The 129,047-nt window shown below is 35.3% G+C and overlaps 2 protein-coding genes across 4 annotated transcripts; one reads left to right on the top strand and one right to left on the bottom strand.

Moving 5' to 3' along the window:
* The first annotated feature begins 16,379 nt into the window (after positions 1–16,379).
* Positions 16,380–43,138, top strand: LOC144446324 (dual oxidase 1-like). The gene is made up of 31 exons (XM_078136071.1): positions 16,380–16,392; positions 19,116–19,205; positions 19,689–19,850; positions 20,307–20,497; positions 21,126–21,330; positions 21,633–21,799; positions 22,278–22,338; positions 22,700–22,796; positions 23,701–23,794; positions 24,705–24,801; positions 25,046–25,218; positions 25,934–26,112; positions 26,781–26,899; positions 27,826–27,963; positions 28,265–28,402; positions 28,921–29,120; positions 29,892–30,077; positions 33,412–33,625; positions 34,732–34,825; positions 35,315–35,491; positions 35,663–35,755; positions 36,402–36,625; positions 37,477–37,707; positions 38,118–38,211; positions 39,014–39,063; positions 39,772–40,053; positions 40,531–40,760; positions 41,300–41,452; positions 41,869–42,024; positions 42,377–42,505; positions 42,971–43,138. The coding sequence occupies exons 1-31, from the start codon at positions 16,380–16,382 to the stop codon at positions 43,100–43,102; spliced, it is 4,569 nt and encodes a 1,522-aa protein (XP_077992197.1). The 3' UTR covers positions 43,103–43,138.
* A 3,232-nt stretch (positions 43,139–46,370) lies between these two features.
* LOC144446152 (uncharacterized) lies at positions 46,371–119,802 on the bottom strand. Of its 3 annotated transcripts, XM_078135878.1 has the most exons (7): positions 119,721–119,802; positions 116,681–116,879; positions 110,651–110,880; positions 66,022–66,332; positions 61,572–62,204; positions 55,527–55,703; positions 46,371–50,956 (listed from the first exon to the last, which is right to left on the bottom strand). In XM_078135878.1, exons 4-7 carry the CDS (start codon positions 66,277–66,279, stop codon positions 49,169–49,171), a joined length of 2,856 nt encoding a protein of 951 aa, XP_077992004.1. In that variant the 5' UTR covers positions 66,280–66,332; positions 110,651–110,880; positions 116,681–116,879; positions 119,721–119,802; the 3' UTR covers positions 46,371–49,168. The 3 variants fall into 3 exon arrangements, with proteins under 3 accessions (XP_077992004.1, XP_077992003.1, XP_077992005.1); XM_078135877.1 differs by lacking the exon at positions 119,721–119,802 and having other exon boundaries at positions 116,681–117,068; XM_078135879.1 differs by lacking the exons at positions 116,681–116,879; positions 119,721–119,802 and adding an exon at positions 116,532–116,589.
* Between the last annotated feature and the right edge of the window lie 9,245 nt (positions 119,803–129,047).

Here is a 129,047-nt window from a genome sequence, read left to right as displayed (position 1 = left end):
TATTACCAGGATGTAATAAACTATACTTTTTGAATTGTCAACTTGCTATTTATGAGGCTAAAATGTATATGGAGCTGGCAAACAGCAAATCTCAGCACATAAGAAAAAATAAATAAAATACACATTATAAAATATAAAAATAATAAACTTTCTTTCTCAAAATTCTCTTCGTCGGATGTACTCTCTGCATTTGTACGTGGATGTATTGGACTCCCATATTCCGAGAGTCGCATTCGTTCAGCCTGTCGTAACAATAAGAATACATAACATTGCCATCGTGGAAACATGGATGATGGCAAAATATTTATTCATTACGGATGCATTGTCGTTTTAGTCTAGAATAATCTGAGGACACGTACAAAAACTATTTTATCACATACTTCAAAGTTGGTGAAGAGTGTGGTACCGTCCGGGGGTACCGTCATCCGTTCTACTCAAGTGAAAATCAACGACTCTTTTCTATTTTAACTGAGACATCGATATCTATCTACATTTAGTTGCAGCCCTTTACAACGTTTCGTCACACCAACACTCTTCTTTCAATAGTCTAGAAAGGGGTCAGGTGTCAGAAGAAATCAAAATATACGTTAATCTTATTTTAATTGTACAAGGAAATACTAAACATTACAATGAATACCCAAACACAGTATACACAATAGTAAATGGGGTTTGGTACAAAACATCACAAGAGTGAATTAGTCTAGTCTTGCTGCTAGACCCGAGCCCTCGGGCTGTTCCGCTCACTGTGAAGGCGACGGGAGGTCGATAGTGATGGCGATAGCTAGTCCAAATCGCCCTCGATCTCGATCGCACCTTTCAGAAGAAAGCCCGAGGTCTAGCAGCTAAACTACACAAGAGTGTTGTTATTCATCAATGTCTTAAAGTCGCAGCGGCCGACAACTGAGCGTGACGTTTGCTCTATAGACACAGACAGACTTAATGTATGTCTACAGAAACAACGCATCCACAGTCGAGTCAGTACAGGTACCATTGCCCTACTTCACACTGCGCTATACTACATGTACCTACACCCAGTACACTATGCAACTGCACAGCACCGATTTAAATCTGAATAATTCCTAGGATGCTTCATGCCTTGACTGATCAATGATCAAATTGAGATTAAAGTGATTTTACTGATATAAATTTGATGGATTTGCAAGCTTCCACTTTTGCACATTTAAAAGTCTGAGTGGAACCTATTATAACTTGTGAACAATGTGCCATAAAATAAAACAGAAAGCTATGCCGTAATATTCGACAATAAAAGAAAGTTATGCGGAAATGACCTATTTAGGAAAATTCCACAGGTACAAAAACCCCTTAACCATCAGAGAGCAAAGCGATTACATTAAACTACGTTGGTCTGAGGTATCGCTCATAACTTGCGACTTTCCTTTAATATAGAGAAATAAATGTTACTATTTACGTACTTACGTCAGACATGTTTTACGTTTATTCAATTTTATCAAAAACAAAAAGGTAATGTTTGTCCTTCTCAGCAATTTATAAAGACATAAATAATTGTTTGTCCCGAAGACTGTAAGTCGTTTCCTGATTATGTGACGTCATCCAGTGTGACAATCAGCCATGGCAGTACGAGTCATGAATCACAAATAGTTAGAATAAAAAAGCACAATGAAATGTTCCTACTGTGATATTCCAGGCACCCTCGTTATATTTTTCGATATTTTTGGAGGTGATTTGGGACATTTTTTTAAATAGATAAACTGGGATAAAGGTTCGTCACCAAAGATAAAGGGAGACACTAAAATTCAGCATAAAAGTCGTTATTGATTGAACAATTAACAAGTTTAGATATTGTCATACTCCATTCGGCGCCAAAGTGGAATTCAGGGGACAGCAAAACCTATGACATGAAACATTTCATCCCAAATGTCTGAACTTTATAGCCTATTTTCTTTGCTGTTTTCTCGGCTTTTAGGCTTTAATGTTTTGTATGGTCCGTTTAATGATTTCCTAATGCTCCTAGTAGGAATAGAGACATTTCGAGATGAAACTATACACAAGTGTTTTTTGAATCAAGGAAACACAAAAAAGGCCAAATCGCTTTGTGTTTGATTCAGACCCGGATACTAACTGACAGACCTTGACTGGTCGACACGACAATCTGACTAAACAGTTCGTTATTATCGTCGTAAACCATAACACCCTTTTATGGCAAAGCTCGTTTTCGTTCCCCTTTTTCGCTGTGTCAAAGGAAAAGTAGCAATCAAACAAACAAACAAACACACGCACGCACGCACGCACACATACACGTTACAAACATTTTCAGTCAAACACCAACGCAGTTATTTTATTGTGATGACGTGTGATTGCGACTGTAATATAATCGAAATGAATGTTTTCAAGGTCAAACATGTTCTCACAACTTTTCCTTGAGTAATAAAAACGCATTTTCTGGAACGTTTTGGCACCTTTACACTAATTTTACTAACAATTTGAAAACATTCATGTAAGAATGCAGAGAGAAACGTGTAAATGAGTGCGAAGCATGATTGAGATACGTAAGTTTCAAGGACAGAGGATCGTGGGGAAGACTGTTCCAAACTGAAGGAGCAAGGAACGCTCACCGAGCTTCTTAGCGACATATGATGTCTTTATGATGCGGCTGTCGTATAATTATGTATGACTTGGAACATTCAAATAAACTCGGTCGTCCCCCTACCACCACCACCCTCTAAAATAACAATCATATCACCATAGTTGCTAATTTTCAAGAGTATCACGTCATACGCAGTCGAAGGCTTTGTTGATCAATGTCAAGATATATATATTTTTTAATTGATGACCATGTACAATATATGCATCAGATGAGATGAAGTCAGTGATAAAATAAGAAGGACGTTTCTATTTAAAGTAAAAACCTACATACCCATAAATCTCATTCATTTAATCTCACTGACAAATTAAACAAGGAAATGCGGTATACGTTCCTGCACGTTCTATATGTAAAACAAACACCATTGTTTACTTTTATTGCACCTAATAAGTTCATTTCCTGTATGTTGACGGAATAGAAAATACATTTCTTGTTACACTCTACTAAATCACATGGACCTGATTTGACAATTTTCTGTTATTTTTGTTACATATGAAGAATTACCAATTGCTGTTGAAACATGGTTAATATAGAATGTACCTCGGAAATAAACTTTTGCAGGTTTTTTTCAACAAAGAATTCTGCGGCCATATTGGATTCTAAAATGACCAAATTCTGATCTCTATTTAAAAATTTGTACAATACCCAGATTTTTTCAAATACATTGGGTGTGTTAGAATAATGACATTTTCTTTTAAAATACAAAGAAATGACGATTTCCTTGGAAACAAGACAGCGAATCCAAAATTGCTTTCATTATCTGAAAAGGACCAGGAACAAACTTTCATATAGCCAAGTTTGGTGTGAATTGAAGAACTCTGATATTCAGGGAATGTTGTCATCAAAAGCACATTCTACCTTGATCATCACTAGAAGACGTAATCGAGAGATCTTTGCAGACGACAAAGCAAATATATACCGCCTAGACCCTTATTTCAGATATATCCTCTTAAAAACACTTAGACCATGCAAATGGTGGGGACTATGATACATGGACATTTTGAAGTCAATTCAGTTCACAAATCGACACAATACGATACGGGGTGAAATTTATGAAAGTGCTTATATATAGTGTTGCAAGTTTGCCCACATCACAAGTTTGTCCATATCGCAATGAGTTTGCCCATGTATTGCAAGTCATGGCCACGTCTCCTCGACCTAATTTTGCAATTACTATAGCAACTGTTCTATAGTATATCAATTGCTCACGCATCGATGTTGACCAAATTCAATGTTTAACAAAGTTATCTTTAGGTCAGGGTTTGTCACACCGTTTCATGATTTGTCATGTTGTCAAAGTCCTTACATTGACAACACTAATGGTGTATACTTTATATCGATATGAAATGGATACACAATTGTTCGCATTCTTGGACTTGAAAGGTGTCATTCGACATAAAGGCCGGCAAGGATAGTATGGCCTTTGTCTTGTAGACTTAGACAAATTTTATGCCTATGCAAACAAACATAGCTGTCTAAATGGTTATTGTTATAGAAATCACCCTATTGACTTAATTATGTTAATGATACAGCAATATACCAGGCAATATAGCTTCCATCCTTTAGATGATAAATGAGCAGTAACAGTTCATGTAAGAGTTCATGGTTTAAATTAATTGTTTCAATCAATACTTCTATGGAGATAACTAAATTGGCTTAATAGCTGTATCATGAACGAAGTGTCTCTGAATGATACAGGCCTATAGTAAATACAGAGTTTATATACTTTGAGACTGGGTTTAAAGTGACCATATGGATGAGAACTGGGTATTTATTGTCTACTATAGGTTATATTTTTATCTTGTCGCTACATCACGGTCACTCTAAGTGATGCATGGGTTTGTCACTTCCCTATATATTACACCCAGGATTGAAACATCTCCATGTATAAATGTTTTGATAAAAACTTGTGATTAAATTGATTACTTATATTAACACAGTGTGTTTGCAAATCACTTCTTGTACGTACAATATCAAACTTTCACATATCTGTTTCTGAATATGTTTGTACAATTAATATGAGTTACAAAACTTAATGACGATTTGGTATATGTCGCTTTCATGTTGTTTTTGTCAAGTAGAAAACAAAGTAAAATTAGAAAGTTTATTTATTTATCATTATTACCCATTTCTCATCCATATGGCCTCTTTGATTTGATTGCAGTGTGTAAGACTGCATTGTACAAACTGCAGCTGTTGAACAGTAAATTCCAAAGAACGGAGGAAAGTCAGTGAAAGTCATGAAAATAAAACGTCAATAAATCACCATATTACTTTCCAACCCGGAATCGTGGTTTGTTTAACACACAGATCCTGTATACCTTCGGGGTATTTTATATTAGAAAAACACCTGTGTAACTTCAGCGTCACGGACCAATTTCTGCAGTCATGAAAACAGGAAGCAGCATTATCATCAAAATCTACTCCAAATTTAGAAACTAAAACAAAACTGGTTTCTTCGGTAAATCATATGCATTTTTCAAAAGACGTCACCAAATTGACGACCATCTGGTACCAAAATGTCGGTAAACTTATTCTCGTTCTCACTTTTTAAGACACTAGGCAGTTTACACATTGTTTCCAACATGCCAACGATAACGTATTCAAACCAATTTCTGATTTCTGTTCTCTGTTTTTCCTTTTTTCATTACACAATTAATTGTTCACATCTTTTTTGAAGTTTGTACGGGCTCTGTTAATGTATTTATCATCCCATTTTATGTAGTCAGAATCATGGACTAGATTAGTCCCTAGCGGACTATATCCATGATCCTCACCAGAAACATACTATCATTTATTAGTCAAGATCATAGACTAGATTAGTCCCTAGTGGACTATATCCATGGTCCTCACCTGAAACACACTATCATTTATTAGTTAGGATCATGGACTAGATTAGTCCCTAGTGGACTATATCCATGGTCCTCACCAGAAACATACTATCATTTATTAGTCAAGATCATGGACTAGATTGGTCCTGAGTGGACTATATCCATGATCCTCACCAGAAACATACTATCATTTATTAGTCAAGATCATAGACTAGATTGGTCCTGAGTGGACTATATCCATGGTCCTCACCAGAAACATACTATCATTTATTAGTCAGAATCATGGACTAGATTGGTCCTGAGTGGACTATATCCATGGTTCTCACTAGAAACATACTATCATTTATTAGTCAGGATCATGGACTAGATTAGTCCCTAGTGGACTATATCCATGGTCCTCACCAGAAACATACTATCATTTATTAGTCAAGATCATAGACTAGATTGGTCCTGAGTGGACTATATCCATGGTCCTCACCAGAAACATACTATCATTTATTAGTCAGGATCATGGACTAGATTGGTCCCTAGTGGACTATATCCATGGTCCTCACCAGAAACATACTATCATTTATTAGTCAGGATCATAGACTAGATTGGTCCTGAGTGGACTATATCCATGGTCCTCACCAGAAACATACTATCATTTATTAGTCAGGATCATGGACTAGATTAGTCCCTAGTGGACTACATATATCCATGGTCCTCACTAGAAACATACTATCATTTATTAGTCAGAATCATGGACTAGATTAGTCCCTAGTGGACTATATCCATGGTCCTCACCAGAAACATACTATCACAGGCTCATAGACTAGATGAGTCCCTAATGGACTATATATCCAAGATCCTTACCACAAATGTAAACATACTATCATTTATTAGTCAGGATCATGGACTAGATTGGTCCCTAGTGGACTATATCCATGGTCCTCACCAGAAACATACTATCATTTATTAGTCAGGATCATAGACTAGATTGGTCCTGAGTGGACTATATCCATGGTCCTCACTAGAAACATACTATCATTTATTAGTCAGAATCATGGACTAGATTAGTCCCTAGTGGACTATATCCATGGTCCTCACCAGAAACATACTATCACAGGCTCATAGACTAGATGAGTCCCTAATGGACTATATATCCAAGATCCTTACCACAAATGTAAACATACTATCATTTATTAGTCAGGATCATGGACTAGATTGGTCCCTAGTGGACTATATCCATGGTCCTCACCAGAAACATACTATCATTTATTAGTCAGGATCATAGACTAGATTGGTCCTGAGTGGACTATATCCATGGTCCTCACCAGAAACATACTATCATTTATTAGTCAGGATCATAGACTAGATTGGTCCTGAGTGGACTATATCCATGGTCCTCACCAGAAACATACTATCATTTATTAGTCAGGATCATGGACTAGATTAGTCCCTAGTGGACTACATATATCCATGGTCCTCACCAGAAACATACTATCATTTATTAGTCAGGATCATGGACTAGATTAGTCCCTAGTGGACTATATCCATGGTCCTCACCAGAAACATACTATCATTTATTAGTCAGGATCATGGACTAGATTAGTCCCTAGTGGACTACATATATCCATGGTCCTCACTAGAAACATACTATCATTTATTAGTCAGAATCATGGACTAGATTAGTCCCTAGTGGACTATATCCATGGTCCTCACCAGAAACATACTATCACAGGCTCATAGACTAGATGAGTCCCTAATGGACTATATATCCAAGATCCTTACCACAAATGTAAACATACTATCATTTATTGTAAATATTTATTGTGGGTACTGTATTATTAACTATTGTATATACTAGTATTCAATTGCTTCATGTTATGTTCTCATTCTCTGGTGAAATAAAGTTCTGTTCAGTTCAATTCAATTCAATTCAACTATCGATGGTTAGCTCTTAAAGGCTCACTGTCTGTAACTTTATGTTTCTTGTTGGTCAGTTTTATACATCTAATATTCAAATCGCTAATTTTAAACAAGACTTCTTTTCTGGCATATGGTACAACTTCAATGACAAGATGTGACATAACAGTCAATTAGATAACTTGTATGACATACATTTTAGGAGCTCAAAAACACATCGAAAAATGCCATAGTTTCGATTGGCAAACCCTTATGGCTGTACTATCTGCAACGTTTTGTTAGATACAATATCTTACTTGTAATATCGTACATCATGAACATCATCACGTCACCTGCGGATAAACGTATTTCTGTAGCTGTATACACGATAAATTTGGGTCCACACCCAAAATTCAGTACCCTCGACGGTAACTATTTCATTAACCTGTTTATGAATCGTCATCCCCATTAAATTTCAACCAAATCTACTCAGTAGTTTTGGAATTAACTAGAACGTTCCCACCTAATTTCATACCAATCTTCCAAGTACTTTAGGAGTTTATTGGTCAAAAATAACATTTTTGACCCAAAACGCAAATCGCAGATACGATCATTTGCTTTTGAACAATTTTCCATCTACACGTCCTAAGTAATATTCCCACCAAATACCAAGGCAATCGTGTTGGTGGTTTTTGACTTAAGCGAGCTAGCAGGCAGGCAGGCGGGCAGACAGACATTTCACCATGCCTATAAAACTACTGAACCACGATTCATCAGCGTTGCTATAAAATCCATTCCATCAATACATATAAGTTTATTTATACTTACTCTACAGGTGTATCTGTATTTTCAATCAAAACTCGAAAATGTCCGTGCTTTTGTCACAAAAAAGTGCAAACAACCGTGAATTTATGACCGACTCTATCTGGTGATATTTCATAGAGTTAATGAAGACTGTCCATGCATAAGTGGACTGGTAGCCCGCTAATGGGTGGTATTACGTTAAAGTCTTTACAGTACACTGCACTGGTCAGTCAATTACCTATAGTTACTAACACACCTGACCTAGGTGTTAGCTAGTTGTCCCTTTATTCAATTATCATTTTATTTTTTCCGGGTTTAGTGACAAGTATTCAAATCGAACAATGTCGGATATCGTTGTTGTGTTTGCTATGTCCCAGGTACTTATAATTTGATTAAAGATTTTCAAACCATCGACAGAAATGTTAAGCCAATACCGATTTATTTCTTTGCAACTGTTTAGTTAGCAATGGAAACTCTGGGGTTTTATCACCCAGTGTTATAGATCTTGATAACACAGAAATATCCAAACGAAGACAGAAAAAATACGGTGTGGTACAACACAGACATAGTTTGGCCGGGTTGCCCTCTATCGCTACATTTATTTTTGGAATGTGGCTCAACAATTCAACATGTCTCAACTCTCACAAGATACTGACCTGACCATGGGTTGAAGAAGTTGCCAAGACGTTGAGGTAAAAATATCAAAACTGAAGGTATGCATGTCTGTTGGTGACATTGTTAAGACACCCCCCTCCCCTGTGAAATTTGGATATTATACTAAGTCTTATGTGCTGTATGTCATGTGTATGGATTCTGTCTGTCTGTCTGTCTGTCTGTCTGTCTGTCTGTCTGTCTGTCTGTCTGTCTGTCTGTCTGTCTGCCTGCCTGCCTGCCTGCCTGCCTGCCTGCCTGCCTGCCTGCCTGCCTGTCTGTCTGTCTGTCTGTCTGTGTTGTATCATTGACTTCATAAATGTCTATGGCATGCACCTCACAAACATTTCAATTTTAGGTAAAATTAAATTGTGAAGTTAAAGAAGCATTAAGTTCCGTGATTCAGCAAATTCCTATAAACCCAACCAAAACCCAATACTATAAATTAGGGTAAACAAAGGTTAGTCCTGTTTTATAGGTCCAATCACTGTGTTCAAAGTTTTAAAGTAAGTGTGGAGGAAATTGATAAATCCATCTGCTAAGTGAGATAACATTTCCCACATCGCAATCAGAAATAGCCAATTACATGTACAAAGTTTTTATTTCATTTTGAAAAAATAGCCTTTCAAAACGATAAAGATTTACGTACAACTAATCAACTAGTATGTAGATAAAAATAGGAGAGTGTAGTGGAAGAACAGTACGGGTGGGTGTGTATAAGCAAATCAAAGCGATCTGAAAAGTTTGACTTTCTGTACATAAGTCAGCTTGCCAATACTATAACAATAGCCTGGAATCCAGTGTAGTGGTGCACGGAGTTTGCTCTCGCTTTCCCCTAGACAAATCAGCACACCACTGGATTATATCAAGAACTCTTCTTTTAATAGTCCGTATGAAACCGAGCAATCGCTACCTTGGCTTTATTTCACCGCGAAGCCAAACTCTTCGAAAATGCTGTCACTGAGGCAGTTTTAGAAATATATTCCCCCGGGATATCCCCCACACTCATTAGATCCGTTTTTTTATTTTGCGAACTTAGTGTTTTGAATTTAACTGGTCGATGTATGAAAGTGTATTTGATATAAGTTTGTGTGACTGAGTCCGGTCTTTTGGCAAAAACTGTTGCTCAGCAACAATAACAAAGTCGCCACACAACAAAATACAGGGGTCAAATAGTATGGCATGAAGGGGAATTAATGCTATCGAAATGGTGTTTAAATATGTCATGATACTGTAACAGTGTCGATAAGATTTGCGTTGATTTATATATATTTGGTTATTTAACGTCTACCGGGCTTGTCCTTGCGTTTCCTTATGATTGCACGTCGGTTGACCGTCATTTGGGAGAAGAGTGTGGTCCTAACAAAGGAGAACGTAAAAGACAAACATAATAGACGTGAAATATAGTAAATTAAACAAATCGAGTATTCTATGTGATCAGATTTCATGGTGAGCAAATCTATAGATAGTATTTCAAGGTCAAGTACTAACATTGTGATGGTGATGTTATGCAGGTAATGGCCAATAACCACCATCTACGAACGAACAGAAATACAGGTATATCAACTTATCAGGATGTAGCATTCTGACTGCTTCGTCTTAGAACGCTAATCTAATATACGATACTTAACTTATATATCGCATTCCATAATAATAATATCGTAAGCTTCTCTTATCTGGACCATACGATCATAGTAAATTTCAAACATCAAGAGGACCTGACATTTTTTACGTGGGTGCCTGTACTAGCTTGAAGGCTTGGCATAGTATATATTCCCACCTACGGCACTTTGATAATTGTTTGGTTCCGGTTACACGACCCCACCTAGCTTTTCACTGCAGACCCTAAACAATTTTTTACGTATTCGAGAAAAAATAATAAAATCGCAAAAATTGTGAAGCCTCACGAGAAAGAGTGGATGCGGAAAGACAAAATAAAACTGTTCTTCCAATCTGTAATGGCTGTACATCTGATATGAAGAAATAAACAACACAGAGACCATTTGGAAAACTATGGAAAACCTGAACTAGACACTCACGCAGAAAAAAATATAATAAAATAAAATAAAAATATACCTACCCCGACTATTCTAAAATTGAGCGTAATCGGAGCCACGCAATTTTTTATTATTAGCCGGCCTAAGGAAGACATCCCGAATGAGATTACTTCAGATTTACACTATTGGCCATGCGAATACTCTTTTTATTAAAACTCTTCTTTGGAGGTCTGATATTAAAACAATGAGATACATAATCTGCTCCCCTAAGACTATAAGTCAGATTACCAATCGTCAAACTTATTAAATTATATAAATGCCATTTAAACGTTAAACTGGAAATATTTAGTTTATTTTTGTGGTTTTATGTGTTTCCAAGACAATGAAGTCACAAATTACGATTATCAGAATACTCTACGTTTTCTTTATAGGTATTAGCTAAACACTGGTCAATATATATGCCCCGTTTTCTTGGAGGTATTCAGAATTACAAGGAATCCATTAGTTTGTGCCATTTTCGATTTTAGCTGACGTTTCTCATTTTGCTGGCACATAATTTCGTGCAGATTTGGATGTTGGCGATATGCCACAATACTTTGTCACAACTCAGAACAACGTCGTATAAAACAATGGTTCCATTTACAGCTGTACAGTCGTTGAATTTTCCCGGGTATTCCCCTCGCTTAACCCGATAAGGCCATGAATAAGTGACCAATCCGGACACGGATTTAAAAAGTGAAAGGTCACTTTAACCTCATTTATAACTCCTTTTTCGAATCTTATTGGTCGGAACTCTGCAATTGACAGGTTATTTTTATAAGTAGTGACCAGACGTTTTAGTTTCACGACGTGCATACACTGCAGTTTAGACGGCGACCACTTGTGTGAGTGCTTCAGTGGCAGGTACGTAGGAACTCCCCTTGATCTATGCTCAGACACAGATCTACACTCAGGGACGTAAAATTAATGTCTTTCGCTCACAGGTTCTGCAGCCAAGATATTTTCACTCATGTGTTAGAATCTTTATTCTTGATTCAAAATACAATATTGATTTAATTAGTTATATTTTTTAGCTTTTTAATTTCGGTCAACGTATGCATTCGAATACTAGTACATCCGTACGTATATTGATGTATTTTTTTCCAAAGATAGAGGTAGGAGCTTCCACCTGGTTATTTTTTAATACTGAAATTTTTCTAGTGGTTTGCTATGTTGAACACAAAAAAATGGCGATTTATGGCCCCAATTTGACAAATTTCTTAAATTATAATATGAAGATTTTCTTCAAATGTGCACGACTTTCCTAAATTATATGTTGTGCTTTAGGTAGCAGTGTAACTGATGCGACGATTCCCGCCAGCTTCTCGTGGCACGTGATTATAACATTTCCAACCAACCAATAAGCAAGTTCCATGATACACCAAGTTTTTCCACCGAGAATCTCCAATTGTATTTTTTTATTTTATTTTTTTACAGATACAATCCATCTTTACTATAAAAGTATACCAGTAAGACGACCCGACGAGACTACAAAGTATACGGGGGTTATACGTTACATCTACAACGTACGTCTGCTACCAGTCCAAGCATAACGTAACTCATTCACTTGTGATGTCTTCACACCAACTATAAATGGAGAAGGTTAAAATAATTTGTATAATTTGCTTACTAAGTTCGCAGTTGGGTAAGTGTTACTTTAATCATAAATTCTTGTGGACCCCAACTCCTAATATTCGAACTTTTCGCCATACCCAGTAGATATACCATAGACACGTTGCACTTTGTCAACATGTTGCAGTCCTTACACTCAGGTAGATTTGATGTATGTCAAAATACAATTGTCAGATCTACCGAGTAACAACACCACCATTCAAACCCAGGTTCTCACATTTGCCCTATCAATATCACTGGAATCATAAAAATAAGGATTTAATACATATCACTCGACAGTTCCATTGTTGAAGACCAACTTTTGATAACTCTACCAGACAACACGTATTGTTTTTCAAACCCATATGTTATCCTAATCCGAATTAAGCTTTAATTTCAAGTCAAGCATTTTGATCGGTTATTGTTATGATGGTGACCTGGTAAAAGGAAGAGCAGGACAATTGCATATAGAGGAAGTCTGGGGCATAATTTAGTCCACAGAGTGGAAACCGGGTGGAACTGTAAACACAACGGTTTGTCCTTCAGTTTGAAGGTTACGAATACACGTGTTAAACAGTCTCTGCAAAACAGTTTTTCCTTATCTAACAATAAGCACAGACTGTCGATAGAAAAACACATTCTTTCGACATGTGAAATATACCAGTTAGAAAACGGAAACGTCATTTAATATCAAGATATCTCAATTTACCGGAAGCTTCACTGAGTCGGAGTACTATTCTGAAGTGTTACAGGAGTGTCGGCGAGACATTAATAATATCGGTTACTCAGCTATTGGCAGAGCAATTTAAAACTGGCCTGCTTTCCAGTGTACTAACTTGATTATTGTGATTTTCATGATGTTTTTTTGTGCATGTGAATTTGCTTGTTGGGGTTGAACTGTTGGAGTTTTGAATATCGAACTAAAAAAGTATCTATATGCTGGTAATAAACACGATTTTGTATTTCGCAAAGGTGTGAACAATCGACATTTTCAACTTTGATTTGTAATTACATGTACTCGCCCCTTCACAGTCATAAATATTAAATAAAGTCACTATTTATAGTCACAATAATTTATAGCAGTAAAAAATAATGTTTACTTTCGTCACCTGAGGTCGAAGTCAAGCAGTGTAGTGTGGAATGTATTCATTTTATGAATGAACGAAGTCATTGACTTCAATATCTGACATTTTTTGCATGTGTAATAATCTGAACTGTGATCCCTCGGTAGATGTACTAAGTAAAAAGCAAACCTAGTCAGCTGATTCATCGTTGTAAAACTACGTTCCCCTTTTATAGCAGTCAACAAGAAGCACTGCCGATAGTCATTTCGTCTGCGGAATGTATGCTCTAGTGTGTGAGAATGAGCTAATTTTACAAAAGCTTAGAAATAGAATTATGAGTGGGTATATTGATGGAACTGCAACTGATTAATCAATGAGCAAATTAAGTACATTTTTTTGGCATTACATGTTCAAAGTTTATTTGGCATTGACTTTACATCGTCGGAGGACTACAGACCTTTTACGACACTACCCGAGACGCTCCGCTAAGCATGCTAAGGGGTACGCCATTTGATGGGGGGGGGGGGGCGCTGGAGGATTTTGGAGAGCCCAAAAATGAAAAGAAAATTGCTGGCCAACTAAAGACAGAAAAAAAATGATGGGCTAAAAAATTGTGGTTTGTGGTGTAAGTGTGGATATAACTACAAATGTCAAAGTCCTAGATGCACGTGCCTCTGACGCCGCCTAAATTTTCAAATATCCTTGTCAAAGGTTTATTCTAAATATTGCAAATGCCGAAACAATACAAAACAATACGATCAAATCACATTACTAAGAATCCTGACTTGACTTAATACCTTGAATCCTGTAATTTTACACATAATGTCAAAATCGTTTGGAATGGTATGACATGCAACATAATATACTTCGAAATTGTTATCATATTAGACATTTAGTCAATAATATTAGACATTTAGTCAATATACACCATGTACTATACAATCTCCCATACACATGTATTGTTTCCGGTTACCCGACCCTACCAAGCTTTTCACTACCGACCCTAAACTTTTTTTGTGTATTCGAGAGAAAAATAATAAAATCGCAAAAGTTGTGAAGCCTCACGAGAAATGGTGGATGCGGAAACTGAAATCAACTTAAAAGACAAAATAAAAAAAACTTCTTCCAATCAATGTCTGTACATCTGATAGGAAGAATAAACAACACGCAGACAGCAATGGAAAACCTGAACTAGACACTCACACAGAAAAAATATATAATACAATTAAATAAGAAAATCTACCAACCCCACCTATTCGAAAATAGAGCGTACTCGGAACCACACACTTTTTGCCATTAGGCCAAAGGAGTTTGACTTAGTGCTACATTACATGTACATACGATTCAGCGTCTAACAACGAAGTGACTATTAAAACTACTTATAAGGTTACGTTATACTTTCACCTATAACGGTATTACTTGTAGACGGTACATGCTATTTTATTTATTTATATGTTTATTTATTTATTTGAATCAGTGATCCACGCAATTTCATGCATCGTGACAGCTAGAAGAAATGTTCGTTTCCTTGTCAAAAACTTGGTGTGAGAATATAGGGATGAATGAAATACATAAATAGTTTTGTTGATGGTACAGTCGTACAAATTTAGAATATACAAAGGAATTGACTCGTGTAGCCATGCAACTACTAGTATAATGTTAATTTGAGAAAATGTTATTTCTCTTTCTCCCTCTGCTGCACATTCGATCTCCTCGCGATTTCATGATAATTATGTACATGTTTATCAGACAAAATCATTAAATGTTCTTACTGATTATACCATCACGGTTGTATCACCCCAATATGTAATAATCGACCCAATATGTAATACTAACCCAATACCATATATTACTTTCAAATTTAGCACTAGTGCATAGGTGATCAAATTTGGAACTACATAACTTAGCGCTATGGTTACACATGCATGCATTTCCTGACAGCATTTTGACGTCTATACAAAGTGATCGATAACCCCACCAAAGCTTACACATACTCTAACCCCCCACGCTGTTTACGTATCACTATGGTAACTGGTTCAAAACAAGGAAAAGATTCATTATTGAGCGACCGATAAATATTACCATGCATGGATGTACAAACAAGGAAATAACTTTTATCGAGTTATATATACATATTACCATGGAAACTGGTATAAATAAGGAAATGACTTTCGTTCTGATCTATCAAAACTGCATGGTCAGCCAGTATTGTTGGAAAGCATAAACCGAGACGATGTATATGGTATACCTGGAACATATACTTTATTTATCAAAGCCCTGAGTTCGGCCTCACGGCCTCACCCCAGAGCCAGAGCCAGGAGTTGACAGATGCTCACAGCTCCGCGGTCAAAATCCAAGTCCGGAAACTGCGACGCTATGGTCGTTACAATAATTAAATTACAATAAGTTACGCATATACACGTATAATTATGAGTGTCATGGAGATTAAACAAAGGAAACTAAACTTTTACTTGAATGACATCTCCAGACATACGATATAAGTGTATCTATTGTCTTGACACCCACACTGTGAGCCATATATATTCATTTCTCTAACTATAGGTGTTTGGCGACATGTATAAGCAGTGTCATGTCTGCACTCAAACACAGTAATTACGAATTCATGACAGATCGTTTGCACAACATTAAGCAAATGTAAACCTGGAGTTAAATAAAAGTAAAATTTGAAGAATATACACTTATATTAATTAATTATTACAACTAGCAATTTTATTTTCTGTTGAGTTTTGTAGTTTGAGACACTAATATTTATTAAAACAGAAAGTCAAACCCTTATTAATGAGAATAGTACACATGTCTAGAGCCTTTTTGACGATTATAATTGTTTTAAATTTGATATGTTGGTAGGGCCATGGATGATAGAGGTATGAGGGGGGATACCTCCACGATATATCCGACGTTCTGTGTCCATGAATTCTACACGTATACATTGTATTCACAGTGCGTGTATGTCACTATCCAGGTTACCTGTAGTACAGATAATGAAATGAATTATAGTGATTTGCCAAATTGCATCACTCTTCTCCCGTAGTTTTTATACGATATTATTCTGCACGCTACTCAGGGCCATGGTTGTTACCTGACCATGTCGTACACAGGGTTTACCAGTAAAAACCTTCTCTGTCATTGATGACATTTTGTCTTTGTTCTATAAAATCACTCACAATTAACGAGGTCAACATTTCTTTCTATCATATCACGATAGAATTGTTTTAATGTTACTTCAAGAGAAAACAATCCCAGTCAAGGTAACGAAGCGAAGTCGTCTCATACAATGCATCATGGGACCGACAATCAATCGACTATTGTGGTACAGTGAGTAGGGAAGGAGGCGTGATAGGAAAACTTTTTTACGAATTCAATGCATATGTCGGCGTGATTATGCGTAAAATTGTTGTTATTGTGTTTTATGTCCAAGTTGTCAAGTCATATGTGACTGACGTTGAGGTCGCCCTATCATCAAGCCATAAAGATATACAATGTATTTCAAATGGTCATCAATACACTTTTGTAGGACCAATTAATATCACCTGTCCATATGTTGAGTTACCATAGGGACGCTTTATGATAATTTCAAATTGCGTTCAAGAAGATATTGTCCATTGTTATAGTTGCAGTACTTCATCAGAAATCTCGCAAAAATATTTACAGAGACTTCGACATTGAAAGTGAGTCTGAAAACGAGAACGAGTTTATGTATGAGTGTCAGTGTTATTAAATTCGAACACTTTATTCACCAAGAAAGTAAACAAGTAGTCAGTTGTTGACAAATTTAACAGTATTTTAGACAATCGAAATGTTTTCTGTAACGTATTTGAGTGTGTTTCATTTAAGTTAAATTGGAAAAACCCGATACTTGAGATTCGAAATTTATGACGTTATTTTTATGACATTTAGTGGAAATTGAAACGGACTTTTTGTTTACGGCTATGATGACATATGTATATCCTGGTTGCTTAATCAATTATGCAAATTCGACTATAAAAATCAACTTGACAGAAAGTCGAATTGTTTGACAAAGGTTGGCTTGAAGATGTTTTACCTTAAAAGGTATTAAGGTTGCATGGTTTGATTGTCGTGAAGTGGTTCTAAGAAAACAATTGACGTCTTATACAATACACCTACAGAATAGTTGTAGACAGGTTTTGTATCGCCGCAATTATTTGTTGTTTTTTTGTTTGAACTTAATTAAATCGTATAATATAAATTATGTTCACTGAATGACGTCAACATCTCCTTAGATGAAAAAATGTAGTTTTACAAAAATACCAATGTCGCATAAGTTATGGATGCTTACATCACGGCTAAAGTAAGCTTAGGTTAGGGTGTGGGATGACCGGGGATGAGGTGAGGGTGCACGTGATGATGACGTCAATTACTGATGAAAGTAACATTTTCACTTTGAAAAAAGTTGCTGAGATATAAGGGTATGAGCCCCACCCTATAATATTCACATACCATCGGCCACCGTCCATAAGTTACAACTAAATAAACTACACAATGTGAAGCACTGCACATATTGCGGTATATGGTTTACTATGATTTACTATGATCGCCATTGATGACTCCATGGCTTACATATACATAACCCCTATTTTGGTTTTTATGCTGATCAAGTCTAATTTTAAAGTCACACACAGTCTTGGCTTGTATAACGTATTCACTGACAGGTAAATTATTCCAATGAGATACAGTCCGTTGAGTGAAGAAATACTTCCTGATGTCTAATCTGACCATGGATTTAGCAAGTTTGAATGAATGTCCGCTGGTTTTGCTTGATTGAATACGGGTGAACAGTTTATCTGAAGGAACTTTATCAAATCCTTCCATAATCCGAAAGACTTGAATTAGGTCGCCTCGAAGTCTTCGTTCCTCCAGTGTAGTTAATTATTTAAGTGCCTTCAGTCTGTCTTCATAATACAATTTCTGTAGTTCTGGAATTATCTTAATAGCTCTTCTTTGAACCTTCTCCAGTAGATCAATGTATTTTTCTGTAATATAGCAGTTCACAGACGCTATACGCTGACCTACAAAACTATTATAAGCAATCTGAAAACTGTTTTTTAAAAATGATTTCAGGTTGTAACAATGTCAAGATGGCATGTCAAAGTCGACTTGGTTTTGTTACTCATAAGAATCAATCACGCCAGGAAAAATATAGGGAATAGGCCAATAAGATTAGCCCTTGTTTGAACTTAAAAAGTCAACCTGGTCTAACTCTGCAGGTCTTTTGTTCGTCTATTCTTTTCTAAACTCAAGTCAGGATTCGTGCAAGAAATCCTTTTTATCAAAATAATAGTGTAATCTAATATTTAAGATGAAAAGAGATGTTTGGAAAATAGATTATTTTGAAATACAACTTGACAGAGCTACATCCCGCTGTTACATGTGTTAAGCATGTTAAAGTGTGACACCACATTCGGAAAATAAAATTCACGCCGTGCGGTGGCGCTGTTTTAGGTATACAGTATATGGTCGATCGTCCATCTTTTTGTCTTCTGTTTCAGCTCTGAGTTTTGGCGCGCACATTTGTTTGTATTTCTTCTTTCTCCTTGATTAATTTTGATCAAAATCGTCTCTTTTAAAGGTATTGGTACTGCTGAACAGAAAGGTTTTGAAACTATACCGTATGATGGTTGGTATCATAACTGGGCCCATCCAGACTGGGGAGCCGCAGGTAGGGCAAATTTATCATTCGTTTATCATTTATGGCCAGATAGAAAATGTCAGGAAAGGAGGAAAAGGTTGGACTGGATTGGGATATCTTTGCTTTCCTTAAATTCTAAGAACTATAGTATATTCCATTGTGTGGTATTACGTAAAGTACTAAGATTTGAACGCTAACTTAGAATGACCTTTCAAACGTCATTCTCCTTGTCTGTGGTATGAACTGTTTGATGTTTTCTCAGAATTTATCGTATTTACCTGTATAAATAATATTCTTGAATTTTTTTTATCAAATCAAGTACTATATACAATAGAAGGGTACTGCGAAGCTGTAACTTCTAAAATGGTTTGACAAATTGTGTGAATCGGCTAGAACAGCTAGGTGATAGTACTTGCTAAGTATTCAATGCTGTATTTTCAGTCAGTAAGTTTTTTTTATCCCGGGATAAATGTTGATTCAAGTTTTGTTTGTTTGATTACCTGTTTCCCCTAGATACCACGTTGACAAGGGGTTTACCAGCTGACTATAGTGATGGCGTATATCAACCAGCTGGTGTGGACAGACCCAATCCAAGAGAAATTGCCAATGCAGTTATGGTTGGATGGACTGGCCATGGATCATATCTCAATAGAACTGCATTGCTAGTATTCTTTGGTAAAATATTTACAGTATATCGTAATTGTTACAAAACAATATGACACTACACGACATGACACGACACAACATCATGCCAGATGCCATGCAATTCAACACATTACCAAACATTAATACAATGCAATACTATACTATAATACAATATCAAACAATGCATTGATATGATACAATGTAGCAAAATACATGATGATGCAATGACAGATGGATGAATAGGTATAACAACAGATTTCCTGTATTTTTCTTACAAGTTAAAAGTCAGTAACTATTTCATAGGTTAACTATCAACTTTAATCGTGCTAAAGATAGAAAGTACCATCATTGTCGTTGCCGCCGTCGTTGTCGTCATTATTATCATCATCGTCAACATCATGACATCATCATCATCACCACCACCGCCACCACCACCATCGTCATTGTCATTGCCATCATCTATGTTGTCTGTTTTCATGAATACAGGTCAACAAATTGTGGAAGAGATTCTAGATGCCCAAAGACCCGGATGTCCACCGGAATATTTCAACATTCCCATTCCGAAAGGTGATCCAGACTTTGATCCAGATGGCAAAGGTGATGTGGTTATCCCATTCCTTAGGACACGATATCAACAGGCATCAACTGGATATTCACCCAATGTACCAAGAGAACAGGTAAATACATGTAATGCTTTGATGGAACCCCATGATGCAGGGCTACTAGTGCATAGTGTGGCTTACCATTTACACAAGCGCTTGCAGTGTTCTCTGTACAAGCATGAATGCAAATACCCCTGAGTACCCACACTAGCTTTCACTTGCCAATGGGGATTTTGTTATTATTACCCCGGTACATATATTTATCTGAAACAGCAAATTTCCATAAAATCAAACTATGCAATCAAAAGATTTGTGCACAAGGAATAACCATGCATTCACTTGGATATCATTTGCATGTAAAAACATTTTTGATACTGCACTGCACTGTGCAAATACCACTAGTATGTGTTTGCACAGTGCAAGTAATCTCTGGTACATATTGTAAGTATTCTTCAGTTGAATAAGGAATGCAGTTGAGGTACTATATGTCTTAATGATTACAGAATAAAACAATATTACCATTATGGATAACTTATGACTTATCTAGGGGAAAGTTCTGGAAGAGAGTCATGCTTGGCAGTTATTTCAGTGTGTGAGTATATAGTACATAATACATGTATTAGGACCTAGAATTATGGACCAACTTATGATTTTATATTCTCTTCAAGCATAATATCTGTAATAAATTGTTTTACTTTGTCAGATCAATGAAATCACACCCTGGCTGGACGGAGGTCTTGTATATGGTATAGCCAAGGCTTGGACCGATGCATTGCGGACATTAGAAGGGGGTAAACTTAAGTCTTCAGCAGATGGAAGATTTCCTGCTGTCAATGATATTGGATTACCCATGGCTAACCCACCTCCACCTAGAGACCATCTCCTGAAAAATGCTGAAAGGTTTTACAGTGAGTGTCATTGATAAAAAGTTCCAATGATTTGGACATGGAGCAAAGATCTTGTGGTGTTGACACAGAGCAAAGATTTTAGCATGTGTCTTGTATTTGGTTGTATGATAGACAGTGCATTGTTGATGTTTGTGTACAAGTGTTTATGACATTTACCTACAACTTACAAGTACATATCCAGCCATCTATAGATATAGCTTGAAGTATTGATACATCAGACTATTAAGTATTTTTGGCATGGATCATACAAATGTACATTCAAAGACAATTTATGCATCATGAATCTATTGTTTGTTACTTAGTGCTTGGGAATCCACGTGGAAATGAGAATCCATTCCTGTTAACATTTGGTGTCTTGCTGTTTCGCTGGCATAATGTATTGGCAGATAGATTTCAACAACAACACCCAGACTGGGATGATGAAAGGATATTTCTAACAGCAAGGAAATGGGTTGTAGCAACTCACCAGGTAATCTTTCACATATCTTGACCCTTTATAACCACCAGATAAAATTTGGCCCCATGAACTTTATACTTGCCAGGGAACCTTTGACCCCATGACCTTTGTACACACCAGGTAACCTTTGACCCCATTTGACCCTTTATACTCACAAGGTAACATTTGACACATGAACTTTATTCTCGCCAGAAGTATTATGACCCCCTTACAAGTTACATAACCCTTGCATAGATACTTTCAGAATGTAGAATTTTATTTCCATTTGCAGTGATGATAACACCTACCAGGAGTACTAGTTACTTGTACACTATTTCTACATGATTCATACAGTATGCTCATTAGGTTGACAAAGTCCATGCATATTAAAGTCTATTTCCAAAACCATGGATATGAAGTTCCCCTATTAAAATAAAATTGTTCGGCATTATAATGGCAACAAAGATTGTAATTTGTAATCTAAGATTATCTATCTTTCTCCCTATTGTAGAAAATTGTTGTATATGATTGGTTACCAGCATGGCTGAATGACACTATTCCATTGTACCAAGGTAAGTTACATCTCTTTCATTGACACTGTCACAGTCTTGAATTATCAAATTTAATATGAGATACTTTGATTTTACCTGTATGTTCCTAGCAGGTACTGCTCAAAGGGCTTTGCTATTGAACATGTTGTACATTTGGATGACCTATACATTCCAACACAAAACTTCAAACACATAACTACACATACATAAAATATACTGTATAGTAAAGTACATTCCTGACTAGATTTAATGATTTATCAAAAATATGCTGTATATTAAAACAGTTCTCAACCACATTTTTGTAGATCTAGGAATTCTGTTCAGTTGGAACAATTGCTGTGTCAAAATTTTCATATTATACAAACTTTTTCTGTACTTTCAGGCTATAAAAATTCAATTCACCCAGGTGTAACACATGAATTCCAATCAGCTGCTATGAGATTTGGACACACACTGGTACCACCTGGTGTATATAGAAGGTAGGTATGTTTACAACCAGTCAGTTAACCCAGGTGTAACACATGAATTCCAATCAGCTGCTATGAGATTTGGACACACACTGGTACCACCTGGTGTATATAGAAGGTAGGTATGTTTACGATCAGTCAGTTAACCCAGGTGTAACTCATGAATTCCAATCAGATGGTATGAGATTTGGACACACACTGGTACCACCTGGTGTATATAGAAGGTAGGTATATTTACAACCAGTCAGTTAACCCAGGTGTTACTATATGAATTCCAATCAGCTGCTATTAGATTTGGACACACACTGGTACCACCTGGTGTATATAGAAGGTAGGTATGTTTACAACCAGTCAGTTAACCCAGGTGTAACACATGAATTCCAAACAGCTTCTATGAGATTTGGACACACACTGGTACCACCTGGTGTATATAGAAGGTAGGTATGTTTACAATCAGTCAGTTAACCCAGGTGTAACTCATGAATTCCAATCAGATGGTATGAGATTTGGACACACACTGGTACCACCTGGTGTATATAGAAGGTAGGTATGTTTACAACCAGTCAGTTAACCCAGGTGTAACCCATGAATTCCAATCAGCTGCTATGCGATTTGGACACACACTGTTACCACCTGGTGTATATAGACAGTCGGTATATTTACATACAGTCAATTCACCCAGGTGTAACTTATGAACAGATATCCAAACAATTTGATATTGACTATTAAAATAGGAACACATATAGATGAAATGATTAACAAAAACAGTTGTGTATTAAATGGGTCTGAATTACCACAGACAAAGATATGATGATTTCATTTTTTCCAGTGACTATATTGTCCAAACTATGAAATAAATAAATTAAACTCAAAACTTTTTATTTATGTACAATTTGTATATGTTCTGTTACACAAGGAATGCACAGTGTGAATTTCGGAATACTTCCATGGCAACAGGTTCATCAGGACATCATGGACTAAGAACCTGTAACACATATTGGAACCCACAGGTAAGTACAATCTCTGTGCTATAACTAGAAACACCTGAGTGATGTTACATATTAGACACATAAGAATAACAGCAGTGTTACCTGCTTTAACAGGGGAACGCTACTCAAGGAAATAAAGGTATTTTCTTTTTTTGGTTCTGGAGAGTTATTTCATGTTTTCATGATGTTCATGTCTACTAAAGACCTAGAAGTCAACAGTGTACCAATAAAAGAACAATAGAGGTGAAAATAGATTGTGTTTGGTGTTTCTTGGCAATCAAGTGAAATTTATGTGATGTAAAATCGTGAAATGACTCTCCAGAAACTGAGTTTATGAAAATACCATTTCATGGCGTGGTGTTCTCCTTTATGATAAAACTCTTTTCCTGTCAACTATTTTGAAATATTGTTACCTTTGTGCAATTTTAACTCACAAAGGCCCACTCTGCGAATAAAACTAAGACTCGGATTATAAATGACACTCATATTAATATGATAGATGACTTTGACCGTGTAATGCACTCACAGAGCTCATAGAATGACTAAGAAACTGCCATTTTAGAGAATATTACAGAATTTTATCTCTTAATGTTGGACTATGGTATAATGATGGGAAAGAAATCTATTACTGTATTTCTCTGAAAATAGTTGTGTTTTGGGGACTGTATTCATGAAAATGTTGGTTTGATACATATTGGAAGTGACACTGACCAGGGATCGAAAATTAGCCTTTAAGGCTATTAGGAAATAAATGCATTTCATTTGTATAGTGAAAATTGTTTTGGTAGGCTAGACTTCAAGTGTTTTTAGTTCAATGCAAGCAAGAACTGTTACAGTAGTATTTATATTTGTTATAGACTGGTATCAAGTTTTGTTTTTGTGCCTATATAGGTCAAATTAAATCAGTTTTTTTCCTATCTAATTGTTACAGGAAGCAGTTGAAGAGAGTGATATAGATGAACTTTTGATGGGTATGGCTTCTCAAATAGCAGAGAGAGAAGATAATATTATTACTGAAGATCTCCGGGGTAATTTTTAGTTTAACCAGATCCTATTTTGACACATGTGTACATGTATGTAGCAAAGGATGAAATGTTGCACAGTTTTAAAAAACCATGCGAGTTACCTAATATACCTTGGTGTTTATTCTCCTTTTTACATAGCCATAATTGTCTCCATTAAGCTATTCATAATTTTCATATTCATATGATTTGATTTGAAACAAAACGTAGATGTCAAGAAGATTTATGGATATATCTTTTGTATTTCCAGGCAAGGTTTTCGGCCCACTAGATTTTTCCCGAAGAGATTTAATGGCACTGAATATACAGAGGGGACGTGACCATGGTTTACCCAACTACAACACTGCAAGAATTCATTATGGTTTACCACCCATACAGGATTGGAAGGACATCAATCCATTCTTGCACAGCCTAGATCCACAGGTAATGTCTTGTACAGCCTAGATCCACAGGTAATGTCTTGTACAGCCTAGATCCACAGGTAATGTCTTGTACAGCCTAGATCCACAGGTAATGTCTTGTACAGCCTAGATACACACTAATGTCTTGTACAGCCTAGATCTACAGGTAATGTCTCGTACAGCCTAGATCTACAGGTAATGTCTCGTACAGCCTAGATCTACAGGTAATGTCTTGTACAGCCTAGATCCACAGGTAATGTCTTGTACAGCCTAGATCCACAGGTAATGTCTTGTACAGCCTAGATCCACAGGCAATGTCTTGTACAGCCTAGATCTACAGGTAATGTCTTGTACAGCCTAGATCCACAGGCAATGTCTTGTACAGCCTTGATCCACAGGCAATGTCTTGTACAGCCTAGATCCACAGGTAATGTCTCTTACAGCCTAGATCTACAGATAATGTCTTGTACAGCCTAGATCTACAGGTAATGTCTTGTACAGCCTAGATCCACAGGTAATGTCTCGTACAGCCTAGATCCACAGAAAAAGAAATGCTGTGCCAGTCTTGTTTCAAATTGAATGCATTTCATTAAATTTAAGAGAGTATTTTTCCAACATATTTTCAATAGTATTAATTAGTCATAATTACATAATGCTGATCATAACAATCATATTTTATGCGCTGTTTCTTAGGTTTCAACTCCTCTGTGAACATATCTTTGATTTACTGTTTACAGCTGTTTACCAAATTATCTGATGTCCATGGCAACAATGTCAGCAAGGTTGATATATGGACTGGTGGTTTATTAGAAACAACACCACAAGGGCCTGGACCTTTATTCAATGCCATTATCAAAAGTCAGTTTTTGAGAATCAGAGATGGTGATAGATTTTGGTTTGAGAATGAAATGAATGGGTGAGTATTGATATTTTACGATTTTAAACTCATTTCTGAGGAAGAAGATAAAGAGGAGATGATGATGATGATGATGATGACGGCGACGGCGACGGCGACAACGATGACGATGACGATGATGACGACGACGATGACGACAAAGAAGATCATACTAATAGTAGTTAATTTATCATAGACAAGTAAATCTTGAGTTTTTTGCAAGTGGGATATACTATTTTGTGATGTTTTTTATAAGTTGAATATTCAACCATGTCATTGGTGACTTGGTCTTTATTGTTAACAATTATGTAATGTGTCCACATGGATGACAAAGTGGGATTCAGTTTGGATTTTTTCGTCATAAAACTACTAAGTTTTCCTGCTAGAAAAAAACAATGCGAAACAACATATACGAAGTCCATGTTTGTAACTCAGTAAATTGCAAAAAGCTAGAAAGAGTCTGAAAAGTTTGCTAATATACATACAATAACAAGTATTTTACACATTTTAAAAATATTTTGGCAATTAATTTTAGCAACAAACAATGACTAGGTATATATGTTGTTTCACATTGTTTTTTCAAGTAGAAAAACTTAGTAAAGATGTTCTATGAATAAAAAATCTGAGTGGCCACTTTACGTATCCTTAAAACGTGAGTTTGTAAACTGTATACAATTTCTTTATTCTAGCCTGTTCACAGAAGATGAAAGATTGGAGATATGGAATATTACTTTGTATGACATCATTCTCAACGTCACAAACATTCAACCTGGTGATATACAAGAAGATGTTTTCCATTGGTATAGTGGTAAGTTAAAATTGGGCACAGCCTTTGTGTTTGTGTGTACATCTGCCCAGCTGTCTGTTACTGTGCACCCTCTAACAAATGACTGCATTATTGTAGGTCAAAATGATAGAAATAGGGTTTACTTTTGAGTTATCCCAAAGTTTGATGGGTCATGAGAAGTTGCTGTGTGTCAGTGGTGTGTTACATTAGTGTAGAGGGCATATTGGTTTGTTACCAGTCATATCTCAGTCAACATTCATAATATCAGAGGCTGTCTTGTCGGACTGACCTTGCCATGCCTCATCGAGATTTTATACTATGTAAAGTCCATGTCTAATTTTCATTTACAGTTGACCCACTCAGACTTTTGAATGATCACCTTCATGTGAATATTGTGCAAGTTGAGGAACTCATCAATGTACTCCCATGTAAAACTTCATAGGTTAATAAGAAGTGTTCATATGTTGATACAAATGGTACTTAGTAGACATAAAAATTATCTATGTAATCATGTAACATTGTATGAAAAATGTATACAAAGCATTCTCAAAGCAGTGAAACAATTCTTAATTCAAATCAAAAGATTATTCATTAGAGTATTTTACTTGGTGCAGTAACATGGAAACTATAGTTGTCCACAACAATGGAATGTAGATTTACAACACAATTTTCAGTTTCATGTATCAATAGTAGCTTGCAGTGTCGGCAACCCTTATTTTTATGAACATGTGTATTAATTGATATATAAATAATACATGAAGTTTTACATGGTAGTGATGAGTTCCTTGACATGTGCAATCGTCACATTAAGTTGATCATTCAAAGTCTGGATGGATCCAGTGTAATATATAAGTGTACCATTCTAGTGATGTTTATGTCATGGGTTATACAGTACACATGTAATTAAATGCCAATAAAATTGAAGCTTATTTTATTGTATTTCTCAGGTGACCCATGTCCTCAACCCAAACAATTGAACCAGACAGATATGGAGCCGTGTTCAGATCTGAAAACCTATGATTACTTTGATTTCAGTGAAGTTTGGTTTATTGGGTCCTTCTCAACTCTTGGAGGATTCGTTTTAGGTGAGTGCATGAAATGTGAAAATAAAAAAACATTGCTATATAAGTAACAATTAAGAATGAGGCTTGCTTTTAAAAACATTGCTAAACTTTTCAAATCCATATTACTACAGATCCAATAGATTCCTGATCAGATTCTCATTAGAAATCCTAATTTTCATGATTCTAATAGAATCTAGTGAGATTCTAGTAAGAATCTAGTGAGAATAAATTGTACGGAGTTTTACTTTAAGTTCTACTCATGATCTTCTGTTGGTATATACCCACCAATATTGCAGATGACTAAAGTATGCTTTACTTTCAGTTCTACTCATATTAAACTTCTGTGGGTACATACCCATCATGAAGTATCTTAAAGGAGTAATGATGAAGCAAATGAACAATAGAGTCAGAGCTGTGAATACAGCATCAAGTTCACTGGAAGATGTAAACATGACCAAAGGTAGGAGAAGTGTTCCTAATATTATCTTATATTTGAATTGTGCTTGTGAACATATCTCACAAAGTCAACCTTTTACTTCAAATTGATATTCAGAACTGTTTGTTTATTGCTGATAAATAAACCTGTTGCCAGTTCCAAGATGCATCACTGGTCTTCCCATACAATGCCATGTATTATGTATGCAATGCATGAATTGGGTGGGGTGGGGGTAGGGTTGGGTGAGGGGGGTTGGCACATGCTACTCAGTGGGATAGTTGTCATCTGACCATACCCCCTGTTTAACATAAAATCTTTTTCTGGTGTTTAGTCTTTGTTTTATCAAATCACTCTGAATTATAGAGGGCAATTTGTCTTTCCATCATTTGACAATGAAAGTGTTATTTCAGATGTAATAAAGTCAAAACAAGCCTACATATAATAATGTAAGTAACATCATTGATAACATCAATTGAATAAAAGAGGGAATTCCTGAGTTTTGATTTTTATTCTTTGTTGTATTTTTTTTTTACATTATTCAGCTACTGAATGGAGAGGAAAAGATGCAAATAGAAATGTACAAATCAAGTTTGGAACAAACAGTGTCCTCCATGTCAAGACTGGAAGGGGTTGTACTGTCAGGTCATTGAACTTCAACAACATTATGGTCATGACCATTAAACTATCATCTGACAGGCATGAAAAAATGGTGGCACTGAGTTCTTCCAAAGAGTGTGATTTGGTGAGTGTTTAGTCAAACTTTCTACTATAGTATGTGTGAGAGAGGTTCAGGAATGGTTGCACTGAGTTCTTCCAAAGAGTGTGACTTGGTGATTGTTTAGTCAAACTTTCTACTATAGTATGTATGAGAGAGGTGCAGGAATGGTTGCACTGAGTTCTTCCAAAGAGTGTGACTTGGTGAGTGTTTAGTCAAACTTTCTACTATAGTATGTGTGAGAGAGGTGCAGGAATGGTTGCACTGAGTTCTTCCAAAGAGTGTGACTTGGTGAGTGTTTAGTCAAACTTTCTACTATAGTATGTATGAGAGAGGTGCAGGAATGGTGGCATTGAGTTCTTCCAAAGAGTGTGATTTGGTGAGTGTTTAGTCAAACTTTGTACTATAGTATGTGTGAGAGAGGTGCAGGAATGGTTGCACTGACTTCTTCCAAAGAGTGTGACTTGGTGAGTGTTTAGTCAAACTTCCTACTATAGTATGTATGAGAGAGGTACAGGAATGGTGGCATTGAGTTCTTCCAAAGAGTGTGATTTGGTGAGTGTTTAGTCAAACTTTCTACTATAGTATGTGTGAGAGAGGTGCAGGAATGGTGGCACTGAGTTCTTCCAAAGAGTGTGATTTGGTGAGTGTTATAGTAAAGGTAGGTAGCAGAATACACCCCATCACTCCTAAAAATAACTTCTATATGTCCCACCATTATAATTATGACCATTTTGGGTCCACCTGTCATTTTATATAGCTAAATAGTTGTATTGATTTTGTTTTTTTCTCACCAAGATTCTGCTGTTTGGTGACAAGGAAGAAAGGACAACTTTTTGTGATAAGTTGAAGACTGTGTTACAGACTGCTGGGGTCTCTTATGAAGAGATTAACCAATCTCAAAGAAAACTAAAGAATGAAGCCTATACTTACCGAAAAAGGCAAAAGAAACTGGAGAAGTTCTTTAACATGTTGTTTGCTAAGGTGATTAACTTTAAAATTTATCTTTGTGCCTGTAACTACCAACACTGTTTGTTATAAACTACTGATATCGATCTATATATATATCTATAGATCTATATGTGTGTGTGTGTGTGTGTGTGTGTGTGTGTTTGTGTGTTTGTGTGTGTGTGTGTGTGTGTGTTCAGATCCATTTAATAACTAATATATAAATAAGAGATTGCCATAATAGTTCTAGATGACGTGCTCACTGCTCCCTATGTTCAGATCCATTTAATAACTATTGTATAAAATGAGAGATTGCCATAATAGTTCTAGATGACGTGCTCACTGCTCCCTGTGTTCAGATCCATTTAATAACTATTGTATAAAATGAGAGATTTCCATAATAGTTCTAGATGACGTGCTCACTGCTCCCTGTGTTCAGATCCATTTAATAACTAATGTATAAAATGAGAGATTTCCATAATAGTTCTAGATGACGTGCTCACTGCTCCCTGTGTTCAGATCCATTTAATAACTATTGTATAAAATGAGAGATTGCCATAATAGTTCTAGATGACGTGCTCACTGCTCCCTGTGTTCAGATCCATTTAATAACTAATGTATAAAATGAGAGATTTTCATAATAGTTCTAGATGACGTGCTCACTGGTCCCTGTGTTCAGATCCATTTAATAACTAATTTATAAAATGAGAGATTTCCATAATAGTTCTGGATGACGTGCTCACTGCTCCCTATGTTCAGATCCATTTAATAACTAATTTATAAAATGAGAGATTTCCATAATAGTTCTAGATGACGTGCTCACTGCTCCCTGTGTTCAGATCCATTTAATAACTAATTTATAAAATGAGAGATTTCCATAATAGTTCTAGATGACGTGCCCACTGCTCCCTGTGTTCAGATCCATTTACTAACTATTGTATAAAATGAGAGATTGCCATAATAGTTCTAGATGACGTGCTCACTGCTCCCTATGTTCAGATCCATTTAATAACTAATTTATAAAATGAGAGATTTCCATAATAGTTCTAGATGACGTGCTCACTGCTCCCTGTGTTCAGATCCATTTAACAAGTAATGTATAAAATGAGAGATTTTCATAATAGTTCTAGATGACGTGCCCACTGCTCCCTGTGTTCAGATCCATTCAATAAATAATATACAAAATGAGAGATTTCCATAATAGTTCTAGATGACGTGCCCACTGCTCCCTGTGTTCAGATCCATTTAATAAGGGGCAACATCAAAAGTTCAATATAATATATCTAACTTAATTGCTTAAGTTAGGTCCCAGACCCCCCCACCCCCCCATCTAACTTAACTGACCTAAAATTGAAAATCGTTTCAGACTCATACTGTATACTTCCACTTTCAAACAACGTACCAATATATTAATACTGAATTATAAATAAAATAGAAAACCATTTTAACTCAGAAAAACACTTTTATTGAAAACCAACAGAACACAACAACACTGAATTTACACGTCAAGTCACATTGATTACTAATACTGGTATGTCTGGTTTCACTTTCTTTTTTGAAATGGGAGACATTTCGTGACTGGGTGTAGGCTCATCAGCAACACTTTGATCGGATGATTTTTGTTTAACTGAAAAATACAGGGCCGGTCGGGAAAGTGTAGGAATCGCCTTTGTTAACTAGTTCGACTAAATTGATTGTACAGATAGATTTGATTCATAAAACTTGACAAGATGTTTTGCAAACAGCAGGATACCACTTCCCATTAAAGGCCATTCCAAAGATTAGATCGGATGAAGTAACCATTTTCACTGGAGTAAAGAACTATATGTAGTAACATTGCAATTCAAACTGTAAAACATTTAACTGTCTCTGCAAAACATAGTTTCAACTAGAAATTGTATTTACCAGCTCTCATGCTTTTTAGCCTTCAAGTTGTTTCTGTCGAGTCGTATATATTCGCACGTTTCCGTTGATTTTGACTGTGACATCGCGGCATCGCACCACGACAGTGATGAACACGTTGACGCGGCGGCCACGGCTTTCACATGCATGTTCCAACTATCAATCATCTACAAACATCTATAAATCTGTTTGAAATTGCTAAACTATTGCTGAATAATTATTTCAGGCGATCGAACTTTTGATTTTCACGAAGGATTGAATCAACATCAGTCGAACGATCAACTTGTTGAAAGTGTAGAAATAAACATTCGCAATACCACGCTATATACGACAATTTAGTCCAAGTTGAGAGGTCACATCAAACATGACATCTCATCGGTAATTTCCGGATTTACATTCGGAAATAATAATACGAATATTCGTATTAGTTTCACGTTATAACTTATGGCCTAACTTAGAACCTTCGCGTTGGTGGATTATGGCAACGTCACGCGTCCTATCCACATAGTCTATTGAAATCAATTATCGTGAAGGTCCTTTAAAATTTACCACTACGATTGAACGATCGGCTCTGATCACGTACCCACTGTGATTTTGTTAACTTTCAAACATATTTTTTAACGTATTTCAAAATAGATTGTTTCGACTCGACCTCCTGGGACATGAACTCGGCTAATGACCGTCGGTCATTTTTGTATTTGGCATGCCACAACTTCGTTGCGCTTTCCTGTACACCGGCCCGGGATTTGCCCTGTTGTTTTTTGATATTTAACTCCCAAATCTTGTTCGTTAGTTTCTGAATGTCGTTCGAAGGGCATTTATAAATTGTGTGAGGAGAACATATATGGACCAGAAAGTTGTACGAACCCTTCGTGTCTCGACGACGCCAACTGATGAAATGTGCGTACGCACACTCTGGATACCCACCTCGTTCCCAAATACCTATTTTGCAGCAAATTTGAAAGCTGAACCGCGTACCGCTGATAAATCGGACCGAATGTACGCAGTGTTTTAGGTAAAAGCAGCCTTGAAATCGTACTAAATTTGCCAAGTATGGCGTTAAATCGTTTTTGACGGTTGAGAAATTATTTTGGCCAAAACCCCCCCACCCCCAAACTAAAGCAATTAAGTTTTTTTGTAAACATCGATCTTTTGACGTCGCCCCTAACTATTGTATAAAATGAGAGATTTCCATAATAGTTCTAGATGACGTGCTCACTGCTCCCTGTGTTCAGATCCATTTAACAAGTAATGTATAAAATGAGAGATTTTCATAATAGTTCTGGATGAAATGCTCACTGCTCCTTGTGTTCAGATCCATTTAACAAGTAATGTATAAAATGAGAGATTTTCATAATAGTTCTAAATGAAATGCTCACTGCTCCCTGTGTTCAGATTCATTCAATAAATAATATACAAAATGAGAGATTTCATAATTGTTCTTTTCTTTGTTTACTTTAAATGATAGGTTTCAAAGAATGTTATTAGCCGTGACTTTGACAATGATCCCAAGATGAAGGAAGTATTGGAATGTGAACTTACAGTTCATGAGTTTGCTGAAGCTTTCTCTATGAAACTTGATGATGATTTTGTGCAGCTTATATTTGAATCTGTTGATAAAGACGGCAATGGTTACATATCATTCAAAGAATTCCTGGAACTAGTGATTGTTTTGTACAGAGGTAAAAAAACAAACTGACACATGTACAGTTCTTTTTGTAGAATAAAGCAATAAAACTAAGGTTATTTATTCAGCAAAATAAATTTATAATATAGAATTGTCTTCAGTTAGTGATTTTGATATATATTGTAAAGTTGTGAACTGATTTCAGGAGTTGTGTTATATCAAGTTATAAATGAAACTATGAATTATGTAGATTATTCTTTTACTTATTTTAACAATCATCAATGTATGGCTTTCTCTTAAACTTGTATGTGTCTGTGATTGGGGGATGCAGTTTTATTCAAAAACAGAAAACATTCCTCTTAGTCTCAGCCTCAACCACTCACCCCGCGCCCCCCCCCCCCCAAAAAAAAAAAAAATAAAAAAATAAAAAATTAAAAAATTAAAAAAATTAAAAAAATGATAAAAAAATAAATAAATAAATAAATAAAAAAATAAAATAAAATATAAATAAAAAAAAATAAAAATAAAACAAAAATAAATAAATAAATAAATAAATAAATACAGTTGTCCAATGTGAGTTGACAAATATCAAAAGTTCAAAAGTTCCCAAATTTTTTAAGTTCGCCATTTGTGTTTGGTATATAAAAATTTCAACATTCTTGAAGGTCATCTTGAATATATTTAATGATATAGCTTTGTGAGTGACCCTTGCTTTAATTGTCATCTGTGTAAAACTGTGCAGCTGTACTTTGAAATTATTTCAGTATAATTGGAAGTGTTAATGTTATTAGTATTAACGCGAAACCTCAGAAATAAACACTTTAAACTTTTGCTGTTACTTTGTGCAAGAAAAAATAACTATTAAAATCAAGAAAATAAGTCAGTGGTCAAATGATATCAAAATTTAGTCATTTTAGAATCCAATATGGCCGCCAAATCCAATATGGCCCCCAAATACTGTGTTAATGCTATTGAAATATAAAAAATAGTTGATTCCCTTGTAAATAGCAGTGGAACCCCAAATTTCTTTTATTATTTGAAAAGGACCAGGAGCAAGCTTTCACATGATAAAATTTGGAGAGAATTGAAGAATCTTTGTATATTCAGTGACATCCTTGTATTCTACTTAAATAAGAATTATTGTCCATTTCTATGACACAGGATCAGTTGAAGATAAATGTAGAATGCTGTTTGACTTGTATGATGTGAACAGTGATGGCAGACTGGCAAAACAGGAGTTCACCAATATGATTAAGTAAGTAAAAACAATGCAGAAAATTAAAATACATACATACATCGTACACCACTAACAAATTAGAGAAGATATGACTATTATAATCACATACAGAAACAAACAAAACAAAACAAATCAAAGGGAGATGAGAGAGAGAGAGAGAGAGAGAGAGAGAGAGAGAGAGAGAGAGAGAGAGAGAGAGAGAGAGAGAGAGAGAGAGAGAGAGAGAGAGAGAGAGAGAGAGAGAGAGAGAGAGAGAGAGAGAGAGAGAGAGAGAGAGAGAGAGAGAGAGAGAGAGAGAGAGAGAGAGAGAGAGAGAGAGAGAGAGAGAGAGAGAGAGAGAGAGAGAGAGAGAGAGAGAGAGAGAGGGGGGGGAGGGCGGGACAGGCAGACAGACAGAGACAGAGAGACTTTCACTGTTTATAACAACAATACCTACCAAAAACAATATAAAATCAAACTTTCATGAATGAATGAATGAATGACAAATATGTCTTTTTTTATATCAAGGAACTCTTTGTCACTAATTCAAGCTGATGTTGCTGATGACAATCTTGATAGTATGGTTGACATGATGTACAAGAAAGCAGATTTATCCGATAAAAATGAACTGACATTTGACAATTTTATGACTTTACTTGGAGATTACAAAGACAACTTTGAAAATGCTGTACTTCCAATGAGAGGCAAGTTTTTTAACATGATATTGTAGAATTTTGTAGACTCTGTGTTTTTGGAGGCCAAAGAAATATTGAATACGACCCAAACAAAAAACATGAATGTGTTCAGTGCTTGATTGAAGTGAGCCAAGGAATTATTTGTCTTCTTTATTTATATAATTTTCCAAATATAATGATTTGTAGGAGCTACAACACCAAGACAAATACAGCTTGGATGGAATGGAAATGATGGCACAGCAACTTTCAGACCAGGAACTCCTTTTGGCACAAGGTAGTGAACTATTTTCTGTTCATATACACCATTTATGTTTCACTTTTCATTGTAAATAATCTCATTACGTCTTCTTTGTACGACCAAAAGAAACAAAATTATGTTCAAATCATCATTGTCTTCCTCGGAGACTGTTCTCAGAGAGTCTTGTTCAAATCTGGCAGAGAGAAAGTTTCAGCAACACATTTCTCTATAATCATTTGTGACGTACTACCAGATTTAAGAGAATATAGTGTTTCAATTTGGTGGCACAGGGTTTTTTATGTCTCATACAACATTTTATGGAATGAATTTCACAAACAAAATGCAGACATTGATAGTGTGCATGTATATAAAATTATACTTTATATCTCACTGTGAACACAGATCAACATCACTGTCAAACAACGAATATTCTAACATAAAAGTGTTTATTTGTGTTCACAGTTAAAATGTAACATTTGATATGTGTCCGTGCTATTAGTGTCTATATTTTGTTTTTGCGTAATTTGTAATTCATACAAATACAAAATATTTGGGCAAGTTGTTAAAAACATCATGCACGAAACTCTATTAATTACTATCTTAATTTTGGTAGTACACATCCATATATATTTCTGATAAATATCAAATGTTAAACATGTTGTATTTACATCTGTTAATGTAGGAATTGCTCACCTGATAGTGGTTATGGTGCTCCTAGAGGACAAGTTAGACCACTAACAACCAAAGGTAGATCACCAACAAGGCAATCACAATTACCTACCTCAAACTCTACTGGTAAACGATGGAAGTCATTTGTACGATACATGGAGAACCACCGCCTGGAGATATTCTATCTCATCATTTATTTATGTGTAGTGGCTGGTATATTCATTGAAAGAGCTTATTGTAAGTGTTGTTCTGTCAGCAAGGCTTTGGACAGTTATCAAATGTATGAGTATTACGAATACATTGATTGTACATCTGAAATGAAGTATAGTGTTGTTGCATATTTCATTATTACTAACATCTAGAAGCTGTGAGTTTTACCAGATGCCCTATCTGTTAATTATAGTTCGTAGATTTTTTGGGCCACAGTCAGTCTGACAATTGTTCAAACTCCTTCTCTACACATAGAATAGTTTAAAGTAAAATCTGTTTTTATAAGTCAGTAAACTTTCCATTATTTATGACAATTCTTCAAGAAATAAAGTGTATAGCTGTTGAATGTACATGTAATTGTTACAGTCGTGTAGTTTTTGACACACAATGGCAATCTTACTATTTTCATCCTAAACATCTTGATGTGCAGCTTTACAGCTAAAATGATGTAGGCTTGTTATTTCACTCGTGACAATGGCTTTTAATACACACCCTCAAACAACTTCTAATGAAAAAGAAACAATTACATAAGTGCCATGCACAGTGGGGATGTAGAAGTAGTCAAGTTAAAATGTTGATTATCAGAAAACAAACAACCATAGCCATTAAAATCATCAAGTCCATGTGTAATGTTTTCATGGAAACCTCTGTTCAGTGTCATTGGGCAAAGCATCCTGCTGTGTTTGTTGTGTCTCTGTTATTGTTAGTCTAGAGTTGAAATATGTCTAGCTCTATGTGTCAAAAACATAATGTCCTATACGTGAAACACCAAGCCTACATCATAAGTATGCACATTCCGGGAAAATGTGAATTTAAAAACAGCTAACAAGACCTGTATATGACATTTAGTATATACTAAACTTATCATGCCTTGACAGTTTTCTCTGTAGAAAGAGAGCACCGCGGTTTGCGACGGATTGCTGGGTATGGTGTAACCGTTACACGTGGAGCAGCTAGTGTCATCATGTTTACTATGTCAGCATTACTGGTTACCATGTGTAGGAATACTATAACACATCTCAGAAGTACTTTCCTGAGTAGATACATCCCGTTTGACTCAGCTGTTGATTTCCATAAAGTCATCGCTGGAACAATGATACTATTTACATGTAAGATCCAATTACTGTATTTTGATTATAGACAGTGTCAATTATGAAGTGATGAATCTCATACAACCTTGTTTATACAATAAAGAATATGTAAATAGCATGTAAAGTAATCTGATTGGTTGTATAAACACATGATACAGAATATGTAAATAGCATGTAAAGTAATCTGATTGGTTGTATAGACACGTGATACAGAATATGTAAATACTATGTTCAAAGTAATCTGATTGGCTGTTAACCACATATTTGATAGAGGGTATATAAATTACGTACAAAGTAATTTGATTGGTTGTCTAGCCAAATACATGTAAATTATATGTAAAGTAATCTGATTGGTTGTATACCCACATATGTTAATATATAAACAAAGTGTTCAGTTGTATTGATCACTATATTCATTATATTTATAGGTGTACATGTAACTGGTCACAGTATCAACTTTTACCACATCGCAACCCAACCAGCTGATGATCTGACATGTCTGTTCAGAGATTTCTTTCACAGGTCAGTGAAAAATGTTAATTATCATAAAATGAAGTGGTTGGAAGAATGATTTTCACATAAAAATTAAGATGGTGTACTACTCATTCATTACAGTTTGTTAATTTTGTTGAAGGAGAACACTAAATCTGTTAGGGACCACATGAGCATGTTTAAGGATACTAGGACTACTTGTAATGCATAATTGCCTATCTATAAACATCTCAGTACCAACGTGTGTAAGAATCTTCTATTCTTCATGAATACACATTGTTAAAACTACACTAGCTGTAACAAGGGTATTATTATTTTTGCAATCAACCAATGACATACTCTGAAAATTGTGAAAATACCAATAATTGTACATTGTACATGCCAGTTAGAGGTCTATTTTCTCTATAAATTGTAAAGGAATAAGTTGAAATCAGGATTAATTGGGGAGAACTGATTTTTGGGTGTGGACCCAAAAATTAATTTGATTAGATATATTACACCATACAATGTACTATGTATGCTGCGGCACAAACATTACCCACAGATGATTCAATACTGTTCAGGGTGTACGATATTAATGTACAGCTACACAAATACATTTACCCAAAGATGATTCAATACTGTACAGGGTGTACGATATTAATGTACAGCTACACAAATACATTTATCCACAGATGATTCAATACTGTACAGGGTGTACGATATTACGAGTAAGTTTGTCATTATATCTAATGAAACAGTTTTTTAAAAATAGTCCAGTGCAGCTTCAATCCATGATCAGAAAAATCAATTATTTTAAACTGACAATATGTTTAATGTTTTCTTTTGATAGATCTCATCAACTACCTAAGTTTCAGTATTGGTTGTTTTCAACCACAACAGGTAAAGGAGACAACTTTATTCATTCATACTTGGTAGTTATATGGTTGTGTAAGGGATGATCACATGATGTCACACAAGCTTAATAAACAAACTTCATTTGTTTAGGGGGAGGGGATCAGTCTGGCGTCAATACGATTGCTGAACTTCGTTTTTGCACTTTTAACCAAATTATAAAAACTTTCACGCCTTCAATGATAACATGTTCTGTATTTACTACTGAGATGTTGATTAAAATTTACTTCTAATGTGATATACAGTGCTGGGTTTCTGGTTAGTATTTAAATGTGTTTACCATCATGTTTTTTAAATTGCATCGATTGTAGTGGTGTGACCTCTACAGTTGTCATCATAGTTTACATCATCTATAAATTTGTCGATGTCACACTTGTGAATGTTCATTTAGGGGGAGGGGGAGGGGGAAGGGGAGGGTTTTGTCCTAAACAAACAAAGTTTGTTTATTGAGCTTGTGTGACATTGTGTGATTGTTGCTAATTAGTCATGTATTGTTTTTCTGATGATTCATCTTATTTGCGATACAAATATTTCTCAACAATATCCTGTGATACAATATTATTCACTGAGATGGCTTATATTTGGTTTAGGTTTCAATTAATTAAATGAGATCTGCAGTATTGTTTGAATTTGACTTGATACAGATATTTAGAGAGGAAAATATGAAATGATTTGTTTTGATTTGACTTAATACAGGTATTACTGGTGTTATGTTAGTGATAGTATTGGCTATCATGGTAGTGTTTGCTACGCCAATAGCCCGACGTTACGTGTACAATGCATTCTGGGCAACTCACAAACTGTACCTACTACTGTATATACTTACAATCCTCCATGGTAGTGGACGACTTGTGATCGAACCTATCTTCCATTACTTCCTTCTTGGACCTGCTATACTTTTCACTTTGGATAAATTGGTCAGTATTAGCCGTAAGAAAGATTCGATTAAAGTAACAAAGGTGGAACTCCTACCATCAGGTAAGAAAATTATAAAATGTAAATTCTGTCAGTCTCCAGGTACCTTCTGGCGGGGCGCCCTCACACATTGGGAGAGAGGAGGCCAGTGAGTCTCCAGAATAATGTTAGTGTTGATGTTGTACTTTCCCACACTGTGGCACTTTGCATGTATTATCCCTTGCATGGACTTGTATAGGCACAATGGCCCTTAATCTTTCAACTCCCTTGGGAGTGTACAGTCCACTATATAAGTGCATAGAATTCAATCCTTCACATTGCAGCTGCTATCCTACCAGCTTCCCACTTATACAGCTGGTATGACTAAGGTACAATATTGGTTCAAATTTTGCCCAAGGACTTTGGCCATAACCACTCTAACTAATAAACCTTTGTGATTCCGTTCAAAGTTTCTATACACTTTTGTGGATAACTTCATTTCAGAACTATAGATTATGTCTAATAGAGCAATGTAGAGTTAACATGAATGTTTTCCTCTAGATGTTGTATACCTGGAATGGAAAAGACCAACTGACTTTACATACAAGTCAGGACAATGGATCAAGATATCATCTGCAGCACTGGGAGAGAATGAATACCATCCATTTACATTGACATCAGCTCCTCATGAAGATAAATTAAGTGTACACATCAGAGCACTTGGACCCTGGACCATGAATATGCAACAAAAGTATAATCCAGATACAGTAGTCGATGGACAGTACCCAAAGGTATGAAATGGACTTACTCTTACATTATGTAAGAATCAGCAAACTTGCATTGATTTATTTATGTTCAAGGTTAAACACTGTAGCCAAAAAATGTTCAAAATGTACATGCATACGCTTTTGACATTCATTGGCTGATTTCAACCAAACCTGGTACAAATGTCAGATACAGTAGTCCACAGTATCACTTTATTTTGTGGCCCGCATGGGCAAATATTTGTTGTAAAAAAATATGAATTAGTAAGTTGAAGTGTTGGCAAATGTCTTTGATGGCAATTTATCCTTTGTTTTTAAGGTTTCTACACAGGGTTGGATATCTTTTATCATATTTGTACATGAGGATACTTTATACAAAGACTAGATTTGATATAACAAGATTACAATACATAGTTGGTTATTAAAAAGAAAAGCTATACCCCCTTTTGAGTAGTTCCAACAGGCCACATATATGTTTGCATATGTAAGGTATATGCCGGATTTTAATGAATAACTTGCTTCTGATTGCACTCATTAACTAAACATGGTGTTACCTTCCTGAATAGCTGTATGTGGATGGACCATTTGGTGAAGGCCATCAAGACTGGGCCCAGTATGAAATGTGTGTGTTGATTGGTGCTGGTATTGGTGTCACGCCCTTTGCATCAATATTGAAAGATGTGGTTTATCAGCCAAGTGTACGGTTTCGGTGTAAGAAGGTATGTAGAAATTATGTTTTAAATATGTGACATGCAAATTGAAGCAAGAAGTTGAGGTGTTTTCAGTATAAGTTAATAAGCATTACTTGTTTAATGACCATTGCATAGTGAAATAATGCAAATGTAAAATAGCCCACCCCACATTACACACACATGCATACGCAAACACGCACACATATGCACACACACACACACACACACACACACACACACACACACACACACACACACACACACAGTCATACATACATACATACATACATACATACATACATACATACATACATGCATACATACATACATACATACATACATACATACATACATACATACATACATACATACATACACACACATATGTACATCACACATACACACAGTGCAGCATTTTAATCTGTCTGTTTTCTGCATAACAGGTGTACTTTCTATGGGTAACTCGTACTCAGCGTCAATTTGAATGGATGATGGATATATTACGTGATGTCGAACGACATGATGAAAACAATCTTGTGGATGCTCACATTTTCATCACACAGTTCTACCAGAAATTTGACCTCAGGACTACCATGCTGGTATGTATTCTTCATTTGAGGCTGGAAGGCATACATAACACATTTCATTAGAAATTTAACATGAAAACTAACAATGCTGGGAGTCTATGTCACTTTCAAAAGCTGTTGTTACAGCAGTTAGATCAGAACTTTGCTTTCTTTTTCACATCTACCGATAGAGGACTATCCATGATTACGAAAGGGTTACTTGTCCCGTTAAACAAACTAAACTGAACTGATTACAGAGCATGTTTTCAAATAAAATATTTTGTTAATATCATAATTTCAGATATCAGATATATCTTTTATTGAGACAAAGTTTCTGAAATCTGAGTTATTTTTTGTATTACTGTATCACATTGATTTCTTTCAGTACGTCTGTGAGCGTCATTTCCAGAATATGTCAAATCAGTCATTGTTTACTGGTTTACGAGCTGTCACACATTTTGGACGTCCTGATTTCCACTCGATACTGGAGTCCCTGCAAGATCAACATGATGAGGTGAGAATTCATAAACTGAAAAAATAGACATTTTATTGAAATACATAATCTATAATACTGTTATGTTATACAAAGGACTTGTTATGTTTTAAAACTGTTATTTTTTTCAACAGTTTGCCATAAATCATTTACCACATTTGGTTACAGTGTCTCTAGTTTCCCTAAATAGTATCATTTTACAGCATTTTTTTTGCGACATTGGTCATATAGTTTGCCATAACTGGTATGCAGTTTACCACATATTTGTTACATTATTTCTAGTTTGCAGCTTGTCACATTCTTGTAACATTATTTTGCCATAATTGGCATGCACTTTGTCACACTTTTGTTATATTAAATGGGTTTTTAGCTTACCATAAATGGCACAGTTTAGCACTTTTTTGTTACATTGTTTCTAATTTGCCATAAATGGACATGAATCTTGTTACATTGTATTTTGATGTGTTGTTTGTTTGTTGTTTCCAGCAAGTTGAGAAGATAGGAGTGTTTAGTTGTGGTCCTCCATCGCTAACTACAAGTGTCCAACAAGCATGCAGCAACATCAACTCTCAAGACATCAACAAGACACCGTTTGCTCATTATTTTGAAAACTTCTAGTGTATTGATGGGCTAACCACTCGGTTTCTATGGCAACAAACATACCACAACACCAACTCTCAAAACAAAGACACTGCTCATTACTTTGAAAACTTTTAGTTCATTGACCGTCCAATCATGTTACTATGGCAACAAATACGTGGATAAAGAGAAAGCTAAGTTGATACAAGCAGGTACAATTATGAAATATGAATTACATTTATTTATCATTTGTTTTATTTCATGAATATGAATCTTTTGAGATCCTCAGTATTTTGTTGGTGTGTGTTTCTCTTTCATAGTATGCAGATTATTTTTAGAATTATATTATTTATATACCAGTACCCAAATTAAGATTTAATCATTGTGTGTTCAGTTTTTAACATATTTATTGATAATTTCTATCAAACAGATATATTTAACTGTCAGAATAAATTTCAGTCATATATATATATAATGTGTGTACTTTCACAGAATATAGTAACTTTGGACTTTATGGAAATATTACAAAATCAATTATTTGTAAAAGTTGTCGAAATTTTTCTGAATTCAATTTAAAACTGATTTATGCATGCTCTTAGTAAACTAAATAGACATGTTTCTCATTAATTTTGTTATATTCAAAGTGTGTTTGAAAATCTTTTGAAATAATTATTTAGTGTACTGTGTGTATGATTTGTTGTGCAATTTTTGTTTTAACTATGAACAGAAATTTATCAGATGTATGTATTATCCAATTTCTGATAATATGACAAATAAAGGCAATTGATATTTATATTTAAAAAAACAAGTGACTACATTTAGAATTTGGGATTATAATATTCAAATTGAGTTGGGTAGACGGCCTACTCCCGGTGTTTGATCTAGGCCGCGCCATTGTGCAATTTGCACACAAAAATCATGATCGGCGCAGTTTTGATCTCTGTGTGCAAGAAATTTGCTGGTTGATGTACGTGTGCTCAGTCTGAGCTCGGAAAAAAGCTGAGTCTCTGCCGAGCGCCAGGCCGTAGCCGCCAACGGCTTAGTTGTAGTATTTATTACCCATCTATCTATGTCAGTCTATTGGTATAAGAGTAACGCGAGTTGTCACAATGGAATATGGGTAATATATGTATAGCCTTCAACTATGGTAAAACCTTTAGAGCGTGTGTGCAGACAACCACGTTGTTTTGTTGACATGACTAAATTGGAGGTTTATGGAGCGGACGCAATGTATATAACTTGAAACTGACGACATGGCACACCGGCAATGTAAACGCTCTCATTTTTACGACAGTCTATCGATGTTACTGCAACAAATGAGGCAGTTGAAGAACCTGTAATTTAGGAACCGTATCTGAATGTCAAGCGGAGTCGTAATATTACTCAGGTACGAATGTAGTAATCAAGTGTGTTTAACGGCAAAACTGAGCTATGAACACATGAACAATTTTACATTAAACATGTGAAATCAATTTGAACTGACAAGTTCACAATTATTTGAAAATCAAGGGTTTCAGTATTCCAGAATTGGCACTTTTTTTGTGCTGATGTTGTACTATTACAACTTTATAAATGTAATTACTTGTTGCAATAAAGAATTCTGAAATATACCTGTCTTTTGTTTGTTGTCATGCAGCCCATCATCCATTGATATGTAGTCTGGTTGGTAACTTCGGACAACTAATACTGTTACTAGCACACCTTAGATTTCAGTATTCCAGTATTCACACAATTCAGGTACACATAATATCTAGCTTTCCAAATGATGTGTTGTTATCAGCAATTTAATATTATCTTCTCGCTTTCGGACACCTAAATATGGGCTAAAATTTGGTCCATTTTTCATGGCCCCCTTTTGATGTTACATGTATTACAAATCCTAGATCAAACACTGCTACTCCTCAGATTCCTGTAGATGAAAGATTCCTTAAATTTTGTTAATATATGGTAGATGAATTTCATCATTTAATTCTTTGTTCTCATTATACAAAGAAAGGCACCTTTTTCTTTGTCATTTAATAATTCAAATGTTCATTCTAACGTTAAATGATAAAAGTAAATTTTTGCATATTTTGACCTCAGATGATGAACTTCCTCTTGGAAAAATTCTTGTAAACAGTCCTTCAGCAGCTGGTTAAAGGATGGTATTGCATTCACTTTATTTCTGTGTCATTTGTGTATTCTGTATATTATTTGTGTTGTTATGCAATAAAAGATTGATTTATCAAAAGAAATGTCAGTGAGTTTCGGTGAGTTGATGAATTCAACATTAATCAGACTATGAAAACTATTTTGTATGCATTCAGATTCGAAAGAATTTTTTGAAAATATAAAGATTTTGTGGTTATATTTCTATGATTATTTTATATATTTATCCTAAATTATCTAGAATGTACTCAAAAGTTCATGTTTTCTAGTATAAGTCTGCTAAAATATGATTTGCCATGGACATGTTTTATTACTACCAACAAAAGGAAAGTGACATTTTTCAACTATTACGCAATAAGTCATTTTGAGACTGCAAACAGTCGCAATTTCACGTTTTTTGACCTTTGTGAAGAAATTGAGTTTGAGGAGGTATACTGCCATCTACAGTTGACCTTATATATTTATCATCTTTCTTAGACTGGGTATACAGTAACATTCACTTCCGCACCAATATTTTCTCTATTTGAGACAATTTTTGTAACGGTTAGCCAATACTCAGTGGAATCTATTTAAAGTCTAAAATCCATCATACAACCTTATCTAAATCAGTTTTAGATTACAATTGAGTGTTGATATCCATAAATGATCTTTTAGGCACCAGTTGAGTTATAATGTTAACAGTTGTCAACAAAAGTAATTTGTTATGATACTGAAATTGCATTCAGTCAATAATTTCACCATAGTAACAATCAATGATGGAGAAATCTGATGTTAGGTCACAGGATCCGAAAGGGGGGGGGGGGGTGGGGGGTGGGGGTTATGGGGGAGAAAATAAAGTTAACCTGTAAGAAAACACTTTAAAATATAGTTAATTTAAACATCAAACTATGCTTGCATGTATACCATATACACACACACACACATACATACATACATACACGTATACATACACACACACGCGTCCACACATACACGTATACATACACACAAATGCACACACGTATACATACACATGCGTGCACACATCCATACATACATACACACACATGCACACACACACACACATACATACATACACACACACACATTACACAACTGAACATTTAACAATTCAGTTGTGATAAAAATGAAAGTACATGTTGTTATAACGCAAAAACTGAAATACCATTTCTTTATTAATGGTTTCATAACTTGTTAAAGAATTATTTGAACTTCTTCCTAGCTAACTGGAATACATAACATTCATAGTCTTGGCTCACACTCTTTGTACCAATCTATATTAAGATGCCTGGTGGAAGACTTTAGGAGTAAAACACAAAATGTCATCCTAAATATCACCAACTTCTATACTCTCGACATTGAGTAATGTCACCTTCTGCCTCTATTGCAATTTTCACAAAACAAAACAGTACTGCCCTCTATCACACACATTTTCGATTCTTTTGTTTATACTTAAACAACTTTCTCATTGCAATTACTGCCCAAAGTTTTGCCTGGAAAATTGAGTTTGTAAATGTTTAACCGTTTCATTATCTCAACAAAATGGCTTCTGTTTGTGGAGAATTTATATTGAAAATAAAGAATATGTGTGGTTTCATATTACAACCAACCAACCAACCACAAACTGTACGAAAGTTTTAACGTGTGCATAATTATGGAGAATTCAGCACTTGATCAAACCTTGTTTAGGTAAAAGTTTCAGAACAAATTCTTGTGTCATCTTTGGTTCAACAGTCGCAAGAACGTAATAATACAGTTTATAATAATACAGTACAGTTGAGGTGGTATGAGGAATTTTTTACTTTTAATGTGGGGAAAAACACACAGAAGGACTAAATAATTTATTTTTTTAGTATATTGAGACCACCCATCTTCTTTATTTCAGCCTGTATATTACAGTTTAAATTTGCCTTACACTTGTAATGCTAATCCAAATGGAAGGTGACTAAAAGAGTCAGTTCATAATACTGACTGTGGCTACTAACTCACTGTATGAAACTATAAAAATATATGACTCTTGTATTCACATGGCATAGGTAACACTATTAAAGAGAAACAATGAATGAATGAATGAAGTCAAACAGGTTTATAAAGATTGCAATCAATAAATGGAGTGAAACTGGCCTGTAATTAAAGATTGGAGTGAGACTGGCCTGTAAAGTTTGAAAAGAACACTCCAGAAAAAAGTATGAAAGTCAGACTTTGCAGAGAAAATTCTTGCATTTTGTCTGTGATGCCTGAAAGGTTTTAATTTTACCTGTCAAGGCTAAAGTGAAACATCCAATTTTTTTTGGACAGTAATATGGTTTACTTTGGAATGGTAAATTGGAAACAAATGCACTTTCAAACCAGCTACTGCTGACCTTGGTCATGCAGTGATTTAATTAATACCACCATTTTGGAGCGAGACATAAATGCTGAATAATGTGATCGTGATCCACAGTAGAAAGATCAAAACATAGCATCCATTTCAAATGTATCATTCCAAAGTAACTATATCCACTGTTCTACTGATTCTTGGAACCACGAACAATATATTCTCCATCCATTTTTTTCTAAGAAGACTGACGTGATCTAAATCTCAATAAGAAATTTGTCAAAGCAGCATCTCTGCTACATATTAATTTACCACTATGAATTCATGTAACAGCTGTTGAAGCAGTATATATATCAAGTCAAGTTCAAAGGTATACAATTTTAACACAAATTACTTATATAGTAGATTCTATCTGAATCTTATCAAAGTATAAATAAACGAATAACAGAAATATTACTTGTAACAACCCATTTGTATTACAACCAAGACTAAGGGTCAGTTGTATTTTAAGTCTTTCTTTTCTACTCATGCCTTAAAGGTACTTGGGGATTACTTTTTCTGACAAGAAATATCAAAGCAATATTGATAAACATTCCAGTGGTAATTCCAACAGCAAAATTGTACATTGGCATTCAAACATGCCGGATATTGCTATATTTTCAGAAACAGCTGCGTATATTTAAATAAAATTGCTACAATTTCAAAAAGCCACTTTCCTGACGATCTTAGGCAAGTATTTGAAACAAGTAAACAAAACAGTAAACAACAATAAACTAGATAAACATACATCAATAATGAATGAAAATACACAACACTATGCCTTTTATATATCAAACTTTTCTACAAACACAAAAATTAATAATTCATCTGAGCCATGATATTTAAAAGTTTTCAGTTCCCATGGCAACAAATTGTATGTAATGGAGTACAGTATAATGAAATAAAAAATCTGCTGAGTAATGAGATGTTTGATTTGCAGCTGACTGATGAGATGTGTGGTTGTTGCCAACATTCAAAATCTGTCATTAGCTAACATTTCATCAGTACATGAAAACTTACTTGAAACTTCAGCCCATGTAAATTTCTTTTTCAAATCTACACAAACATTTATAGATATTATATAGAAAATATGAAATGAATGCCGTAGTTACACAAGGGTGACAAGGATGTACACACAATCTAATTCTGCAGTTGTTCTCAGTTGTTTTGAGCAGTTTTAATGTTAAAATTTAATGATATCGGCTATTTTAGTTGTATTACTACACAATGAGAAAACATGAAGTGTACTATCCCTACACATTGTTGGGAACTTTCCATAGTTTGAGTACATTTTTACCAAATTCCATACAATGGAGAGTTAAGTTTCACACAATTTCTAACTTTCAAAATATTCTGAAAGTGTTTACGAAAGTTTTCAATTTGAAAATAAACACAATAAAATAGCCATTATTACCATAGTTACGTAAATTCATAACACTGTTTATTAGTGTTAAAGTTGTGGCTGATGCTATGCTTCATAGAAAGATTATCTGTCAATCACTTGAAACTTAATGCAATGTTTCACTTATTAGGTCAAAGGTTACATCTATACCACAACTCCGAGGTCAAAGGTTATTGGCAGTAATGTCTGTAAATCGGTACTATACATGATCTACTACTCCATTCATACTTCGTCTTTGCTGTTCAACAGTCAAATTTTGAATATCCTTCTCAAGGTTTTTGTTTTTGCGGAACATGTGGATATAGTTGAGTTGCAATTGTTTCTGGTATCGAATCACTTTCTGTTTTTCTTCTTGCCATACTGCTTGTTCTCTCTCAAAGGTTGTTTGTTGTTCATCTATTTTATCTTTTGCCTCCTTCAGTTCAGTTTTCAATCTCAGAATCTCTGCCTGACAGCTGTCAATCACAGCACTGCTCTTCTGTTCTTTTGCATCATCTGATTGGGAGATCAACTCATTACGTAATGTGGTGTCTAATTGGTTCTTGAGCCCCCTCACTTCATTTGTCACTTTGTCAAACTTGCCTTGCAGTATGTGGTTTTCTGATCTTCCTTTTCCGACCTTGACTTCCAGGGAAATGTTCTCACTTTTCAGAGTTTGCATTTTTTCTTTAAGATCAGCGATTTCCTTTTTCAGTGCAATATTTTGACTCTGTACACAAATTTCATGTCCTTCATGTTGCGCAAGTTTTCCTCTCATGATGGCTGCATCATTTTCACGAGAATTTAATTTCTCTCGGACGTTTCTAATCTCCCCTTCTCTTTGCATAGCTTTTTCCTTCCACATCATGGAATCTTTCTCTTGTTTAGAAAACTGTGACTTTAAGCGTTTAATATCTATTTCATGTTGTTGTTTCACGAGAGTTATTTCACTGTTCTGTTCAAGTAATAGCCGTTCTTGTTTTGTCACCTCAACTTGAAGTCGTGTGAAATCTTGCTCTAACTGTTTTTGTTCTGAATGTTTCTGATGACCGACATTGTTATTGTCTTTCAGTCTGGCTACCTTTGCCTGTAGCACTGCCCTTTCCCTTTCCACTTGATTTAATTTTGCCTGAATTGCCGAAATCTCACATTCTTTTTGACTTAACCGACGATGTAAAGTTGAAATTTCACCGTCTTTCTCACTTTCTATTTGTCCAAGTTTTTCCTCACATGCAGCTACGTCTCTTTCGCGTTGTATAAGTTTTTCTTTGATGGCAGTTACCTCTAGATGATTTTCTCCAACCTGTTTCAAACGACTCTGTAGATTGACAATGTCATCATTTTTGTCAGCAATTTGTTGACTCAGCTTTTCATGAACTTCTCGGAGGTACAAAACTTCACATTTCTCTTGTGCTAGCTCATTATCTTTCAATGTTGCAGCTTCTCGTAATGCAATAAGGTCTTTTTCCATCTTCCCAAGTTTCCTTTCTAGCTCTTCTTTCATTTCTTGAAGTTGCAAAACTTCAAACTTTTCAGCACTAAGTTCATTTTCCTTTTGGCACAGTTTTAGTTTGAGATGTTCAATTTCACTACTGATGGTAGACATTTCTCTTCTGCTTTCTTGTAAAATTCGTTTCTCAATAGTGTTCATTTCTGCTCCTTTCTCGCTCAATTCAGAGTCTTTATCCGACAATCTGACTTTCATCACTTTGACCTGGTTTTCTCTGTCTTCAACCACCAGTTGAATGTCCTTTACATGTGATTTCAAACCAACAAGTTCGTTAGTCTTATGAGAAAGTTCTTCTTTGGTTTCTTTAAGTTGTGATTTTAACAAGGATATTTCTCCAGATTTTTGACAAATCTGCCAATTAGCATCTTCCACTTGATTTTCATAGCTACTTCTTTCATCATTCAGAGTGCCAACTTTTCTGTCCAGCTGATCTTTCTCTTGTTTTACTTTATCAAGCTCCAGCAATAATTCTTTCTTCTTTGTCTCCAGTTGATAAATCTACACAAAAATATCAAAAATGAAAAACATTTATAAAAGTCAAAATTTACAAATGGCAGACAAAAAATAATTTCTTTGTCTTCTTCACAGCCAATCCATGTACACTTTGTTGTGTGCCCTCACAGCCCAACCATGCACACTTTGTTGTGTGCCCTCACAGCCATCCATGTACACATTGATGTGTGCCCTCACAGCCAATCCATGCACACATTGATGTGTGCCCTCACAGCCAATCCATGCACACTTTGATGTGTGCCCTCACAGTCAATCCATGTACACATTGATGTGTGCCTCAGATACAGCTCATCCATGTACACATTGACAGGTTCCCTCACAGCCCATCTATGCACACTTTGATGTGTGCCCTCACAGCTCATCCATGTACACATTGATGTGTGCCTCAGATACAGCCCATCCATGCACACATTGCTGTGTACCCTTACAGCTCATCCATGCGCCCTCACATGCACTTTGGTGTGTGCCCTCATAGCCAATCTATACACACTTTGATGTGTGCCCCCGCAGTTCATCCATGTACTATTTTCTGATGTTATGATTGGAACAGGTTCAGTTATTTGATACTCAATGACATCACTGAACTCAACATGGTTCCTTGCTAAGGTCAAGAGAGATTTTCTGTCACCATTCCTTTTTCTTCTTGACATTTTGTACTCCAAATAGAATGATTTATGATTTTGTCTTATATTGTGATCTGTACAGTCATCACCACATGTGTGGTCTTCACAAGTTTGAAAACTGTTTAGCAAGTCCCTAAAAATAGAAATTGGTCAATCATTTTGGAGAGTTAGAGCAAACGAAGGTGAAATATTTGGAATTGTGCCATCACAAGAGACTTCTGACAAAATCAGTTTGTGCACAGATGTTCATCACTACTTCCAGTTAAATGTCCGTTGTATTGTCCACAATGCTCCACAATTTACAGATTGGCCATTTTATAAGACATTTTGTTTTCTTTTCAACAATCTCTTCAGACTTGATATTGCACATCAAAGATTCACTATCTCAACACATATACACACAGATATAGACATAACTAACCACCAGATGGGCACACAACACACAGACTGAGACACATATTAGCACTGACACCAGATGGGCACACAACACACAGACTGAGACACATATTAGCACTGACACCAGATGGGCACACAACACACACAGACTGAGACACATATTAGCACTGACACCAGATGGGCACACAACACACACAGACTGAGACACATATTAGCACACAGACAGACAGATGTAGATAGACACATACAGATCACACACACACACGCACGCACGCACACACACACACACACACACACACACGCACCAAAGTAATAGCCCAATTCAAATTATCAATAATCAACTGTAAAGATATTGAGGTCTGATGGATTACAATCAAACATCACCAGGCCTACTGAATTATAAATACCCCATATTTTTGTTTCACTTCTCTAGCTTTTCAAAATTCAAACATTTTCTTCTGAAATAGGGAGTGCACGTAACTGAAAAATATTGCAAATGATGCGTACAAATCCCCTGGTAGAAATAAAAGATAACATCTACGATTGGTTACATACTCTCTGGAAGTACTATATCACTTCTTGCCAATTAATCTTTGACTTTGTGAAATATCAGATAGTTAGAGTGGCTTTTTTATCCACAAACAAATTCCTTTGTACTCAAAATGCAAGATGTTGTGTGAGAACACTATTTTACTTCCTGTGATATCACTATGCTGTTACTATGCCTCTACATGCATGGCTGCACTTTCATAATCACTCCTCGTTTTCACCTAAACATTTGTATTCGTTGTCAATGATACATCATCAAATGCTCAAGTTGATACTGAATTACGGAGAATAAATACTACAATCTTTCATTCATCAAAGAGTCATTAAGCGGCTTATAACCAAACCTTTGGCTGTATTTAGCTGTATTACATTCACTCATCAACTTACTAACTAGATTTGATGTTTCTGGCAATCTAACCCAGGAGTTCAATTTATAACGAGAGAATACTTTGGCCTGTAAACTTCTGATAAGTTACATAAACGAGAGAATAGGAACCATGTCATTAATTTAAATTGATTCCTATCAATTATACCTTATCACCATTCAAACTAGCTGTCTATATTATAATACAAAGCTCTTCATATTCAAAATGACTGCAATGGGCCAATAAAGGTTTTGACTTCTGTGCAGACAGTTTACAAATATGCTATCAATTATTCTGTTTATTTTTTGCAATAGTTTGGAAGTCAGTGAGAAGTCTTTACTGATCACGACTGAATTCAAAGTAATCGTGACTGTAAAATTCATTTCTATTCTTGCCTAGCACCATACAATGTATACAATACAATGTACAGTCTATTTTTAAAGATGAGAGATGGGCATCTTTAAAACAGGAAGTTTAAGCAGAACTCCCTAGCTTATACTAATTAATAGCAGAACTCCCTAGCTTATACTAATTAATACTCATGTTAACTGTATATACACTTCAGTGTTTGCTTTATCTGACTATGTTCAGTTACAATTTACAGAGCTCTCGCTACCATTGTCACAAACCGCAGCCTGTTTTACAGCACCATTCTTAAGGAGCCGTCCCATTGTGAAGTGTAGTGGAAGAAATAACAGCTCTGGTTTGTGAGAATGCTCGCTACCTATATTCACCATATGTGAATGAAAATTCTACATTATAACATGGCTACAAAAAAATCAACTGTTTGCAATAAAATTATTAGGATATTTAATTAATAATAATCTTTAGTCGTCCAAATAAATTTGGAAATTTGTTGAATGGTCGCCACTGAAAAGCACCCTAGTGTGGAAATGCAGAAAGAAACTAGAGTACCCCCAGGGGGATGGGGACCTGCGTTATTCAGCAGGGTCAGACTGGGCATCACCTTTCATACAGACCTGGTTAATTTTAAATCAAACCCAGCCAACACCGGGCGGGTTCCAACCCAGACTGCAGAGGTAAGAGGCGTATGAGAGCTAACTGCTGGGCCACTGACAAACCACATCTATGATACCCTAATTATGGACCTTGAAAGAGCCTTTTTGATTGGTTGATTTATATATATTTCTAGTCTCTAGTGTTAAAGTTGATAACATACCAATTAGAAATGAGAACAGTGAAATTTGTACAGATGTACCACTTGGATGACCTATCTTAAGTGAACTCTAGAAATCTATAAGGCTGACTGACGTCAACTAGTTTGTATATATCAATTAATCTAGTCTGAACAGCTGCAATTTTATATCATATGTTTTGAATGTTTGTGTGAAAAAATGATGGCATCTAGGTCAGTAAATAAACTGGGCATTCTCGTTACTTTGTGGTTTTATTGGGGCCAAAGTAACATCTCCAGTATGTGAATCAATTTATGTGTATACTGTGATACATGTGTAAGACATTTGGATGTTTAAATGTATTATTTCCCCTTGTATGTGCCTATACTACAATATCACGTCATTTCATCTATCAAGTGTTAGATTTTTCCTTCTATGTTGCATTAAATTTTTATTTTATGTTGCATTAATGTTTATAATCTCTTTGAATGGGAATGATACATCAAACTATCATATGCACATTGAATGTTTTTGTCACCAGTAAGAACCACAAAGAATACATCAATGGCTTTCCCATCAGTTTTTTGGGATTAATTTCAAATATGGTTTGGTGTCTACAGTTTGTTCCGCACAAAGAGAGATGTACTTAATTTGAAATGAAACGGTTGAGTTAGAGTGTGCATGACATGTGTTTCATATTCACATTTTAAGAGATCACTTTTACATTCATTGTTTAAAGTACATAGCTTGGATGCTCTTGAACAGCTGGATACATATGCTTTTAAGAATATTTCAAAAAACATTTTCTCATGATAGACCACTGCCAGGAGATGCTGTCATAATAGAGAATACAACTTGTGGTGACTTGTGTACATATACATTCATATTCGCTATTATACCAGCGCGTGCACGCACGCGCGCGCGCGCGCGCACACACACACACACACACACACACACACACACACACACACACACACACACACACACACACACACACACACACACACACACACGCACACACACACACACACACACGTACGTCAAATTGCACACATTTGAACAGACCATACAGTGTCTGTAGGCCTGATCAATCCACATGATCCTACAGCCCACTCCTATGTTGGTTCTGTGATGGTCGAAATACAAGTCTAAATATTCAAAATGTCACCTAATTGTTGATACATTAAGCTTGATGTGCAGGTGTAATCATATTATCCCTGGTATTCTCAATATTTTTTCTTCATTCATCCATGCAAAAATCATGACACAAGGCACTCGTCACTCATATTTGCCTCAGCTGGGTGAAGCAAAAAAATAAATACATTGTAACAGATATCAATATTGGAATTACCAATGATGGACATCTGTGCATGAGTGAAGTATTTCAAATCATATTTGTACATACTTATTACATATCTTTGTCAAGTAGCTTTATTTGTAGAATACTGTACATAAATTCATGATCAAGACTTGTAAACATCTTTACCTGTCTTCTTAGACTTTGCTCCATCTTATACATTTTATCTTCAGCTTCCTTGAGATCTTCTCTAACATCTTCCATTTCCTCCTCCCATACCTGTTGTTTTTCTTCGTATACCTTGAAGATGATTTGTTCATTTTGTTCCATTGTCTGTCTTAGTAGTGTGATTTGGGACTCTTGTTCCTATGGCAACAAGATATCAACAAACTGTTACTATGGTAACAAGGCATCAACAAACTATCTTATTTTACAAACTGCATACCTGCAAGGCTTAGTTATTTGTACTGTTTAACTATGATTGGTGAAACTTTAAAAAAAAAAGTTTCTTTTGCAGATGTTTGTTAATTGTTCGTACATGGTAAAAAAAATTACAAACTCTACAAATATCTCTTGTTTTCACAAACCTCCACTTATGGCCATGTCAGTGTGATACATTTATTAGTTATTAGCAAGGTTAAAATCAGAACTGATACGCCATGTTATCACTCAGTGCATATAATTGTACACACAAATACAATACTTTATATTGGTTCTGTCTAAGTTGCAAGGATAAAATAGTTTTAGTTCAGTCTTTGCAATATTTCAGGAAATCATAAAAACTGTACGAGGTAAGGCGATCTTAATATCACATTTCCAAATGCCAATAATTTTTTTGCTAAAATGACATTAACAAAATGGATATAAATATACAACCACATGGACTGGTATTGTGTTATCACTTCTGGGGTTTTTTTGTTGAAAATTTGTCTTTGATGTAGGCATCATGCAGACTTAAAAAGTTTGAACAAAACCGCATCAAATTGCAACATTTAGACGATGTGGTTTCATGTGACCTCATAATGGTCTCATATCTGGTTAGAGAGTTCAGTATGTTGACAGACATTTCCACATGATTGAATTTTGCTCTGAGAGAATAAGATTATCTGTACCATATGGTGTTGTATATTCTTTCTTTCTCTCGGATTTATTTGTAATAATCACAGTGAAAACATTGACAATATGGTGGCGTCCTTTGATATTATAAAACAAGTTTTGATTTCCAGTACTCGTATGCCGGAACTTCGCTTCATATTTTGCTTTTTATCTTTCTTTTTGTAACTTATTTGTCTCTATAATCGTACAGAAAGGAAAGTTTTATCATTTGGTTGAAATATTTGATGGAATTTAGAAATGTATTCTTTTCACTCTGCTGAATAATCAAGGTTAAATAGTGAATAATAATCTATTCAAAATATGTGTCTGTCAATCATCGCATAGAGGAATGGGAATTGTATTGTAGTGGCATTATCTCCTTACATCTACACAGTTCAGCTCACCATATGGTTTCAGATGTTCTGTTTTGCGAGAATGCTTACACTATCCCCTACATAGAGTTGCTTTACAAAATCTAAATTTCATGTTTAACAAGAAACAAACAATTTCGACTAAAATCAGCAACAAAATTTGAAAAAATTTTCATTTTGTAACAAAAAGTTCATGTATAATCCTGCACGTTTTGTACCCCAAGTTTTTTTTCCGTAAGTACTACCAAATTTTTTCATAAACATTATGAAGTTTAATATCACATAAAACAATATTTGTATAATTAATTTAAAAGTGAGCTGTGATACTCTGTGAAATACTAGTTTGTGGTTTTAATTCACGTCACAGACTGCATTCACCCACCATAGTGTGATGGGTGGGACATGTCACACACTGCAGTCACCAATCTAAGTGTGATGGATAAGGTAACATCAGGTATATGCAAACAACAACTCTTTTCACTTTCATTTTCAATTCATACTGATACACATAACATCCTCATTGAGTCAAGCCTTGCTAAATCACATTTTTACTAGAGGACAGCAGTTATATTTTTCCAAGGTTTTTAATCAGCAGTGTTTTTGTTTGTAAAGTTTGCTACCAAGCTACCACATTACAGATAACTACAAAATTAAAATTTCTGGTTTTTATTAAAGCTCAAGTTTGGATAAGATTAACATTTACGTTTGAAAAAGATTTGTCTGGCAGAGCTAGAGAAAATGTTAGTCCTGAACAAAAGAATGATCTAATCCTCGTAGCTTTACAAATAAGATAAAACTAAATGTAAGAACTCAGGATTGAAACCTTGTCATTAACAAAATCTTACATACATGTATGTATTTAGGTGTTCAAGTTTGAAAGTAAGAAAATCTACTAGTTGGTTAGCAGTCTCCTCTTAATCTCTAACTGAATAATTAATTGATCTATTGATTGTTGCATCTTGCAGAGTCATATATGAATAGTTAATGAATGGACACCTACCCCTACCCCAACACACACACACACACACACACACACACACACACACACTTAATGAAGGTGTACATGTTAACACTATGGACTCATTCACTTTAATAGTTCCATACTTATTACTCAACATTAATATGGTCTTCGTCTGTCTCGTTATAAAAATCCATAAATCTACTCTTCTATGACGGAAAGACCAGTATATCACAATTCAAGCTAAAATTTTAGTGAACAGCAGAATGGAATAATACTTAGCTGTAGTAGTTTGAGACCTTTTAATACTTACAAGTAATGAAAAATATATAACAATATTACTAAGTTAAACATACTTATTTGTGAAATTACAATATAACTCTATTTGATGAAATGTATGGACAACATTATTAAGTGGAATTTTTTCATTAATTATCAGGTATGCTTAAATTGACTTCAAATTAGGTTTGTTATAATTAAATTGGGTTTGAAATAGAGTACAATGTACTTGTGTTTGTCAACTTGGTATTTTTCCATATGCTAAAGGGAAAGGCAAACACTGATTTTCTTCTCCCATTTCCTGAAGCTATGTCACTCACATTTCTTACGTTGAGGGACCTCAATATTTAGTAATGTTTAAATTTTGTGCTATATTTATCTGAACAAAATATTTTGTGGTGAATTATAATTTTGTAATATTTCACAACTAAATTTGTACTATTTATAAATTTCTAATGTTCTTAATTACTGCATTGTTAATGTGGTTGATTGATACATTAAATTTTAATCAACATATCAAATTCAATTTGGCATTTTTAATTACCAGGTCTTTCACTATGGAAAATTCTATGTTTTAATTTTTGACACCAAGATTTACCTTTTGAGTTCCATGATTTATTTCCATAGATTTCACATTTCCTATGAAGGGAAAACTGTTGATGACATTATTATCAGCTCAACCCATCCTTGTAAACATCCTACAATTTCTTCCGGTGAAATTGAGCTATCAATGATTAAAACTTGACTTTATACGAATATTTACCAACGTTTTTGAAAATATCTATGAACAATACAAAAATCAATGCAGGCAGCATTTCAAACATAATCAGAAAGGTTTTGAAAAGATTGTTCATTTCGGTTGTCTTTGTTTGTCTCTAAAAATGCCTGCATTATTTGTGAGGAACCCAGACAGAAGTTTTTCTCATTTCAATAACTGATATATTTCAAACAGGAGATAGTCACCAGCCATGTCGTGTAGATAATTTGCAACCTTTTTTACTTAGCAGGAATTCTTACTCCTTAAACCATGCCCTATGTCATAAAGATGAAGTGTTTAGTTTATGTATCGGAAATAGATTTAATTGAAATGTGGTAAAGTACGTAGTTTTGGCTGAAATTTGATATGTAAAGACAACTTTATGTCAGTGGAAGTCTCCAGTCAGGTCATTCTGAGATCAGTGACATGTCATGGTTTCACCTCTGCCATTATAGATATCCTCTCTATCTCAATCTCTCCACATTCCGGAATCTTACATTCTACTTTCAAAGTCACATTTTTTAAATTGTCATCATCACTTGTGCAATTTTCACAATTCTCATAAGTTGTAAAAGTTATATAATACATTTTTTTTTTAATTTTCAAAATCACTTGTGAAATTTTCACAACTTTTAAAAAGTTATGTTATACATTAAAATTCAAACTATCTGCCACTGTTGTATTCCCAATTTGATGTACGTAAAAACATCATCAAATAATTCTATATTCAGACACGTTATCTTTTACCTATTTGTTTTTACCGCTTTCTTAGCCCCCCCCACCCCTGTGAACATTATTTTTCATTTTACTATTGTCAGTATATATATTTTAGCGCCACCTACACTGACTCTATATTTGTCTTGTTTACAAATTTTACACTCCAATGTCATTTTATTTCAGATTCAACTAAAAACAACAAAGTGCAATTTATTTAACTGTAGATGGACTGATCTAGTATAGTACTCTGTTACAAAATAACATTCTTAAAACAAAATGTCCATTATGTCAAACCATAGAATCTGAATCATCTAAAATTCACTTCTAGTGTTTCATACTTTATCATATCACTATTAAATAAATCTCCCCTGCTATGATCTCACTATCAAATTGCAGTATTCCTATGATTTATTACCAAATTTTATTATCAATTTAAGAAGGAGAAGAGGATATTGTCATTATTAATGATTTAAGGTCAAAACTATAATCATCATAATTACATCTACACACATGTTTCTAGCCATGATTTAGTATTTGAATTCCATCACAATGAAAGGGCTCATTTCCATGTAGGGCTTTTAAACTTAAGAATGGTACATGCTAGTTGAATGATCTATCTAATCAAAGAATAAAAGAGAGTGAGATCTTCCTGCGATAAACTGTTAACATTTTTAATAGTACATAATGTAGTACAGGCCTCTGTCAGATAAGGATTAAAATTTTGATAGTTGTCTGGTAGAGCTTTTGAACAGTTTCCCCGTAGTCAAAAATAAAGAGTGATCCTATCTATTTCTTATGATTTAACTGATAAGATAATACTAACATGAAATCATGGGATTCTAACATTGGTCTTTAATTTCAATTCTGTATATTTGTATCTCAACAATAATTTATAAAAGTGGCTGGTTAAAAAGTAAATTTTGGCCCTGTTTATAATATTTGAATCCTATACAAATTGATGTTTGAAGCAGCTGGAGCAATGCCAAATGGAAAGTATTTCTGGTCAATTTTATCTGAGGATGTTGAAAGGGTTAGGAGACCAGAAATGATGGAAGTGACGCAAACCAGGAACAGGAAGACATGTATTCCGTCATGTCAGGATAAATCAAACATTCCTACCTAAAAATGGAAACAAACATACTGACTAAAAAAGGTCTGATAATATCATATCCCCAAACTGCCATTACAGTCATGAGATGTCACCTACAGTTACTGGTATTTCTCTCTCCAATAGATTCTTTATATGTCAGAGAACGAAAATAGAAAGTTTACCATACTAACCCAGTTACTCTAGCATGTACATAATTACTGACACTCAAGGCTAAATATTTGTGTGTGATTGGAAATTTAAGATAATAACTTGGTCTGTTAGAAGATGGTATTAGACTATCTGGAGACATCTTGTAGACAGATAGCAGGAGGTCATTCACTTGACCTGACTGCATAAAACAGAGATGATAAATACATTGTACATATATCATCCCGTATGAGGTTGTTCCCACGAAACTTTATATCTAAGGATAAATTACAATCAAGTGACCTTGAATTTCAAAGTATCAATGACATTTTTTGTGGTTTGAAAAATGCTTGAGACATTACAGAATCAAATATGACAAAAAAAATATTTGAAAAATTACAGAACCAAAGATGAGATCGGATATTGGATTACGGCAAATGAGAGTAATACCATGGTGTCATTATGATGAAAGTATAGATTGTACAAATTATTGTTTGTGAGTTGATGAATACTATGTGTAGCCACCACTATCATGAATAGCTTAATATTTCTATTTACTTATTCGAAAGGCAAAATCTGATTTAATTTTACTCTGCAACATTTCAAAGTTGAACGCAATAAAGAGACAAACAGCTGATGAAAATTAATACTCACAAAGTAAAAAAATTTCTTGGAAGCAAATACCCAAATTTCTTCTTACTCTGTGAGTAGAAATTGTCATAAATAACTATAAACACAGAGTCTATAGATATTTACCCTTGCATGACATATCTGTATTATTATATTCTTTGTCATTTTTTCATTATTAAACCAGACTCACCTGTATTTTTTGTTTGAGTTCATATATGTTTTCCATCTCGTCTTCCTCCATGACAACCCCGGAGGATAGATGTGATGATACATGGGATGAATTGTCTTCATATTGGTTTAGGGTTCTATACTCTGCAGCTTGGCTTGATGTCACACTCACATTACTATGTCGACGTGAGTCCTGCATTGAGAGCACTGGAGGTTGTCTGCAGTCAGAATTATAACTTGATTGACTTGAACGACTTACACGACGGTAGTCTAAAACCCGACTAACGTTGAGGTTGGAATTCAAATGATTGTAGTTAAAATTGAGTTGATTCAGTGATTGTGAGATCGGGGCCCTTTTCAGTGAAGGCTTCAAGTCAGTCAGCTGGTTTATAGAAGAAATACTACTTCGTTTTCCGGAATTAACAAACTTGATGTCCTGCAGGGATTGTGCTTTGATAGGGTGAGACCTAGCCGGTGCATAATGAGTACCTCCGGGATGGAAGTGGTCTCTAGGATACTGAGCTCCAGATACTACATCTGGTACACGAGGTAAACCAGCAATATTATCCGGAGTTGCAGGCCCTCTTTTTGTTGACACTCCAGTCGGTGTTATAGGTCGGACTGCAATAGGTTTGATCAGCCTTTTTTCTTTATGCTGTGTAGTAAAACAGAACACCAGTTACCAATAACACCAACTACGAATACTGCCTACTAGGCATGCACAGATGGCTGCTATACAAAAATGCTACTTGAATTACTAATATTATTATAATGTTAAGCTATGTATAATTTATGTGGTCATTCACATGTAAATACCATGCAAATGACTAATGTTATCCATACGTAAATGTTATGTAAATGATGACTAAATGTATGCATATGCAAATTATATGTAAATATTAATCTGTCAGCATGTGGTGCTGCACTGAACTCATGGAATGCTGTCGGGCTAATCTCTTTGGGAAGATTGTGGGTTATACAAATGTTCTCTACCAAAAACAAGCACAATGATGCTAATTATACAATGAAAATAAACACTTCTGATATTTAAAACAACACTCAAACAGATCAATAGCAGTATTAAACACATACAATTCCCTAAAAACATTACACAAATAAACTCATCGATTTAAATTTTCACATCTGGATATCCTGTAGTTCTTTTCAATGGCTGTATTCAAAGATATAGATGTACAGTATAAACAAGGTATCATGCATATAATTCATTATAAACCCACTATAAATTTTCTTTCCTATGATTTTTTCTTTTGATGACTATCTTTTCATCAACAACATTTCAACTAAAAAAATTTCCTTTAATCAATCTAAACTATAGAGAGAGGCATGCTAGAATTTAGTAGCTATTCATATTTTCACAACAACTGTAAGTATTTTAAATTGATTTTTTCCCTAAATTTTTCAGGATCCCAATCAAAGTGACGGGAAATTAAAATTATCAATTATATTTACTTGGAATTTTTAAAAATTAATGCATTGTGAAAATGGTTAGAGTTTACTTTAATATTTGCCTTCGAAATATTATCTTTTGAGAGATGATTCTGGGGAGACTGGGCAAGACCGAAAGCCTCATGTTACTGTATAAGTTTTATAATATTACGTGGATACCACCATATTCTGAAACATTAGTATCTCTAGTACAATATACTGTAACTATACTTGTACATCTTGTTCAAACATCCCTTTAGTTTTTTTAATGAACTATTCAATATTTTAATTGGCAAACTTTCTATTGTGGAATTAATGAAATCATAATTAACAGGAAATTGGCAGTGAGATCTACCAGTGACTCAGTTTACACCATCTAATTCATATCTTACAATGACTCCGCTTTAAGTAACAGCCTTATTTTAGCTGATGGCAAGATGAAATTGGTTATTTAAAATTACACAAGTTTGACACTATCTACACATAATTGGAAGTATTGAGATAAATGATGTCTGGGTTTAGTTTAGAATTATCTTTTACAGTCCAAACATGGATGTTGCAGCACCAGGTTACTATGACAACACTGTCCAACTGGCCTTGAGACAGTGTGTGAGTTCTATGTTGTAGGACCAAGGTCTGTAAAACTCATTCACAGCAATATAGGGTACATAACTTGTATGAGGCCGAGTTGATGAGGAAAACATATTATTTCTAAAAATTTACGATTTTGTATTTCATTGGTGCCGAAAACAAATTCAGAACTTGAAATAATGTCGAGAAATGTATTAATATTTTCATAAGTGTTATTTTGTACACATCACATCTAAAATAAATATTCATATAAAGACCAAACATGACGTGTTCTTCCAGTGTTACAAACTAGCCAGTGTGTAGGTTTTATCACAAAGTTAAAAGCTGTTGCTATACAGTCGATTGGATTGATGGAAATAAGTTCACAAGTTCAGAAAGTAAGTTCATGGACTTGCAGGTCTTATTTTCATTCATTATACTCACAAGCCAAGTTGAACACGTTTGAACAAACAATATACACACTGGTCACTCTATGTTATGACAATACATATCTATATATCATTGTCCTGTGTAGTCACCATTTGCCTCTCTAATTTTTTCATAAATTATGCTTGTACTGAAATAACCAATATTTTCCTTCATTCTGAAGACTTCATTCTATAGTCTTGAAAAAAAAAGTTTCCATCGTTCTCATTGTCTGACTCAAAGTGACAACTGTAAACTGGTTTTGTATTCTCTATATTTTTGCTGATAGCCTTCGATTGTAATGAAATGACTAAAATTCACAAAGTTAGCCAGTGTACAGGTCCCTAGGTAGGTATAAATCACCAGTACTGCAGTTATTACTAATGACATCCATTGTAAAAAACTCATCAGTTATCACTATTAATGACAATCATTAAAAAAAACTAATTAGGGTAAAACGAAAATTCACATCTGAATTCACTAAAATAATAGATAGAATTCATCATTGTCAAATGATAAATGATACATTCTTGAACCTTCATAATACTTTAAATCATAAAACTGAGAAAAGACGAATATTTGAAGACATTTCATTAATTAGTGTTTAATTTATGATATAATAAAATACGATAGATATTAGAGAATTAATATATCATGTAGTTAATAACATTTTATTTGCATGACTTGTCCAGTGATTGTCATCAATCTATCAGACATAAAGTTGAAAGTGATAAAACAATATTGTTTATGTGTCTGGCACAGTCCCTGATAAAATAGGGTTGTCTGGCACAGTCTCGGATAAAATAGGCTTGTCTGGCACAGTCTCGGATAAAATAGGCTTGTCTGGCACAGTCTCGGATAAAATGGGGTTGTCTGGCACAGTCCCTGATAAAATAGGCTTGTCTGGCACAGTCTCGGATAAAATGGGGTTGTCTGGCACAGTCCCTGATAAAATAGGGTTGTCTGGCAGTCTTGGATAAAATTGGGTTGTCTGGCACAGTCCCTGATAAAATGGGGTTGTCTGGCACAGTCCCTGATAAAATGGGGTTGTCTGGCACAGTCCCTGATAAAATAGGGTTGTCTGGCACAGTCCCTGACAAAATAGGGTTGTCTGGCACAGTCTCGGATAAAATAGGGTTGTTTGGCACAGTCTCGGAGAAAATGTTGTTTGGCACAGTCTCAGATAAAATGGAGTTGTCTGGCACAGTCCCTTATAAAATGGAGTTGTCTGGCACAGTCTCGGATAAAATGGAGGTTTCTGGCACAGTCTCAGATAAAATGGGGTTTTCTGGCACAGACACTGAGCATGTCAAAATGATAAAATTGAAATTTGCCTTGTGATGAGGTGTGAGCTGTTTTCACTTGTTTGGCTTCTTTTGTTTTTATAAGACTTGAAATAAAATGTTCATCAAATGATTGAAGGGTATATTGGTATCTTTATTGTGTATTATTTTATAGAAGAAAGACTAAATGTGTAAATTTCAAGTGTAAATTAAAGGGCAATGCCACTCCACAAAATAAAGGCATTTTTTTTTACAAACTTTGGGTACTAGAAAGTCATTTTATGATTTTACATCACTTACATTACATGTGATTGCTGGAAATACAAAGTGAAAATTATTGGCCATCCATTCATGAGTATCAACAAATGCTGAATCAAGTCAAGTGTGGAAATTATGTAAATGTACTAGGCAACACAACACAAGGCAACTCATGAATATTCATGTGCTCCATACTCCTGAATCTGCAATGTTCAACCATTCCATGTTTATAACGTTAGCCATGGCCGCAACTACTCAGTAGTTTTCAAAAGGAAATTGGAACTTTTTTTTTCAAAATTCAAGACCCCAAACTTTTAAACTGTACCTGTTTTCTTATTGACATACAAATTGATCAATGTTGACAAGATAAAATGATTTCAAGACAAAAGTTTGACGATGGTTAAACCTGTCCTCTATGCCTCAGAGTTATACTTCGGAATTATAGTGAAATAGTGTGGTAGTAATATGAGATGAACAGATAGTACTCACTCTTTCTAACTTTCCACTGACAGGAGTTATTGGTGGTGGTCCAACCTCCAAATCTTCGTATACATGTCCATCTTTTTCTGATCTGTTGATTGTATCGTTATGGTAGTGATGGCCGCCAACACCACCACGGTATCCACTATCATTTAGTAAACTACTCACACTTCCCATAGTGCTTGATAAAGGTGACTCATAAGGTGCTCTGCTGTAACCATTTATAAATGTGGCCTCATTGAGTCCTCTATTGCTACATGTTGCCATGGTAACCAAGCACTCACAGTGGTGGCAGGGTGAATATAATGTGGGGCATTTATCTGTAAATAACAACAGGAAATAGAAACTATTATTCATAAAATACATATTTCAGCTCAAATTTTGTGATTTGATATCAAATCTCAGTCTACACTTTATTTTTACTCTCACTGTAAGAAACCCAACAGAGCTGGTTTATTTGATTTGTAGGATATTGAGACAATATGATTGCGATTGGTGTTACAGTAAATACAATGATTGGCTATTAACTTTAACATACATACTTACACACTCAATCACACAGCCTGTAACTTGTAAAATCACATGTGTTCACAAAGTAGATACAGTCAGCATGTCAGATTTCAAAGTATTTAGAAAGCTTAGTTTGTTACCATTATTTTTTACGTTATCTTACTAAAGTGATTTGAAACTACTTCATTAACACTTAGGTTCCACTAGTTAAATAATATACCACTATTTCAACAAACATTGGTATTTTTCATTTCTCCTTTTTTTCTCATTTTTCAATCTCAATTGCATAAATCTACACCATTTTATGTTTGAAATCTTACAAACCTATGTCAATCATAATAAGTCTAAAAGTACACATGAATCAAACTGATGCACTTTTAGTAAGTACGTAAAGAGTTCAAGTGACATGTTTTTGTGCTAAAGTTTGGGAACCTTGGGGTAGGGAAGGGGGTAGAGGTATAGATCCCTCTAAATTTATGATACAAGTTGGTATGGGAATCTATGCAAGTTTTATCCTGTCAAACCAGTTTTGCTGGAGGCCATGGTAGAATAACTGAGGACCTCAGCCTAGATTTTACCTTCTGTCTGCCTCTAACAAACTGGCATTTTTTTAAACATTTGTTTTACAATTCCACTACAAGACTTTCAATAAACCACAAAAGGTGTTTTTTGAAAACTTTTCACAAAAATATCAAATTTTCAACAAAAATGATAAAGATTTCATACAAAAGAAATAACATTTAGCAGAAAACAATAGTTGGAATTTTATGGTGGTAAACAACACAGTTACACATGGGTGATGCTTCTTCAGGGTATAGAAAACCCACATATTTACAAAACTTAAACAACAGGGTCATAATGTTAACGTCCGACCTTCTGGCAATGGTGTACAATAGTTTTGCCAGTAAATCAGTAATTCATTCACACATTGGGGTGATAAAGTGCTACTGTGCAGTCTGTCAAAGGTCTTTACAATATATCTTACATCACTTCAATGTTACAACCTTTGAAAATAGTTTGCTTTTTAAAAAAAATAAGTTGGCTTTGTTGATGTATACTAGTATAATACTTGCAAATAACGCAATAAAGTCAATTTTGTCATGAGTCAAAATTTCTGTGTAAATGTCACAATTTTTTATCAGACTTGGTACTGTTGCTGTTACATTATAGAAGGCAAAGTCTATATACCCAGAATTTTGTACTCATGATGATGCAGAGTTTTTTTGGAACAGATTGCACTTTCCGCGAGTAACAGCCTAAAGATTGTTTTGATGACAATTGCCTCCAGAAACGTGCTTATACCATTGAGTTTTTAGAAATGGTAGTTACAGAAGGCAATTACTGCAACCGTCCATTTGGGTTCACAATTATTTACTGCTAATTACTGAATTTTGACAATGGCACTGCCTTAGGCGTGTATGTCTAAATTCTGCATACGATGTCTGTCATGTGGAAAGTGGGGCACTTGCATACTATATACAAAGACAACACAGAATTTTTCTTTTAGTAAGATCTCGCTAAAGACACAACAGTGATAAATCTGTCTGTATTTTTTCTACCATTCACTCAACTCCAGTATCATGTTTTTAACATGGCCAACTAACAAAACACATCACAACTCCATAGCTCACATCACGCTCCATTTCAACTCTTTTCACATTCTACCCTTTGTGTGCTTCTCACTTTTCCTAACCATGCGTTTTGTGGTATATCAGGTATTGCCGATCACTTAACATTGACCAATAAGTTCAGTTGAGACAAAGCTGATTTCTATAGAGTGGAACACAGTTCAGGAGAGAGAAAGTTACTACTATTTCATTTGTTTTTGTTATTATGAGGTGGTCTCAGTCTTCAAGCTTGTTCCAAACCGACCTCTAGAGTCTCTGAAATAACACCTTGGAAAGTAAGGACTTGGGGATACAAAACCTGAGTGTTGCTCTGACCCTAACGCAGCATCAGGTATGACAGTACAGATAATGTAGAAAGTGACAAAGTCAGTCATGCTAACAAGACAGAGTGTACAGACTATAATTTCCCTCAGGTCTTCAACTGCTGTGCAACAATAGAGTTCCTTTTCCATGTCAATTGTTCTCAGTAGACCAGTATATTCTACTCATAAACTAAACTTACACTGCAAATCCGACAGATGAGTCATAATTTGGTTTTACCATACAATGCTGTTGTAGCACGTACCCATTAAATTAAATCAAGCAATACTGGTTATTTCCACTCTGTTTTTTTAACATCTTACAATTTCTGGATTTAATTGAAATGTTGGCCACTCATGGTAATCACAAATTCAATTATTTAATTGCTGTCCGGAACATAAATTACTGTAGTGACATCCATTTGTACAGCTACATTCCTACTACAAATTCATGTTGCCATGATCATCAGCGTGACTTATCTTTCAACCCTTAAATTTTTCATTCATTTTTATTTTTGACACCTCATCACCTTTCTTAAGTGGATCACTTCTTGCCATTGCTATAGAGCAAGGAATAACATCTATACAAACATCAACTCAGTGTGAACATTTGTACATATTTGATTTCTCAGCATATTCGTAGAAATGATTGCGCATACTGATCAGTTACAATCAGCTTAAAGCAATACAAGAAAACTTCTTTTCATGAATGCATTCATTTTTAAAGCTGCTGTAGATTGGTTCTGATAATCCCTGTCAAAAGGGAATAATAACTCAACACGCAATTATCATTACATTGCACCCTTCTCTCCTAGGATACTGTAGCCGTCAAATTAATTTTGTCTTGTTGAATTCAACTGTAGGTTGACACTGAAGATTTGACATTGATATGATAATATGTTGTTGCGGTCAACGCCTACTGAATGTATGTGGTCGTGTCTAATGAGTCTGCTGATGTTTTTTTATGATGTCTTCAATTCTCATTGTGGACAAATACATTGTTACTGTCTGGTCATAGACCACAAATAGCTCATATCCCGGCCACAAAATAGACACCATAGTGGACATAAAGCGCAGTAAAAGATAACAACTCCACTACACCCTGTATACAATGACAGAGCATACTGAAAAAGACTTCAAGAATTACACCTGTGCCCTTTCTGTGTGGTATCGCTATTTTTTTTTGTCTGGAAATGTGACTAAGAATTCTTTTTCACAATGCAACCCATGCAGTATCGGTAGTTCTATGTTGAAATTATTCTGCGATATAAACAGAAACTGGTTCAAGTGATCAACCTAAAGCTACAAATCCGAAGCCATCGTTTGAGTTGTGTTGTTCAAAGAATGCCATGAAGTCAAACCTTACGTAAAGAAGTCATTGAAATTTCACAGGGTTAACATATCCTGCCAGGCATGACCCGTTCATTGAAAGGAAAAGTTCACAGAAGAAAGAAGCTGACACTGAAGTATGCTAAGATTGTGTTTTCATTCCCAAATTGCTCAACAACACAGAATAACATCTAAACATACCTTGCATACAGACCACATCTTGACTGAAGTAGTTTATGTAATTGGAAAGGAAAAACGTCAATTTTGGAATATCCTGACGAAACTTTACAACATTTGCAGCTTACTATACAAACGCCTGATGGTACGTTGGTGTGTGCAACTGTGTACGGTACGTGTGTTGCTTCATCAATAACCACTGATGTGAATGATACACCTCCACACAGTTGTAGCCAGGTTACCTTTGATCTCAAGAACCCCCTAAGTGAGTGAACATTATCACTGCTTTTTACCAGATTTTTATCATTTTGGAATTCAAAAGACTATACTATACATGTCACCTTGTCCTCCCAAATTCATTTCCACGGACTGAATTTGGCATTTCCAAAATAGTGTGTCTACTCAACCTTGACATTAACATGTTAAATTTGTACATCTATATCGTTTAACATTTAGAATTCCGGTTTGTAATCCCCATTGATAAATTTCAATACATTAATTCTATGGTCTACGTACATAAAGTGCACATATGCTGTATTTGATTCTATAGTCTATGTACATAAAGTGCACATATGCTGTATTTGGTACCTGATCACATGAAAGCAGCAGGAATGTCTGTATTATCAGACTTTACAAGCATCTATTTACAAGACTTCTATAACTGACAAATAACTACACAAGTTTTATTTCGTTGGAACACTAACAGGGCGTTAACAGATAATAACACTTCTTTGGGTGGATGTTCCACATTCTTTAAACTGTGAAACTGAATGATTGCAAACATGTTTGGCAAAAGAAATCTTTACTAAACTCATATAAAATGGGGCAATAATGTTATTTCAAATCCTGTCATTATGACATATCAAAGCTGACATAGTCTAGTTCTTACACAGTATCGTTACGATTTATACCTAGTCTAGTTCCTATACAGTATCATTGCAATTTATACCTTCATTTACATGTGGTTAGACCACAGTTGGCAACCAGACTAGTGCTGACACAGAATAACATGAACAGTTCTACACATTTACTATGTCTTATCTTCTAGTTTTATTAAATAATTCACCCAACATTCTTTCATTAGTAACAAAAAAGGGAACTTTAGTTGATATATTTTCACTGAAATGTTACATGATGTTTTCTGACTGATAGACATTAACTTGCTATTAATAAACTGACTGATAATACATTGACTTTATAGGAATCAAAGTTTACATACTCATCACTAGTTTAGATAAACTCTGAACTTGTGATACTTTACATTACCCACATATTTATATAAACTTTGAACTCTGAACTCATGTTGTCATGACTCTAACCACATATCTATAAAAGGAAACAATCTCTTCAAAACAACCTGTACTGGTAGTGCAGCAGTTCACCATTGCTGCTTGTGACTGGCTGTTCTGAGACGTTTGGTGCTGTAGTATAGCATGTCCAGAGAGATGGATAACAATTCCACATGGCTGCTGTTCATGTGCTGAAGTAACTGTTACAATATCAAGTTATCAAATCGCTACATTGTACAATTAATTCAATAATTAATTTATAATTAACTATAAGTAAATCACATGAAAGTAACTCAAGTGTATGATAACTCAAATTATCATTGAAGTTCATAATATGTAACATCTAAAGTAAAACAGTGGTTATAATCACATGTAGGCCTCTGATAAAACATGTCCATTGTTGATGTAGGGGAAAAATACAACATACTTTTTCATTTAACTCACATGTCTAAATTTTTGCCAACTAATATTTTAGGTTACATATCCCATCATGTCTTCTAAAACTATTTATGTGAATATAATATGCATTTTGAGAAGAAAGTTTGGTCTGGAAATTAATGTTTAGAAGTGAATTTCAAATCATAAAAAATGTATGTATATTATTAAATATACATGTTGTATTCATTCACAAAAGCTATTGCTAAGTTCTTTGTCAGATATCGGTTCACAACTGACATGGAAAAATACAAGGAGTAAAATGCTTGCAACTGTTCTCACTTTTTACAAAATTTTTGTTGCCTAAGGTTACGTGAGATTTGTCATGCATTTTAAGATGTCCTAAGTCAGGACAGTTTCGGGACATGTTTGCATTTAAATGAGGCAGAATCAAGAGGGTCTTTTGTTGCCACGCCAACTATTGTTAAGCAGTCCATTTACATGGCACCTACATGGAGTTGTCGAATCCATGCTTTCCCTTATGGCTTTGAGGGCAAACTGGTAACAATGCATCCGGATAGGACGTAGACTAATTAATTCATAACGCTTCAGGAAATTTGGGTAAAAAGGGAAAGTCCTACCCTGTTAAATCCTGTTTGGCTGGATTCATTTTCACCATTTCACCAGCTGTTGCTTGATATGAGAATGACTGTTTTTGGACTCTGCATACATGTGAATTTTTATGGTGAACATAAAAGTTTTGCTTTTCAGAGTCAAATATGACTGAGAATAATCCCAACGTTATGCCCACAGCTCATCAGCATCATCAGAAATATATTACAGGGATGTTGTGTTATTCTGTATCCCTTGTTGGGGTTCCATGTTGATCTTAATTTGTCATTCTGACAAATGAAAAACTCTTAACATTGAAGAAATCACTTTAAAGTAGCCACATGGCTTAGAATTTGGTATTTATTTTGGAATTTTAATTTATAAAACAACTTTACTATGTTTTTCTACTTGAACTTGAAGAAACAATGTGAATATCAAGTCCTTGTTTGTAACTCAATAAATTGAAAAAAGATGCAAAAAGTGTAAAAAGTTTGTTTTTGTAAGTACTACAATAACAAACCTTTTACACATTTTTTTTAATGTTTTGCAATTTATTGAGTTACAAACAAGGACTTGGTATATGTTATTTCACATTGCTTTTTTTAAGTAGAAAAACATAGTGAAGTTGTTTATCAATTAAAAATACAAAATAAATACCAAATTCTCATCCATATGGCCACTTTAAACATAAACGTTGCGGTAATATTATCTCGTCTCCCCTTAGTCATTGTACATAAACTTTAACAGGTCAATAAAGTCTTCAATTTATGGCATACAATGTGACGTACAGTGTATTTTATATACTTGTGTCTCATTTACAAACTTCACTTTCACAGCTTAGCTCATGGAAACGAAGCACACAAAAAGTTTTCCCCCACTTGTTTTGTTTGGAGATCTATCATTATCATATCATTCCATGATGTCCTAAATTTTCTCAGGATTTTGACTGCTAAATGTTTTCAACATGGTAAAAGTGATAAATCGTGACATACCCTGTAAATATTGAGTAAATATTTGATAGCGTCTTTAAAATTACACTGTGTTCTCATTAAAGTTACACAGTTTGGAGCTGGCACCATAAGTTCTGACCTTGATGAACAAAACACACAATACATGTAGTGCTGAAAATAGTAAGAGACAAAATGCTCACATTCACTATCGGTAATTTGCTAGACGACATGTTTGTGAAACGCATTCTGGTTTTAAAACTTTTAAAAAGGCGTCTGTAAACACCTTAAAATGACCTTTTTTCAGTCAGTTCCCTTTGGTTTTACTTCGAGAGTTTTCAGGTATTTCCGGTCCCACCTAGACCATGGGACCACCAGAATACATTTCACAAACATGTCGTCTAGCAAAATACCAATAGTGAATGTGAGCATTTTGAATCACCTTTAAGTTTTTGTCTCCAAATGATGATACAATTCTTTAGAACTTCTAAACCAATGACAGGTACATTACTCATTAAAGATTTCTTGATACAACACTTTTTGTTTGTTTTCCCCATTATTTAAATCATTTTTGGTGATTTAAATACTTACTGCTCTAAATTTATCAATTGGAATTAAAACTCTTTATCAAATACTTAGTTTAATATTGCACACATGGCTAAATATTGAACTAGACAGACACTCAGACACAGACACTCACTCAGACAAACAGACACTAAACTATCAATAGAAGACCAATAGTCTATACTATAAATTACACCAAGAATATTGAAATCTGCTTCATGACTTACAGTAGCCCTTTCAAATAAATACTGCCCTCTAGTGTTAGAAATACAAAGCAATTGCTAGCCAGCTTCAAGACTTGCAGTAGACCTTTCAAATAAATACTGCCCTCTAGTGTTGGAAATAAAAGACAATTGCTTGCAAGCATCATGACTTGCATTAGACCTTTCACATGGTAATATAATATTAAATGCTGCCTTCTGGAGATGGAAATACATGGATGGCTTTATGACTTACAGTACACCTTTCAAACAAATACTGCCCCCTAATGATGAAAATACAAGGCTAGCCAGCAGAAAAACCAATTTCACAGCTAATTTTCTGTTTGTATGTTTGAACAATGATTATCAACAACTTAACAAATGGGGGGTAGGGAGTGACATACACTGTTTGGGCCATTTTTTTGCACAACTTTATATTTCTGAAATCAATTCCATGAAAACAAGACAACCCTGGTTTGAATTAAACCAAATTGACAAAATGTGTCTAAATTGAGGGCAGCATCTTCGTAAGGGGGGAGTTCATAGATATCAACCCCCCATTTTAGGATAAAATACCCCTACCTGGATTTGAACTTTTATGCTAATGGCAGTCCTTACAGACATACAGACACTAATTTGTATGCATATGCTAAATTCGACTACTACATAAAATATACAGGAATTGACAGAAACAAAAACAATGATTCTTGTTACATGGTGACTATATCCACAGTTACATCTACATTGACTTGACAGAGTCATAGTTCCACACAACTGTCATGATAGCAAAAATGATATATGCTTAGTCAGCCTGGCTTAGTGTTTCATTCATGGGACATGTTTTTGACACAGAGCTAGACATATTTCAACTCTAGACTAACAATAACAGAGACACAATAAACACAGCAGGATCCTTTACCCAATCACATTGAACACTGATAAGCATTGCTATTCTTTCACAGTGAAGTAAAACAGGCTTCTAATGAAAACATTACCCATGGACTTGATGATTTTAATGGCTGCAATTGTTTATTTTCTAAAACTGATGATCAACTTGACTACTTCTACATCCCCGCTGTGCATGGCACCTATGTAATTGTTTCTTTTGCATTAGAAGTTGTCCGAGGATCATGTCACATGAGTGAAACACCAAGCCTACATCATTTTAGCTGTAACTGCTGCAAGTGAACATACAGTGTGTCCAACAAAACAGGTGGGTATATCACCTTGCATCATTGAAATCCTAGCCAGAGACCAACCACAGTGTTGTAAACCAATACATGACCATAAAACCACTCACCATTCATCAGCTGATAAAGTCTACACTCCATCCATCCATACACAGATGAACTTAGTAACTGTCTTCACAAAAGATCGACACCACACTCACCTTATGTGAACTTTGAAAGTTGCTCATAAAAACAGTCCAAAACAAGACTCCAAGTCCCAACACATCTTCAATGTTATTTCTAGTTTGACCCAAAGAAAACAGCTAACAAGCTCTCACTGACACATTGTCAAGATAACAAAGCTAAACTGTGGTTCAATTCACTACTACTATGAAACTTCTACTTGTAAGACTACCAAGGCCAATGTTGAGATGCTCTTACAGAGTTTCAATTGAGTGTCAAATATGTGATCAACTCGATCTATGTACTCTTTTGAACCCAAGGTTACAGAGAGTACACTGTCCACTTCAAATATGACCTAGCTGACATCTTGTCAGGTCTCATTCCCATGCCCCGTGCTGTAAAACATTTTTGACAATCTAGCAAATATGAACATATGGTAACAATGACTTATACTTATTTCCACTCACAATGCAAGTAGTATGCCGTCCCTCTCTGATACAAACAATATCACAAACTTTACAAACAACCTAGGATTCTATTCTATGTTATTTTCTCAAGTACTTGTAGAATGTGAAGGTTTCTATACTTCAAGGATAGGTCTTCTAATTCTGACACCTATGTTAAAAATTCTTTGTACTGCATTCAGTCATCCCCAAGTATGAATGTGACCTTATCTGACATCACGCAGAAATTTTTACCTGCATTCAAAAATTTTCTACCAAGTGACTGCTGCGTGTAATAGTAACACTCAACAAATACAGATTTCAAGTATTTTGGTAAGGAAAGACTTGACTTCTTTGACCCATGCACTCATACAATTCTGGCTCTATTCCAGGAATACTCAACTCAATGGCATAAAATACTTCATGATAACGTCTGAATAATTTCATTCACTGGGTAGCGTTCACAATAAAGATTAATTTCATCAATAAACTACACACTAAAAATATAAGATACTTCCAATGTTTTGATGTCAACTCATAAAATGCTTCTGACAATAAAGTTTAAAACATTTCATTTACTGTGTAAAGTTTTAAAGAAGTTAATTTCATCAATAAACAGTGTAATAAAAATATCAGACACTTTCAATTTTGATGACTGACAACCATCTTTATATGACCCTGACAAGAACTTGTGACTACATTTCAAGTTTATATGACACTTCCATGTGACTCTGAAATGTTACCGATAATCTTATCATAAAGTCATTTGACCTGTGTTCACCTTTGTGAAGGAGTAACAGCAGTCAAACTGATAAAAGATAAGATTTAGAACTATTTGAAATTTTTCTGATCGTTCAAAAATATTTGTCAAAACCTAAAAGTTGGTAACACTGTATAAACTATACATTTGAAAATAACAATAAAATAGATGTTTTTAGAACAATAGGGATAAAGAAGACAATTGGTAATGTGATCACTGTTCCAGGCTTGTGCATTAGTCAATTAAAATCAACTTTGTAGGCTTGTTACTATGGTTTCCAATGAAGTTATGATCATAGTATTGCAAACTTTCTACTTTGGATGTTCATCGTTCTTTTCAAGATTATAAAAACTTAACATGTGACAATAATAGGATTTTGTGCTTACCATGTATATAGAAATTACCAACTGGATTGGTATAAACTTAATCTGTGCCAACCATTATGAAGTGAAAGCAGACAAATCTCAGGTAAACAGTGTTAGGAAGGTATAAGAGAAATGCTGTATTCCACTAACAACACTGGTAGGACGGCACAAAAGATTGGTACAAAGCCAACCATTTGTACATACCCATAGAACACTAAGTACTGTACTGACAAGCACATACAACTGTTGGTATAGTCCTGCCAAAGCCTGGCAATGTTCACTGTGTTCCCATGCACATTTGGATGATTTTTACACCAATTAGGTATTACAAACAGCAATCTAGGAATAACCACCCAATCAGTAGCACTGTACACTGGTGATTGTTTGAAAGAAAAACAGTTGGTGGCACTGAGATAGGGCAGACACACACACACACATTACACAGACCTTGAGTTACTCATTTGACAGTAAGTATTAAGTTGTAAGTACATGGAACAAGGGATTCATTCATGAAATCTCAACACAAGGCTGACTTGATAACATACTGTTGTCATGTAAGATTTGCCTTTTGTTTATTGATGACTTCAATATGTATACACAAATGGAAGCTGGATATTGTTAATTGAAAATCAATACGGTCCAATTTCAACATGGGTGTCTTTGAAAGAATCTCATCCCTGAGAGCAAACTGTACCTCTTGAACTGTTATACACCAAGATGAGTCAATATACTGGTAGATTCTCAATAGGTTGATAGTAGCAATTATTGTACCAGAAATGTATGTGTGTGTATGTATGTATGTATGTATGTATGTATGTATGTATGTATGTATGTATGTATGTATGTATGTATGTGTGTGTGTGTATGTATGTATGTGTGTGTGTGTATGTATGTAATATGTATATATGTATGTATATACGTACGTATGTATGTATGTATGTATGTATGTATGTATGTATGTATGTATGTATGTATGTATGTATGTATGTATGTATGTGTGTGTATGTATGCATGTATGTATGTATGTATGTATGTATGTATGTATGTATGTGTATGTATGTATGTATGTATGTATGTATATATGTATGTATGTGTATATGTATGTATGTATGTATGTATGTATGTATATATGTATGTATGTGTATATGTATGTATGTATGTATGTATGTATGTATGTATGTATGTATGTATGTATATATGTATATATGTATGTATGTATGTATATATGTATATATGTATGTATGTATGTATGTATGTATGTATGTATGTATGTATGTATGTATGTATGTATGTATGTATGTATGTATGTATGTATGTATGTATGTATGTATGTATGTATGTATGTATGTATGTATGTGTTACAAAGATTACTTTATAATATCAATCTAGTCCAAAAACACACCAAGTTCATTCCATAATTGTAAAGTGATTCCTTACACATATTCTGAAGACAAATTTAAGTGACAAAGAATTGACAAGTAGAAGTGAATTAAAGTGACTATGTTTTGTGGGGGGGGGGGGGGGGGTAGTGTTTACAGTGATAGAGTTCACTCCTTTATGTATATCATTTAGGTCAATACCTGTACACAGAAGTCATACTTGGTGTCCAAGCAATGGCTAGAGGCATCTCATTTGTGGACAAAGAAGGGTAATAAAACTGACCAGCTTCATGTGAACCAGTTGCATAAAGAGAATAAATGTAGCAGAACTGCTTTAAGGAAGTATTTCCTCCTAAATTATTGTCTAATTCCACCTTCGTCTTTGTGAGTTTTGTATCAGCTGCTGGAACGACCCTGAGGTCGACATGGTTGGACTGACCTGCAGGTATAGATTTGCTGAGACATTAAGTCAACTGGAAATACAGAGCTACATCAATACCACATGTCTATAGATGAATTATATTTATAACTCGTGGGAAAGACTTTGCAAAAAAAAAAAAATTTCCCACATTAATTTTGACAACTTTTCAGAAAGTTTTTTTAAAATGAAAACTGGCATGACCATGTAACATGATGAATATCTTATAACTAGTGGTTTAACTTCCTGTAATCACCTTTGCAACAGGTTTAAATGAAACTGACAAATGTATGTCAGTGATATCATAGCTGTTCACAGACAGACAGACAGACAGACAGACAGACAGACAGACAGACAGACAGACTCCTACCCTGCCAGCTATGCCCAGAAAGGCATCTATTTTTGTTTTAGTAATTATATTTGGAGACCAGTATATGAATTTTCAACAAGTTACAATGTTCCCCAACTGTTCATCTGGAATTGCACTTGTAGTCAATGTGATTTATATGACACTCCTGGATGACCACCCATCTAACTCTGACAAAATAATTTGTCAATAATTTGACGATAATAACAATAATTTGACACAATCTAAAAGTATAACACATAGAGACCACTGCAGTGATGACAGTCGATAAATCTGACACTAACACTTCTGATTATTATGGACCAATATCTTATTATCACCCAAATAATGAAGCAGGAAGGGGCTACTACACTGGGTTCTGTCCGTCTATCCATCCGTTTGTTTGCACCTGTACCTCCGACATGCACAGGCCAATTTCATTCCAACTTGGTACAAATGTGACATACCATACTAGGCACATGCATGTTCATTAGTTTCATGACCATTTTGCTGGCATTCTCAACAAAAATTTGTTTGAAAATATTTGTCACATACTCTTATTTCATGGAACTACAAGCTGTGCTATGTGCTGACCCTCCAGTAGCTCCAGGCAGCAGATGAAAGTTGTTTGTATACTTTGTTATCAATGTGAATCTTGTATATTATGTCAGTTTTTTCATGAACTGTACCATGTACCACACTCTCTGCAAGTGTGTTTAGTATAATAAAGTTTGACAATGACTGATTGATTGATTGATTGATTGATTACTGATTGATTGAAGCTCCTGGTATCTTTCATTTCAAATAACAATCAGAAAACAAAGAAAGAGGAGAGGGCCGTATAGAGAAGAGAAGCTTTCACTTCAAAAAAGAAACAAAATATTCAGGTTGGGAAAATATCACCCAAGCCTGTCAATTGGTTGAGAATTAAATGACCTTAATTCAAGGGTCACATCTATTTTGATTCAATGAAGTTGAAACATCTTGAACATAGTTAATCTCACAGAAAAGGTCAAAAGATACTTAAATCTGAAGTGATAGGAGGGTTGGGGATCAAAACTGAATACAGTTAATCTAAAAGCTAAGGTCAAAAGACGCCTAAAGCAATGAGAAAGTTACGGAATTAAAACTGAATAGTTATAATCCACAAGCTAAGGTCAAATAATGCCTAATATAAAATGTAATCTACAGCGATGAGATTGTTAGGGAATTCAAACTGAATACAAGGAACCTAAAAGCTGAGGTCAAGAGATGATTTATTCACTCAGAGGGGAGATGAAAATAATAGAGAAATACCAGATTACCAGTAACTATAAACTCATGAACGGTTCAGGCTTGAAAAGTTGCAATGAATAAAACAAAACTCTTTTATCCTATTAAGTCTAGCTTCAAGGACGTCTGGCCCTCTAAAATGAAAACAACAAGATTTGCACCAGATTACGCTGGAGGTTAGTGTCCTGAAGCAGAAAAAGTGACTTGAAGATAGTTCCGCTCTAAAAGTTTACAATAAGAAGTGAAATGAATACCATCTACGCTTGTCATCTCATCTTTCTTGTGATGAAGAATACAAGTACCCAGTCCTTCATACTTGCTATCCATTGACCCACACAAATATGTGCCACAGCTACAAATATTTTCCTCTCTTTGATTTTATAAAAAAAAAGTTTGTTATTTACACACAACATGAGTTTACCCAGAAAATCTGTACATAGAGGGTCAATCTTTGAGTAGCACAGTGTTCACAATAATACATTCCTTTGTATGTCTCTGGACCATCTGTTGCAACATGTTTAACCCTCTACCTATATCAAATGTCACAAGATGTACCCACCTGTTCTGATAGTTCCTAATATCATACTTTCTTTGCTGCCAAAATAATTTTTTTAGAACAAACTTGCGTTTTTTTCTGTAATATTTGGCACATTTCAAATTGAATTTATTCATGCAATATATACTTTTGATTCACACAAGTCCCTATGTTGTCTTTATTCATCTCATGTTTTCATTTTTCCAAAGTTTCCTAAACAGTTCAACTTTTCATCAATTTTCACCCCTTGTACTGAAATCTGCCATTTTACTTATTCAAAGTGATACAAGTGGATTTCTTAAAACACTGTAGGCTTGTTTTTCAAATCAACTGATTATTCAGAATTTGTGCCATAACAACACGTCCATCTCTACAAACAAGCAAAACTTCTGTAAGTTAGTAGAGACGAATGGCATTGCTTTGGCAAAGCACAATGAAATAGGTTAACACTTGATTCACAGAATTGTTTTTGAAACAAGTTAAGTTACAGACAGTGCCCCTTTTTTAGGCATCACAGAAGTATTTGACAAATTTTCAAAAGTATGCATTACATTTGTCAAGGAACTGATGACATTTGAACTCATCTGATTTACATACAGTCAGTCATTCTTTTTAAAATATTATAATTTGTAATTTACACCTCTACAAAGAGGCATAAATAGGACATAAAAACTTACATACAATTTACTCACAATAGAATATTTGTTGACAAACATTTTTGTAAAGAGCTGGCGATGATACAAAATTCTTGACAGAGAAAGAGATATGTGATGATTACATGTTAAAGATGAAAGGACTAAATGTTGTGTTTACTTACTCTATCTAAGAAGACATATACCTAGACATCTATGCTCACAAAGTCCTTACAATTGTGAGGCTTAAATTCCATCTGTAATAACTTTCCATTTTCAGCTGAGATGCTGAGCCCTGGACTATTATGATAAGAGTTATGTTACAGCTGCTCATAAGGATTTACACATTATATGTAATTAATATCAGGATATTTCACCTTGTCACCCCTCTTTGTTATGAGATATGGCACAAGCCTTTTGTTTCTTTATATAGTTGGACTATTCCATTTTTGCATAGAGGTGGTATTGGGTATAAAATGTCCAGCATGGTAATAGGATAAGCACTGATTCCTACACTGCATGTTATAAGTGATCCCATCATACATGTAGGTAACTGGTAGCATTATACATGCTGTGGTGCTAGAAGTGAATATAGATTTTCAAACTCAAGCTACAATTATTGAAATTACATGGACTATGATATCAACGTATCATGTCATAGAAATATTGTATAAAACCCATGATGATGATGATGATGATGATGATGATGATGATGATGATGTTGGTGATGGTGATGATGATGATGATGATGATGATGATGATGATGATGTTGGTGATGGTGATGGTGATGATGATGATGATGATGATGATGATGATGATGATGATGATGATGTTGGTGATGGTGATGATGATGGCGATGATGATGATGATGATGATGATGAGGAGGAGGAGGAGGAGGAGGATGGCAGTGGTAGTGATACAGATGGGATGAGGACGAGTCAATGAGGATGATGATGATGGTGGCGGTGATGGTGGTGGTGGTGGTGATGATGATGATGATGAAGCAATGATGATGATGATGGTGATGGTGGTGGTGATGATTGTCAAGTTGACTTCAGCAAAATAAGTCAACAGCCTATAACAATTATGTGTAACTGACTACAAAACAAACAAACTACATGACCAACCTACAAACAAACAAACAACTGGAATGAAGAACAAACAAACTAACCCTTTGCTATCATATATATGAGATATACATATTTACTAAGTAACCAACAATCAATTTGCAGTCAACTGGCTATATGTTCAGAGAAGCAGCAAAACAAAGTATGTAACTAACGGCCATATGTCAAACATTTGATAACAACTTGCTATCTGAACATGAAAAGAACATAACCTTGATTCACCAGTAACAAACAATAGACAATTATACTACAAGAATTCAACAATCAAGTTACAGGTTGGCAAAATGTCAACACTGATTTAACCTCAGTTGACAATAGGCTATTGTTCTATTGTAAGTAGACACATATTGTCAGATAAGCAAAAGTTGGAAGACAAGTCATTTACCAGACATCAATTAGTCATTATCACATAGTATGCACAACTGTAAATTAGTAGCTTAGGATCTCTGTAAATACTAATTGGGTATCTCACAATTTTTGTTAGGGAGCAATGTCTTTGATGACTGAATTTTAAAGTAAATACCACAAGTTGATCAGATCCAATACAACAAAGTTTTCAAGGTTAAATTCAAAACACATAGCTGAGATAGCAAACAATCTTGTACAAGGAACTCAGTACAGTTAATTTCAAGTGGTATATTACAGGTATTTTGGTGATCAAAGACTTGACGGTGAACCTGTTTGTCTCAAGAAACCTTTGTGAACAACTGTCGATCACCCAATGATTGGCATTAACCATGACACAAGACTTTCAGTGATCTATAAAACTTTCCAGTGAAGCAGTTCATCCTAGAAATCTTTGTACCTGTTGACCACCCAATGATTGGCACTAACCATGACACAGGGATTTTCAATGAGCTACAACTTGCCAATGGTCCATTTTAGAAACCTTCATGAACACCTGTTGATCTACCAATGATAAGTATTAAAGGCCAGAGTATCAATCATAGCTACTCACATTAGTGTTATCTTATCATTGTAGCTATTAAGGATTACATAGGGTCATGCTTTTGTTTTGGACCAACCTTTTTTATAGCTCTGCAAGTTAAGAAAACTGCAGCCTTTTCACATCTAAATGTTAATCCTACTTCGAACTGGGTGTTTAAATGACCAAGGTCGTCAGTGATCGAAAACAGCCCAATGGTTCATCCTAGAAACCTCTTGTGAACACCTGTTGATCACCCAATGAGATGTGTTTAAGACTGACGATATATACCTAATGATGTACTAGCATTCAACATGTCAAAACCTGAAAGTATGAAGCCACTGCAACTAATAGTCAATTGAATGGCCAATTTACGGCATTCTAATGGCCTTTAGCTAAATCACCACTAGGTACTGGGTTGTTCATCATTTTATACTCCTTCATACAATCTGTCATCCACACATGACATACTACCAAAAGACAGAGAACCACTTAACAAGTCTTTCTCTTCTACTCTATTCTGTCAAACACAGCGGTGAAGTAGACAGTTCTACAGTGAAATTCTGTGTTCAGCTGATAACCATCAACACTGCTGAAACAAAGTCCTCTGATCTACAACAAACCATATGACAACACAAAGTGGTGATAACAACTCTAAGTACCCTATCAGAGAAAAGTATACAGTACTCCATTGAGAACTATGTATTCCACAGAAATCATGATTGTACATTACACAAAAATTGTTTTTACTTTTCATAGTTTACTGATTTTTCAATTGCAAATAGTTTCTGGGCAGTGTTCTTCCATATTATAGATAAGATCTACCAATGAAATCTACATGTGTTATCGTGAACAAGGGATATATACCTACCATTAATCTGTGGTATACATGTAGAGCCTCAGACAGTGCCATTGTCTTATTCGTTCAAACTTTCCCTGGTTCAGCTACTTGAAAAATACACTAAATCACTGATGCCGAGTTCTAGTTAACCCTTCAAGCTTTCACTGTTTCAGCTAGTTCAGTTAGGAATAATAGAAAACCAGTGATGCCGAGCTGAAACCTAAAACTGTACAGCCATACTGATATCTTCAAAAGGACAGACCTCACAACATCCCATCTGACATCAGAACCAAACAATTTGTTTTGCCGATAAATTCCTCTTGGGCAAAACACAATAATGGGTTGCACTGGAACAATTTGATTGATACAGTCTATATTTGTAAAGGCAAGGCGGCAACTAGACTATGTGATGTGGCTGATATAGAAGACCTCAATTATGGAAATACACGGCTGGTTGGATTTCCTTTTCCAGAGCAAGAATAATCATTGCTCCCATCAAGTAACAGTTATGTAATACACTGTGTTGCCAGAATAATTACTTCAACTGCTCTCCATTGACTTTACCCAAACCTCTAAATGATGCACTAATAATGTGTTTTCCAATGATGACATCTCACCTCTCTCTAACTGTATGCATACAAACTATTCTATATACTGGGTCTCCACCCTGTGGAACACAATAACAATGAAAACAAATGACATATACAGTAGAAAGAATTCCAGGCCAGGGTGAACCATGAGTATCATTTTAGCATCACTATGTTTCAAAGAAGCAGTCATATGTTATTTATCACAATTGGGAACACGTTTTTCTATTTTTTTCAAAACGTTGGGTTAGAAAGATTGAAAAGTTAATTCCGCAACAAAAGATGTACGCAATATAATGCACAGTATATACGAACTGTCCAATGCATGTAGTCACATGTCTGCATTCTTGTTAACCCAATCCAACTACTACCCCCCCCCCCCCCATCATCACCACCCCATCTTTCCATCTATACACACACCATATACTTGTAATACAGACAAAATAGTTGTACAGTCATCATGTACACAGAGGTCTGCATTCCTTAACAACCCTCCTTTTCTATCTATATGCATACCTTACTATGAAGTTATGGGTATACTGATGATGTAAGCATATTAATATACTGTAAGCCCAATCAATATGTTCAACACTGCCAGGGAAACTATCGCTAGTATTATCTACAACCATACGTAAGCTACAGGTGTGTTACAAATATCATAATTCTACCCGCATAAAACTGAAGTACATTTAAATAGATACCATCCATATATGACAATTTCCAATATGACGTTGCTTTTCAACTATCATCTTGTTTTTAAAAATGTTTCCATTTCCTCAATTTTTCAAATTTGAGAAAGAAACAAAAAATACCACCAATGGCGTTGTAGCACAACTGTAGTTTTTAAAAATGTTTATCCATATGCTAGTCTATGCTAACAATAGGTGTTTATTTGCTGAATAACTATCCAGTTGCCTATCCAACCATGTTGCTATCTTTACGATAAATGCTATCATTTGGCTGTTGCTATGGGCATGGTCATGTTGTTAGATATATTTGCATACATTTGTGTATGTTTTTGTTCACTTGTGTATGAATTCCTGATATTGTCTTTGCAATATACGTGATCATTTGGCTGTTGCTATGGGCGTGGTCTTGTTGCTAGGAAAATTTACATACATTTTTTGAATGTTTATTCAATTGACTATTAAACCCTGTTGTTATCTTTGTGAAATACACCACCGTTTGGCTGTTGCTATGGGCGTGGTCATGGTTACTAGGGTATTTGCATACATTTTTTGAATGTTTATTCATCTGTCTTTCTATTCCTGTTGTTATCTTTGCAATATACGTGATTATTTGGCTGTTGTTATGGGCGTGGTCTTGTTGCTATGCAAATTTACATACATTTTTTGGATGTTTATTCAATTATCTATTAAACCCTGTTGTTATCTTTGTGAAATACACCACCGTTTGGCTGTTGCTATGGGCGTGGTCATGGTTGCTAGGGTATTTGCATACATTTTTTGAATGTTTACTCACTTGCTTACCAGATGATGTTATTTGACCAAAATATACTGCCATTTGGTTGTTGCTAAAGGGCGTGGTCATGGTCGCTAGGGCCAATTTTGTCAAAATGTTTTTAAGAAAATCTGCAGAATAACAGTTTCAGAAACATCTCGCCAAGTTTCAGACTAATTGACCAAGTACTTTTTGAGATATAAGTTTTTGACCAAAAATGAACATTTTTACACCTAATTTGCATATCACTCATGGAATCATGGTATGCTTAATATTTCTTCGTCCATACATCCCTAGATACATTCCCATTAAATTTCAGCCCAATCTGCTCAGTAGTTTTAGAATTATAGATTTTTAACCAAAAAGACACATTTTTAGCCCTAATTTGCATATCACTGATGGAATCATCCCGTCATGAGCAAATCTTACTTTACACCCCCTTAAGAATATTCCCACCAAATTTCGCATCAATCTGCCCAGTAGTTTCTGAGTTTAAGTTTTTTGACCAAAAATCACATTTTTTGACCCAAATCACACACCTGTGATGCGATCATTTTGATTTGAACAATTTCCCAACTAGACACCCAAAGTAATGGACCCACCAAATATCGTGGCAATCGGTTCAGCGGTTTTTGACTTTAAGTTGTTTACACACACACACACATCCACACACACACACACACAGACAGACAGACGCCGGGCGATCCCTATAGCACTACTGAACAAGTTCAGTTGTGCTAAAAAGGAAAATATTTTTAAAAACCCACTTATGTACGAATCTAGAGACTGAAAATATAACCCATAGAAAGAATGACATATGGTAGATAGAGTATAATAAATTTGACATCATTTTCACCAAATATTGAATTATTTCACTATCTTCACTTGTATTATAGTATGTACCACTTACCTTTTAACAGTATTAATGTTTCAAATACAAACAACACCAAAAGGACTTTGAACAAAGGATTTCAGTGAGTGATGCAGAGTTAAGACTACTGGATTAGGAGATGAAAGCTATAAATATAGCATGTACATTCAATCAAATATGAGTGAATGAACAGCAGGACACAGCTGTATGAAGTCTATACCGCCTGAATGGAAAACTACAGCTGTATGAAGTCTACACCGCCACAGGGAAAAATTACATACAGATTACAACAACATACAGACTCTTGTGAAAAGAAAACTGAATGTACAAATTGAATAATGAATCTATTAAAATAGCCTCCTAGCTTGGGAAAAATCATTTATTTCAAATTAATAATAATTGAATAATGTAATAAGTATTATAACCTGCAACTCTTCTGGAAAACTGTAATGTGACATTTAGGTACTCACAAATTAGCTGCTTAATGTACTAAATAACTTTGATATGACAAGAAATAATTCAATACAAAGCACATTCTAATGTGACACACATTGGTGCTTTATTTCAAGTTAATAATAATTGAATAATGTATCAAGAGAGCTATATTCTAAAAGTCTCCTGAAGCAGCATTATTTAACTTTCTGGTACTCACAAATTGGCTGCTAAATGTACTAATAACATTGATATGGAAAGACATTATTTGATATAATGTTACATAATATACATTAGAGTCGATTTGTTTATTGATTGGGTGTTGTGTTATTCTTACAGACAATCAGATTGCTCACCTTACAAGTTAATTTATTGATTTTTCAAGTCTGCCGACATGTAATGAGTTTACATTTTTAACACACTGGTCTGTGTCCAAGAGGACAGTAGGAGAAATAGTTCAGACTAAAAGTAGCAACACTCCTTTTTAGCCTGGAGATTTCTCATTGCGATCATAACCAACATATGATTGCTAGACTCGAAAACAAACGATGATTCCTCTAGGCTAGACTTTTTTCAAAAAATAAGGACAGTATGTGAAACAATGCATGGTATCAAATTACAGCGACATTTCAGATGAAAGCTAAAAGTGATAATGACTTAAAGGTGAAAACTGTCGCTCTGTGAAACAACTTGAATACATCGGCTAAGAATAAAAGAAATGTTTGTTTATTGACTGGGAGGGGTGGAAGTCAGTACTATCTAATCATTTGAACTATGTGTGTATAAATGTGAAGACAACATTCAACAAGTCTGTAAAAGTTTACCAAACTACTTGCTGACCAAACATGGCTGAATAGGTGACTAGTTTGTCATCTTTTTGATGTATTTGTTATTACTTTCTTAGACTGAAGAACAAATTTGTATGAGCTTTCACTTACTATATCTTAGACCAAAACATTAACACCATGCAAGGGACCTGGGACTACAGTTGCTGCAACCTTTTACACTTTAGAACAACTCCTTCTGAAATGTTGAAGACATGGTTCAAGTTTGGACTAAACTTTGGGTGTGAAACAATTGCTTTGCAAAGCTATAAATAAAGTGGTCATGAACAAAAGAATAACCCTACGTAATCCTTGGGTATCCACTGACTGAATCCAAAACCTTAATTAATTAAACAAAAACACAGAAGAAAAAAAATATGATGTTGTAACTTTTCCTGTTCATAAGATTATGTTTATCTTTAGATATGAAATATGATACTTTCATTGTGGTGATTAAAACATTATCAAAGAGAGGAGAAACAGGTTAACTTCAACTCTTACAAATTGAACGAGGACCAAGTGTTCTTTAAAAAGAAAGGTAGACTTTCCATACTTAATTAGGTATTTAGTTTTACGGTATCATATGTGACTGCCTTAGGTAAAAATTCTTACAGACTAGCAGTTATACATAGGTTAAGTTTTCAACCCTGCGGAGGGGGGGGGGGACTCATTACTTACGTGACAGCTACTGTACAAACTTTAACCGAACAGCACACAATTATTTTCCGTGACACACAATTGTTTCTATGACCCAACTGTAGGTATAACTCTATAACAAAAGTCATTTGATTATACCTGTTCTGACTTTTAGATACCTCAGCTTTCCACAAAGTTGTCATTCATCTTATTTCAAAATACAGAGAGAAGTTGAGTGCCTCCATCAAGTTTTGAAAGCCTTTTGGCACTTGTTGGCACGTTTTCGTTGACTCAGATACACAACTTTGACAAAGGCAATCTAGGATTTGAACACAGACATACAATACATACCTGACACACTTTTTACCTAGAGGCTACAACTCGACTCCACAGGAGGTACAAACATCAAATGTACTTGCACCAGTTTTGAAGTGAGTGTCTTTACTCACAGCTGTACACTGCTACAACGTTACTCACAATGACATGTGACATAACTGCATAGGCCAGGAATTCCCATTTTTTGTGGTCCAAGTAACAAGTAGAGACAAAATCGCGGTGTTTATACAGCCTACAACAATGAAGTCATACCCCGAAGCTACAGACTTACAGTATTGCAATACAAAAGGTAGTCAAACTTCCTCAGTTGTGAATAATTGAGACGCATTACTAATCAATAATAAATGTGGTGTATAACTCAATATTCAAACAGAGCATACACCGACTCAAAAGAAAAAAAAAACCTGATCTAAAGTTTCAATTTACAGGTAGTAGTAACAAAAATCTCTTCTTGTAAGTACCCACTATATTGTTCTTTTTACCTTACTTCTTTCACTTTTTCAAAAAGAAGTATTTAAACCATACCTCAGACTTTTTTTGCACAGAGATCAGGTCAATTAAAATATGACTCACCCATTTATGAATACATGTAGTTCAATTAAATATTGACACACCCATGGCCTACTAATGAGATTTTTAATAAAAAACTGATACACAATTGTCTTTCCTTTGTTATGCAAATTACTGGTATGACAGTGGGTGGTATACCCCTCAATGATGAGTCACAAAGGTTTGAATGGCTGCATTGTGTACAAAGGGTCTTTCTTATTGAACTAAAACAATAGGTTGCTCAAACAACTGGTGTGATTTTGAACAATGGGAAACAGAGAAAGCTAAGTCAGTACCATAGACCCTCCACCAACGAGGGGACTTTCCTTGTAACTGTGAATTTGGGCAATTCCCCCCTCCCCCCTCCAATCCCACCTCCATGAATTCGCAACCCAAATTGTCGCAAGTTTTGAATCTGCTCCTAGATGAATTCATAACTCAAGTTTTCCTATGTGTTTACAATCTGAAGACTATTGAATTGACAAACTTTGTACAAATTTTGTCACTATCATTGTCAATGTAGAGCCATCAATGTTGCATCCCACTGAAAGACATGAAATCTAACAGACAAAATCTTATTATACAAAAATCTCTCATTTAGGTCAGGGAAAAAACTTTTGTTAGAGAAAAAACTACTTACTTCCTTCTATTCCTAGATTCTGACATCATCATCATCACAAACGGTACTTGGAATAACTGACTGACTGACTGACTGCACCATAGTGAGTGAAGCGAGTCTGTTCATAGACCCTACTTGTGAAGGGTCTATAGTCTGTTGGCTCATGTGATATATAGTGAGGCTTACATGTAATGATGACTCAGTGTGAAACAGAAAGGACTTACTATAGAGTGAGCTAACAGTGACAACTAAACGCTAATTAACATACAAAGGTCTTACAAAGTAGATGTTGTCATATCAATACTCTATCACAAATTCAAGTTCACTGACCACATGGCTTATACTTCAAGAATGTCAATACCAGTATAACTGTACAGAATGGCACCCTGTGTAATTCATACCCTTTCAATGTAAATACCACCAAGGCCAGCAAATAGTCATTTTCAGATACCTCAAATACTTTCGATTATAATATGTAATTGATTTTATTAAATGTTGTTGCCATGGAAACTAAGCAATGATAACATCCCACTTGACATTGAATTTCAGTGATCAATAGATACAATAATCAAAATAATATGAACTTGTACATTGATGCATTACTTTTATTTGGGCATACAAATTAAGATGAAACAGCACAAATAAATGTCTCTTTGTTTAGAGAGGTAGGTAGGTCATACATGTATGTGAGTATAATCCTTAAATTCACACCAAATTACAGTCAAAAAGGTATGGAAATCTATGTACTAACTTTTACCAGATTTTCCTCCTCTGTTACCAGGGTTACCTTCCAAAATTACAGTAAGGGATGAAAATTAAAGTCTGACGTATGATGTAAGTTTGACATGTCAATCCTTCCTCCATTACCTGGGACTCCAAAACCATGAATAAATTCAAATTGACAGTCTAAAATTCAGAAGTAATTGATAACAAAGGACTATTTGTCTGTTATACATAGTTAGTTTGGTGAGTCGTTGCATTTTAAAACAGCGAAAGATGGCAGGTTGCATTGAATATCTCTTGGCTGCAAATTCTATTTAAATTGTACAGTTATACAATGGGTCATTTTTGGACAATTCTTTGTGTTTTGCACTCGTATTTATGTTTTGATGGTTGAAATACTTTTTCGAAAATACCAAGTCAACTCAGAGAGTGTGACTAGTGTTCAGGCTGCAGGCCAAATTGTGGATCTATTTGCGGGCTGCAGGCCAATTTGCAGGCTACGGGCCAAATTGTGGGCCAATTTGCAGGCCGTGGGCCAAATTGCAGTTCAATTTGTGGGCTGTGGACTTTCGATAACTTTTTGGAATGTGTTTAGGCCTTTTTAAGACATACAATAAAGTTTTTGACAATTGCTCCAGTTACTTTCAATGCTTGTGTCAATTTTTTTTCAAATCAAATAATCCACATAACTGTACAAAGGGAGACAATTTTAAGAATCGGTGGACGAACAGAATTAGCCACTCGGATTACGTAGCCTCTAAAGTATACTTTGCCTCAAGCACTAAAATGTATCTTGCTGTATAGTATTATACCACTACTGTGACTCCACCCATACTTGTGAAATGTAATATCTAGACTGAAGTATACCTAATTTACAAGACACTATAAAGGAGTTGACATTTGTATATTTAACTCACTTTTGATATTTGCTAGACGTGGCTTGAATCTAATCTAATGTCTTATCTAGACCTAATTCTGATGGCACAAAAAAGGGACTGTATAAATAAGTTAAACTTAGACTTAAAGGGATAGTTCAACCATGGTACTATAGTGCCTGGATGGTTTAAAAGATCACCTACTTTTCAGAGTACATTGACCGAACTCCTTGAAAATGTTCTCCGGGAAAGTAAAACTTAGTATAAAGTTCTTTCAAGTAATGTTTATCCTGTTCTCACAGACATGTGTTGTTATCTTGTTTGCTAGCCTAAAGGGCCTGGCCTGGTTCTGATTCAGATGAAAATTTAAGTGGTGGTGGAGGAGGAGGAGGGGGGGGGGGGGGGGGGGGGCGACAAGTTGTCTGGCAGAGCTTTGTCCAGGACAACAAAGGTTCTATGTAATCCTTGTGACTCCACTGATAAGATAACACTAATGCATAAACCTTGGATTGAATAATGGGCCTCTAACTGGTACCTCTCCTGACCAGGTGAAAGATTACTGTTGGGTACTGAGAGTAATATAAGTTTGTGTTTGGGTGGTTCTAGCTTGTTCTTTACTATACCTGGCTAGTTATTGTTTGTTATTGGTCTCTACTGGTCTGTCCTTGTTTTACAAAAACCAACAGAAGTTTTGCCTGTGTATCGGAAGAACATCACACACTTACTAAGATTTAACTATTATAGTATCTTATGCTATGGAGTACTTAGTACTTATGATGACTGTGATGACATAGTAAAATAGTACAGGGATAAACAGGGTGCTTTCAAAGGAAAAGTTTTAAAGTAATTTAAACTTCACCCATCTGAATGTTCACATCTGATGGTCTTTGGTTTGGAAACCTAGGAAATTAGGTCAGTTGTCAAAACAAACTTATTATATATAGTACACGTACTGGAATTATAGTCTGTTTGTCATTTCCTACAAAGTAAAGTGTAATTACAACAATATGTAGATAATCTAGCTAGATATAATACTTGTCAGATACTGTAAATCTGGACATTTTCGGCAAAGACTTACTTTCACTTATTTTGTTGTACAACAATGCAAAAATAAATAGTGAGTTACTAAAATGTCTTCTGCTACATGAACACAATCTGGTAATATATGTAAAATTAAAGTTTGAGAACTAGCAGAAGACTATAAATCACATAATTTTCTAGTGGTGAAATTATCTAGGTTTACAAATTACAGTACCATATGTATTGTACACATTCACCCTATGGGCCTATTTAGTATGTACAAGATGAACTGTAAACAACTACCAGTATCATGGGTCCTTATATCAGGGTACATTCAGAAAACTACTTAAACACCACAATTATCCAAATATAAATGTCTGTTACTGTATAAGCCTTTTACTTCAAATATTTTTTTAATTATATTTTGCTATTATACAGTTTATGTACAAATTATGTTAATTTCTGGCAAACAGTTTTCACGCTTACCACATTCTCGCAAACCAGAGTTATTATTTCTACCACTACATTTCGAAATAAGTACCACGTCAGTGATCAAATAACCATTAATGATTACATGAACTTTCATATTCCTTATCTATTTTCATCACTTGTATTTCACTTACCGTAGCCTGGACACTGCAACATGGCCTTCTTTCATCCCTACGTATGACTTTTCTCTCCCCAGTACTAGCATGGGTACCATTACATGAACCGACTCACTCACACTGTGTATCTTTTTTTTCCACTAACACTGAGCCTCTATTGTTGTACATGAAATAGCTAGATGTGAATAGGCGGGATACCATGCAATCCAACAATGTGATCTATATATATATATATCCATTGCAATTTATAATGACCCTATTTCTATGCAATTCAATGCTGTCTACAAATGACCCATTTTGTTTTCCTTTTTTATTTATAACTATTATGATATGGCTGAAATTTTATTATCTTTTCTTATTTTTTGCAATTTTTTGATGGAATTAAACGTAATGCCTTATTCTCCCATTTGTTTTCAATTTTGAAAGTTCATTCACAGTTAATAGTATTAATTTCTTGATATTTGACATCGTTATGTTGTGATAAATTGCTGTGTCATGATAAATTGATCTTGTAATAATTTTCTTGGTTTATAATTAGTTTACACAATGTGTGCTATTAATTCTCTATTAGGTCACCCCCTCAATGGAAATTAGCATACATACAAATATATATTAAAAAAACACGAAACAAAAAATAAGCAAATACACTGGAAACAAAAGGGTATTACTTTTAGTTAAATCTATTAAGAAATATAACCACACAATTTGATATGAAAGATTTTAGGGTGTTGTATAATTCAAGACAGTAAATATATCCTAATATGACATTTCCATTGTAAAATACTGATCAGTAGTTATGTTCTGAATGTAGTATTTTGTTGTGTTGACCATTCGAACATCTATTTTATTTCACCACAATGTTACATTTACCATGAAGCTATATACACTACCCCAACTCTATTACACACGACGTGAGTTCTTAAAACACATCCACTCAAATAACCTCAATTTTTTATTTGTATCCCAAGAGATGAATTAATTCTTCAATAATTTGTAGAGGTCATCTCCATGACAACTACAACACCTCTACGGCTGTAATCACTGTTATAGCAAGGACATTGTAATTACTGAATCCAGCACAGTACATAACAATAAATTAGGCAGGGGTAAATTTGACATGAAACAATCACAGAATACCATATCACACCTGAGAGAGGTCAATTAGGTGACCTTTTAACATCCCCTAATTACCTGATTCCTTAGAATCTAGGAGGCTATTTGCTTTTGGAGACAATCCATCTATCACAAATTTAATCACTCAGATATGGGCCTTTAATGGAAAATGGAACTTAATCCCCCCCTCCCCCCATCCCCAAATATGCCATGACACGGACATTAAATGTTTGTTCTTCCCACTCCTCCTCTTACTGCAATTGAAGGATATCATTTTTCTTGCAGTATCATAAATGTCACTGTCAATAAATATTAGCATTTTCACTTTATTCCACAAAAAAACGAAAACGTGAAAATAAGTATTGGCTAAGTGCCTTCTTGTATATAAATAGTACACCATGCTTAGAAATGTGTAAACAGTAGTCTTGGGAACTAGTTCAAGAAAGCAAAATAAAAAAATTTTCAAGTGCAAAAATTTCTAGTACGTAACATGTATGTGTCACTTGGAGAAGTTCCTCCCAACTTTTGCATTCTCCTAGTCTTGAGGCTATTTAGAAGCTACAGATTGCCATTAGACTAGCTTTCATCTGAAGTGTGTACTAACTTGACTGACAATGTACAGAACTAGAGACTTTTTGATATAATGCCATTAACAACAAACTGTCATCTGTAAACCTTGTAAATTGACAATAGTAGTTTGCTTCTAGATATCACACCCACTAATAGGAATCCAATTTCAAGGTGAAAACACCTGGCGACATACTGCTACTATCTTTAAGTTAAATATTGTGTTTCTGGATGAAAAGGACAAACTATAGCTTAGTCCACAGAAAACATTCATGAATTCTACAAAAACATACCTGGTTGTCTTCATTTCGGATTTGCATACACACAGCTATGAAAATCAAAGGAATGGTTGAATGAGTTGCCAGTTTTTGTGTACTGTATGATAAGTTGGAAAGGCTCCTTGCCAAATTGGTGAGGATATCAAGTTTTAAAAGTCAGATGTTTTGCACTAAGTCAAAGGCAAATCTCAATCATGCAGGGGTCAATGACCAAGTATGGAGGACAAGTTCAGATGTCTTCCAACAAAATGTTAATTTTGGCCTTCCATACTTTCATCGTATTGATTTGACTCGTCACCATAGTTTCCCCTCCTAACTATCAACTCATTGTTTTTAGAAATAGCTGAACATGTCATTGTATGGTCACGGTGCTGAGCATTCTTTTAGACAGAATACAAACTATTAGTGAAAACATTAACTACTACAAAACAGGCTATATTTTGGTTTCGACAGCTGTCAGACCTTGATTGTATGGTATGAAAAAAACAACACAATTACACTCTAAACTAAATGGTTATTCTTTTGAAACAGAAATTAAAAGGTTGCATGCCCCTGTGGTTCATATCAAGTCTTGTCACCATGCCTAAAAGCTGACTGAAAGCCAAAGAATTTCAGTATAACATTAAGAGCTGTCTGTAGCTTGCAATATACTTGGAGATGTGCACTAAAAACCTAGAGAGCTGGCTGTGACTTAAATAGCTAGCAATAACTTTATAACTAGCTGTATCTTAGATAGCTAGTGATAACTTAATAACTAGTGGTATATAGCTAGCTGTAACCTAGAGAGGTTACTAGTTACAACATATGTAACTACCAATAACCTAGATAGCTAGCTACTACCTAGAGAGGTTACTGGTTACAACATAGGTAACTACCAACAACCTAGATAACTAGTTATTACCTAGAGAGGTTACTGGTTACAACATAGGTAACTACCAACAACCTAGATAGCTAGCTACTACCTAGAGAGGTTACTAGCTATAACATACGTAACTACCAATAACCTAGATAGCTGGTATAAACTTAAGAGACTCTGAGCTAATTATAACCTGCAGTTATCTTTTGCGTGGGAATTAAGTTTGTCATAACCTAGGTAGCTATAACCCAAAGTATTAAATCTACCGTTGTCAAGAGAACTTGAGCCTCTACTAGTAACTTATAGTTTAAGTCACTTCAATTTTAGTATCTGCCCACTCCTTAAATTTCTAAATCAAATGTCCAGATTCCAAACTCATTGCTTTCTCCAGATGACAATGTAGACACATTTCAAATACTCCAAAAATGGACCTCATTGTGGTCTATTCATGTCATTCTACTCCACATGAATACTTACTACCAAGTATAGTATAGTACACACATGTTGCTACTATTAGTATACCAATATACATGACCTCCAGGCTAAAGACATTATCAAATTACTTTAAACACAAATATTTCTGTATTCTGGCTATTTCCATTCCAGCAGGAAAATGGTCATATCACTGAAAACATGCCAAACAAAGGCAACCTATTTTCAAATACATGTATCTGTGTTCCGTTTATTTTCATGCCTCTAGTAAAACATCAATATCATGAAAATTGATGCCAACCACTGTAATACATTTTCTAAACAAATACTTGTCATAAACCTGTAAAATTATACCAACCATTGTATTTAGCTTGAAAAGAGTTATACTAACAGCAATCTAATTTTTTTCCATACTTATAAAATGACGAGATCTAGGAAAGAAAATCTCCCTGAGCTTTATTTGTAGAAAATTAGTGATCACCACTTAAAATGCAGACATATGCTATAGCATAGCCATTTGTATAGATGTTGTGGCTAGGTGACACCTGTCTTAACAGGCCGCGAAATGTTCGACAGCATTCATATTATTACTATATATAATAGTGAGATGAATGAGTTGTATGGCAAAGATCATGTCTGCAACTATTAATCAATCAACAATTCCATTATACCCTTCGTGAAAGCTTCAATTCATTTTATCTTTCCTGAACAGACTGGTGTCCCATCTACATTGTTTTCACTTGTAACTTGATTTGGAAAACTTCCAGTCGAAACCAACCTGTTCTTTTTTAAACTTACTTCACTTCTGACCTTCTAAAACTCTGCTAAGGAGAAGTTACAACATCTCAAAGATATGATGAAATCTGCTGCTAAACGTAGAAGTTCAAGACAGTAAAATGTAACTTTGGAACAGTAAACTATAAATGAATTTGACATTTCAATCCATCTATGGACCTTGATCATGCAATTCAGTGTTACTGTGTCTCTCCACAACTGAAAGAATAATATGTAAAGGAATACAGAAGTTCAGTTAACAAAGGCTAAGGCAGGATTGTTCACACTGATATAGTAAAACAGATGATGCAGGAACCAATTTCAAATTCATAAAAATGTTTACAAGCGATCTATAATGACCAAGGCAATGACCAGCTGAGCTAAACAAGGTGTACATTGAATGATTTCAATTCTAGCAAACAAATTTCATTGTTACTTAAGTGGGAGAACTCTTGAAATACAACAAAGAATATGTCGCTGGTCTGCATTCTCACACACAACTATAAATGAGGTTAGCAAAAGATCTGAACTGACCGGAAATACCACTCTACTGATTTCACTGTCGTGAGACCAGACAAACACTTGTTTGATTGGCAGTCCATTTGTGGTGGCTAAAATCTTTACAAAAGGTAAGTACAATTAATGTTATCATAAACCAACAGTTCTTAAGTTCCTTTCATTTTGGAAATATGCCAGTCGATCCATTATTGCAGACAAAAAAGCAGAGAAGGATAGAAATTTGACATTTTTTGTATTAGATTTAATACTATTGTTGAAATAATTAAAATGGAATGCATTTGTTACAACCAAGGCCTTTCCTCTGGCAAGGAAATCACCCCATCTCTAATGAATGAATGAATAAATGGTTGTTTATTTAATCAAGTAAAAAAGATATAACCTTTTCAAATGTATCTATTCAGAAATTAACAAATGTGATGTTATTTTAACCTTTGAATTCAACATATATTCAGTATTTTCATCAACCAGAAATAAAGGCTTTTTTTTGGAAAAAGTAGCTATTTCCAGATTGTTTTCTTCCTCTGTGAATTGATTCACAACCTATGAGTTACATTGTTCACTTACACACAATGACAGTCTTGACACAGTACATTAATTAAGATTAAACACAATCACTTCTACTAATCTCTTTAACTGAGCTGGGAAAAATCCCTGAGTAATGTATTTTGTGAACATCTGTGGATTGTAAATGTCTCCATGGTTGACTTGATTTGATTCCTTTAATGACATCACATGAAAACAACTCGGCTGTTGTCATAATACGTTGTAAATAATTCTACTATCTTTTACCATTCTTGAGCTTGGGAAAAAATCCAATTTTCTTTCACTTTGTGAACACCTGTTACAAAATTCTCTTGAGTAAAATGTTCATTCAGATGAGATAAGGGTAAAAAATCTCAGCATGTCCAGACAGGTATTGAAATGTGAATGAAAGACTTTCCAACCAAAGTGTCATAGTTTTATACATAAAAACACAATTTTCGACTGCAGGTGATGGAGTTGCACATACTTGTCTTCAAGAGATTTACATAAACAAATACTTCACTCTGACAGTTCAAAGCAAACTATTATCTGTTTAAAATTTAATCATTCTGAAAAAAAGCCGTATGACAACCATAACTTTTTCTTTTTGATGTACACACCATTCTCTAAGTAAAATTAAACACATCACTACTTGCAAGTAACTTGCATAAAATCTATCTTGTTCTTGATTGGTCCATTTAACTTTTGTAAACTTTCATGATACTGTGTAATTTGAAACATCATATTATTTACTACTTTCACTTCATACTCAGATAACAAAAGAATCCACAGGCATATATGTATTCTAGTCCTTAAAGGGCCATGTTTCAATCCTTGATCATCACATTAGTATTATCTTAATAAGGATTACATGGGATCATACTTTTGTTCTGGGCTAACTTTTTCTATAGCAACTGTTTTTCACATCTATTTTTAATCCTAATCTAAACCCATAGCTTATTTTATAATCCTAGGTCATCACATTAGTGTTATCTTAATAAGGCTTACATGGAGTCATTCTTTTGATATGGGCTAACTTTTCCCACAACTCTACCAAACAACCATATTTCAGATCTAGATTTTAATCCTAATCCTAATCCTAATCCTAAGAGGGCCTTTAAAACCCAATCCTTTGAATCCTGGGTTCTAGCATCAGTATTATCATCTCAGTAGAGTTACAAGAAACACAGAGGACTATTCTGTTGTTCTGGACCAACTATAACTCCTCCAAGTTAGGTAACTGTTTTTCCAGCCAATACATGTTCTTCAAATTAATGTCTATAAAATTTGTAGAATTCTTAAATCTATTTACATAATGAAACATTTGTTGACATTTTCTGATATTCAAAATGGCATACAAGCACAACGGTTACTGACAGTTGAATTTTCCCATGAATCATTGCATGCAGAATAATGCAACACATACTAACCCAAAGTGGCAAATGCTTTTTTTCCCCCTTTAAGTTCAAAGGTCAATGTGGTTGTACTCAACACATTCTACTTAGCAGTTTCCTCAAAAGACAAAATGTTCTGGTTGTGTTTGTCAGTGTCATATAATTTCATACCTGGACATTACCATAATACCAGTGTGTTAAATTTGTTACATTTGATTCTTACTATTTCAAGCTATTAAAACTCAGCTGAAAATATGTCTGTTTTAACTACATATAGAATAGTAAAATGCATATCTTAACTTGAATTAGAAACTGAAATTCCTCTCAGATCTCAATGATCTACACAACTTTGATTTTCTTTATGTTCATGATAAGTTTAGTAAAGTTCAATCTATCTACAAACAAGTGGCATTGTGTATATGTTTACCCAAGTTTGGTATTCTTAAAAAAAAACAGTGACAAACAAAAACAGAAATTTCTTATACATAACCAACTTGGGATATAGTTTTGAATTCTGTTTTTACAAGCTAAATGTATTCACAATGTTTGTGTTCAAAGAGGTTCACAGGGCTGACTTTATCTTGGTCAGCATTTGAAATTAGAAATGTGCTGTCATGCATGTTATTGGAGTTTTGATAGACCAAACATAGTATTTGTTATGGTAGAGATGTGGATATTGTAAATCACTTTGTCCACTCAGGCCGAAAACATTCATGTAACAAAGTGAGACTACAAGGAACAATATGTTGTTTTTGCAAAGCTTTACACTTATTCACTACGAATTCAATATTTTGTGTTGGGTGTACTGAGGTCAAAAAGATAAGACCATTGGAGACTCAGAGAACACCAAATCGTGTCAAATTTGTTACATAATTTGTTCCGTGATTACACTTCTTTTTCTGCACAATATTCTTAACATAGTACTATCTAAGTTTCAATTTATTTGAGTCTCTTCTACTAAGGACACAGGAGACATTGAAACAAATGGACAATTAGATTTTATGGTTACCGTACGTATACCATATTGAACTTGACAATATGAGTAAAGTATTGATAAACATATATATCCCTCTATATATTTCACTATTTTGACAACACTAAAATGAAACCATTCACAAAGTAATGAATGGAGACTCAAATTGAAAGTTGTTCACTTGACCACTGAAATCATCATCACTGACATCCCTCCATCAGCATCGACATAACTCCAATACAAACTTGATACTTCAACTTCAAAGTTATCTTTTTTTCCTACCTTTCAACAACTGTCTCTCTCTGTAACATCACTCTCCTCTTTACAGTGTTCACAGTATTGTCAAGAAGTTCAAATCTAATTCACAGGAAATGTTGACAGCTATGTGAGGTCTCAGAAAGTGCGACTGTGACAAAGAGCCAGGCCATAAAAACAACCTCTTTGCTCACACTACTTGATTCAAAGTATTGAAAGCTGGTAGGCAGACTTAATCATTCCCTGTTGTTATATACTGTACGGAGTATGACCCAGCCATTATTACGTTTAGAAAGGCCACACATTGTTATGCTAATGACCACTGAGATAACAGCATTCCATGCTCTGACAAAGCGGTTTCTTTACGTACCTACACAGTCATCGACTGTGTCAGTGCAACTGAGAGCCTGTCACTTTGTCCCTTTCTAACATGCCCACACAGTCGCCAACTGTGCCACTGCAACTCAATGCTTGTCATTCTTAAAAGCTGTAAAAACAGTTAGCTGTGATACACTCCATTGATAATGACTTTTTTTTAGATTCGGTCAAGTTACCAGAAAGGTGACGTTTCACATGGATCTGATATTCACGTTTATAGATTTTGTACAAGTAAGGCCAGGCTTTGGAATCTCTCAATATCATTTTCTATGCAATGACAGAAACAAACTAGGTACAATTAACAGTGATAAATGCTTTACTTTGCACACATTTCTATAGTTCTGTTGTCAGAAAATAAACAAACAAACAGTTGAGTCGTTTTTCACTGCATGTCAAACATCTCACCACCTATTTTGTACAAACATGATGTCATTACGACAACTAAAATCATCATCACAGACAAATATCTGTATTATTTACATCCCACGTTTCAAATTTCATCTAAACCAGCAAACTGACATATATCATCAAAAAAATGATGTGCCTGGAAGTTTAGTGAATAGTAACAGTTATTATTTTGTCGATCTGCTTGATGTTAGCACAGTATATATACCACCCTTCTGCTTGATAATGTACATTACAATGTCTACGTTGCAGCAACAGTTTTACATGTCTTTTTTCCACTGACCATTGCAAAGATAATGAAATGCTATGTAAATACAAGTAAATGTACTACTATCAGTGCATGTATGGTGGGGCTGGGTGGGGCGGGATGATGCTATACCAGGAATTCATGCCGTATGACACATGCCACTATGACGGAATGGATAGATGCTAGGAAATGTATTCCAGCAGCAGGTATATGGGGAACCTACCACAAGAGAAGATATACTGTACAGTATAAAATACAATGAAGAAGGAGGGGGGGGGGGGAGGGGGGAGGGGAGTTAGGATATTCCAGCATAGCAGACACAATGGGGACGTGAGGGGACACAAGGATGAGATATTCTAGTCGGTATGTAAAAACTTCCAGCATTCTCAGTGAACAACTCATAAACACAGAAACTATTAATTCTCACCTGAGTGAACAAATGGCAGGCGTCTCTCTTCCCCTTACTCCCACTAGTAAGTACATGATGTACAAATTGTAAGTGTTCTCTGTTGAATACTCCTACCTTACTTTGACGCTTACAAAAGACGAAATAACATATACAAGGTGATTCTTTTGACACTGGGATAAGACTCAGCATCATTAAATGGCTTTATGTTGCACAAGAAAAGACTTCTTTGACTCGGTTTGAGTAACATACTAGACACAATAACTTGTTGACAAAAGAAAAGAGAAACAAAACTGACAGCGTGTTAGTGAAATAAATCTACCCCTTTTATCCCAGTGCCGCAATAAGTAAGATAGACAAGACATCGGTAATGGTACCCACCTTGGGATACACAATCATATTCTGTTCATTGGTTTTGTCGTTTCCTGCGTGCTGGTGGCTCAAATTCTAAACAGTCTTTGAAAATAAGCCTACTTGAACACACTTAGTCTGAATGTCAGCACACACTGCAGCTCCCAAGGATAGGTCTGGTCTGGATGCATGCATACGTAACACTGATCTAGCAACAATCTAGCATGCATGCATGGTGTTGTTCTCGATACTACAGGCTAGCTGGATTGGTTGTTGTACTACACAGTACGTGCACTTTTACAGTGTTATCTTTGAGGTGAATGAAAACACTCCACTAGAATGGGTCCCTTTCAACAAATTGCCATTAGTATGTGAATGAGTGTGTGTATTGGTAGGGAAACCGAGTGGTAATCAGAAACGCTAACACCGATGAATTGTGTCAGGATTGCATAGAAACCTTTGAAGAAACACTAACTGATTATATTACTGTACCCAGGACTGAGGGCTCACTATACACATGCTACTTGAGTCAATTTACATATGGTTTATGCATCTTTAGGTACACCACTCTCACCTTGGTGATGTAACTTTAAACTATGGGGGGAGGAGGAAACTATCAAATTGGACTATAAAATGAAGAGGAGGGAGCCATCAAATTAGACTGTAAACTCAGGGGGAGGGGAATCCATCATTTGACCTTGACTGTGACTATGGAGGGGGAAACCATCAAATGGTGATATACCTGCAAACTGTGGGAGCGGGGAACCATCAAATTAGACTAGGATGTGGGGGTGGGGGGTACTACCAAAATATGATCACTGAATGTATCAGAATGACTTACACCTAGTATACACAGACACACTGATGTATGAAATAGTGCAATTCAGATCACAAAAACAATTTAGGCCATCAATTTTTAACTGCTGCTGTTTTTTTCAGCATGTTTACAGGAACGGCTGACAGGTGGCTACTGATTACCTTGTTGAGGGTATTGTCTCAAAATTATATGAATTCACTAATAAAACTGACTAAACATTTTTTTTTTCAACTTTACAAATGCTGACTATTCTGTTCACTTCCTACACAATTCTTTACAAATTTATCTACCACTTTTTCATCATCAACCTGTTGGACAAAGGCTTTGTTGTCATCCTTGTTTGTCAGTTAGCAGGATATCGCAAAACAAATATGGATGCATTACAGATGAAACAGGGTAAAACAATTACTAATTAGACAAGGTCAACTTTTGGTGGAGATCTGAGATCTGGTTGTCGATCTGGATTTTAATGATGCCAAGGATGGCATGACTTTCATCAGCCATCAAGGTCTAACCCTTGAGGGCACCCTTCTTTGCTTTTTGTTTTGTACGTTATGATGACTGGTTGATGAGGATAAACTGTTCAGCATTGGCTGAAGTATGCAGAGAGTGCCTGTTAATTCGTTATTTGTTTCCTCATGGAGGTAATTTAGGTAAGAAATTGTAGTGTACTTTTTCCCTGGCAACCAAACAAAAATGTTCAAGACTTGAAAAAAAAAATTCATTTTCCAACAAATTGTACTTTAGTTGCCCACTTTTTATCTTTGATAGTATACATTTCACAGAACAAATCAAATCACAGAATTGCATCTTCAAATGCTTTGGAGTTAAATTTTTCTCTCTTTACTGAATTTTCTGTTACCTAGCCTCAATTTCTAACAATAGTAAACTTGGCGTTAAGTTTACAGAAACAATCAACTGCTCTTTTTTCCATGGATATATTCAACTATTTTATGTATTGTTCATAGTTTCAAATTGAGTTTAAATGACAAACACGAACATCGATTTCCTCATAAATAGTTAAAGAGTTTTCAGAAAGAACCGTTCCAAAAGCACTTATTCCATTCATATTTCAGAAAGAATCTATGTCATATAGCTGAAAATGGAATAAACAACACTTTCCAAATTTTGAAAACGAAAACAAGTTATCAGAGAATTATAAATCATTGATAGAGGTGACCTGTGGCTTACAAAGAGATACACATGTAGATGTTTTTCTTACTTCAATAACAATTACCCATACAGGAAACAATGGTGCCTTGTTTTCCTTTTCTCCTACACTTTGGAACCTGGCCAAACTGTTGCTGAGCTGGCCAGCTGATCATAATAATACCTGGTGTAACAACTTTGTGACTAAACAAGCTTATCTGTGACTAACTATATTGGAATGCTGTACAATTTTCAATCAACCATTTATTTGTCGCTAAACCAACAATCTTTCAGCTTTCTAACTCCCACACGGATGAGTTCATATTTTGGTTCACTGCATTAGTAACAGATACACAATAAGACTATAACTAATGATACAGTCATTGTGTGAAAACACTACGTACATATATTCTGATGATTAATAGTGTGATCTTATCTTCTACAAAATTCCCTTTAAGAAAAAACAGCAATGTTTAAATCCAAGATGCAAACACATCACATACACTGGCAGGTTGGAAATCTACTTTTAAATCACATGGTCCATGTGGACCTGTTTTAGATGTCAGTGGTCCATATATTAGTCAATGTGGGGTCATTTTTTCTGGGCTTTTCCTATCAATTTGGCATGTTTATATTGTTCTCTACAAATCTCCAAAAATTTCCAAACTAATATTTCCTCCGGCAAGCGTTCCGTCTGTGATAAACATCAGAATCACTATCTCATCAGATGTTTCCAAGTAACTGTACAGCTTAATCCATAATTTGAAAACAATCAGTTGTCCATTTGGACCACTCCAAATTGAATTTGCTGGACGAGTCCAATATGAAATGCAGTAGTTATTCAATTTGGACTCAACACCACTAATAAATTCAAACTCTACATCATGACTGTGTGTGTAAATAGAAAATATATGTTAACTTAATTATGATAAAGTTGGAGGAAATTCTGATAACATACACATTACCTGATGCAAATGTTTTGTCTGTTCCAATCGACAGGCTTTTGTCACGTACTATACATCAGCTTTCTTTAGCCCTAGGCAGTCGACTGAAACAGGTGAAACGTTACAAACAAGTCATAATTTGGTCACACTTTGCTATCTTAATCCTGTCTCACTACCTTTTGTACACAAATAACCACAAGTTGAGCAAAACAGGATTAATCAAGTTTTTACAGACCTTCTAAAATCTTTTGAGGATATATTTGGGATTATATTTCTGTTGATAACATCAGTCATGTACAATGCACACATTCAACATATATTTGACCTCTGACCTTACAAGGATCATCTACAGGAGATATGCGTTGGTTTGCAAAACACTTCCAACTGATACATACATTGATTCACTTGATTTTATCAATGTACAGATAGATGTGACGCCAAACTCTGGTCAGGAAATACCTTTTTAAGTTGTACATGGTAAGTTCATTCAGAATTGACTTTGGTAAAGTTACATTTTCTTAACAATGTCAATCAAACAGCTTACTACCAGTAAAACTACATGATTTTTAAGTTGTACATAGCAAATTCATTCAGAATTGACTCAGGTAAAGTTACATTTACTAAACACAGACAGTCAGTTGAACAACTTACAACCAGTAAAACTACATGATTTTTCCTAAATATTATTTCATCAAATACATTTACACAAAAATGCTGCTATAAAGTATACTTCCCGCTAAATGAATGTGTTTTTGGTAAAATGATTTGAAATTCTCTGATACAATTTCATGCAGTAAACATCATATTTAACCCTCATCAAAGCATTAGTGCCTTTAAACTCATTCAGGTATAAATACCAAATGGAAATCAGTAGCAATAAAAGATATCTAATTTGGATTGTAGGAATCCCAGGTATTTATTACATTCTATTTACTGTAGTTACAGAACCCAGCAAACTGATGGGGGTAATTCTACCGGTTTAGTAGTAGTATTAACAGTTACTGATATTTCATATTACACTTGATTTTCTGTATTTATAGGGCTGGGGTAATTCTGGCAGGAAACCGACGGCAACCACGTACTGGTTGAAAACACTACAATAATTCATATGATCACATTTCATACTTTTCTATTTTTCATACCAGACTATGCCAACACTCAAAATACAACTTAGTATTGCTATCTTGAAATATGAAAATCTCTACTGTTACAGTTTGGAATTATTTGAAATTAACCATTTTTGTGTTTCTCCTTGTTGTTCATTTGTGATTGGTTGACAGTAATAATAATCTGTGTATTCAAACTATACCTTAGCAAATACTTCAGGTGAGAGACTAGGTGTCTCCAGTGAGGATAATCCCAGATATAAATGTGTTAAGATAATTTTATCATATTCATAATCCAATGGACTTAAGAGGAAATCGAGCACCAATTTCTATTCTACTCCACGGTATCGTACATGTAACTATGTGGGTACGTTATTATTAACATATTGCCCTATGGACCCAAATGAAAAACCTTTCTAAGAGAACTCCATAAAACTGCACATTAATGCTCTACTTTTGTTTCTCAAGATGCTTATTTTACTGATATGTGAACTTATTTTATTTTGGTCATTTTTGTTTTAATAAACCATGTATCATTATTATTATTATTACTTCACCTTATTTGTCAAATGTCTTTCTGTCACGCTGTGTCCCCATTTCAACCTGTTGATTCAGATTTGTTACTGAATTACCATGGTAACCTGATCAGTCAGTCTGGTATGTTATCAATGTTATCATCTCTCATTACACTTCAAACTGATAGCAATCTTTGACTGACCTTGAAATCTGACCTTGAGCTTTTCACAAAGAATCACAGGATCAAGTTTCATGGTGTATCTGATCGGTGTTGAATATTACTTTTCACCTGCTTTCTTTCTTCTGATTTTATCTTGCCAAAGTACTGGTATGTAAAACAATGATCTTGAACAATATTTCTTTTTGTTTTCTTTCAAATGAAGAACAATGAATGACTCAAGCACTGAGTCATGTTTATGAAGTTTCACCTCACGTTTACTCATGTAAATTTATCCAATATTGCAATGAAAACTGTTAAGGTAAATACAGTATTTTGTTTTTTCTGTTCTTATTTTAGGTTGAAATTGGCGATAGTATAATAAATGATTGTGACATCCATTTTGTTTATTATGTGGGACATGGTGTAGGGTTAATTTAAAGTACAGTATGTCCCATGATGTAGGTAAGGGTCATTTAGTAGTAATTAACATTGACTCAAATCCATGTGCTCAATCTTTTGTATCTTCCCAATAAAGGCGTTATGTTTAAGCGCTCAGCATCAACTGAACCACAGACCACATAATTTACAGTCATAAAGACCACATCAAAGGACGTCTTAATCTGCACTGACAAAACAGGTTGCCATGCCAACAAATTTACTGGATATTTTCTTAGACCAACTTCACCAGGACTGTCCCTAACTCTGAAAGCTGCATCCTTTGATGTGGTTAGACGGAAAGATTGGGTCATTATAATGTACACTCATTCCCTACAAACAGGAGTGCCAACACAACGAATCTCTTAGTCTATGATGTGGTTTGGTATTCTTATAAAATGCTGTGTGGTTCACTACATGAGTTCACCTGTCTCTATAAAATGTTGGCGCTCCAAGTTTTTACGACAAGAAATGACGTTCTAAGCAAAAAATACTTTACAAACTTATTTATTTTATGTAATTCTCCAAATGACTCTACTGAAATCCTCAAATTATTAGGTAGCCTTCAAATCCCTGCTCCCTCTATAAGCACAAATTTGGATTAAATCCTTCACAATAGCAATACCTGTCCTACCAGGCCCCCATTTATACATTTGAGTTGACCGATGCACAATGATGGTTCAAATGTTGACCAAGGACTTCAGCCATTTAGCAGCATCAATGCCAAGACCAGCAATCTAACCATTTTACCATCACAAAGTATTATAATTGCACAGACCAATCTCAAATTTCTTGATATATAAGTCCCCTCAACAACACTGGTCATGTCATTTTTTTACTCATGCATTTACTGCTAATAATTACACATATCAGGGATTTAACCATGTAACCATCATGACGCCATAACTTACTATAATTACAATGTGTATACCCTTTCATTATCATTAGTTGATCACATATAAATAAGACCAAACTGTCGGACCTCACAAACTGACTTGCACCACATCATACTAAGTTTACTTTATAATGCCACAAATATTTATGGTTTGTACAGTGGTTATAACCCAAATGATGTGAATTTCCTCACAATAATTTTCACATCCTTGAGATCACTCCAGACCTGTACTGACACAACATTACCACTACTTAACTACTCAAATAAAAGATTTGCAACTAATACTTCTCAGTTCTAAAGGGTCATTGCCCATATAGCGAGGAGATGAAAGTATTGGGGTAAAATATTCTAATGTAGAGTAACAGTTTTTTTCTTTTCTTCCAAGTGAATTGTTCTACAAATTGTATATTAGTCTTGAGTTATCTTTGGCATGGTCTAGTTCCTATACAGTATCGTTACCATTTACACCTCCCACTCACATTCTAGTTCCTATACAGTATCGTTACCATTTACACCACTTAGTTAGAAACCATGTTGGCATCCAGACTATGTCTGGCATCAATCTCTCTTTACTTTTGGTTCATGATTTCTCATTGAGCTAGACGGGGTGAAGAGATGATTTGATGCCATGGATAGCATCTAGACCAACTGTACACGTGTCACAATAAACATACTTTGGGAAACCTGTGATAATGATTTCAGACAAAGTACAAACAGATGTGTGTATGTGTCACTCTGTGTATACATGTATGTATGTCACTGTTTTTTTGTTTTGTTTTGTGTGTGTATGTGTGTGTGTGTGTGTGTGTGTGTGTGTGTGTGTGTGTGTGTGTGTGTGTGTGTGTGTGTGTTTGAACAGGGAGGAAGGATATGCTTAAATGTCACTATTTCTATCCCGATTTTGAATATCATTTTTTTCTGTTCTGTATTGTATATATTGAGGAACTGCACTGACAAGTTGGTAAACTGACCTTGTGGCTATTTCTGTGCATATAACCAATGTACATATCAGTCCAAGTTGGCATGTGGACATTTTGGACATAACAGTTGCTGACCTGACAATGACAATTCTTGTTACCAAGTTGATGATGACTTTAATGACAATTCAAAGACAAGGGCAAGGGATTCCTAGCATAGAGCAGTATAAATCCTAGCCCAGATCTGAGACTTGTCTTGGTGTTAATATATCACAAGAAGTTCTCTACACCAAGCTTCTTGAAGACAACTCTCTGGGCTATGTAAACCTTACAATGATTCTAAGTGAATAGTTAATGGTACATTACCTTTGTGACTCTCTCAGTTCTCAATTCTCTCTTATTTCAGATGCTAATATTTCCATAGAAAGAGGTGCAGTAAGCTTGAATTTCAGATACAACTAAATTCCATGAATGACACCACAACTGTTGAGTTACTCTCTTCTCTCAGAGCTCTAACCGATCACCACACTGCAATTGTTGAACCACTTTCTTCTCACTCAGAGCGTTGACCGATCACCACATGTTTGGTTGGCTGACTGATGAATAAAAACACCAATCAACTATGTTATCTCTGACTCCTTGAATGAACAAACAGCTGGTCCATTAAATAAACCTTAAAGGCTTACAAAATAAACTACAAACTTCTCTCTGTTTTAAACACACCCTCAAATGAAAGGATTAGTCCTCAAGAGTTTTTGAGGAGTTTTTACCTAAAATAGTATGAACAGATGTGAAGTGTTATTCGCAACTTTGAAGTTCTACTGCACCCCTGGATATGTAGAGCTGGTAATGTTATGTCAGCTGACTTAGACAAGAACTAGTCAGTCTTTTTCACCAGGTATTGTTACAATTAATTAAGCTGTCACATGTCATGTGTTAAATATTTGTCTTCAAGTCAAAACCAAAGCTGTAAAACAAATATTGAAGTAATGACACTTTTAGACAAAGGAAAAGGAAACCCTGTAAATGCATAAATAAGAGACATGCAAGCCTATAGAGGACACCCTACAAATACATAAATTGAAACTCAATACTTGTTTTAAATGGATTTATCACAAAAATAGAGAGAAAAATAAGTGGTATCTTTGTTAGAGTTATATTAGGAATACATCTCTGTCATTGTACTCTATTGAAAGCATCACCTCCTCTCCCCTCCCTTCCCCTCAAAAAACGATCTTTGCAAAATCAAGAGATAAGTAGTTTTGTTATACTATATAGTGCATGTTTTAGGCAAATACAAGAGACTTTTTAGAGTAACGTAGACCAGACTTTAACTGGGAGGCATATCTGACCTTACAAGGTTAAAAATCTTATTATTTACTGACTTCATCTTATTAAGGAAAATGTGCTATTAGCAAAACAAACATAAAACAAACTAAAACTGTTGAACTTGAAGTTGCATCTATATTAGATCACACAAGTGGTGATAGCAGTGCCTTGGTTACATGGATATAATCACCCTGTAATCAAGACAGTGTAAACATTGAATGAGGTTGAATGTTTCATCACTTGCGAAAAACCTGAGTGCTTTACATGTAAGTTTCAGAGACACTGCCCCATTGTGAGCGTAATTACATCTACATCTGTACAATTCATAGTTTATATCAACATGTTGCAGTTACATTTTTTATTCCTAGCTTTGTTACATTCCTACTAGTTAGTCTGTCACTTTCTCGTAAGAACAGTTTCAGCTTTCAACATGAGAAATGACCTACCAAGCCTAAGTAGCTGAACTGGTTAAACCTGTATGTTTTCTCAAGTCCTACTTGTGTTATTTTAGTCAGGAGGTGACAGTGGGTAAATTGAGACAACCTGAACACAGCTCATTGAAACTGGTGAGACTCTAGACTACAGTAGCTTAGGGCAAAACAACAACAGGTCAAACAGTATTGGCAGGGTTCTGTGTTCTTAAGATATACTATATCACTCAGAGAATTGAGGCATGTTGATCTCAGCAATTCATGTCAAGACAGCTCTGAAGTTTTGAGATGAGATGAGGAGAACTTGAACTTGTGAACCCAAGGCCATTGTCAGCCAATATTTTGGAATTCACAGTATTGATGTTGTCACAAGCACTGGGGTCAAAATGATGTCTGACTGAGGACTCTGATCTGGCAGCTTCTTTTCTATATATCCTAACATCATCTCCAGGCAAACTTTCCAGGACTTGTAATACATGACTGACACCATGTTAAGTCTCCACCCTTTATTGAAAGCTTCAAGGATTTTGTGATAAATTGTCACAAAAAATTCCACACATCAGATGAAGTTGATTTTGTCCCATGAAAAAGATACAATTGATTCTATAGTTTATTTCTGTCTTTCTTTTATGAAACAAAAGAATCCAACACATCTGAGGACTTCTGAGGGCCGACACTGCTACATCAAAAGGGGGACTGTCATAACAACTGAACAAGTTGAAAAGACAACTACCTTTTTGTCGGTATCGGCCTACAGGTTAATTGATCAGCAATGAAGTATCCTAAGAAAACATCACCACAGACATAATAATGACAAAACAAAAGATATGCTTTCTTTTAAAAGCACTGAAGTGTTTTCCAAATATGGGATAACGTACAGAAAGCACTGAAGTGTTTTGTCTGCATTTCAAACCATGAAGGTTGCCGACTGCTAAGATTACTATGTTGTTTATTTAACAATTGTAAATGTAATTACTTTTAATTATTACGAATTCATTCATGATTTTCGAAATGTTAACATAATTTTGGGAAACCAGCAACCAATTATATTTGTGGAATGGTTTCCCAAAATATAAATACAATTTTGGGAAACTGGCAAAACAAAATTGTCAAAGAAAACAAAATCAATGAAACTCTCTTTAGTTGCGGTAAGATTATAGTGTTGAAAGACTTAGAATTGAATGTGAAATCTGTACTGATAGTACATATAGCTAGTTTTGACATGTACATTTGCACATTTGTGATGTCCTATATATCAGTACATGACAGCTAACACTTAGTGAAGAAATATGATAAAAGAACAACCGTCAGTAATGTTTACTGCCTATCATTCATCAACAACGTCTTGTGCAAACAGTCAAATGGCCCAATTTTGGTCTTCTAATTATAATATCATTGTCAACTGGTAATAGGAACTATGAAATCAGACCATTCACATATTCTTCAAGGTTGTTGGACAAGCGAACGATACATACACCTCATTACCATTTGTTGAATTTACAGTCACGCATTTACTTGTCATTTATTTGTACATAAATCTACAAGTTGGGAAAAACAGAATTGTTGATTAGTTTAAACTTGATGATGTCACTAAGTTTTCCAATCAGTTTTTCAACTTGTGACACTTTTCATTGTTATTTTCTTAGACTTTAACTTTACCAACATGAAACATTCTATTTATAAGAACCTTAGCATAGTATATATATTAGTACTACTCTTCAAGTCATCAAATCTTTCAGATCTCTTTTTCAGAGACCACGTTGGCATCCAGAATATAAGAACCCTGGACTTAACTTTTGAAATGTTTACCAACATAAAACTTTCTCTTTATAAGAACCCTGGACTCGGACTTCTGGAAACATTCACCAACATAAAACTTTCTATTTGTTAGAACCACACTGAAAGGAAACCACTGAAGAATGAGTTCATGGGAAATTGAAAAGATATCACTTTATCGGCCCATTAGTGCATGAAATTCTAGACAGGTTTTTTAATAGTCTGCATTGTTCAATCATTTATGTTTGTTCTTGTCATAACAAATACAGAAAGTGTATACTTCATAAATCAACTGAAAGAAGTCCAACACTGCACTGTTACTCTGTTTGACAGAACCACATGTTTTGTTTGGCACTACCAAAGTCTTTTTGATGTGGTTGCAGGAAGTACACATTCACATGGAAGTTGAATTCTGCTCTTATCTACAGTTTCCTGTGTACTAGTTTCAAAGTTTATGACAAAAAAGGCCTTAGCCTGACTCATTCATGTCATATGTTATATGACTGAGGAGTTGGCCAGATAGTTGACTATCTGGCTGACATAGTGGCAAATGACATCGTCAAGCCAACTTGCTAAGTCTGGGATATATGAGGAGAAAGTAGTTGAGGATATATGAAAAGCACATACACTTGTTGTATGTCATAATATCACTTTGTGAAATCCCCAGACACTTACTATCAGTACCTCCACCTTTGCGTCTTTTCCAGCTTCTTCAATATGGGGTTCAATATTGTTTGTTCAAAATTCAAAATCGGATTACAAATAGCAAACAAGATGAAAATAGTTTTCAGGGTTGCATAAATCTATATCTATTCTACTTTTCATCACATGATACACTGAATCACTTAAAGTCAACAAAGGTCATAGGTCACAAGAATGTTTTGAAACTTTCCAGCAACTTGATACTGGTTAATGTGATGACTGTTTAGTTCAACTCATTTATCAAGCACTGCAGAAGTCTCCTCTAACACCAAAACAGAAGGGAATCTTTATTTGACGGTGATAGTATCAGAAAGATGTTTACAGTTTCCTGTTGTCTTGATTATAAATTAAGTTGTAATTTCAATGAAGATAATGAACAAAAAATAAATAAAAACTGAATGTATTTAGTTTCACCTCAGACTCATCCTTTTTTGTAATTGGGGAGAGAGCCAAGTGTTATTAATCCAATTAATTTGTTTACTTTCTTGTTTTTATCAGGTTTCAGTGTAAAATAATGGACATGAAGAACAAATCAGACTGACAAAATAAAGTTGAAAGGTGAACTGGACTCAATGTGCCCTCTAATGATAGCCAAATTTTGTTGTTGTGAGTCAAAATGAGAAAAACTGGGATTTCTTTTGAGTCACCCCATAGTAAGAGATATGGAAACACCAAATGCTGTTGTGTCACTAGAAATTGTGTGTCAGTGGCACATCAAATTGGCTCTGAGGGCACACTGGACTGCAATCATTAAGTTAATAATGTTTCATAAATTATCTACAAACTACAAACATAGCTCTGAAATATCACTAAAATGCTAGTATGAACACTATGCACTTTGCCTAAGTTTTGAAAACTAAAGAGTCAGCAAAACATTGCAAAGAGGTTGGTTGTGTTTGCTGACTACCAGCCCTTATCTACATCCCTGATGTGTACCAAACTTCATACAATTATTGAAGATATCGGTGGTACAGACCAGAGTTCCCTCTGATAGAAGGACTGTGAACAAACATACACAAACACACAAACAAACAAACAAACACATATATACACAGTACATCCCTTTTCAAGGATATTACCAAGTATGAAGGTCAAAAACTATCTGTTGGCAAAATGACAAGAATGAAAAGAAGCGATAACTCATTAAAATCATACAGCTTGAGGGCAATGCAATTTGACTCTTACATTAGATCTAAGTAGCAAAGATTACATCATTTATTTACTATGGCTCAGCAAAATGGCAACAATTACCTTCACATTATCTAGAGGGACTACACCCCCATTAAGAATGGTACAACCCAATGCAACCAAAGTACTCCTTTGCATTATTATGAAGTAGAGGGGGCTATGCTATTAATACAGAGTTCTCATTAACAGGGTTATTCACCTTATGGCCTGTTGACTCATCTTCTAATAAGTATCAGGCCTCTAAGGTTATTATCAGTAATGGAATTTTGTTTATACACATTGGAAATAACTTCCTTCATAGAGTCAATGTGTCCCTTGTATAAGAGAGTACAAATTTCTCACACTAATTCAGCATACCCAATATTATATATGTATGTTTTTATGCCTTCATGATATCACTGGAAAGTCCCTATAAATTATACACGAATGTAAGTGATGAAGGTGAAAAAAACAGACAGTAATCTAAACCTTCTAAATAATATAATAATAATTATGATACATATTGAATGTCTGCATATCTTCACTGTATTAATATAAATTCATAGACTATTACATTTTGACATACTTTACTCTACAATCATTGCGTACTTTTGCCAATTTCTATGAGTAATATATGAATATTACCAAACATATATACCACAGTATGTCTTGGTTTTCATATCACGCCTCACCATGTGAACAATCTGCAAGCATAATATCAACAATCTCAGTAAAGTTTAACCAAGACATCCGATCCAGTCTATTCCATTCAACCTTTGGGGATTATGGCAAAGTGATACATATACATATATTTTGATGTGACAAAAACAGATTGTACGTACCTGCGGGGAAAGATCCTTCGGACAGTACAGACATACACCCCTAACAGTGACTGACAAGTGCTGGCTGGACCGATAGACATTCATTTACATATTGACAGATAAAGTACAACGCAATGTAAAATATCTCGTACATGAAGAGTCATACTTACTTAAGTATTCAAGTTTGGTATTCACATCTAGTTGTACATCTCTTGCCCAAGCTGCATACAGCTGCTTCAGTTGCTACAAGCTACAGCTGTGCCAATGGATTCAGACGACTAGAAATACATTACATGTAGTAGGCTTATTGAGGCATGTCATGCAATGGACAGCCTCATCTATCTTTCCAGGCAAACTGACATAAATTCACTGCAAATGAAAGGAAAAAAATATCCTACAAATAAATAACTATAAAAAAGTACTTGCTAAAGCAATAATGGATTTTGCAAGCTAGTTGACACATACACAGCTTGGCAGTGTTGAGCTGTGATGTATAATGCAAGCACACACACACCACACTGTCAGACAGTGATGTTAAACAGTAGTATATGTACGTATACAGTGTACAAAAATGTGATATGGATATCGTCATGATAAAAGTATTTACGCATAATATTTTGTGCCTAAACAAGCATAGATAAAATTGTTTGTTGTAAAACTACTGTGATGACTACAGACAGACTGTCAAAACTGTCAATCAAATATTGTGTGACCCATTAAAAAGTCTCCTGTTTCAAATGACCCACTTTCACTTCACTTTGTAGGTGAACTCACTTCATGGTTTAATAACACCGACATCGTCCAATGTCCTTGATGATGCTTATAGCTAACAAGTGAGAGGACAGGGTGAATAAGTGATTTGACTGAGAATAGGTCATGCACTTTGTTTCATTCATTTCATAATATAAGTAACACTGTGGGGGGGGGGGGGGGGCAGGAGGGTGTTGAGGAGAGATCATATCACTTGTGACTTTTTTTTTTACTTTTCTTCATTAGTCAGAATGTCAAGTTCCATAACTAATTGAAAGACACTATATCGATGTGTCGGTAAATTTTGAGTTTCGGAAGTGTTTCCCCATAAAAAAGTATGGTACAAGGTAACTAAAATTCATTCATTTATTTATTGCCAATTTGAAAGTCAATATGTACATGTCAATAATGACCACATGAGACAAAAAGGAGAAACACAATTTTACCTGATTTCCACATCTGTTACACCCAGGTGTTCCCAAACCTTGGGTAAACACACTTGTATACATAGAATCATTTACAGTGACAAGACATGTAAAGACTGTACTTCACTAGTCTTAGTGGTTTGTTATACTCAATGCAAATAATGTCAAGAGATTAGCACTGATTACATTCTCATTAGTTGAACGGAATTAGTCTCTGCTTGTCTTGTCAATACAAAGACAACAATATCTTTAGCTATGTGTGGTCTTTAGTTGTCAACTTCCATGCAAAATCCTGTTATAAATGAGTAGTTAAAACAGGTACAGTTATGTTGGGTGATGTAATTAGTAAATCTCTCTTTGCTTTTATTGCCTTTAGAAATGTCATGTCTTTTTCTATGTATGATTCTTAACACTTCACTTCACATAATCTAAGCTTCTAGCTTAATCCCAGTCCACAAGAAACTTCAGACCTTTCTTAAAAACCACAAGAAACACCCAACTGGTAACTGTTTCTTCTTCTCTACCAACCACATCCACAGTAATGTAAATGTTTCACCATACTGCAAATGTCTTTATAGGACACAGAACATAAAGACACTTAGGTTGCCGCCAAAGCTATTATCTTTGTGGGGAGTGTAGTAACTTGTTTTGGACCCAAATCAGCCAAAACATATTAAATGCTTAGTAACTTTTTTTGTAAGAGTAAAAGTGTGGATTTTCATCTGTGGTTATCAGATTTTTTTTTCAGATCTGCTGCTGAAAATACACAAAAGTGTAACTGTTGTGTGAAATTGTGAGTTACAGTTAGTAAGTTGATGTGTGCACAGAGGCACGTCAGAGGGTCATCGTAGAGGGCGCTGTACACTGTCACTTTGGCAACTTTTACAAGGCAGACAGCTCTTTTCTCTATTCAGCGAGCACATAATACATGTATGTTTCTTGGCTATGAATATAAAAAAATGTGTGTGACAATTTCCATAGTAGCAGAGATTTTTAGTAGTGTTTACTCAATTTTCACTATTTTTCTTGGAAAATAATGGATCAATCAATCTAATATATGCTACACATTCTACCAGAGAGTGCAGTATGGTACAAATCAAAATGAAATATACAAGTTATAAAATGAAATATACAAAATATAATATACAAGTTATAAAAATGAAATTTACAAAATGAAATATACAATTACAAGTTATGAAATGAAATTTACAAAACGAAATATACAATATAAAAACTGTAATTTCCAAACCATGGCTTGTATGAGTTAATAAAAACGATTTCGGTGGGATTTCACCCAAAACAAAACTGTAAGCTTTGAAACACACCTGTTGAATAAGATGGTGCACAGCGTGACTAGGTCATCTGTAAATCATAATTCATATGTATTTTTTCCTTATCTCATGTATTTACACCGAGACATGTTTGCAAACAAATTCCAGACGACTAAAATACTCAAATCTTCACTTTTCCGTCTTAAAATGTTCTGAAACGGAAATTTACAGTATTTTCAAATCGTGCTAAGTTATAAAAATCAGTTTGAAAAGCCCGGGACTTCCAACCATGAACCATTCAATGAATGGACGTGATGACGTGATGGATACAAGTAAAGTGGGCAACGTACAAATCACCGGAACTGTTGAACAAAACAGGTTGACCTTTTGACCTCCGTGTAACAAGGCACCGTTATCAACTTCGCGCTCTTCTTTTCACAGACCACAAGTATGGTAGAAAGAAACTGTTATCAATCTTGAAAGACTTTGCTGCTGATTATGATCATGGCTTTTCGGAAACATGAATTTACTGAAATGTCAAAGTTGAGCTCCCGGGTTGAGATACTGTCACTTTCAAAATTATAAACCTGAGACTTCACAAGATCACAATGTTGACTGCGAATGTCACGATCGTTCACGTGCAGTGCAGTGCAGTGCAGTGATCGTGCAGTGCACGATCACGAACGACTCTTCCAACAGGCGTGCTACACCGGATCTGATTTTGCCTGAGCACCCAAAATATAAAGATTTGTAATATAACTTACCGTATCTGATGTTTCTGGGTCTGACAATATCGTAGATCACTTCATTTTAGGCCTGTCCGTGTAGACCAAAGGATCTGCTGTATGCACCGGGTCGATCGATGTCAGATGAAACTTCTCAAAGCCGCTCTTCCGGTCAAAAACTTCCGGGGCGGGGTTTATTGTTGCGATGCGACGCGACGCAACGGATGTGTATGATTAAAAAAGAGGAACAAGACAAACTCCTTTAAAAAATTTCAAGTAAAGCTGTAAAATGGTGATGTAAACAAAATAATGAGTAGGAAAGTACAATACTAGTATAATTACTTTGGCTTGGAACTAAGCTTTAAGCTTATACATTGGAAACGAATGCGCCATTTCGCTACGCAGACCTTGATCACGCAAAACTATATAATACGCTGTCCTATATTGATTCATGAAAAAATGATTCTCCAAAATAAAGAGTAGTAATTTGGAACTCGATTCTGACACTTGGAAAAAAAACAGAATCGAGTCCAGACTTTAATACTACGTCTGCAAGAATGACAGGTAGCCTAAGCTTAGTGACTAAGATGTAGATGGTCCTGATCGGAGACAAGGGCAGAAAATGAGTTAACCCCACCTCACCCCATACATTATATATATATATATTTAATATATATATTATATATATATATATATATATATATATATATATATATATATATATATATATATATATATATATATATATATATATATATATATATATATATATTCCTCTCGATTCATTTTCAATATTATTTTTTGTTTCCAAGAATATCAGTATTTTTGAACGTTTATATTTTCATTTGTACTTTGAGTGATCCAATAATCATGAGAAACCCACTTTGGCGTACAAAACAAGTACACTGCATACAAATACATAACTCACTTGTGTTACAACTTAGGCGTGCTAGCTATACATGAAAAAAGCACGGATGAAAACTAATCGATCGGAAGATTTTACATGTAAAGTTCTGTTTCTATATTTTAGAATTTTAACAGTGTTATTAATGGGCACAACTAGGTCGGGCGGTCACCCCCTCCCCCATTCAATTTGTTTCTCCTCCCCTCCCTCCTCTACTGTGTTTACAAGACAACACCTCTTACAATGTGCGCATACCAGGCCACAGGATGACAGTATTCTGTCCAATGTGGATATTGTGTTAGCGCCACCAAAGCCAATACATTTCGAAGTCTTTTGTTTTTATTTAACTTTTAGGTTCCGAAAAAGTTTCCATTTCTACCATCTTGCTATACACACTGTAGACCTCTAACGTGTCGCTAGCTGTTTAACTCTATAGTCTATAGGCCTACATCGACTGATTACTAATGTGGTAGTTAATTACGTATATTATTTTGAATATTTTGTAGGAATGTCCTTCTTAATTAAATGATATTCATTTGGGACAATTGCAAACACACATTCCAATATTTTCCATTTCCGAAACCATGAATCCATTTGTAATGTTTGGTGCAGCGTTATTATCGTTTTGGACATATACATGAATTATATCCATTTACAGTACATTTAAACGGTTCAAGTACCACGGGTATCAGTTGGCGAGATAATATACAGGAGTGTATAGTATATACAGTAATCCACATGGGATAAATGACGTCATGTGTAAGCGTGCCACCCTTCGGTGTGTGGTACTTCCATGCATGGTATTTAGCATCGTCGCAAACCACGACCGTTTTACGGTACCGTTCTTAACGAGTCGGTCCCTACTTTTATTTCGAAGTGTAGCAGAAGAAATAATAGCTCTGGTTTGCGAGAATGGGTATTTAGTTGGGTGTTTGTCGAAGATGCGGGGCATAGATTTTCTGTCCAAAGCTGTTTTAATGCGTTCCCAGATTGTAAGCGTGATCTGACAAATGGGACCAAGCTGTCACACTTCAAAATGACCCCCCCCCCCCCTCCATATAATCTCTAAGATAGGAGAATTCTACTGGATGGAAGGCCATGCATTGTTTGGAAAGAGCATTGACAGTATTATTATATAGACGTGTGTATTCGATTACACACACACACACACACACCGCTCGTTACTGGTAAAAATCAAAGCAAGGGCAAGCAATAATTTCTTCAAAAACAATTTTTTTAATACAATGATAAAAATAAAGTAAGTCTATTTAGTTTACAGTACTATTTGACAAAGTAAAATGGTAAATGCGATTGAAAATTCAAAGATACGTGAACGCGAAAATAAACTTGTGCATACTTCGTACACATAGTTCTCAACTTAATTCGACAGAACACGCTTATCGACTGAATATTACTGGTCTCTGCGACATGACGATACGTGGAGCAAACTATGCCTCTTCAGATTACCGGACTGCGAGAAGGTTTTCTTGCAACCTGGAAATTCACAGACGTATGGTTTCTCTCCGGTGTGGATGCGAACGTGTTTTCTGAGTGTCGATGCATCGCTGAAAGTGTTCTTACAACTGCTACATTGGAAGGGCTTCTCACCGCTGTGGATACGGAGATGTGCCTTTAGTGACGAGTTCTGGGTGAAGTTTTTGCCGCATTCGTCGCAGTGGTACGGTCTCTCCTTGCTGTGGACTCTCATATGCGATACCATATTGGCTTTTTGACTGAACCCCATCTGACAAACATGACATGTGTAAGGTTTCTCGCCGTTGTGCATTCTGAGGTGAATCTTCAATGAACTTGACCGGGAAAATGAACGATTACATTCTGTACACTCTTTGCGCTCTGTGTTATTGGCGAGTCTTCGCCTCTTAATTGGTCTAACTTGTGACGGTACAGGGGATTCGATTTCGACCTCTGGAGCAGAAATTGGACTGGTCGTGCAACTACGTGGTCGATTTTCTACGCATTCACAATCCGGGAGATGATCGACTTCAGTTGCACCTTCCGATGATGACGGACGTTGTTCTTCTTTGATAGTCTGGAGAGGTAGCAAGCGTTCTAGTAAAGCACGGACCACGGTGGACTCTAATTCAGAACGACTACTGGAGAAGGGATTGAACATTACAGGAGCAGAGATTGCAGTGCTATCAGAGACACGATTTGGCACCATAGAAACATTGAAGTTCACCGAATAGTCAGGTGTAATCTCACGAGTACGAGTGTCGTCGACTTCGCCAAGACAGGTGGTTGGATCGTCTTCACGGGAAGGACATGTATTGGCGATCGCTGGGGATGACGTAGTAGTACGCGTATTATCAAAATAGGGTGAAGTACCAACTGATAGTTCTAGGAGTGCCATAGCTGCCACATTACGATCACAATCAGCGTACCTGTAAACAAACAAGAGAAACTGTTAATATGTTGTTGCATTGTTTCTCAAAACTACGATAACTAAGGAAGTTCCAGTTTCACACCTCAAATACCCTTCACAATAGGTTTTATCTAAAAACTAGACTGGATTAAGTAAGACTGTGTCGACTCTAAGAAATTGGCGTGGGAAAAGCAAACTACTGGACACAAAATGTTATGTATCTACCATCACACATTTCAATCCCCGAAACCCCATAACTACTTTCAATGTCTATAACAAAGATACTTTAATATAACACAACCTCAATTTTAGTGCAACGTATCTATGGGCTGATTCTGTTTATATGTTAACATCAAAAGTTTGGCTTTCTTACCAAAACGATGGCGGGATAAACCAAAGTCAATAAGGCGAGCAAACGATGTTTTTACGTCTACCATAACGTCTGTTATAACTAAATCAGCAAACGCAATCGTGACCACACCATACTAATCCTGATGCAACTTTACTGGCTTCCAGGAATTGTGACAATAGTAATCCTAATGATCTTTGTACCGTTATCATTTGAATCTCAGGCTGAGAAGACACTATAGTAAGTTTTTTGATCGGATGGAAATCGAGGTGAACGATGGGCACAAATAGGCGTGGAATGGGCTTTACCTAGTTTACGTATTTCCATGCATTCACGATTTTTATACATGCACACGTACATCATATTGCAACGGTCGGCAGATTACTTTTAATTACTACGTAATCTTGAAAGGGAGTGAGAATTGATATTGGGGCGAAGTGAATAGCAATCGTATGTTTCACATAACGTACCTGTAGACTTGAACCACTATCGCCACTACACTATTCCGCTATCCTAACTGGCATTTTCATTTTTGAATTTTCGCTCCGTTAGATCACAGACAAGTCTGTGGTCAGATAGCGAAAATTAAAAAAAATAGGATAGCGGAATAGTGTAGCGATAGTCGGTCACGTCTACATGAGAAACCCACGAATTTACGGTCTTAATGAACTCCCCATAGTTCTCTTAGCCTTACTGCAGACTCGAAGGACTAGCGCTGCTACCTGACATTATAATTTTACTGTCCCTTTGAGGAACATTCAAAAAATCAAAATGTCAGTTAGGATAGCAACTGACGTAGCAGCGCCTAGTCCTTCGAGTCTACACGGTATAGCAGGATAGAGTTCTCTTGTAGTAGGCGCATTGACTTAGAAGTTTACTCTTGCATAAAAAAGTACAAAAAAGTAACATCCTAGAAGCAGAAAGTATATACGTACCATTTAGACGGCGTTGTAAGAACTGTTGAATTGGATTGCTGTGATAAGATAGATGTACTGGGATCGGAAACATTACAATGAACTCTAGCCATCTTTCTTGCTTGTAGGATCAACGAAACTGATGAGAGATGGAAAAATGGTTAGTTTATCTTGATGTATCACGTACACTAAAAGGATCGTTCAATATAATGTACTTCTAGATCGAGAACATTTAGAACTATTCACTCAACAGAGAGATACACTTGTTTTGCCCATACCAACAAACCGAGACTTGCAACTGTGAAACGCAAAAAAGATGCCATACTAAAACCATGCTAAAACATACTAACTATACTACCACAAGACATCATTGAATGACCTATCATATATACATAAGTGGAGATTTTGAACTTACCGATAACTTAAACTGCAAATTGTTGATTGAATACTAGTGGGAACGAACTGGAACGAAAGGGAGCAAGTTGTATGGTTTGAGACGCAGAACGGTTGTTGATGTTCACTCTACAAACTCTGTGAGTAACTGATTTACCTCTAACACTTCGTTGCTTTTATGTGGTATCCTGGTCGCGTGCCTAACATTTAGTTTGCGATTTGATGGGATGAAAACAATAACACGAATAATACACTATCGCCGGAATGTCTTTGATAACCATATCAGAGATCCCGCCCATCTATTGTATTTGTTTGGTATTGACAAAGTGTGAAAAGGGATGGGCCTCCATTAGCGATTGACAGCCATGAAAGGTAAGAGCCGATTAACATATCTTCAGCACCGACAAGGAAATCGTTGTCGGCTATCCTAATTATGCAGATTAGGTTAATTAAGTGTTGACTTCCAAACCGATCAAACTGTCGGCTGCTTCTGACCAAAGACTAAAGTGACAATTCTGTCAAAGTTCAAAGAATGCGAATTCAACAAACATACTTGTATGTCACTCTTTCACATTAAGTGTTCTTTTGCTCCCATGGTTCTCTTACAACTTTAGAAACCTTGTTCAGAGATAAAAGATTTCAATAGAGAAAATTTTCGCGTCATACGAATTCCCATCGTTGATGATGTCATACGTTGACTGTTGCCATGTCAACACAGGATAGTCCATAGCCATTTGACTCTTAGTCTTGCTGCTAGACGTTCGGGCTTTCTTTCGATACTATAAGCGAACGAAGTTCGCAGTGAGGACTTGCCTTGGATGTTCCATCCTCGATAGCGATGTTCGGTCGTGTGTCGTATTGTATCAGAACATCCAAGGTCTAGCAGATAGACTACTTGACTCCATGCCAGGGTCCACATATATAGATATATAGATCACACATCAATCTGGGTTATCGTTATCGTGTGTATCACTAAAACATAATACTTTGACTTTTTACCGGCATGTGTATGTCCCCTCCACTGTCTATGGTTTCATAATAACCCACATGGCTTGTTCCTTAAAAATGGAGAGAACCCGAGACCTGCAACCAATAACCATTAAATTTATTCATTCAAGATATGAAAACCACAATAAACACCACCTGGTCTAAGGTGTCCTGGGTAAGACAAGAAGTTTGACAACTCTGCATTCAAAATAACTATTTCATTTTATAAAGCTCAATATCTGCTATTAGTCCTGAAATTCAAATAGTCATGCCCCAGGCCGGTGTTCTCTTTACAATATATGTCCAGAGAATATTACTTGAAAGACTCGTCCTATAAAGCTACACCATGGAAAGTTCCTTCGTTATCGATAGAATTTATCATAGACCCTCCTCCTCGAATTTACGTATCTAAACCTGTCTAGAGTTGATTTACAAGTATTATTACGCACAAGCTCTTCAAGGGTTTTTAGCAATGGGCTTTCGACCAGTCTTGGTCGATGATCCTCATCAGATCTAGCGCGGACGGCGTTTCTAATTTTGATATTTGTTCATTATTTACCAATCTTATTAAAATCTGATGCGGTGAATACAGTTCGATTTCTTTATTTACCATTATTTCCTTCAGCTCAGTGTCGTTTGTTTTCGATTTTGTTGTTCGGGGGGGGGGGGGCACCTTCCTATCACTCCTGGAACAACTAAGTCGAAAGAAACGACACAAAACTAAGGAAACAGAGGTAAGTAAAGTATTCACCACATCAGATTTTAATCAAATTGATTTTCAAAGAGATTCCTTGCTGGTTCATATTAGGTGCACCTCAAACCACTAACGTATTTTTAGTGGTCTGAGGTGCACATACAATACTTGGTTGTGTGCAATATGTGTAGGCCTATTACGAGTACTAACACTAGACGCTATGTAGGAGTTATTCCTGGCACTTCGGCCAAACTATATTTTAAGGACATGTATCACAAGCATGACGAAAAACAAAACAAAGTACTGCTCTCTGACATCATCCAATTTTATTGCTGGTATTAATTATTTCATAATTTTTATTTTCCAGTGTTTCTCCACTGTCTATCATATGATACTCTTTTTTTGCAGTCCTGATTTATCGTACATATTGGTATTGTCGTCACCGATTCTCCTGCCTCACATCATTTCCCTCGAATCCATGTTTTCCATTAGTCTGTCAAAAACACATACACTTGATGGCTGCGATCATAGACCCCTCCGCCAACGTTGGTGGTGGTGGTGGTGGTGGTGGTGGTGGGGGTGGTGGTGGTGGTGGTCTATGCTGCGATCCTGTATCGTTTACCTTTCCCACGCCATCGTAATCCAATTCCCCTATCGGTGTAATGACGAGGACATCTTGTCTGTCAAGACATTCACTCCCCTAATACCATCAACATCCTCAGTAAGAAGGTGTTGGAATGTAAAGTACATGTATAATACATGACAGATCTTAACAATGATAGAAACTGAAACCATGAAAGTACAATCATACGTACACTGACACTATATGGATGATCTAGTAGAAAGTGGTAATACACACATGATATAGAGAACATTGCATTTACACGAACGACTGTCGATTTTGCCCATATTTACATGTACTGTATACATATACAAAATACACATGTGCATGATGTATATAGTGGGTAACACGAGGGTCTATGCTAGAACCAGTGAATGTCGTTGATGGCGCCAATAGTCTGACTTCCGCCAGGTCTGACAGAAGCTATCAATGTTGACTGTAAACACGGATCAACGGATTAATTGCCCGATACTATATATATATACGAAAACAAAATAATTAACTGTTGTAACGTTCTGGTGTTACATATATTATACTGGGGGATGGACGGATTGATGGACATCTATAGGTGGATGGATAGATCATGGAATAAATGAATGAATGAATGAATGAATGAATGAATGAATGAATGAATGAACGAATGAATGAATGAATGAATGAACGAACGAACGAACGAATGAATGAATGAATGAATGAATGAATGAATGAATAAACCTGATGTCAAGGCCATACATGTAACCTGGTACCTCACAGTTTCATTGAAAATCTTTGAAAGCCCACAATTGACGATTTCTCATTTTACTCTTTCGACAGAAGTGGCCAGTGCCTAATTTGCGTATTTTAGCACTAGACAACGACTTCCCTTTTCGGCACTGACCGTGCGTCAATCGTCTCTTGGCAGCCGCTTATTCTACGGTTGTCAATCATTCTTGACGGCCCATCACCTTTCACACTTTGCTATTCGCAAACAAATACACGTTAATCGTCTCTTGGCGGCCGATTCTTTTATGGCTGTCAAACATTCATGAAGGCCCACCACCTTTCACACTTTGCTATTCGCAAACACATACAATACATGGGCGGGATCTTTGATATGGTTTTTCAAAAAAATGCCGGTGATATGTTATCATCGATGATGAAGGGACTCTGTGTACCATTGTAGTACCAATTCATCATAATTACGTCACAGACAAGTAACATCTTTATCTATGGATAACATTCATTAGCAACTATACGATTCGGAAGCATAATATTTGTCAATTTGAAAAAAAAACAATGAACACGCTAGGCCTACGTGCAGTGAGTACAAGTTCAGTCCACTAAAACGTTAGTGGTCTGAGGTACAAGTGAAGTAGCCAACACATATGCATTGATTGTTTGTTTCATATGGTGTCTGGATGTAACAACCGCAATCAACGTTAATTACATCAACGCATGGTTCTATTACTGAGATAATAGATCCATGATCAAAGTAAGTTTTCATGCACATCTTACTACTCATTAATCATTAATCTTACTGTCAATGCTATTGTATCATCACCTGTATAATTGTGACATTAATTGGCGATGTTTCTATTTTAGGATCCGCCCGCTTGACCTTTCTGTCATTCCATGTGTTAGTGATGGCGACAATAAAAGAAACCAGCAAATAAATGTCATACAAAAGTGCAAACGAACTCATTTGTTATCAATAAGTGAACGCATATAGTTAGTATGTACATCCTTGCAAGGTACATCCCTATGTAGCTGTAGGATACGACAGTAACACATGAGAGCAACTGGTTCAGTTGTGCCCCATGGTGGCGCTATTTGTTATGCTACATAGTATTTGCAGTGTAAATATTACCGTTGAGTATTGCTTTCAGGTTCGAAGTGATGACTTTTCCCTATTAACATCAAAGTCTAGCCGAATGTAACAATCGATCGATCACCAATGCGGGAATGAAAAGTACATTGTATTTAAATAAATCGAGTGACGATATGAGCACGAGAAAACCGTCAACTTTGACCTCAGTTGAACTCATAACAAGGGGCAGGCGCGCCATTGTAGTATGCGTGGTGAAAGTTGCTGTCATAACATGATCATGATGGCTACCGGCAGGTGAACTGAGCAGATTTTA

This window comes from Glandiceps talaboti, chromosome 15, assembly GCF_964340395.1.
Source record: "Glandiceps talaboti chromosome 15, keGlaTala1.1, whole genome shotgun sequence".
Classification (NCBI taxonomy): Eukaryota; Metazoa; Hemichordata; class Enteropneusta; family Spengelidae; genus Glandiceps; species Glandiceps talaboti.
The sequence above is the reverse complement of the archived record's forward strand: the minus strand, read 5'-3'. Positions and strand labels throughout refer to the sequence as shown.

Coding starts and splice junctions, on each gene's coding strand:
- LOC144446324 (XM_078136071.1), top strand. Junction 20,498..21,125: donor CCAATGTACCAAGAGAACAG/GTAAATACATGT, acceptor TTACTTTGTCAG/ATCAATGAAATCACACCCTG. Junction 22,797..23,700: donor CCACCTGGTGTATATAGAAG/GTAGGTATGTTT, acceptor CTGTTACACAAG/GAATGCACAGTGTGAATTTC.
- LOC144446152 (XM_078135878.1), bottom strand. CDS start 66,279: ATGGCAACATGTAGCAATAGAGGACTCAATGAGGCCACATTTATAAAT. Junction 62,205..66,021: donor TCAGTGGAAAGTTAGAAAGA/GTGAGTACTATC, acceptor TTTACTACACAG/CATAAAGAAAAAAGGCTGAT. Junction 50,957..55,526: donor AGCAAAGTCTAAGAAGACAG/GTAAAGATGTTT, acceptor ATTTTTGTGTAG/ATTTATCAACTGGAGACAAA.